Source organism: Adiantum capillus-veneris, chromosome 13 (genome assembly GCF_014529385.1).
Source record: "Adiantum capillus-veneris isolate H3 chromosome 13, ASM1452938v2, whole genome shotgun sequence".
NCBI lineage: Eukaryota > Viridiplantae > Streptophyta > Polypodiopsida > Polypodiales > Pteridaceae > Adiantum > Adiantum capillus-veneris.
The window spans coordinates 116,441,368-116,563,263 of record NC_140943.1 but is presented as its reverse complement, the minus strand read 5'-3'; the positions used below and the strand labels follow the sequence as shown (position 1 = coordinate 116,563,263).

The following is a 121,896-nucleotide window of genomic DNA, read 5'->3' as shown; positions in this document are numbered from 1 at the left end:
GTCATCCTTTTGTGCATTTTTTGGTCCACGCAAAGTTTTGGAAAAGTAGTATTTTCTAGCCTTTGTTTTGGAAAAGTAGTATTTTCTAGCCTTTATTTTCTAGCCTTTGTTGGTTGTGCTTTATAACAGAGGTTAGTGTTCTGTAGGTTTTTCTTCATGAAGGCAACTTTTGCATCAAGTGAAGCCATTGGCACGGTTGACAACAAAGATGTTTTTTCCATGTTATTTATGAGGACAAACTAGACAGGACAACTAGCTACTTTGGGCATACATTATGTAACATCTCCTTGTTGCAAAGGCCATTTGAAAGATTGATCATGCAAGGAATTCTTAATGCTTTACCAAATTCTTATTGAACCTTTAGGTTTGTGAAAGAGAATAAACTGGATGATGTGAAGTTTGATGGTCTTGTCTCAATATTGCTCCATAAAAAAAGCCTAGTCCACTAAAAAAGGGCTATGTAGCATCCTTTCAAACAAACATTTGTGGGTGCACAGCTAAAGAAACAATATCATAGTTACCAGCTAATGCTTCTACAAGTAGCAAGTCTCCCCCTACATCTACTGCTTCAAATAGCAATAGGTGAACTTTGGCGACAAACGCAAGAAAAAGATGAAATATGATCATCTTATCAAGCAAGGTCCTTAGCTTATGCCTAAAGAGGCTCATATAATAAAGAGGCAAATATAGCCATTGTTGATGGTTCTTCAAATGCGGATTTGGTGAATGTGGGGGATGCAGAATGGGCATTTAGTGCACAATATAGGTATGACCCATCTATGCAAGATGCATGTATTGCAGAATGTGGATCATGTCATATTTTGACAGTGATGCAACTAAGCACATTACGTCTAAACGTGATTTTATCACTTGTCTTGCAATTATTCTTAACAAGAACATTGTCACATGTGTCAACCATGCCTTCTATCCATCTACAAGAGTTGAAAAGGTTGCACTTGCTGCTTGCTGCAAGTGGCAACTCTTCAACACTTTCTGATGTTACTAGGATCAAGAAGAACCTTTCATCTATAAATATTCATCAAAAACGCATTGTCACTTTGCACTCCACTACAAAGTCCATCAAACATATCAAAAATGGGGGAAAAAAATTAGCATAGTTTTGCATGAAAACAAGTCTACTTTGAAAAACTAGATGAAATTCAAATTCCTTCAGCATATATATTACTCTGTTTGCAAAGAGGCAAAGGGGATTTTTTCATCCGCTTTCTATTAACCATGCAGCTATCTAAGACCACATACGAGAGAGAGAGAGAGAGAGAGAGAGAGAGAGAGAGAGAGAGAGAGAGGCTCTCTTAATATCGTTCACTTTAAAAGAAATATGGTTTAAATTGTAACGACCACAATTTAACTTTAGAGCACAATCTAAGGCACCTCTGTAGTAAGCAGCATCTTAAGTTATAATCTTACCAGAAAGACAAGAAAGCACAAGAACCGTTAATCCTTGACTTGGTGACAAAATGCAACTAACACATGACCAAGTCTGGACACCCTTTTCTGTAGTACCCAAGGTAAGCATGCTAGATCAACTCATACAAGTTTGATAGGCAAGAAAAAGCTTGAGAGTACTCTGTAAGTCACTAGGTGGTAAAGATTACTCCAAATCCTTCAAAAAGTACATTAAAATGACCATTTCTGGGTTTCCAAAACCTATCCCTTGGCCCTGCTCTCACAACCTTCTACCTCGACTTCAAAATTGATCCACAGACCTTCATTTTTGACACACACATAAACCAAATCACCACTTTGGCAGCTCATTTGGTGTACATATTAATCGAAACTCCATCGACCTTGATCACCAAAACCACAACACAAACAGAGCCAGAAAAAAAACATAGAATCCTTTTTCCTGGCTTTCTTCCCATACGCACGAAGTGACACAACATTTCGTACTTGTACATATGACCTAAGTGAATGTGATATTTCCTTAATTGAATTCTTTCAATATACCCAACAACTGCATAAACGCTTGAAAAGTAATGCATTTTCAGATCAGTCAATCTCCACAATAGTTCAAAGTCTTGTTCAACACTGCTTCCAATAAAAGCAAGGCAGGTCTTTCTACAAGAGAGCTCAAACTAATCATCTGACACCAACTGTCAGAGTCAGAACCTTGGTTGTACCTCCACTTATCTCTTTTTAATTTGTCTGCTTGCTTAAATTCTCATTGGTTCAACTTCTGTGTTCACATCGAGTAGGCTGTTCTGTGGAGGAATCTCCTCATACCAGCGCGGTAGTTTATCGCCAGCAAAAAAGTTTCTCTGCACACCTTCCTCATTTATCTGCACAAGTTTTTTTTTTTTTTTTAAATCAAAAGATCAACCTCAATCCACACCTTCCGTAGCTCAAGAAAAGGATATGCAGAAATCACATATGTAGTTGAAAACCCATACCACAACTGTCCTCACTACACCACCACTTCCGCTATCACGGGCCATGGCCAGCGATACTGCCTTTACAACAAGAGCCTGCACCAGGTCAAAACAAATATCTAAGCAAAATGAAAATCTACAACCCCTTTAGATGTCAAGAAGAGAGCCAAGCAGAGACTTACTGCACAATAAACAGCGTCTAGAAATATTGAATAGTCAATTGCAATGATCCAAGCATTTGCAAAAATAGTTAAAACCAAATGCGCATATGCACACACCGCGTTTGTGCAGCATCCTATTATCCCATCCTTATTACAATTCAAAATGAACTCAGAATTGTGACCACTTGCCTCCGCTTCATCCTTGGTCATGCCCTCTCTCCAAGCCTGATCTAAAAATCCATAAAGGTAGCTAGAACCAGAACCTTAAAAACAAGAACGAGCAAATGTTAATTAATTGTAAGTTGCAATTCTCCTGTAAGCCTCAAATCAAAGATAAAGACCTCCTGTAGCAAATGGAAGTTTCAAAAATGTGCCACCAAGTGGAATGGCATAGATGCTTCCACCGTCGTATTTATCCCACCCACCCACGATTAAACCTGCTTCAAGAAAAGACTGCCAGATACTTCCAATCAGTAAAGCAAAAACACAATGACATATTCACTCTTTTCATAGACATCCAAAGAATGTGGAGAGAGAGAGAGAGAGAGAGAGAGAGAGAGAGAGAGAGAGAGAGAGAGAGAGAGAGAGAGAGAGAGAGAAATGAAATGAAATGAAATGAAATGTTATATTAACGTCTTCAAAAGGCCAAAGTGACCTATGAGACCAGGAAGTTACAATGCGGTGTATCTGATATCAAGTCAGATTAACAAAATAAATTAAACTAGACTAGGGATAACAAGATATAAATACTGCGGAATCCTAAACTAAGCGGATAGGTGTGAAAGGCGAAAGCCGAAAGGCGTGAAACATGTGAACTGAGCTATACAATGTGTACACAATTTGGGAGGGAAGTAGAGATCTATCTGCATAGAGATCCATCTTCATCTGCACTTTGGACGACAAAAAATTATGGCTCGAATCCTTTGCTGTAGCCTCCTTCGGAACTGTGTAGCTCCTCTTCTCCATCGGGGTCGTCTAGATCTCCCTAGCTCCAATGCACGGTCTATGAGAATGCCAATAGTGCGGGTAGACCTCTCCACTGTTGGTTGCTCCTCTGTCTGTTCTTCTGGGTGTTCAATATCTAGTGTAAAGAAATCTGTGAGAGAGAGAGAGAGAAATGAAATGAAATGATATATTAACGTCTTCAAAAGGCCAAAAGGACCTATGAGACCAAGCCATTACAACATAGTGAATCTCATACCATGTCCGGCATCAAAAAGAACTGAAACAAAATACAATGTGTAGTACAATGAAAGAAGGGGGAAGATATGGTGAAGATCAGAGAGAGAGAGAGAGAGAGAGAGAGAGAGAGAGAGAGATATGAAATGTTATATTAACGTCTTCAAAAGGCCAAAATGACCCATGAGACCAATCTGTTACAAAATGGTGAATCTAATACCATGTCTGGGTGCAAAAGAACTAGAACAGGAAGAGAGAGAGAGAGAGAGAGAGAGAGAGATTTTATTAACCACTCATAGAGGCCGAAGAGAACTGGCCTGTGAGACAAAACGATGTACAGGATTTTAGTGTCATCCTGGCATCATTGTATACAATCAACGCAAAGAAAGAGTCTCTGCTATGATGTAGCAGTGTCAGAGACTGGATGGTATACAGAGCATGAAAGTGGCGTGGATGGGATGCATGAGGGCTATATATGGAGCTCTACTCCCTACGGGGCTCAATGCATATCAATATGTGTGACAGTAGATCATCATGAAAAATGCAAGCCTACTTAGCAGTGAGCAGGTTGTAGTATTGTGGACATGTGGGAGCCCGCTGTAAAGACTCGAATAATCTGGTACAGGTTCAGTACTTGTCTCTCCTTTCTGCCTCTGATACTCTGGACCACATAAGAGTTTCATCTTCTCTCTAGTGGTGGCTGCAGTATCTCTCAGGAGAGTAAGGGCTGTTTACCTCACCAAAATCTGGCTCTGTAGAAATTGCTCTCACATCGCATCAAAATCCTGATGGTGCACAAAGCAACAACCGATATCTGTGGTTTGTGAGACAATGCATCTGCCACCACATTCTGCTTTCCCTTCAGATATACAATCTGGAAATGAGACTGTGACAGTATGTTTGCTCATCTTATGTGCTTCTCTAAACGCCACTAAGTCAGCACGAATAACTGCTAAAAGATCCATTTTATAAATATGTGCAACCCTCTCTGGCTTTCACAGCATCCAACTCTCATAAGCTATGGCATGGCCGTCTTGCATTATGACTTCTCCCAAACTGCTTCCACAAGCATCACAGTACACCTCAAAAGATTTCTACGAGTCTATTAACTTCAACACTGGCCAGTAGTCAACTTCTGCTTGAGTCTCTCGGAAGCTGTAAGTCATGAAAGTCCCCATGTGAATGGTACCCCTTTCTGAGTCATGGAGTGCAACGGCGAAACAATCTCCAGAGACTATCAAATGAACCGCTTGTAGTAAGAGCATAGTCCAAGTAAGCTCCTTACATCATGTACATTCCTCCAAGGAAGCCAATCTCGAATAGCCACCACTCTAGCCAGATCCATGCTAACACCTTTGGGCGAAACAATATGTCCTAAAAAGTGCATCTTCCGTAAAAAGAACTTACTTTTCTTCCCGTTGATAACTAATCTGAATTATTTTAAGGCTTTGAATACTTGCAACAAATGCTCTTGGTGTTTTGTTCGGACTTGGAGAAAACAATGATGTCGTTGAAAAATGTGCCCACAAACTGTCTTATGCTCTCGAAAGAACTCATCTTGTTGAACATTTTAGTAGCAAGCCTTGTAGTCGATACACATCATCCAAGATTCGTGTTTCTATTGTACAAGCAGTACTAGAGGCCAAGATAAGGTAAACTACGCTAATCAAACCCTTCTCCAAAATTTCCTGTACTTGGCTCATAATTTCTTCTTATTGGGCTCTGCTCGCTCTGTACGGTGGCCGGATCTGAGGCATCTAATTAAGTGTTTGAACCAAACACCCCTCCATTAAAAAGAATCCCTCTTATCCAAAATATGAACGCTTCAATCCAGAGAGGGAAAAAACGTTTACACTTCTGAGCCTGGCTAGATGCACACATTTTTAGCCATTTTTTGGGCTTTTATGTTTTTTGCACCAAATACACATTTAGCCCTAGTGTTGCCAGGCTGTGTTGCAAGAAACGCTGCCCCAAGCAGCTGGAAACGCATTTCGGCGTTTCTGGCTGGGGGATGCGTCTCCAGCTGTTTGGAAACATGTCAAAACGGCACTTCCAAAAAGCCACACTAGCGTTTATTAATGAAGAAATGGCCACCTCAACCTAACATTCTATAAATAGAATGGTTAGGATTTTGTAGTCATTCATTGTGTATTGAGAGCATCAGTTGCAGAGCACTTGTGCTCTCTCTCTCTCTCTCTCTCTCTCTCTCTCTCTCTCTCCAGTGTTTCCGACGCGCGTGGCTCACACCCTCTCCACTACTCATTCTCATAGTGTGAACTAGACGAGAGTATGAATGGTGGAAGGCTGCCTAGGCTCGTGCAGTCTGAACCCACTCTAACTCGCCTTCGAGTTTCACATCAATAATTAGGGTTCCAACTCGACCCTTACTATTCTTCAACTCAATCTTCTTCGCCCGATAATCCACTACAACGTTGTTCTCATGGTACTAAGTGTCACCGGCTTGGGCACCCCAAGTCGAGAAATCAGGCACGACACACGAGAGAATCACTTAAAATACTTCACAAACTTACAATCACAGTTCAATTTGATCGACACAACCCGGAGTAGTTCCGTGCCAAGAGAGATTGGCCCCAAAGACTGGCAATACTTTCAGTATTTCTTTTATATTAATGCTTGAGCAAAGCACAACTCCCGAGGGGTCCACTGCTCTCGGACTCAATGTCCAAATGACTTGAAGAGTGAGGCCCTTTAAGTCATTTTATTCTTACAAGGGATGCCAAAAGCAAAGCCCCAAAAGCTTAAAAACTCAAAAGCAAACAGTCCTAAAAGCAACTGGTCAAAAAGCTGGTCCATAAACCAAGTAGCGTAAATTACAAAAATCTGTACTACTGCCACGTCATAATCTGTCCGTTTTTGCCACGTCATTGTTGTGTCCGGGCAATACCGCCACGTCATCAGTTTGTGACATATCCCCCTCTTGAAAGAATTGTAATCGCCCTCAATTACGCCTGCAATATCAGACATAAGCCATAAACCAGTTCAATAGACATTGACTCTAAGTACCGACGCACTAAACGACACAAATCCAATACTTGTGCAAAGACGACAGTCACATCACATCACATTCAGATCACAGGTAGATCACATCAAATCTCATTCAAATCACATCACATAGAATCTAGGACCATGATTCCTGGTGACGTATTTAGCAATCGCATCTAGATCCGCACCAGACCTCACTAATGTCGATTAACTAATCCCATATCACCATTACGTCCATGGATTCGGTTTTGATCTAAGACCATGATTCTTGGCAACGTATTTAGCAATCACATCTAGATCCATCCCAGATCTCACTGATGTCGAATTGACTAATCCCATATCGCAATCATGTCCATAGATTTCCGAGACCAAAATGTTGCAGTCAATTGGTCAATCATTCTATCTATACTCCAGCACTATGATGCGCGAGTAATCATTTCCAGGGATCTCAATCCATCGCTAAGTTCATACTGAACAGAGTGGTCCAATCATTCAAATCTACGTGTATGGCCATCTCATCCCTTAGAAACTCTTGATGTGCCCACGACAGTTCCATTGAAACAGTCGTGATTCAATATTCATGATTCGTTATCCGGTTTATTCGGGAGCTCTCATTGCTCCAAAATCATCATCCTCTCATTCTCAATCCTATTATTTGTTCACAAATAGCAGGTTCTTCCATTAGTTTCATTCAAAACTCATGATACTTATCGGTTTCATTGTGGAGCGGTCATTGCTCCCAATTCGTCATCCATTATCATCGATTTCACTTGTTATCTGCACACATCTAGCAAGTTCTTCCAGAGAAAATTAATCTCATACATAAATCAGAATCATCTTCGGAAATTCCTATTCCAAAGTTCTTCATTCACACACTTAGTTCATACTGAACACATTGTTTCAATCATCTAGTCATCTCATCCGTCCAGAAGTCTTGATGCACCTAGATCCCTATGTAGCCATCTCATCCCGCAAGAACTCTTAATGCGCTCACCACAGTATCCAGTCATCTCATTCATATGGGAATCTTGATGCACTAGAATCATTCAACATGCGTCATCATCCATTCATTCAAATTCATCATTCTTATCTTGAATCGACAAATCCATTCTTGAGCTTTCGTCGCTCCCAATCTCACCATCTCATCCTTGATTTCACCTGCAACACAGGCAACGAGATGGCTCACCTCGTTGCAAAAGTGTGGATGTCTAGCTCCATGCTTCCCAATCCATACAGATGCAAGTTCCTCGCTCCTATTTCCGGTTATCTGTCACAACAACCAGATTATCAGTACATCAGTATCCCTTTCAGTGTCCTTTCCAGTATCTAGTTCATCTTCTGGTCAGTAGTTATGTTCCAGCTCTTCGTGCAAGTAAAGCTTCCGCTTTTCTGCACTCGTCTCTCTTTTCATCTTTCCACCCCGTCTTGAGAAAAGACGCAATGGCCTCACGCCATCTCAAGTGAATCTCATCAATCGGGTAATTCTTGAGGTGTTTCGCAAATCTTGGGTTTCTGGAGTACTTGGTCAATCTTTTCACAAATGTGTCAACCTGTAGTTAACGCTTGTACTTCGCTCTGGCAAACTTCTCTATCGTAAAAAATTTGCCCAAATCTTCATTCTTTTCTTCAATTCCCGGGTCGCATTTCAACTCTTCTTTGCCTTCCCGCCGAGAGGTGTTATCTCTGTCAGATTCTCCACGAGAATCCATGTGCAATCCGAGATTCTTTATGGCTTATGCCCTAAAAGACAGAGCGATAAAGACAGAGCGCGCCGGATACGTGATGAAGTAAGGGTGGCAACAGCTAATATGTCCGAGGTCGGGACACGAAGATTCTTCAATAACATTTTCCAAAGTGCTTCCCAAAGTGCCCAAGTGCCATGTTTGCTCTTTGATAGAACCGGTATGCTTTGAGAAAAGCACACGCCTGATGCTCTGATACCACTGTCACCGGCTTGGGCACCCCAAGTCGAGAAATCAGGCACGACACAAGAGAGAATCACTTAAAATACTTCACAACTTTAAAATCACAATTCAATTTGGTCGACACAGCCCGGCGTAGTTCCGTGCCTAGAGAGATTGGTTCCAAAGACTGGCGCCTCTTTCGGTATTTCTTTTATATTAATGCTTGAGCAAAGTACAACTCCGAAGGGGTTCTCTGCTCTCAGACTCAACGTCCTGTCACAAACTGCTGACGTGTCAAAGCCCTGAAGAATGGAGCCAACCTACAGATGTCGGCAGAGGGGACTAAACCCTAAGAAGAACAAGTAACAGAAGAAGAAGTCCCACCAACCTATGGGGACCCCGTTCGATGGGGCCCCAAGTGACATAAAGGATTAAAATAAAGGAAGACCCACACACACACAAAGATAGACTTGCACCAATACTGATGACGTGGTAGCTGTACGGGCAATTTTCAAAAATTATGCTGACAGTACTGACATGGAAGACTATGCGAATGCTGACGTGGGAGTTGTACAAAATTCCGCGATTTACACTGGCAGCTTTTTGGCATTGCTTTTGGACCAGAAGCTTTTGAGTTTGAAGGCTTTCCATGTAAACTGCTTTTCATAGCCCAAGGGCCTTAAAAATATGTGCTAAGGGCTCATTCTCTGGCATGCTTTCTGGAGAAGGTGCAAAGTCTGGAGTACCGGCTTCTACTAAGTTCATGCAATATAAAGAGATACCGAAAGGGGCGCCAAGGTTTGGGGCCAATACTCTCTGGGGTAGAATACCGCCACTCCGTGTGCGTGTCGTCTCTCTCTCTCTCTCTCTCTCTCTCTCTCTCTCTCTCTCTCTCTCTCTCTCTCTCTCTCTCTCTCAATTCAGTTGTTATTGTAACAGACTTGGACACTCCAAGTAAAGAATCAATCGCGGCAGCACCAAATAACCACTTCAAAACAATTCACAGATCACAATAGATTTGCACAGGCCCGGTGGAGTTCCCGTGCCTAGAGATATTGGCCCCAAAGACTGGCGCCCCTTTCAATATTTCTTTTTGTATTAATCAATTCAAAGTACAAGAGAGTGGCTCGGATTTCACTCTCAAACTCTGCGTCCAGATGCTCTGAGAAATGAGGGCCCAAGCCACTTATTTAAAGGTTTACAAGGGATGCCAAAAGCAAAGCCCCAAAAGCTTGAAAGCAAAAGCCTGAAAGCAAAACCTCTTTTCCCTCTCTCACAAAGAGCTTCTGAAAGCAAAAGCAAATTCTCTCTCTCTCTCTCTCTCTCTCTCTCTCTCTCTCTCTCTCTCTCTCTCTCTCTCTCTCTCTCTCTCTCTCTCTCAATCAATGAGAGCAAAAGCTGAGATTTGCGTCGCTCTAAAATTTCCCCCAAAAAAAATACGCGATTTTCGAAAATTAGGGTTTCTATTGTCCGCCACGTCATCACTTTGTGACACACCCCCCTCTTGAAAGCATTGTAATCGACCGCGATTACGCCTGCAAAACCGACAAAAGCCATAAACCGTCCTAGCAGACACTGACTGTTAGTACCTACGTACTAGGGACACACATCTAGCACATGTACAAATCGACAATCACATCACACGACATCACAGGACATCACAGGACATTCAACATTCATTCAAATCTTAGACCATGATTTATCAGCAATGTAGCTAGCAGTCACATCTAGATCCAATCGGGACCTCGTCAATGTCCGATTGACTAACCCCTATTGCAACCATGTCTATTCGAGATCAATCAAACCAAAATGTTGCAGTCATTTCGTCTATCAGTTCTTGCACTCAAAAGAAGTCAAGAACAAATCAGTATCATAATCAAGAATTTCATTTCATAAAGTCATCCAGCAGAATACTGTCAGCTCTCAGTATCCATGAAGCTCAAAGAGACATCAGTGACTTTAGTATCAAAATCAAGGCATTTATTGACAAAGGAGCGGAGTAACTCCCCTCTTGTGCATCCCACTGCACCAGTTCTTCGGCCAAGCTCAATTTATGGGTTCCGTTTGGAGTAGACTATGCTAAACCAAAATATCGAGGTAAAGTTTCACAATCCGAGGAGTATCTACTAGGTCCTCCTCCTCCATCGACTTCGCATCAAATGCAGGAAAGTTCTTGAACTTACCAAGAACCGCCTTCGGACTTTACCTTTAGTCTTCGTATCCTTATGTGCCAAATCTGTTCAGGAACAAGGATCTCCTCGCTTTCTTCCACTTCGGGTTGCTCATCAAGCACATCACCCTTATCGGGTTTCAAGAGACTCACATGCAATGCATTGTGAATCCTCCAAGTATCTGGCAGTTTCAATCGGAAGGAGACATCATTTATCTTTTCAGTTATCTGGAAAGGTCTGTAGTATCGCATACTAAGCTTTGGAAAAAGCCTCTCCTTTCTCTTTTTCTTTCGTAAGCATGCCTTCTGAAAACATAAGAGTTCCCAATCATCCTCCTTCAGTTTCAAGTCGCGACGATGGTGATCCGTTGCCTTTTTCCGTCGTTCTTGAGACTTCTGCAAAGTCTTGCAAACCTTGGCAAAAGCCGTATCCAAATCTCGCGAATATTCATCCGCTTCAAATATCTAATCTTTCGTGCTCAGGAAGGATGGAACCTTCGCAGCACTTTCAACAATCTCAAATGGCGTCTTCCCCGTCGAAGAGTGTATCGTGTTATTGTAGGCAAATTTCACCAAAGGTAAGTTCTTTTCCCATTTAGTCTTTTGATCCGAGATACAAAACTTCAATAAATCTAAAACCACTGAATTAGCAATCTCAGATTGCCCGTCAGTCTGCAAGTGGAACGATGACGAGAACTGCAACCGCATGCCAATGTTCTCCCAAATTGCCTTCCAAAACAAACTCATAAATCTGGAGTCTCTGTCGAAGACAATCGTCTCAGACGTGCCATGTAATCGGAAAATCATCGTCATCATTCTGTGTTCTCGGGAGATCAAAAATGAAATCCATTTCAATACTATCCTAGGGGCGGGTGGGTATGGGTAAAGGCTGCAACAATCCCTGTGTCTTATGCCTGTCAAACTTGACCTATAAAAGGTGGGTAGTGCCATTCAGTCATAACCTTTGCCTTCAACGGTTGTGTAACGCACAACATAGTCTTTTTCATCAAGTAGCCTTCAGTTTCAAGTCACGACGATGGTGATCCGTTGCCTTTTTCTGTCATTCTTGAGACTTCTGCAAAGTCTCGCAAACCTTGGCAAAAGCCGTATCCAAATCTCGCGAATATTCATCCGCTTTAAATATCTAATCTTTCGTGCTCAGGAAGGATGGAACCTTCGCAGCACTTTCAACAATCTCAAATGGCGTCTTCCCCGTCGAAGAGTGTATCGTGTTATTGTAGGCAAATTCCACCAAAGGTAAGTTCTTTTCCCATTTAGTCTTCTGATCCGAGATACAAGACTTCAATAAATCTAAAACACTGAATTGGCAATCTCAGATTGTCTGTCAGTCTGCAAGTGGAACGATGACGAGAACTGCAACCGCGTGCCAATGTTCTCCCAAATTGCCTTCCAAAACAAACTCATAAAGTTGAAGTCTCTGTCGAAGACAATCGTCTCAGACCTGCCATGTAATCGAAAAATCATCGTGATCATTCTGTGTTCTTGGGAGATCAAAAATGAAATCCATTTTAATACTTTCCCAAGGGCGGGTGGGTATGGGTAAAGGCTGCAACAATCCCTGTGTCATATGCCTGTCAAACTTGACCTATAAGAGGTGGACAGTGACATTCAGTCATAACCTTTGCCTTCAACGGTTGTGCAACGCACAACATAGTCTTTTTCATCAAGTAGCCTTCAGTTTCAAGTCGCGACGATGGCGATCCGTTGCCTTTTTCTGTCGTTCTTGAGACTTCTACAAAGTTTCGCGAACCTTAGCAAAAGCCGTATCCAAATCTCGCGAATATTTCATCCGCTTCAAATATCTAATCTTTCGTGCTCAGGAAGGATGGAACCTTCGCAGCACTTTCAACAATCTCAAATGACGTCTTCCCCGTCGAAGAGTGTATCGTGTTCTTGTAGGCAAATGCCACCAAAGATAAGTTCTTTTCCCATTTAGTCTTCTGATCCGAGATACAAGACTTCAATAAATCTAAAACCACTGAATTGGCAATCTCAGATTGCCCGTCAGTCTGCAAGTGGAACGATGACGAGAACTACAACCGCGTGCCAATGTTCTCCAAAATTGCCTTCCAAAACAAACTCATAAATCTGGAGTCTCTGTGGAAGACAATCGTCTCAGACGTGCCATGTAATCGGAAAACCATCGTGATCATTCTGTGTTCTCGAGAGATCAAAAATGAAATCCATTTCAATACTTTCCCAGGGGCGGGTGGGTATGGGTAAAGGCTGCAACAATCCCTGTGTCTTATGCTTGTCAAACTTGACCTATAAAAGGTGGACAGTGGCATTCAGTCATAACCTTTTCCTTCAACGGTTGTGTAACGCACAACATAGTCTTTTTCATCAAGTAGCCTTCCCGAAGGGAGTATCCAGCTACTATCTCCCCATCCCGTATCCATGTGAAAAATATCTGCAAAATCTGTATCTGTGGCATACTGATCAACCATATCCTCGAAGCTCCTATGATGTATCGCGGAAATAGCCAGAACCAACGGCTTCCGAGACAAAGCATCTGCCACCACATTCTTATGTCCCTGCACGTGGACAATCTGGAAGTGAAACTGTGACAAGATGTTCGCCCACCGGGTCTGCTTTTCCAAAAGCTGACTCTGTGACAAGTAGTAGTGCAAACTCTAATGGTCTGTAAATACAGTAAAATCCGCTCCGAGTAGGTAATGCCGCCACTGAGTAACAGCATGGATAACCGCCAAAAACTCTTTCTCATAAATCTGTGTTGTCATCTTCGGCCTAGAGAACAATCGGCTCTCGTAAGCAATGACATGGCCTTCTTGCATCAAGACCGCACCCAGACTACGACCACAAGCATCACAATATACTTCAAATGACTTCTGCAAGTCTCGCAAAGTCAAAACAGGTCCTGTAGTCAATTTCTCTTTCAAGGTCCGAAAGGCAGTCACCTCTGTGGATCCCCACAAGAAAGGGACTCCTTTCTGTGTCAAGATATGCAAAGGGGAAGCAACCTCTGCAAACTTTCGAATGGACCGTCTGTAGTACTGACACAGTCCCAAGAAACTTTCAACTTCATGGACATTCTTCAAATCGGGCCAATCACGGATAGTGTCTATCTTGGCCGGATCCATTTGCACTCCTGTGCTGAGACCAAGTGTCCCAAAAAGAAAAATGTACCTCTGAAGCATATGATCTATGTGTTCTGCTTCATTCTTGGAGAAAACAGTAATATCATCAAAGAAAGTGCCAACAAATAGCCTATACTCTTGAAAAGTCTTGTCCATCATCCGATTAAATGTCGCAAGAGCATTGGTTAAGCCAAAAGGCATCACCAAAAACTCAAATAACCAAAAGTCATCCGAAAGGCTATCTTGTAGACGTCTCCCGACGCGATTCGGATCTGATGATATCCACTCTTCAAGTCAATCCTGCTAAAGCACAAGGATCCCTGTAACCTGTCGAGTATATCATCGATCCTAGGAATCGGAAATCTGTTCTTGATGGTGATTTTGTTGAGAGCACTATAATCGATGCACATTCTCCAAGATCCGTCTTTCTTCAAATCCAACAACAGTGGAGAGCAACACGGTGAAGTACTATGCTGGACAAGACCCTTTTCCAAGAGGTCTTTGGGTTCATGATCTTTTCATTCTGTACTCGGCTCACACGGTACGGTGGCCGGTTTGGTGGCGTGCTTCTAGGTATCAGGTCAATGGTCTGATCTTCAGGCCCTCTGAAAAACAATCGGCATGAGTGTGGAGAAAAATCTTGGCGTTCTTTTGAATCAGGTCAAAACATATTCAACCTTTATCCATCGTTCAGTTCTCTCCCAAAAGAATGAGTAAGAAACTGAAGTTCATCAAGTACAATCTCTAAGCCCTTCATTTATCAAAGTCGCTTTCTCGGCCCGGTAGTCAACCACGACGTAGTTCTTGTGGTACCAAGGGATCCTGAGTAGAACGTCACTCGCGTGCCCTGAACACCCCTGTCATTGCAAACGAAGTTTGCCAATGCTCGATGTAATGGCAACATCCCATCCGGATGCCAGTTGAACTACCTCCGCATGTGGCGTCAGTCTGTCGGGCGTAATTTCCAAATCGAGCCGCCAATTCCAAGTGAAAAGAAGTTGGCCTTGGCTCCTTCAAAAGAGCTTCCTGATCCTTCACTTTGCCCCAAAAGCGGCAAAGTTTGTACTTTCATTCATTTGATTCGGTGCAGATCCCACGCCATGTGGTACTAGTTCTGCTTTTCTATCTGCCTTTTCTGCCACGTTCCTCGACTGCTCTCGAACTCTCAGGCCTGTCGTCGTCTTTATCATTCAGTTCTTTCTGTGCCTTTTTAGGGCACTTCGCAGAGATATGTCCATATTCCCCGCATCCAAAGCACTTCCCCTCTCTGATGAAGCGAGCTCTCTCCTCAGAAGTAAGCTTGGGTCGTGCATCCTTTTTCTCTAGGTTGCTCTTTTTCTTTCTACTTTCATTCCCAGAAGTCTGTTCGGCTCGTTGTGTCATGGCCTCATCTGTGGGGTAGGTCAGACTGCCAGAGTGAATGGCAAAGCCCCGCTTCGCATGACTTATCAACTCCTGAATAGAAGTTGACTTCTGTTCCAAGCAGTGATCTCGGATCTCTGTAGGTAGACCCAAGGTGAACCGCTCAATCTGTTCTCTGAACGAGATCTTCTTGAATGAAGAGGCAGGAGAAAAGAGCTCCAGAATCTTTCACAATAAGCATTGATTGCATCTTTCTTGGTCATCCGAAGATGGTTCCAAGCAGCTCGTATAACTCGTTCATATTCTTGTGTCAACCAAGAAGAAATAAAAAGCTTTTTAAATTTCAGCCATTTAACTAGTGCAGTCTTGTTTAAAAGAAGCGTGGACCACCAAGTACGAGCATTCCCCTTAAGGTAAGAGGTAGCTCTCCGAATCTTGGAGTGCTCTGAATAGCGTCCTCCCGCAGAGCAATGTCAAACTGCTGTATAAAAGACAAAGCCTTCGAAGCATCTGAGTATCCTGAAAAAGTATCAAACTTGATCGAGTGGCCACCTTCCTTAAACTCTCGGACTTTCTTACTTTTTATCTTCGAAGTCATACTGGTTGACTTTGTAAAAATTCTTCTTGTTCGAATAAAAGTTTCCGTCATCGGAATCTGAGCTGTCTGTAGACGAGTCCTCAATAGAACTGTCAGTCTCTCGACGAGATTTAGCCTTCTTTGCCTTTTTCTTGCCCTTCCGAAGCTAAGTTTCTTGCTTCGCTTTTTACCTTTTCTGTCTTCTTCGCTCGAATTTGAAGAGCTAGAAGAACTATCGGAAGAAGAAGAAGAAGAAATGGGTACTCCTTCAAATCGAACACGCTTCTTCTGTTTCTTTGCCTTGTCGAATGTCGACTGACGACCCAAACATCCCGGGAAGTCAGTGCCTTTCTTCTGCTTTCCGCCGTGCATTTTGGCTTTCTTTTGCGCGTCAAAAAGTTGAGCAATCCGTGCATCAACCGCCTCTTGTAATTCCTTCTCTGAATACTGTTTGTGATCAGAAGGTTTCTTGAGAGCGGGTTTTAGGGGTGGTGTAGTGGTTTTCTGCCATTGTTCATGCACTTCCTGAAAAGAAGTCTCGCTCATATATTTTGCCAATTTCAGATCCTTCGCAAGACTGAGCATCATCTTTGCTGCATGGCCGATCAATTGACGACGCTTCATCTCTCTTTGCTCCGCCTGAGTAGGCTGAGGCGAGCCATACTCTCTGTCAGAATCTTTGTTGTGATCCTTGCCTGCATCTCCAGATGCAGAGGGAGTCGACTGATCCTTGCGTCAAGCCATAGGTGCCGGGGAAAAAAATTTGGGGATCGGATTTCCCGTAGAAGAGAAATCGGCCGTGCTCTGATACCACTGTAACAGACTTGGACACTCCAGGTAAAGAATCAATCGCGACAGCACCAAATAACCACTTCAAAACAATTCACGGATCACAATAGATTTGCACTGGCCCGGTGGAGTTCCGTGCCTAGAGATATTAGCCCCAAAGACTGGCGCCCCTTTCGGTATTTCTTTTTGTGTTAATCAATTCAAAGTACAAGAGAGTGGCTCGGGTTTCACTCTCAGACTCTGCGTGTAGATGCTCTGAGAAGTGAGGGCCCAAGCCACTTATTTAAAGGTTTACAAGGAATGCCAAAAGCAAAGCCCCAAAAGCTTCAAAGCAAAAGCTCTTTTCCCTCTCTCACAGAGAGCTTCTGAAAGCAAAAGCAAATTCTCTCTCTCTCTCAATGAGAGCAAAAGCTGAGATTTGCGTCGCTCAAAAATATCCAAAAATACAAAAAATCGCGATTTCCGGAAATTAGGGTTTTTGGCAGAAATTAGGGTTTCTGTTGTCTGCCACGTCATCACTTTGTGACAGTTATTGAAGTGCTTAAAGTCTGTTCAGACTGTTCTTTACTATTGGCACGTGGTGCCCGTCTTGTGACACGTCCAGATGACCTGAAGAGAGAGGCCCCTTGGGTCCTTTTATTCTTACAAGGGATGCCAAAAGCACAGCCCCAAAAGCTTAAAAACTCAAAAGCAAATAGTCTTAAAAGCAATTGCGCAAATTACAGAGATCTGTATTGTTGCCACATCATCATTTGTCTGCTTCAGCCACGTCAGTAGGCTGCCACGTCATCATCTGTTCGCTTCAGCCACGTCAGCAAGCTGCCACGTAATTGCTGTGTCCGGGCAGTACCGCCACATCATCAATTTGTGACACTAAGGCATTCACACCCTTCCTATGGCATGATGTTGACGTCCTCATGCCCTAGGTAACCCTAACAATGCAACCTAAGCTTGCCTATAACAATCATGTTAAAGTTTGCTTATATTGTTGGCAATGTCATATAGTGTGCCTCTTGGTGGCCCCAAGCTTACGGCAAGGCATTTTATCCCAGCCTTGTTCCACTTGTATGCACCTACGCACAATTTTTAGTAAATTTTCCAAGTTTTTTCCCCTATTTTTGGGTTTTTTTAAGCTTGCCTATAACAATCATGTTAAAGTTTGCTTATATTGTTGGCAATGTCATATAGTGTGCCTCTTGGTGGCCCAAGCTTACGGCAAGGCATTTTATCCCAGCCTTGTTCCACTTGTATGCACCTACGCACAATTTTTAGTAAATTTTCCAAGTTTTTTCCCCTATTTTTGGGTTTTTGGGTTTTTTTAAGGGAGGTAGGGCAATTTATCTTCCTCCCTATACAGGGAGGGAGGTGCCCATCCCTTGGTCATCAATTGTATCAATCATCATCAATATAGCTTGCTAATGTTTTGGCTCTCTCTCTCTCTCTCTCTCTCTCTCTCTCTCTCTCTCTCTCTTCTCTCTCTCTCTCTCTCTCCCCCCCCCCCCCCCCAATGTTTCTTTCTTCTCTGAATAGTTTCTCTCTCAAGCATTTTTTCTCTTTAGCGTTTTCCTCTCTCTAGCAATTTTGCCAAATTACTCTCCTGCCTTCGTGTTTTTGCAAGTCCTCTCTCCTATTGTGCCCTCTCCTGCCCTAGGCGACACTCCAATTGTGCATACCTTGCAAATCTAGGAGATAAACCAACGGGGTTGCTCTCGGAGGTGGTGGTTGTCTGACATTGAATATGAGAGATTGTGCACCTTTTGCCATGTTTTTGGCCATATCCATCCATCTTCCGCTTCCACTTCTATCGAGGCGTTACGCTCGACAGACATCTATGGGATTGTGAATTTCTTTTTATAAACGAGCTTCTTCACTTTCTTCTTTCCTTTCAAAGCGTCTTTCTCAGCCGTCTTAGACACTCGCTCTTACGTAGCATAAGTCAAAGATCCTAACAACATTGTGAAGCTGCCCAAAGCATGATCCATAAGTTACGGAATGCTAGAAGATTTTTGCTTCAAACAATATCATTGAATTTCCTCGGTAACCGCAACGATACCTTTCCATTTGTTCCTTTAAAGACACTTTCCGAAAGCATGATCCATAAGTTACTGAATGCTAGAAGATTTTTGCTTCAAACAATATCATTGAATTTCCTCGGTAGACCGCAACAATATCTTTCCATTTGTTCCTTTAAAGACACTTTCAGAAAAGACGCAACCGATAGGAAGTATCCAAAAATCTCTCATTATGGGTAGAAAGGGTATCTTCCTCTCTCATCCTGAGGTGGTTTTGTGCCGTCAAAACATTGGCTTCGAACTGGGGAGTCGACCAAATAGATGAGAACGACCACTTGACCCGGATTACTAGGCGTTACTCCATGCAATAAGGGAGTAGAACACCATGTATGAGACGTCCCTTTGAGGTGAGATGCCATATTGCGAACCTTGGAGGCTTTTGTAAAGTTGCCCCCTGAAACACCAACAGAACTCAAAAACTTTAACACTTCAACTTTGAAAGAAATTGTAGTCGCCACACGTAATGAAGGAGTTCCACTTCCAGATCCATTGGCCTTAAAGTCTAACACCCCTTTCTGTACTTCTTTTAGATTGATAAAGTCACAGAGCACACCTGTCGAGTAGCCACTCTGCAACCATGCATTGATCAGCCAAAAGTGATCCCCACAGCACTATTTGGGTTATCATTGTACGGTCGTATGACAAAGTATGATACGGTTTCCTACGGAAAAATATAGTGTATTCTAAATTATATCATACGGTTTGGATAAATACGATGTGTTTTCTAAAAAAACTCTTTAATACCATAAAAAACATCTATAAATTACCTAATGACTTAGGACCCTACATCTAAGGTTAAAGGGCCAACAAACTTATGAAAACTTACATAGGCACAAAGACCAGATACTCAAGGTACACGCTACAAACTTTTTAAAAAAAGGTTGAACCAGGTTTGTATAAGTACGATCGTACGAATGTATATTGTACGGTCGTACGATATATGCAATCATACGCCGTACAAAAACTTCCAAGACTATTTTATAGGCTCCAAGCCCAAAAGCAACTGATACAAAAAGCTAGGGCGCTTCCAAAAGCAACTATTAAGAAAAATTGTGGCCGAAAAGCAACGCAGGTCACCATAGTACGATACCAACACATTATCAACAGATTTCGTGTCGTGATTTACGGGATTTTCGTATGGCAGTCCACGTCATCACATATAGCAGTTTATCTTCTGTTCAGGTACAACCCAAACACTTTCATCACTTTGCAACAGCACCTTGATCCATTTGCCTCCAGAACTCCCATCATCCGTACATTGAACCTTCGTGCCCTCCTCTCCATAGTTGCATTCACTCGTATGGTTTCTTCCCTGTAATTCTCTTCCTTCGCTTCTTGCTTCACTTTCTTCCTGACAACATCCACCCTACCTTCTTTATTTGCCTCTATATTGACCTCACTGTTTTGATCAATTCCTTCATGATTTCTCTAATTGCTGCCTTGAGTGTGTCGAGCTTCTCTTTTATAGATGGGGCCATCCTCCTTGGTATCTTCGGGGGCATTAGAGTAGTTGTTTCTTCGTGCGATGGCTCAAGAGGTGGTGATGGTGCTGGTTTTTTTCTTTTTTGACTGTGTGTCTTGTGGGGGGGAAGGAAGGATCACATCTCGCAACATGGGCAACGTATGCAAGTGTATGTGTATGTAATGTTTGTGTATATGAATGTGGATGTGAGTGCATGTGCACATGTGGGAGTGCCTCCCTTGTATGCTAAGCAGGCCCTCTACTTGCCTACAAAAAATTTAATGTCAAGGGCATGGCTGCATTGGTGGTGCTCAAACCCAGGAGAGTGTGACATTAATGAAATAAGGCCATCAGCAAGCACCACGGTGGAGAGGAATGTGGGCTCCGTACATGGAACGTGAGCATGGGTGTGAAAGAAGGGGGAAGGGGCCCGGAGGGGGGGGGGGGGGGGGGGGGGGGGGTTGTCACACTAACTAGGCTGCAGGCATCTACATAAAGAGAGCTCCTCACTTGTCTCTCGGTAGCATAGTCGACAAGTTCACCCATTCTATTTCCCTCCCAATCTCAGCAACCTATTTAATGATGGCCCCTGAGCTTCCCTACCGTGTGAGTGTGTGTGAGTGTGTGTGTGTGTGTGAGAGAGAGAGAGAGAGAGAGAGGAGAGAGAGAGAGAGAGAGAGAGAGAGAGGTACAACCCTAGGAGAGGAGGCATTTAATACTATCAAAGACATTTTTAGTATCCAAATCCTATGAGTATCTATCAACATCATTTGATGTAGCCCTTCAGTTTCATCTTTGATTGATTTGAAAATACTTGCTGCCTAAATGACACCCACCCCACTGAAACTATAAGCGTAAATGAAAATGTTCTTTACTTAGTGGGGTGCCAAATTATCCAACTCTAAAATCAACAAAGATAGTAGCCCATCAATAAGAAAAAAACACACCTTATTTTGATATGACAATTCACGCACGAGAGTTGCTGCTGTTTTCACGGTGGCAGGTCTTCCTAATTGGATCCTGCAGATCATCAACCAATTACAGGATTGTCAAAAGTGTCATCACAACACTATTGTAAGAGCATGAAACACCTACGTATGCTGATTCAAGAAGTATCTAACATAGTCTGAGATGATCTGGGAGTCAGCTGCCTGTGAAACAGTAAAACGAATAAATCAGTAATACACACTAAAATTTCAACGATAAATGATCACATGTAATACTCACTCTCGCTCAGCGACTTCCTATAACCCGCTAAATCCACATTGACAATATTCATAAGCACACAGGTTCCCATATGGCGTGCAAAAACCCATAATGCATGCATTGTATACAACAGTGTGACCATTTCGCCACCCACATTTTACTAAAAAGGCTACATGAAAAACAAATGTCCGTAAAATAATAGCCAGATTCAACTGAATTTTACTGTGAGACACTTCAATGCTGCTCATCTACTCGATTCAAGAACCACCTCTTTAGCCATGATAAAAGCCTCTTGTTGGCAATATAATCGCATGAACCCCTACCTGTTGTCTTTGATTACCAAAGAAGGCACGTGCAACAGTTAAGACAATCCCCATTTAACCAAAAAAAAAAGGGGAAAAAAGATAATCGTGCTGATTTTTCAACCTGCTTTGAATGTGTATGTATCCAGAAAAAGCACAGACTCATCTAAAAAGTAAACGTATAATGTTTTTGTCAGCAATGTAATTACCAAAGAGGTCACTGCAACGGTTGAGACAATCCCCATTAACAAAAAAAAGGGGGGGAAGAAATGCTGATTTTTTAACTGACTTCCAGCATTGAATGTGTATGAACCCAAGAAAAGCAGACTCGTTTAAAAAGTATTCACCAAAATCTGTGATGTTTTTGCACACTACTCAATGCTACTATAGAATCTCTCCTCTTTCTAAAACTTTCTAGCACATAAGACTATTAACTCCAATTAAAAATTAAAAAGCATACATAAATTGATTAGACAAGCCTGCATTGCATAAAGCCTCTTTCACGCACATCGTTAGGGATACTTTTTTCCCCTGAATGATTGCAACATGTAAACACATAATCAAAATTGCAACCAACTTACCGATCCTGATCGGCAAAGATATACATTGTCTGTTAGACACGTGATCTTGTCTGATGCCCGATTCGCCACATATGCTCCTGCAATATGGAAAGCACTTAACTATTGAAGCTCTGCACATGAATAAGGATCTGACCATTCATACGGTATGCAAACATATGCACATGCACATCTTTTGCAGTTACAAACCACTTTTTTGTTTACAGTGCAAACATGTTCATTGGTTATGCAAAATATATATGTATATGTGTATTATTGTACAAGTAGGGTGAACATGTGATAGTTCAAGCATGCAAGAAGGTCAGCAAGGGTGCAAAAAGGACCCATATTTTTGTTTGGAGAGTGAGTTGTGGGTGGTCGCAATGAGTTGCATTTAAGAGGTTTTAAATAGTTCGATGGGCCATTTAAGGCACGGACCTTTACTGAAGCTATACTTAGTTGAAAGAAGAGAAAGATCCTTATTAAATTTCTGCATGTTTAAAGGTGATATGGAAGCTTTTGAAGCCATCAAGATGGAAAACACTACCGGAAAACCAAGGCTTAGAGCTGGACCAAAAAATGGGCTCCTGAGTTCAAAAATTAATGGTTCAAGGGTTTTGAGCTAAGAGAAAAGCGGGAGGCCTTGCACCGGTACCACATGGCAAGGTCAGATTTTGAATTGCGAGGGGATATAAAACACTAGAACAAAGTTCAAAACTTGACAATATGTGACCCAAAAACGAAGAATAAGTAAGATCAACACTTTTATCATGCATACCCTAGACAACAACTACGACATCCCTATTCACGTCATCAATGCCCAAGAGTAGGTGCAAGTTTGAAAAACGTTCATTCATGATTAGAGCGTACTCTATAGAGCAAACCACCTAAGTTTCTATCACACTTTGGAGTGATGGGCATACTCAACCGTGATAAAGACTAGCACTTGCCAAGTGAAGAGTAAAAATACTAAAAGTGCTAAAGATCTTACCAACAAATTAGTGTGTTCCTAAGCTAAACAAGTTATTGCTTGAAAGTGTTGAGGATTCAAAATGGCTTTTATCTTGTAAATACATGTCGTAGAACACACATGTACAATGTACTCTAGAAAGCACGTAATTGGTTTGGCCACAAGTGAGATTAAATTAGTGCTTATGTGAGCACAAAGACTTGTTGTTACAATTATCGCTCATAGACATTTGTTAACTATGTGAGCAAAAAAAATTGTTGTTATGAATCCGCTTACAGACATTTGTCGGCATGGATTGATTCCAAGCTTGTACTGAGTTGAAGCAATATAAAGAGATACCGAAAAGAGCGCGAGGGTTTGGGGCCAGTGCTCTCTCTAGGTGGAACTCCGACACTCCCTGTCTCGTGTGTCGTGCATCTCTTTCAGATCGGTGTTATTTGAAGTGCTAAAAGTTGTTCACTCTGTTCTTTTCCATTGGCACTTCGTGCCCTCCCATTATAGCGGTATCAGAGCTTCAAGAGCAAACAAAGCAAGACGACACTTCGTGTCTCTCCCCCGAACTTATTAGTCACTCCCATCCTTAGTGCATCGTGAATCGGGGCTGCTCTCGTCTTCATCTCTCTGTCTTAAGGGGCATAAGCCATAAAGAACCCAAGATCACATGGCGTTTACTAATTCAACAAAGCACCTGCGGTTTCTCCTCGACGACCTTCACGACATTCTTTCACGCCACCCACAAAGGATCTTCCGACGATGCAGGGTTTCCAACAGTTTCTCAATTACATGTTACCTTTTCTGACGGCTCAAGTGGTATCTCCTCCTTCTCCAACACCCAAAATCTAATGGCTCAAGTGGTATCTCCTCCTTCTCCGACACCCAAAAGTACAAGATCTTCAAGTAGGCAACCTTCCCAACCGTTTGTTCCAATCAAGGGAGCCTTCAAGAGTCATCTAACCCTAATCTAGTGAAACAGCCTTTGCCACCGGTGTTACCCACACCACCACCGCCACAAGGCTACAATGGTTGGAGCCCGTTACTATCCGTACACAAGGTATGCACCTCACCAACCAAAGGATTTCAAAGATTGTGGCACGACAGTCCAATTTTTCACGTTTTCCGGGGTGGAAGATCAGAAGAAAGCATTGCAGCTCCTACAACAATTCGCCAACATCTACGCTTTGGCGAACTATACAAAAGAATCCAAAATTTCTCGAGCAGCGGGATTTCTTAGAGATAATGCTATGCAATAGTGGAGTTCAATCGCGACACAACCGCATTGGCAAGCTTTCGAGACAATATTTGCACGCAGTTATATGACTTCTCTCTTTGAAGTCCAAATGTTGTTCGAATGGGGCAACTTGAAAATGCTTGCCACAGAGACCATAGACGACTATAACCAAAAGGCTTCTCGACGTCTACCTTCCAAAGTTCTCCTTTAAGTTTATTCCCTTGGAGACCAGTGCGAGCGAGACACCATTGGACTACCATCACCATTGCAAGAATATTGTCGGTATAAGCAAGTCTTTACCATGCAAGAGCTTATGGACCATGCCGCGGTCGGCTACAAATTTATGAGAGGAAAGCTAGAGTTTACTACACAAGCAACTCCGCCCCATAAACACAACTCCTGGCAACAATGAACAAATTCTCAAGATTGTCAGAAAGTCAACCGCAAAGGCCTCGTTTGACACCTCAACACCCAGACACCTTATTACAAGAAGGCCGATGCTTTGAATCCTTTCAAACAAAACATAACTATTTTGGTTGTCCCCTTCGCACTGACAGACCAACGGAGCCGACACCCGTGCCGACGGTAGATAGAAACCCAACACCATCTCTAGTCAAACGAGCTAAACAGGCCATTGGCCTTGTACCTGTCATCTATGGCATGAACCTTGAAACTACACATGAATTGTGCAGAGCTTATGGCAAAGTTAATGGCTTAAAAGCCCTGATCTTTAAGCCTGATCTTCTTCGATCTTGAAGCTACAGAGAACTTCATCCATCCAGACTTCCTGAAGTAGATGCACTTTGATTATGATGCACAAGGTGGAGAACGTGAAGCACAGCTAGCCACGGGGCAAACTCAGAAAGTGGTGCCGCTCATTGATGCTCTTCTAGTGACTATCTAAGGATATCAAGGAAAAGCCAATTTCCACATTATGAAGTTGGGCAACTGCGAGTTCTCTTGGGCATGCCTTGACATGACAAGAATGACACTACACTCCAAATCCGGAACCGTACAAGTACCGTGATGTAGAAGAACAAGCCAATCGTCCTCAAAGTTCAACTGTCGAACAAAAACCCGAATGATTTTTCTTTTGTATTTAGATACTTTGTTTGAGAAAACATTGTTTGAAATTTGTTTGAAATAGATGGAATCTATTTTAAACCGGTCTTGGTGCCGATTTGGATTGTTTGACTCTCATTTTCATACCGGTTTCAATGACGATTGATTTGGCTCCCGAGAGTACTTGAGAAAATTAATCGTTGAGAATGCTTGCACATACTCATGGCCCGAACCCTTGTGGTTATTTGCGGTGGGAGTATTTAATGTTCGAAAAGTGCTATTTTTACTCATGGCCCGGACCTGGATGGTTATTTTCGGGGACAGTATTAAGAAGTCTGAGCAGTGGTTACTCCCAGCACCTCCAAGCCACGCAATTTGCGACAGAGCAAGGGGGTCCTTGAGGATTGGGACCCGACATCCCGTGTCGTCTCTCTCTTCTCTCTCCATTGTCTCTCTCTTTCTTTCAGTTCAGTTCCGTCTTTCAAGTGAAGAAAAGTGTCCCTTGTGTTTGTGTGCGGAGTACTAGATCCGAGCTAAATCCATAAACCCTTCCGCTACACCTAACAATCACATGGCCTTCTTGCATTAAGACCGCTCCCACACTACGACCACAAGCATCACAATAAACTTCGAATGGCTTTTGCAAGTCTGGCAAAGCCAACACTGGTCCAGTAGTCAGTTTATCCTAGAGTGTCTGAAAGGCAGTCACCTCTGTCAGTCTCCACGAGAAAGGGACTCCTTTCTAAGTCAATTAGTGAACACAAGCCCAAAAAGCTTCTAACTTCGTGAACATTCTTCAAGTCTGGCCAATCGCGGATAGTCTCAATCTTGGCGGGTCCATCTGTACTCCTGCTGCTGTTGAGACGATGTGTCCCAAAAAGTGTATCTCCGACAAGAAAAACTCGCTCTTTTTGGCATTGATAACGAATATATGATCACGCAATGCTTGAAAGACCTGTAGCAGATGGTGTCGATGTTCTGCTTCATCCTTGGAGAAAACTATAATATCATCAAAGAAAGTGCCCACAAAAGATCGATGCTCTCGGAGAATCCTATCCATCATTCTGTTGAAAGTAATTGGAGCATTGGTAAGTCCAAAAGGCATCACGTATAAACCAAAGCTTGTCCGAAAGGCTTTCTTGTAGACATCTCCCGGAGCAATTCTAATCTAATGATATCCGCTTTTCAAATCAATCCTGCTGAAACAAGAGGATCCCTGAAGTCGGTCAAAAATATCATCAATCCTTGGAATCAGAAATCTGTTCTTGATAGTGATTTTATTGAGAGCTCTATAATCAATGCACATCCTCCAAGATCCGTCTTTCTTTAGTACCGGTAAAACTAGAGAGCAATAGGGTGCAGTACTCGGCTGAATGAGACTCTTTTCAAGAAGGTCTTTCACTTGGTTCATGATTTCTTCATTCTGGGCTCGATTAACACAATAAGGTGGCCGATTCGGTGGTGTGCTTCCAGAAATCAGATCAACAGTATCGTCCTCAAGACGAGATGGGGGTAACTTGCCTGGCATGCCTTCTGAGAAACAGTCAACATGTGTGTACAAAAAATCTTGTCGTTCTTTGTCTAGTTCAGACATGATCGTTCGATGTTCATCATTCAATTCTTTCAAATAGATCAAGTAAACAAAAAGACTAGATTCATTAATTTTGAAATGGCCGAAGCCCATACAATAGGGACGGACTCGCCCTTCAATTTTACATCTAGTACATTTTTTATGCCCTTCTCATTTGTCAAAGTCGCTTTCTGGGCCCGATAGTCAACCACGGCGTTGTTCAAGGGATTCCTAGGAGGACGTCACACCCTTTCAAAGGCATGATTAAAAGTCCTGGTGCCCTAAATACCCCTGACAATGCAAACGAAGTTTGCCAATGACAGGCGTAATGGCTACATCCCGTCCGAGCGCCACTAGAACTGCCTCTGCCGGTGGCCCCATCATGTCGGGCTTAATCTCAAGCCGTACTGCCAATTCAAGTGAAATGAAGTTGGCCTTGGCTCCTCCATCAAAATAGATAAGGGCTTCCTAATCTTTCACTTTGCCCCAAGCACGGCAAAGTACTTTCATCCATCTGGCTTGGGTCGGTTCCCATGCAATCCGATACCAGTCCTACTTTCATCTTGGCTTTTCTGCCACGTTTCTTCGTTGCTCTATATAGTGTTGTCCATGTCAACAGGGCTTGTCCGCAGGGTGCAAGGTGCTGCCACATCATCAATTTGTGACAGTTACGTCCCCAGACATCAGGATGGGCGCCTGGAGTTATGTCCGGCCAGTGTGAGTGTGAACATGGCCCGCTGGTTATGAAGTCCTGGTTGCAGGCTCCCAGGCTCGAGGGTGAGCCCGTATTGGCTCTATGACTGGGACGTGAGCCTAATGTCCGCTCACTACGTGTGCCTAGGTGTGAGTTTGGCTTGTGTCATGTCATGTGTGCAGGATGGATCAGGCGAGGGGCTAATATTGGTATCAAGGCCTCCTTCCTGCTCGTATGCACGACAAGGCGACGTGCACAAAACCACTAGCGCTCATGGGGCTGTGATAGCCCAGTCTGACAAGCTCTCCCACCTCTTGTATAGGGTGGCATGGGACGCTACTACGAGAGAGGAGAGTCGGGGGGACACATGCCAACCAGTGGTGAGAATTTTGCGAGTCCTCTTTTTGTTTCTCGTAGATTCCCGTGTGTAGAATGTTGGTTGTTGGAGGCAGTCACATGGATGCTTGGTAGGTCTTTGTTTAGCCGTTGTGTGCCTGAGGGTGTCCTCGGGAGCTGCCACTCCGAGGACATGGTAGCACCCTCCGTAGGTACATCACGGTGAGGGTGCTTTGTTCACTTTGTAGTATATTTCGTTTTATTTTTTTTCAATTAAAGAACAGTGGAGTAAACTATTTTGGCCATGTGCTTGGTTGCGATCTGTCCAAAATAGCGTCGGGGCAGCCAATGCACAAGGGGCAGCAATGTTTCACTCAAGTGATGCAAATAGGTAGGTGGTGCAGCCTGATTGGATTGTGCAGGGAAACACCACCGACGCAGAATAGGCGAAAATAGTGGCGTTGGCTCTGGCACATGCGCAGAGCAGATGGAGGTGGTGGCGTTGGCACAGAGCAGGCGAAAGTACTGGCGTTGCAGAGGACCAAGCCTCCTGGGCGCACAGGGCGGCAAGCAGAGCAGAGGGCGGTGGCATAAGGGTGGTGCCCCAGAGTCGGCACGCAAAGGCGGCTCTGTTAGTCCGCGAGCCCGCAAGCGGCATCATTTTCATTTTTCATTAGATATACTATTCGTACATACTGGCTCTAAAATAATAAAACCTATTAGCCACCAGATTCTCCCCGGCTCTCCCCCACCACGTGTCTGCGTGCCTTTCTCGTCATCCCTCGCCCTCCTCCTCAATCACTCTGCTTCTCCGACTTGCAGTGGCAGCCATGCTTGGCTGAGGCTCTGCATCAGCAGCATGAGAGGGAGAGATAAATAACGAAATGAGAGGGAGAGCTAAATAACGAAAAAAACCCATGTGCAGTGCTCTGCCCCACCATGTACCCTATTTCCTTCCATCCCGAAACACCTACCTTGCACCCCTCTCCACCTCCCTCGTTGTATTCCCCGTCACCCACCTCGTCCTCTCTGAGTTGCCCCTCCTGCAACCACTTCCCCTCTCCGTCTCCCCCCTCCACCTTCCTCGTCTCATCACTGCATGCCCCTATGTCCTCATACCTCTCAGAGCCCGTCTTGCTGCCGCCGTTTATCTCCGACAGTCGGAATGTTGTTTGCAGCATAGAGACAAAGAGAGAATGTGTAGGTGGGGGGGGGGGGGGGGGGGGAGAGAGAGGGAGAGAGGGAGAGAGAGAGAGAGAGAACTGCATGCAGGCCATGCACTGACAGCCCCACTCCCCCTCAAGGCAGGACTCTGAGTGAGGAGCAGCCCAAGGGCACATGACGGCTCCGGGGGGGGAGAGAGAGAGCCGTCGTAGGTCGATAAGGCGGGTACACGAGGGAGAGAGGGAGAGATCGACGGCATGCGAGGCACGCATACAAAATTGCGTGGCGAGGGGGTATTCCGAAAAAGAGAGAGAGAGAGAGAGAGCGCATCTTCAAGAAACACCATCTATATTGGGCTTTTTTTTAAATTGACTCGACATACTCATGCCATGCTAAGCGTTTGATTTTTTTAACCCTTTAAGTGGCCGTTAGACTCATTTTTTAAAAAAATCAAGTGTGAATAGGCCCTTTTTTTAAAAATTGGGTGGTGTGGACTTTTTTTCACTCAACGACCCGGCGTAAGTTGGAACCACCCCGTCAACCCCTAGGGCAATTAAGCCCCTCTCGTTTCCTTCTATATATTTTGCCGTTGAGCTTAAGTGTGGCATTTTGTGTCACCGCAAGCTTTCTCTCGCGTTGTATCTTTCTTCCTCTCGCCCTACCTCCTACGCTCTCTCTACTTCGCTTGCTTATTTTACAGCCTGCTTATTATACTAAGCGTCTTGGGCGTATCTCCTAAGCGAACTCCTATAACATAGTCCCGTAATTACTTGCACATCCAAGTGCCATGGCGTCACACGACGCTTCTCCGCACGAGAATGGCGTTGCTAGCACGCATCAACCCATGGAGGAGACGTCTCTTTCTCCTCTCGATTCCACACACACGCACAAGCTTCGTCCCGCGGATCTCTCTCTCCCGTCACTTACCTCTGACGCATCTCTCGTTGCTATATTGCAGTATCAACTAGCAGAGATGCAAAGGCAACTTGGGGAGTTACGTGCCACGCAGGTCCCATTTTCGCCCGCGGCCATGAGCACTTTGCCTCTTCACTTATATCCCGACCCCTTCAAAGGGGAAAACAAGGAATGTGAGGAGACCGCCATCGACTCATGGCTGGAGAAATGGACGGCCTACTTTGATTTGTATAATTTCACTGATGCCCAGCGCATTAGTCAAATACAAATCATGCTCCAGCGCAAGGCATATGCGTGGTGGGTTGGGTTACGACCTAAGCCAATGACTTGGGCAGACTTCCAAACGGTCTATCGCGCTCGCTTTGTGCAAGTCAATAAGATCGAGTGCTTCAAGAAGATGTTCATGTTGGAGATTGTCACAAAGTGATGACGTGGTTGCCCGATTATTAGGGTTTTTGATGACATGGCTGTACTGTTGAAACCCTAACCCTAATTGCCAAAAACCCTAATCTGCAAAAACCCTAAATGCTGCCAAAAACCCTAACCCTAATTTTAGGGGGCATGACACGTGGCAGCAGTACAAACGCCCGCAGATTGCGGCTGAATTTGCGGAGGTTGCTTTTTTGCGGCAGTTTTGCTTTTGACAAGTTTTTGGATCTTGCTTTTTATTCTACACGCAAAGGATGGGAAAGAGAGAGAACTCTTTTGCTTTTATTTTATGGCAAGAGAGAGAGAGAGAGAGAGCTTTTGATTATAAGCTTTTGGGGCTCTGCTTTTGGCATCCCTTGTAAACAAATAAATAAGTGGTTTGGGCTCCCACTCTGCAGAGCATCTAGATGCAGTCTGAGAGTGAGATCCAACCACTCTTGTACTTTGAACTCAGATTAATACAAAGAGAAATACCGAAAGGGGGGCCAGTCTTTGGGGCCAATATCTCTAGGCACGGAACTCCACCGGGCGAGTGTAAATCTCTTGTGAACTGTGAACTGTTTTGAAGTGGTTATTTGGTGTTGTTGTGGTCAATTCTTGACTTGGAGTGCCCAAGTCTGTTACACTGGTTTCAGAGCACGGCCGATTTCCGATCCCAATTTTTTTTTTTCCACCGCACCTATGGCTTCACGCAAGGAGATTCCGGCAGAGAGTATGGCCCACCTCGGCCTACTCAGGCAGAGCGACGAGAGATGGAGCGTCGTCAATTGATCGGCGATGCAAATTATATGAGCAAGACTTGTTTTCAGGAAGTGCACGAGCAGTGGCAAAAAACCACAACACCATCCCCGAAACCCGCTCTCAAGAAACCTTCTACTCACAAGAAATACTCAGAGAAGGAATTAGAAGAGGTGGTTGATGCACGGATTGCTCAGCTTTTTGACGTGCAAAACAAAGCTAAAAACCACGGCAAAAAGCAGAAAAGGCACTGACTTCCCGGGTTATTTGGGTCGTCAGTCGACATTTGATAAGGCAAAGAAACAGAAGAAGCGTGTTCGATTTGAAGAAGTTCTTCTTCTTCTTCTTCTTAATCTTCTTCTTCTGACAGTTCTTCTAGCTCTTCTGACTCGAGCGAAGAAGACAGAAAAGGCAAAAAGCGAAGCAAGAAACAATGCTTCGGAAAGGGCAAGAAAAAGGCAAAGAAGTCTAAATCTCGCCCAGTGAGTGACAGTTCTACAGAGGACTCATCTACAGACAGTTCAGACTCTGACGACAGCAACTTTTATGCAAACAAGAAGAATTTTTATAAAGCTAATCAGTATGACTTTCTGGAGCACAAAAGCAAGAAAGTCCGAGAGTTTAAGGAAGGTGGACAACCAATTAAATTTGACACATTTTCGAGATATAGAGATGCTTCGAAGGCTTTGTCTTTTATACAGCAGTTTGACATCGCTTTCACGGGAGGACGTTACTCAGAGCACTCTAAGATTCGAAGAGCTGTCTCTTACTCTAAGGGGAATGCTCGAACTTGGTGGTCCACGCTTCTTTTAAACAAGACTGCGCCAGGTAAATGGCTGAAATTTAAGAAGCTTTTTATTTCTTCTTGGCTGACTCAAGAGTATGAACGTGATATACGAGCTGCATGGAACCATCTTCGGATGACCAAGAAAGATACAGTGGACGCTTATTGTGAGAGATTCTGGAGCTCTTTTCTACCCGCCTCTTCATTCAAGACGATCTCGTTCAGAGAACAGATTGAGCGGTTTACCTTGGGATTACCTACAGAGATCCGAGATCACTGATTGGAACAAAAGTCAGCTTCTATTCAGGAGTTGATGAGTCATGCGAAACGGGGTTTTGCCATTCACTCTGGTAGTCTGACCTACCCCACCGATGAGGTCATGACACAACAAGCCGAACAGACTTCAATGAATGAAAGTAGAAAGACAAAGAGCAACCTAGAAAAGAAGGATGCACGACCCAAGCTTACTCCTCAGGAGAGAGCTCGCTTCATCTGGGAGGGAAAGTGCTTTGGATGCGGGGAACATGGACATATCTCCGTGAAGTGCCCTAAAAAGGCACAGAAAGAACAGAATGACAAGGACGACGAAAGGCCTAAGAGTTCGAGAGCAGCTGAGGAACGTGGAAGAAAAGGCAAGATGAAAACAGGACTGGTTCCAAATTGTGTGGGTATCGATCCCGACACCATGGAAGAGAGTACAGACTTTGCCGAGCTTGGGGCAAAGTGAAAGACCAAGAAGCCCTGATCTTCTTTGATGGAGGAGCCAAGGCCAACTTCATTTCACCGGAATTGATGGCACGGCTCGAGATCACTCGCGATCGGATTGGACCACTTGCGGAGGCTGTTCTAGCGGTACCCGACAGGGACGTAGCCATTACACCTGTCATTGGTAAACTTCGGTTACATTATCAAGGGTATTTGGGGCATGAGGACTTTTACATAATGCCTATGGAAGGTTGTGATGTTCTCTTGGGAATTCCCTGGTACCACAAGAACAACGTCGTGGTCGATTATTAGGCGAGGAAAGCGACATTGACTACAGAGAAGGGAAGAACCATTGTACTTGACATTAAACTAAAGGGCGAGTCTGTCCCTATTGTATCGGCTTCGGCCATTTCTAAATTAATGAAATCCAGTATGTTTGTTTACTCAATCTTTATGAAAGAGTTGAGTGATGAGGATAAGACAACGATATCTAAACTTGATAAAGAACGCCAAGATTTTCTCCACTCTCACACCGATTGTTCCTCACAGGGCCTACCAGGCGAGTTACCACCTGCTCGTCCTGAAGATCATCCCATTGATCTGATACCTGAAAGCACACCACCAAACCAGCCACCTTATCGTGTGAGCCGAGCACAGAATGAAGAGATTATGAACCAAGTGAAAGACCTCTTGGAAAAGGGTCTTGTCTAGCCTAGTACTTCACCGTATTGCTCTCCAGTGTTGTTGGTTTTGAAGAAAGACGGATCTTGGAGAATGTGCATCGATTATAGAGCTCTCAACAAAATCACCATCAAGAACAGATTTCCGATTCCTAGGATCGATGATATACTCAACAGATTACAGGGATCCTCATGCTTTAGCAAGATTGATTTGAAGAGTGGATATCATCATATCAGAATCGCACCGGGAGATGTCTACAAGACAGCTTTTCGGACGACTTTTGGGTTATTTGAGTTTTTGGTAATGCCTTTTGGCCTAACCAATGCTCCTGCGACATTTAACCGGATGATGGACGGGATTTTTCGAGAGTACAGGCTATTTGTTGGTACTATCTTTGACGATATTATTGTTTTCTCCATGAATGAGGCAGAACATAGAGATCATCTGCTTCAGGTTTTTCAAGCATTACGAGATCACAAGTTAGTGATAAATGCAAAGAAAAGTGAATTTTCCCTACCACAAATACACTTTTTGGGACACATTGTGTCAGCAGCAGGAGTGCAAATGGATCCGGCCAAGATAGAGACTATCCGTGATTGGCTCGATTTGAAGAATGTCCATGAAGTTAGAAGCTTCTTGGAACTGTGTTCATACTACGGGCGGTTCATTCGAAAGTTTGCAGAGGTTGCTTCCCCTTTGCATATCTGACACAGAAAGGAGTCTCTTTCTCGTGGGGACCCACAGAGGTGACTACCTTTCAGAGATTGAAAGAGAAATTGACTACGGGACCAGTTCTATTGTCACGTGACACATCCAACCCTATGTGTCCGTGGACAAGCTACAGCATGACCAGGGTTCAGCTCAGTCAAGTTAGTCTAGAATAGGAAGTGATCTGGCACTTTTGTGAGTTTGTTCGCAGACCTTGCATGTCCAGACACTTAGATTAGATGCATATCCTCTGGTTGCACACAGCATGACCATCAGATTCCAATCAGATCCCATCTGTAGCATTTTTACAGTGCAGAGGTCTATTTTCCCTATTTTTGACATTTTTCACTTATTATTTTTAAGTGACTTTTGTTGGAAAGTAGGTAGGGCAAATTTGCTAAGTTTGTATAAATAGAAACCTAGCGCTAGCACTTTCTGGCAAAAGAGGCAGCAACAGCACTCGCTCAACAAGCAACTTCTCAGCAGAACCCAAGAGGTCTAGCGTTTTCTCCATCAGCAGGACAACTCTAGCGTTTTTCATCTACAAGACCAGCCTTGGCGATTTGTGCACAGCAGATCAGCCTGGCGTCATCACGACACAGCAGATCAGCCTAGCGTTTTGCATTTGCAAAACATCCGACGACAATAGAAGACGATTTCGGCCCTAGCGTTTCTGGTTTGCATCACAACCTCAGCGTTTTTGCAGATCTTTGCGACAGATTCAGCCTTAGCACTAGCGTTTTCAGTTTCAGCAGTCAGACATCGCAAAAGAAGTCCCAAACCTCGCAGATCTCACCTTCCCATAGAAGATCCTCGTCGCATGGTCAGATTCCGCGAAGTTTGCAGTTTCAGCCCGGCAAACGCAGATTTCAGCATCTGCATTTTCAGCACGTCGTCGTTGCATCGTCGTCGTCATCGTCGTCATCGACATAGAGTCAAAATTCAGCAAATACAAGATTTGCAGATTTCAGCCCTTAGCATTGCGCTGCCAGTAAGAAGCACCAAGGCTGAAAGTGGTGAACACAAGGATGGAGAATTCAACCTCTTGGTTTTCAGATTTCAGCCCGTCTCGTCGTCGTCGTCGACATCGTCGGCAAGTCCAAGCATTGTAGAGATTTGTGCAATCAATAGTAGACCGCTCTCGCCATAGAGAGTGGGGCCTTCGGAGGAGGGTTTGACAACATCTCTGGTGTCGTATTCTCTTCTCTCTCTCTATCTCTCAGTCTCATGCACTTCCATTCACAGTGTCCATTCACTTTGTTTGTGTCTATTGCACTCTCTCACTAAAGGAACGAAAGGCTCTCCCTTCCATAAGTAAATGGAACCCTTGAGCACAGTTCGGAGCACTCATCTTGAGCAAAGATCAAACATTCATTCCGCTACACCTTACATTGGTATCGTATCACTCAAGGAAAGAACGAGGTCACACGAACCCAAGTTCACTTGGGCGTGTCGATTCCTAATCGTGTTTTTGAAGAGTGACAAGAATCCCGCGAAAGAAGGGCTTGTCCAGCCTCCCCTTGTGCCTCTTTTCACTCATTGAGAGCGGACCATGCACTTAGCGGCCAGCCAATCGACGTGAGGTGGGAAAAAGCAACCTTGGTGTGGCCGCCAAGGGGGAAAAGAGCAGAACTCGGGTGAAGAGAAGATCCTTCTCTAACACAGATTGCAAGCGAAAGAAGAACGGCAAGACCTCAAGACCCAAGACCCCCAAGAATCCAAGTTCCTCGTGAACTTAAGAACGCAACACCACAAGAACCCAAAACTGTGGATGGTCATCACTGCAAGCGGAACGGATACTTCGCTTGGAGGTGGTGAGCATGGGAGTGACGAAGAAGAGTTTTCCTCACCAAGAGGTTTTTCCGACCCTTCCCCATCTACGCGAAAGATTGCACCAGATCCTATGACAGCTTTCGACAAGATGATGATGGAAAGTAAGCTAGAAAGCAACGAAAAAATGGCAGCCATAGAACGGAAATACGAAGAACAAATGGCAACCATAGCACGTGAACGCGAAGAAAGATTGGCAGCCATCGAGCGTAAGTACGGGCAATCCCGCTTGGAAGACAAAGCAAGAAAAGAGAAGAGCGACCAACACATGGAAGAGTTCTTGCGACTCTTTTCTACTGTGCAGACGTAGTTTGAACAGAATCAGGAAAAGGACTCTTTCAGTCTCTTCTTCTCCAAACCATGACACCCAGGATTTGCATGATGATAAGCATGATGAATTGCATGATAATGATTAGCATGATGATTCGGATAAGCATGATGATTTGCATGATCAAGATGTGATTTCTCACAAGCATGTAATTTGCACGATAAAGAAGATGTGATTGTTCACAAGGATGATGGTTTAGTTGATGCTTTTTCTAGCGAAGCTGACCTCGTTGCAGATTCCATCGATCACGAAGAATCGATCTTGGCTTTCGAGTCGAGGTCCAAAGAACCCCCACAGGAAGGTTCGGTCGATCACGAAGAACCGATCTTGGCTCTCGAGCCTAGGTCCAAAGAACCCCCACAGGAAGTATTATGTGTTCGCATGATTAGTCAGCACGCATTGTTCGAGTGTTTCATTCATGATCGTTTCCTGTATTTTAGTCAACGTCTTTATGTGATCCCTTTCCAAAGGCATGCCATATTGTACGTTGAGCACGATTCACTCATGAATGAGCACGGATGTATGCGGATTACCCATGAAAAGATGAAAAGTATCCATTCAAGGAAGTCACATTCCATGTCTCTTCCTTGGCATGACACAGTTTCAGAAAGAGCACAAGAAAGATTGAGCATCAAGCATAGGCATTTCTATTGTGATTTGCCACAGTGTTGATTGATTTAGATCGGAAAGGATTCGATCTCATTGTTTGCGTGTGTATGGTGAACGGTTTGGCACTCCGTCTATTTGTTCATCTACATTGCATGCACAGTCTTTGAGGAAGACGAGATTTTTTCCAGTCACTTTACATGGAATGGATAGGTTCATGTTTTTGTGTTGGAAGTGGTTTAAGGAATTTTCAGCCTCGGTGTTTCTTGAAGAAGGTGGACCAACGTCCATAGAAGACGTGGAAGCATTGAAGGAGACTCAAAAGACTTTGTGTCACTTTCAACGCGGCCCAAAGAAGCAAGCGTTGCAGACCTTTATGAAGTTTAAGTACCGCACGACCCACACATTAGAGTGGGTCAGCGAAGAATCCCTTCCAGGATTCCGGATGCTATTGGCGATCTCCCTCGACGCCATACAGTTCGGTACCAGTACCCCACTTTGAAAAGGAGGGGATGTCACGTAACACATCCAACCCTATGTGTCCGTGGACAAGCTACAGCATGACGAGGGTTCAGTTCAGTCAAGTCAGTCTAGAATAGGAAGTGATCTGGCACTTTTGTGAGTCTGTTCGCAGACTGTGCATGTCCAGACACTTAGATTAGATGCATATCCTCTGGTTGCACACAACATGACCATCAGATTCCAATCAAATCCCATCAGTAGCATTTTTACAGTGCATAGGCCTATTTTCCCTATTTTTGACATTTTTCACTTATTATTTTTAAGTGGCTTTTGTTGGAAAGTAGGTAGGGCAAGTTTGCTAAGTTTGTATAAATAGAAACCTAGCACTAGCACTTTTTGGCAAAAGAGGCAGCAGGAGCACTCGCTCAACAGGCAACTTCTCAGCAGTACCCAAGAGCCCTAGCCTTTTCTGCATCAGCAGGACAACTCTAGCGTTTTTCATCTACAAGAACAGCCTTGGCGATTTGTGCACAGCAAATCAGCCCGGCGTCATCACGACACAGCAGATCAGCCTAGCGTTTTGCATTTGCAGAACATCCGGCGACAACAGAAGACAATTTCAGTCCTAGCGTTTTTGGTTTGCATGACAACCTCAACGTTTTTGCAGATCTTCGCGACAAATTCAACCCTAGCACCTACGTTTTGAGTTTTCAGCAGTCAGACATCGCAGAAGAAGTCCCGAACCTCGCAGATCTCACCTTCCCATAGAAGATCCTCGTCGCACGGTCAGATTCCACGAAGTTTGCAGTTTCAGCCCGGAAAATGCAGATTTCAGCATCTGCGTTTTCAGCACGTCGTCATTGCATCGAGTCGCCGTCGTCATCGACATAGAGTCCGAATTCTGCAGATACAAGATTTGCAGATTTCAGCCCTTAGCGTTTTCAGATTTCAGCCCGTCTCGTCGTCGTCGACATCGTCAGCAAGTCCAAGCATTGTAGAGATTTGTGCAATCAATAGTAGACCGCTCGCCATAGAAAGTGGGGCCTTCGGAGGAGGGTTTGACAACATCTCTGGTGTGGTATTCTCTTCTCTCTCTATCTCTCGGTCTCATGCACTTCCATTCACAGTGTCCATTCACTTTGTTTGTGTCTATTGCACTCTCTCACTAAAGGAACGGAAGGCTCTCCCTACCATAAGTAAAAGGAACCCTTGAGCACAGTTCGGAGCACTCATCTTTGAGCAAAGTTCAAACATTCATTCCACTGCACCTTACATTTGACTTTGCCGGACTTGCAGAAGTCATTTGAAGTAATTGTGATGCTTGTGGTCGTAGACTGGGTGCGGTCTTAATGCAAGAAGGCCATGTCATTGCTTATGAGAGCCGATTGTTCTCAAGGCCGGAAATGACAGCACAGATTTACAAGAAAGTGCTTTTGGCGGTTATCCATGCTCTTACTAAGTGGCAGCACTACCTACTCGGAGCTGATTTCACTGTCTTCACACACCATCAGAGTTTGCGCTACTTCTTGTCACAGAAGTAGCTATCGGAAAAGCAGATGCGGTAGGCAAACATCTTGTCACAGTTTCACTTCCACATTGTCCATTTGCAGGGACGGAAGCGTGTGGTGGCAGATGCTTTGTCTCCGAAGCCGTTGGTTTTAGCTATTTCCGCGATACACCATAGGAGCTTCGAGGATATGGTCGACCAGTATGCCACAGATACAGATTTTACAGACGTTTTCACATGGATACAGGATGGGGAGACAGTAGCGGTATATTCCATTCGGGATGGCTACTTGATGAGAAAAACCATGTTGTGCATTACACAGCCGTTGAGGGAAAAGGTTATGACCGAATTCCATTGTCCACCTTTTACGGGTTACCGCGGCATTGCTACCACCATGAAAAGGGTAGAGAGATACTTCTCTTGGCCGAGACTCAAGAAGGATGTGAAAGAGTTTGTGCGAAGTTGCTTGGTATGCAAGAAGGTCAAGTTTGACAGGCATAAAGCACAGGGATTGTTACAGCCTTTGCCCATACCCACCCGCCCCTGGGAAAGTATTGCAATGGATTTCATTTTGAACACGGAGTGGTCACGATGGTATCTCGACTGTTATTGACAGATTTAGCAAGCAGGCTCATTTCATTCCAGTGACGAAAACAAACAAGCCTGATCACTTAGCGAGACTGTTTGTGGCCCAGATCTTCAGATTACATCGCATGCCTGAGACAATTTTCTCCGACAAGGACCCCAGATTTACGAGTTTGTTTTGGAAGGCAATTTGGAAGAACATTGACACGCGGTTGCAGTTCTCCTCATCGTTCCACCCACAGACTGACAGGCAATCTGAGATTGCCAATTCAATGGTTTTAGATTTATTGAAGTCTTATATCTCGGATCAGAAGACTCAATGGGAAAAGTATCTACCTTTGGTGGAATTTGCCTACAATAACACGATACACTCTCCGACGGGGAAGGTGCCATTTGAGATTGTTGAAGGTGCTACGAAGGTTCCACCATTCCTAAGCACGAAAGATGAGATTTTTGAAGCTGATGAGTATACGCGCGACTTAGGCACGGCTTTTGCCAAGGTCCGCGAGGCTTTGCAGAAATCTCAAGAACGACAGAAGAAGGCAGCGGATCGCCATCGTCGCGATTTGAAATTGAAGGAGGATGATTGGGCGCTCTTACGTTTTGAAAAGGCACGCCTGAGAAAGAAGAAGGGAAAGGAGAGACTTTTTCCAAAGCTTAGTATGCGATACTACGGACCTTTCCAGATCTCAGAAAAGATAAATGATGTCTCCTTCCCACTGAAACTGCCTGACACTTGGAGGATTTACAATGCATTCCATGTGAGTCTCTTGAAACCTTTCAAAGGTGATGTGCTTGATGATGGGGAGCCTGATGAGCAACCCGAAGTGGAATAAAACGAGGAGATCCTTGTTCCTAAACAGATTTTGGCACATAAGGATACGAAGAATAAAGGTAAAGTCCAAAGGCGGTTCTTCGTTAAGTTCAAGAACTATCCTACATTGGATGCGAAGTGGATGGAGGAGGAGGACCTAGCAGATACTCCTCAGATTGTGAAACTTTACCTTGAAGCTTTTGGTTTAGCATAGTCTACTCCAATGGAGCCCAGAATTCAACTTGGCCGGAGATCTAGTGCAGTTGGATGAACAAGACGGGAGTTACCCCGCTCCTTTGTCAACAGATGCCTCGATTTTTGATACTAGAGTCATTGATGTCTCTTTGAGCTTCAGGGACACTAAGAGCTGACAGTATTCTGTTGTATGACTTTATGAAATGGAATTCCTGAATATGATACTGATTTGTTCTTGACTTGTTTTTAAGTGCAGGAACTGATAGACGAAATGATTGTAGCATTTTGGTCTACTTGATCTGGAATAGGCATGGTTGCAATAGAGGTTAGTCAATCGGACATCAATGAGGTCCCGATTGGATCTAGATGCGATTGCTAGCTACATTGCCGATAAATCATGGCCTACAATCCGAATGAATGTTGAACGTCATGTGATGTCTTGTGACGTCGTGTGATGTGACTGTCGATTAATACATGTGCTAGATGTGTGTTCCTAGTGCGTAGGTACTAATAGTCAATGTCTACTAGGACAGTTTATGACCTCTGTCTGTTTTGCAGGCGTAATCGAGGGCGATTACAATGCTTTCATGAGGGGGGTATGTCACAAAGTGATGACGTGGCTGCCTGATTATTAGGGTTTTTGATGCCATGGCTGTACTGCTGAAACCCTAACCCTAATTGCCAGAAACCCTAATCTGCAAAAACCCTAAATGCTGTCAAAAACCCTAACCCTAAATGCTGTCAGAAAACACTAACCCTAATTTTGGGGGCATGACACGTGGCAGCAGTACGGACGCCCGCAGATTGCGGTGCAATTTGCGGAGGTTTGGCGCCATTACCTCTTTGGTGCCCGCTTCGTGATATGGATGGACCACCATTCTTTGAAATATCTATGTGATCAGCCCGACCTTCCAATCGAAAGGCAAGGTGGGCCGAACTCATGCAAGAGTTCGACTTCAAGATTCGCTACCGTAAGGGTGCTACCAATATGGTAGCCGATGCATAGTTATATGGAACGGGAACGGGTGGCTCCGGGACGTTTCCAGAACGGGGGGCCCTCGGGATGGCGGAACGGGAACGGAGGCCGGAAAGGTAGCCTTGAGGGAAAGGGAGAGGGAGAGGGAGAGGCAGCCTTGAGGGAGAGGGTGAGGTAGAGAGCTTGAGAGAGAGAGGGTTTAAAGCCCTTCTTTATATAGGAGAGGATGGAAATAACACCCCCCAAGAGTTCGAAAAACCTGCCCCAAACTGTCATTTTTTTAAACTTTGGTGTTCTTGATTTGCCGTTCCATGTTCCGGATGCCGTTCCGAGCCCCAGCTTCCATTCAGGTTATGCCTGGGAAGGGAACGACGTTCCCGTCCCGTTCCCGTTTCGAGGAGGCGTCAGGCTTGGGAACGCGTTCCGAGAACGGGAGGGCCCCGTTCCGCCTGTTCCCTGATATTAGGAGCCGACGCCCTTAGTAGAATTTCGGAGGTCAATACTCTTTTCTTTTGCTGAAATTTCGATTGACTTCTATCTTTCTCTCAAAGGGCGTTGCCAAAACGATCGTCACTTTGGTGCAATCTGGCAATGGGTCCAAGAGGGAATGCATAGTCCGGAAAGCTATGGCGGTCCGGACGCCTTTGAGCTCGCAGCTTGGCCACGGAGAGAAAGGTAGCGGAGAAGTATTCCATTCGTAATGGAGTACTTTCCAAGCAAGGCAAAGTCATTGATGAGGATATCCACAAGCAAATTTTGTTTGTTTGAGTGTCACGATGCACCTAGTGCAGGACATCCTGGAATACACCGTACTTTGGCATTGGTTGGCAGGTATTTTTATTGGCCACACATGAAAGCGTTTTTTGAAAAGTATGTGCGAGAATGTGCGCAATGTCAGCTCAACAAAGCTGAACGTCAAAAACAAGCTGGGTTATTACATCCTTTGCAAATTCCCGATAGTAAATGGTCAAGCATTTCTATGGATTTTGTAGTTGGATTACCCCGAACTAACCATGGGCACGATGCCATTTGGATCATCGTCGTTCAACTCACGAAAATGGCGCGATTTATTCCACACATTCCACCGTAAAGAGCCACAAGTTAGCTTATCTTTTTGTGGAACACTTGTACAAACTATATGGTTTGCCCAATGAAATTGTCAATGTTCGTGATCCAAAATTCACAGGCAATTTTTGGCAAACGGTCTTCCAGAAATTGGAGACCCGTCTGTGCATGTCGTCCTCAGATCATCTTGAAACTCATGGAGAGACCAAACACACGAATCAAACCATAAAGGACATGCTCTAAACATACGTCTCCCGACGTCAATCTGATTGGGAACGCTATATCCCACAGATTGAGTTTGCTTATAAGAGTACAAAGCACTCGACTACTGGCTATAGCCCGTTTATGCTTATGTACGGGTATGAGCCGAAACCACCAATTGCCACCACACTCAAGGGGATCAACATGCGATTGGTAGTCGATTATTTACACGATATGCAAGATGCTTCAGATCGCAAAAGCGAGCATAAAGACGGCACAAGATCGTATCGCTTTTTATGCCAGTCAGCATCTGCAATCCCTCCACCTTCAAGAAGGCATGTGGATGTACCTTAGGGTACCGAAGGACTCCGAAACTCTGAACTGGCCAATGCTCAAAATTGTCTTCTCGTTATTGTGGTCCGTTTCAGATCACAAAAAAGATAAGTGGGGTTTCGTATAAGTTGGACTTGCCTCCAGGCATTGCTCTTCATCCCGTGTTCATGTGAGCCGTCTGAAAGAACGGCTGGGGCAGGATGACTTGGTAATTCCTCTTGAACAAGTCCCGAACTTAAGAGGACACCACTCGCTATATTCCACTCAAACCCGAATCGGTTCTTGATCAAAGGGTCTGCAAGTCTCGCCAAACTTCGTATCCTGAATATTTGATCAAGTGGAAGCATCGTCTCGAGTCCCAAGCCACTTGGGAGTCAGTTAGATCGATAAGGAAACATTTCCCCGTCTTTATAACCGAGGATTACAGCAATTAAAAATAAGGGGGGAAGTGTTACATCCCTAGACATCAGGATGGGCGCTTGCAGTTATGTCCGGCCAGTGTGAACATGGCCCTTTGGTTATGAAGTCTTATAAATAGGACTTAAGCCTCATTTCTGAGACATCTTCTGTGATCACCACACTTGGACTCTTGGCCCTTGGCAGCTCTACCCCGCACACCCGTATTGGTGTGGGCTCGGCTGTATGGGACACCAGCCCTTGTGGCAGAGGCTAGCCCGCTTAGCTACAGGCTCCCAGGCTTGGGGGTGAGCCCGTATTGGCTCTATAGCTGGGAGGTGAGCCTGATGTCCGCTCACTAAGTGTGCCTAGGTGTGAGTTTGACTTGTGTCATGTCATGTGTGCAGGATGGATCTAGCGAGAAACTAACACTCGGATTGTCCCTCGAAATGACGCTCAAAAATTTTTGAGCTAACTTGAGTTTGTTTCGCAGATATGCTGTAATCGCAGACAATTACTTTCTTTCAAGAAGGGGGGATGTCACAAACTGCTGATGTGTCAAGTCATTGAAGAACGGAGCCAACCTGCAAATCCCGGCCGAGGGGCCTAAACCCTAAGTGAAGAAGCAATAAAAGAAGTTTTTACCAACTTATAAAGTCTTGTCGAGTGGCATATTTTCAAAGAAGAGTTCCCACCAGCTTATGGGACACTGGCCGATGCGGCCCAAGTGACCTAAAGGGATTAAACTAAAATCGGGACCACACACACACACACACACACACACACACAAAGCGTCAGCTGTACGGACGCCCGCGATTTGCGATGGCAATGCCACATGGCATACAATACAGATTTCTACCTTTTACACTGATGATGTGGCAACTGTACAGACTTCTGTAAAAAAAGTTTGGTTGCTTTTGGGACCGTATGCTTTTGAGTTTGAAGCTTTTCATGTAACTGCTTTTCATGGCCAAGGGACTTTAATATGAGCCAGGGGCTCGTTCTCTAGCATGCTTCCTGGAGAAGGTGCAAAGTCTGGAGTACCGGTGTTGTACCGAGTTCAAGCAATATAAAGAAATACAGAAAGGGGCGCCAATGTTTGGGGCTAGTGCTCTCTTGGGGTGGAACTCCGCCACTCCCTGTCTCGTGTCTTCTCTCTCTTTCTGTCACAAACTGCTAACATGTCAAGCCACTGAAGAACAGAGCCAACCTACAGACCTCGGCCAGGGGGCCTAAACCCTAAGAGAAGCAGCAGAAGTAGCAGAAGAAGTTCCAACCAACTTAAGGTTCTCGTCCGATGGGGCCTAGAGTAAAGCAACCCACACACATACAAAAAAGCGTAGAAGCTGTTGACATGGCTTCCTGTACGGAATTCCATATTTTGCTTTGGCTTGCTGATGTTGTAGATTGTACGGGTTTCCACGTTTTACATTGGCTGCTGACGTGGCAGAGCTGTACAGATTCTTGCTTTTGCACTGGCAATTTTGAGCATTTGCTTTTGAGCCAGTTGCTTTTGCTTCAGGCAATACAATCTCTTTTGGAGCCCACGCTCTACATGCTCCTTAAAGGTGATCTTCCAAAAGGAGCTATTGATCCCAAAACCTCTGACAATAAGAAACCAAAGTGTCTTCCTTTGTCATCCTCACATGATACCAAGCCGTGATAATGTCCTCTGTAACAAACTGCTGACGTCTCAAAGCCTAAAGAATAGAGCCAACTTACAGATGCCGGCTGAGGGGCCTAAACCCTAAGAAGAACAAGTAACAGAAGAAGTGTCACAAAGTGATGACGTGGTTGCCCGAGAGCAGAAAACCCTAACCCTAATTTCTGCCAGAAACCCTAATTGCTGAAACCTTGATTCTGGAAACCCTAACCCTAAAACCTACAAACCCTAATTCTGAAAACCCTAACCCTAACCCTAAAAGTGCAGAAACCCTAACCCTAACCCTAAGGGTAGCGTGACAGATTTCCAAAAATTGCACTGGCATGATGACGTGGCAGGCTGTACAAATTTCCGTAAATTATGCTGGCAGCTTTTTGGTTTTGCTTTTGGAGCAGAAGCTTTTGAGTTTTAAAGGCTTTTTTACTGTAATTGCTTTTCAAGCAGAGGGCCTTTAAATATGAGGCTAGGGCTCATTCTCTAGCATGCTTCCTAGCGAAGGTGCAAAGTCTGGAGTACCGGCTTGTACTGTGTTGATGCAATATAAAGAAATACCGAAAGGGGCGCCAAGGTTTGGGGCCAATACTCTCTGGGGTGGAATTCCGCCACTCCGTGTCGCTTTGTCGTCTCTCTTTCAGTTCAGTTGTTATTGAAGTGCTAAAAGTCTGTTCAGTCTATTATTTTTTATTGGGACGTGGTGCCGATCTTGTGACAGTGGTATCAGAGCATCAGGCGTGTGCTTTTCTGAAAGCATACCGGTGCTACAAAAGAGCAGACAAAGCTTTTGGAATTTTATTTTAGCCACTCCCACCCTTACTTCATCGCGCATCCAGCACACTCCCGTCTTTACCAGGGCATAAGCCAATTAAGAACCCAATACTTGAAATTCATGGATTCAGATATTTGCAGTTTCTGCTCAACAAGCTTCACGACATTCTTTGCGGCATCCTCAGCAAAATCTTTCGATGCTGCAAAGTTTTCAACAATTTTTGAACTACATGTTACCCCCTCTGATGCCCCAGGTGGTACCTCCTCCTCCGGCACCAGAAAGTACGAGAGCTTCCAATCGGCAACCTTCTCAGCCGTCTGTTCCGATCGGAGGAGTCTTCAGGAATATGGTGCAGCCATCTGACCCTGATCTAGTGCAACTGCCTTTGCCACTGCCATTGCCCCCACCTCCACCGCCACCGCCACCAGGCGACAATATTTGGAGCCCATATGGATACCCTTATTGTCCATACCCGGGACATGCGCCTAACCAACCCAAAGATTTCAAAGATGCTGGCACGACAGTCAAATTTTTCACTTTTCCCGAGGTGAAAGATCGCAAGAAAGCATTGCAGTTCCTACAACAATTCGACAACATCTATGCTTTGGGGAACTATACTGAAGAATCCAAGATTTCTCGAGCAGCAGGACTTCTTAAAGATAATGCTATGCAATGGTGGAGTTCAATCACGACACAACCGCATGCTCCATGGACTTGGCAAGCTTTCAAGACAGTTTTTGCACGTAGTTACATGACTTCCATGTTTGAAGTCCGGATTTTGGCAGTGGGGCAGTTCATTCCCTTGGAGGACCAGTGCGAGCGCTACACCATTGGACTACCATCACCATTGCAGGAATATTGTCTCTCCAAGCAAGTCTCTACCATGCAAGAGCTTATGGACCATGCCGCGGCCGGCTACAAGCTCATGAAAGGAAAGTTGGAGTTTAACACAGAAGAACCTCCGGCAACTAACCAGAACTCCCGGCAACAACGAACAAATTCTCGAGAATCCCGTGAAAACCAACCTCAGCGGCCTTGTTTGACACAACGTCAACGAGACGCCTTGTTACAAGAAAGCCGATGCTTCGAATGTTTCCAAACAGGGCATACGTTCAATACATGTCCTGAGCAAGTCTCGACGTCCTCAGTGCAACCTTCTGCTCCCACGACAGACAGATCCCCACGGCCACCTTCGGCCAAGAAGGCTAGACCTGCTATTGGACTAGTACCCGATATTTATGGTATACACCTCGAGAGTTTTAATGAATTATGCAAAGCTTATGCAAAAGTCAACGGCTTGAAAGCCCTTATTTTCTTTGACCCCGGAGCTATGGAGAACTTCATCCATCCATAATTCTTGAATCAGATGCACTTTGATTATGATGCAGAGGGTGGAGAAATTGAAGCTGAGCTAGCCACGGGGCAAACTCAGAAAGTGGTACCGCTCATTGGTGCACTTCCAGTGACTATACAAGATTATCATGGAAAAGCCGATTTCCACATTATGAAGTTGGGCAATTGCGACGTTCTCTTGGGCATGCCCTGGCAAGACAAGAATGATGCAACTCTCCAGGTCCGAAACCGAACCATCACCGTGATGCAGAAGGGCAAGCCCGTTGTCCTCAAAGTTCAATTGTCCGAACAAAACCCTCAATGATCCCTCTAGTTGTTTTCTACTTAGATACTTTTGAACATTGTTTGAGAAAGTATTGTTTGAACTTCGTTTGAAATGGATGCTATCTGTTTTAAACCCGTCTTGGTGCCGATTTGAAATGTTTTACTCTGGTTTCAATACTGGTTTCATTGATTGGTGATTTTTACTCCCGGGTGGAGAAGTGAGAAATATTGTTTTGGTATTGTTTGAACCTCGGAACGACGCAAGCTGATGCCTGGGGAGCGTTTCGTTGTATGCTAGAAAACCTTTGAACGACGCAGGCCGATGCCTGAGGAGCGTTTGGTTGTATGCTTGAACCTCCGAGCGATGCAGACTGCGGTTTGGGGAGCGTTTGGTTATACAGTCCTCTGAGCTCATGGCTCGAACCTTTCTAGGTTATTTGCGAGGGGAGTGATGAGATAGTCGTTGAGTAGCTTCATACCGCAGACCGTTTGTCTCGGGGGAGTGCTCAGCGGCACTATTTGTTGTGTCTTGTAACATATATATGTGAGCATTTGTGTTGCATTGTGATGTGTCAATTACTGAATATTCCTAATTGGATGAGATTGCCTGGGTATGTAATTTTAGTGCATCAAGATACCCATGGAAGGTCAGTACGGTCTGCGTGTGATAGCTAATTTTACTACGCCGGAATATCAAGAGTTTCAAGATGGGGAGATGTAACAAACTGCTGACGTGTCAAAGCCTAAAGAATGGAGCCAACTTATAGATGCCGGACGAGGGGCCTAAACCCTAAGAAGAACGAGTAACAGAAGAAGTGTCACAAAGTGATGACGTGGTTGCCCGAGAGCACAAAACCCTAACCCTAATCTCTGCCAAAAACCCTAATTGTTGAAACCCTAATTTTGGAAACCCTAACCCTAACCCTAAGGGCAACGTGGCAGATTTTTAAAAATTGCGCTTGCATGATGATGTGGCAGGCTGTACGGATTTTCGTAAATTACGTTGGCAGCTTTTTGGCTTTGCTTTTGGACCAAAAGCTTTTGAGTTTTAAAGGCTTTTTATTGTAACTGCTTTTCAGGCCAAGGGCCTTTAAATATGAGGCTAGGGCTCATGCTCCGGCATGCTTCCTAGCGAAGGTGCAGAGTCTGGAGTACCGGCTTGTACTGTGTTGATACAATATAAAGAAATACCGAAAGGGGCGCCAAGGTTTGGGGCCAATACTCTCTTGGGTGGAATTCCGCCACTCCGTGTGGCTCTATCGTCTCTATTTCAGTTCAATTGTTATTGAAGTGCTAAAAGTTTGTCAGTCTGTTCTTTTCTATTGGGACGTGGTGCCAGTCTTGTGACAACCTCTTCATACTCTTCCGTTAACCATGCCGAAGTGAAATTCCTTTGAATTTGATCCTAGGTGCTTCTTTGTGCAACAAGAAGGTAGACCACCATGTTTGTTCGTTACCTTTCAAAAAAGACGCCGCCTTTCTACCTGGGAGGCTTTCGAGAAATGACCTCCCGAAAAAGCAATGTCAAACTATTGTATGAATGTAAGGTCTAAATGGATATCCTTGAAGCCTACAAACGTATCGAACTTAACTGCTTGACCTCCATCCTTGAACTCCTTGGCCTTCTTTTCTCGAGATAATCATATTGAGCTAGAAGCACAAAGGGTTTGCGTTTCTTTCCATAGATAGTCCCATAGGTGCCAGAATCAGTATCCTAACTATTTCCTCCTCGGAACTGCTAGATTGCTTGCAGTGCTTTCTAGACTTCTTGGGGGGATCTGCTTTTCTTGCTTTTTTGTCTTTCTCCACTTCTTTCCCTTCTTTTCCTCCTCGTTGGAGTCAGAGGAAGAAGAACTCCTTGAGTTGTCTGAAGACGAGGACAAAGATAGAGAATTGGGGTCATCCTCGAAGCGAACACACTTCTTGGATTTGCTGGCTTCCTCGAAAGTGGATTTCTAACATAGGTAGCCGGGATAATCCTCTGAATGGCTCTTCTTCCGAGAATGCTTTGTAGTCTTTGTCACAAACTGCTGACGTGTCAAGCCACTGAAGACCTAAGCCAACTTGCAGATCTTGGCCGAGGGGCCTAAACCCTAAGAAGAAACACCAACAAAAGTCTTACTGTAACTGGCCTGTTAACTTCAAAAAGGGCGGTAGACTTTACTTCAAACCTTGATTTAGCTTTCACCCATTATTAGTCGTCTATTCTACCTGTGCTATAATGACACAAGAGAGGGGAATGGGATACAAATGCTAGAATGCATCTGTATGCGAGTCAGACACAAGATTGGCCCCTAAATAGGCGCCCCTTTCGGTATTTCTTTATTCTTCAACAGAGGGAATAAAAGATGTGGTTCCCTACAAGCTGCCCCGTACAACCTTGGCTGAATTTCAACTGTTCTGGCCCGATTTCGGCAACATGACTATACTAGGACCCTTCACAGTCAGTATTCCCACGCATTAGATGACTTTCCCGACGCATACGGACACTTTGCAAAACCTGGCGAGAATCTGCAGCACACTGAATTCTCTGTTTTCTGCCCTGAAAATGCGCCAGATCACCTGTACAGCAGTCCCCTCGCGTCCCCGAACGTCTTGGGGGTATTAGGGTCCGTTTAGGGCCGAAACCCTAAACCTGCAAAAATACACAGCAGGCTGTAATTCACTGTTTCGGGCTCCGTTTCGCGTGCCGGTCGCATCCGTAGCAAGCCCTCGAGCTCCCGCACCTGTAGGGCTACTTGCCCTTTGAATCGGACGAGATTTCGCACGTGAAACCTCTCCAAATCACCTGTACCTGCGGGGGATTAGCCGCTAGCTAATCCAGTACCTGTGCAAGAGGCTCTTGCCTCGGCAATCGCGCATGAACCCACATAACTATACATTGGTCAAATGAAAAGCCCACTAGAGGGGCATAACATACTGCCATAGGGGTAAGAGAGCAGTGAGAGGTGTGTAGGTCATGACATCCTACACCTCACTGTACATCGAGGGTAAGCCAACACTCCATTGAAGCTCTCCCACCTGTGACAGCACTCAAAAACGAGCTCACAGCTGAAAATCACGTTTTTGCCTTCTCTTTAAGTAGTAAACTGGCCTCAGAGTGCCAAGTGTCACTCATTTGTGCATTTTCCCGCTTTAGACCCTCGAATCTAAAAATATCTCACCTGCAGCCTCTGTTGACTTGGCCACAGAGTAACAAAATGATCCCCATGTCAAAGTGCACGCAATGACGCGAAGACATTTTGCCGTCCAAAAATAGCACTCCCTAAAATTTAGGAGTTTCTGCCATTACATTCTTCTACGTCATCTGACCCTCTTTGTACACTGCAGCCACACCTAGAACTGAAATGTAGCCTATGTAGCAAAGGATTTCGCTTTGGCTGGCCAATGACCCCACTTTGGCTAACCATAGTCCTTGTCCAACCTTAGTGCTCTTTAGCCCTCAGGCCTGGACTCTCTCTGAACAGTTCCACACTGGCTATGCAATGCAGGGCAATTAGATTTCCAAAGGGGTGTTTCCAAAAGGTAAAACAAACGAAATTCCCCAAAGAAAGAGAAAATAAACAAAAATGGAATTGCCACGGGTTGGTGACACTTACCAACTTGTAGATCCTCGTCCAGTGGGAGCAACTTATTAAAGAGGTTTTACCAACTTATGGGATCTCGTTCGATGGGGGACAAAGTGACTAAAGGCAAAACAAGACCCCCACACACACACACAAATATTAATTTGCAAGCGGATGATGACGTGGCAAGACTGAACACACTCCATGATTTCCATTGACATGCTGACGTGGCAGTACGGATTTTCGTGAAGCACGCTGACAGCTTTTGGGTTCCACGCTTTGGCCCACATGCTTTTAGGCTTCATGCTTTTCATGTAAACTGCTTTTAGAGGCTAAGGGCATTTAAATTTAACCCATCGGCTCTTACTCTAGCAGTCTACCCGCGGGAGATGCAGAGCAGAGCCATTGGAGTTGTACCATGTTGAAGCGATATAAAGAAATATCAAAAGGGGCTCCAGGGTTTGGGGCCAATGCTCTCTTGGGGTGGAACTCCGCCACTCCATGTTCTCATGTGTCATGCATCTCTTTGAGTTCACCTGTTAATTGAAGTGCTTAAAGTTGTTCAGTTTGTTCTTTTCCATTGGCACGTGGTGTCCATTTCGTTACAGTCTTCATCAATTTGTTGACCTTCTACTCAAGAGCGTCGTCAAGCTCTTCTTGCAAGTACAATTTCTACTTTTCTACACTCGGCTTTGCTTTCTGCTTCATTGCCGAGTTGAGAGGTGAATGGACGGCATCTCGCCATCATGAATGAACCTCGTCAAGTGGGTGCTTCTTCAGATACTTTGCGTATTTTGGGTCCTTGGAGTACTTTATCATCATTTTGGCACAAGCATGTAGTTCTCGCCGATGTCGAGATCTCCCATCACAAACGAACCATGGTCTTCCCCCCATTCCTCAAAAGGAGCTCGGCTCCCATTAAAATCTCCGTTGCTTTATGTTGCTCCTCCACTAGGATCAATGCTTACTGAAGTCGGAGGGTCGGTGAAACACTTTCCTCTCTGTCGGATCGGATCCCCCGTAAAGGAAGAATCTTCTGAGCTCGGCTACCACGTCGGAGACTCAAAGCAAGAAATCTATAGCAACACTCGTGAGAAAACTGCAAACAAATGAACTCAACTTGGAGAGAGAGAGAGAGAGAGAGAGAGAAGATGAGTCGACACAAAGCTGCGGAGTTCTGCTTCGAGATGCATTGGCACCCCTTTCGTTTATTTCTTTCTTACTGATGCTTCACAACGTACAATGTCCGACGATCCTCTCTCTGTAGTGCTGTCAAGCTAATCTGCTTGAGCGAGGCCATGGCAATTAATTAGCCTAAAAATCATACAAGTGAAAGCTCTGCTCTAAAAGCTTCTAAGCCCAAAAGCTCGTAATCAAATGGCTGCGTGCGTTTTGCGAAAATCCATACATCTAGCCTCGTCTGTCACGTGCACATGGCTCTATGTGCCACGTGGACATACTTCAGCGACTACCAGGGCCATTTTCCACATATCCCTAGATACAAGTGTCTAGAATCCTAGGAGGATCAGTACCAATTTTGTGAGTCTGTTCGTAGGACCTGCATGTCCGAACAAGTCCATTAGATTAGGTTTTTCAGTTTTCGAATGTAAGGTGCAGCGGAATGAATGTTGAACTTTGCTCAAGACGAGTGCTCCGAACTGTGCTCAAGGTTCCTTTGTTCTTATGGAAGGGAGGGCCTTTCGTTCTTAACGAGAGAGTGCAATGGACACAACAAAGTGAATGGACACTGTGAATGGAAGTGCATGAGACTGAGAGATAGAGAGAGAAGAGAATACGACACCAGAGACGACGTAAAACCCTCCTCCAAGGGCCCCACTCTCGATGGCGAGAGTGGTCTACTATTGATTGCACAATCTGGTACAAGATGCTGATGCAAATCTAAATGGGGCTATGTCGATGTCGACGATGTGGACGACGAGGACGAGACTATGGCTGAAAACTGAATGCGTGGGACCCTTCTTGTCGCCGAATTTGTTGATGCAAAACGCTGATTTTTTGAGGCTGAAAACGTTGGGTTTCTGAGGCTGAAAACATTGGGTTTCTGAGGCTGAAAATGTTGGTTTTCTGACGAAGAGGCTGATGTTGAAAACACAATGGTGCTGGAGTCTTTGGCGATGATGCTATTGCTGAAAACACTAGGGTGCTAAGGGTCTTGCTTGGAGGAAAAACGCCACCAAGAGGGAAAGGGTCTTGCTTGAGAGAGAGAGGGGGAACCTGCTGCCTGTGGCCTGTGTTCTTCTTGCTCTTCTACCAAATACTGCTAGCCTAGGTTTGCTTATATATTATCTTACCCAATTTGCCCTACTCAGTTCCCAACAAAAGTCACTTAATAAATAAGTGAAAAATGTCAAAAATAGGGAAAATAGGTTAAAATGCACTGGAAAATTCCCCTGAAGGATTCTAATGGATTTTGACGGAAATGCTTATGATCATGCTGTGTGCAACCGGAGGATGTGCATCTACTCTAAGTGCCTGGGCATGCACGGTCTGTGAACAGACTCACAAAAGTGCCAGAACACTTCCTAAGCTAGACTGACTGAACCCTTGTCATGCTGTAGTTTGTCCACGGACACATAGGGTTGGATGTGGCACGTGACATCCCCTCCTTCTCAAAGTGAGGTACTGGTACCGAACTGTATGGCGTCGAGGGAGATCGCCAATAGCATTCGAAATCCTAGAAGGGACTCTTCGCTGGCCCACTCTGATGTGTGGGTCGTGCAGTACGTGAACTTCATAAAGGTCTGCAACGCTTGCTTCTTTGGGCCGCGCCGAAAGCGACAAAATCTTCTGAGTCTCCTTCCTTGCTTCAACTTCGTCTATGGACGTAGGTCCACCTTCTTCAAGAATCTCCAAGGCTGAAAATTCCTAAAACCACTTCCAACACAAAAACATGAACATACCTATTCCATGTAAGGTGATTAAAAAATCTCGTCTTCCTAAAAAACTGTGCATGCAATGTAGATGAACAAATCGTCGGAATGCCAAACCTTTCACGCAAACAATGAGATCGAATCTTTCTCTACTGATCTAAATCAATCGACTGTGGCAATTCACAACCAAAATGCCCATGCTTGGTGCTCATTCTTTCTTGTGCTCTTTCTACAAATGTGTCATGCCAAGGAAGAGACATGGAATGTGACTTCCTTGAATGCATACTTTTCAGCTTTTCATGAACAATCCACATACATCCGTGCTCATTCATGAGTGAATCGTGCTCAACGTACAATATGTCATGCTTAGGAAAAGGGATCACATAAGGACAGCGACGAAAATACAGGAAAGCATCACGAATGAAACACTCGTACAATGCGTGCTGACTAATCATATGAACACATAGTACTTCTTGTGGGGGTTCTTGAGACCTAGGCTCGAGCGCCAAGATCGCTTCTTCCTAAGAGGGTTCTTGGGACCTAAGCTCGAGAGCCAAGATCGGTTCTTCGTGATTGATCGAATCTACAATGGGGTTAGCTTCACTAGAAAAAGTATCAACTAACACATCATCCTTGTGAACAATCACAGCATCTTTATCTGGCAAATCATCATGCTTGTGAGAAATCACATCTTGATCATGCAAATCAGCATGCATGTGAGAAATCACATCTTGATCATCATGCAAATTATCACGCTTGTCATTCAAATCATCATGTAAATCTTGTGTATAACGCTTTGGAGAAGAAGAAACTAAGAGAGTCTCCTTTTCCCGAATCTCTTGCATTTCTGCCTGCACTTGAGAAAAGAGTCGCAACAGCTCTTGCATGTGTCGCGCTTCCTCATGCTCACGCTCTATGGCTGTCTTTCTTTTTGCTTCTCTTTCTGCTTTTCTTTCTGCGTGTCTGCGATCAAATTCTGCCATTCTTTCTACTCTTCTTGCTTCGCGTTCGAACTTCCTGTCCATAAACATCTGCTCCAACTCCTTTATAGGAGTTAGTGCAATCCTTGACGTAGATGGGGAAGGGGGAGGGTCGGAAAAACCTCCTGGTGGGGAAAATTCTTCTTCGCCTCTTTGCTCATCACTTCCAAGCGAAGTATCCATTCCGCTTCGAGTGATGACCATCCATTGAAGTCGTAGGTTCTTGTGGTCTTGGGTTCTTAAGTTCACGAGGAACTTGGGTTCTTGCGGGTCTTGGTTCTTGGGGTTCTTGAGTTCTTGAGGGTCTTGAGTTCTTGAGGGTCTTGAGGTTCTTCTTTTGCTTGCAATCTGTGTTAGAGAAGGATCTTCTCTTCACCCAAGTTCTGCTCTTTTCCACGGGCACACCCCTTGGCGGCCTCGCGCTCACACCAAGGTTGTTCTTTCCCACCTGATGTCGATTGGCCGGCCGCTAGTGCACGGTCCACTCTCAATGAGTGAAAAGAGGCACAAGGGGAGGCTGGACAAGCCCTTCTTTCTTGGGTTTCCTGTCACTCTTCAAAAACACGATTAGGAATCGACACTCCCAAGCGAACATGGGTACGTGCGACCTCAACATCAAAAAAGAATTATGTGGTTCTTGTGGTTCTTTCCTTGAGTGATACAAAACACTACCAAAGCTCTGATACCAATGTAAGGTGCAGCGGAATGAATGTTGAACTTTGCTCAAGATGAGTGCTCCGAACTGTGCTCAAGGTTCCTTTGTTCTTATGGAAGGGAGAGCCTTCCGTTCTTAACGAGAGAGTGCAATGGACACAAACAAAGTGAATGGACACTGTGAATGGAAGTGCATGAAACTGAGAGATAGAGAAAGAAGAGAATACGACACCAAAGACCATGTAAAACCCTCCTCCAAGGACCCAAACTCTCGATGGTGAGTGGTCTACTATTGATTGCACAATCTGGTACAAGATGCTGATGCAAATCTAAGTGGGGCTATGTCGATGTGGACGACGAGGACGAGACTATGGCTGAAAACTGAATGCTTGGGACGCTTCTTGTCGCCGAATTTGCGCTGATTTTCTGAGGCTGAAAACGCTGGTTTTCTAAAGCTGAAAACGTTGGGTTTCTGAAGCTGAAAACGCTGGGTTTTTGAGGCTGAAAACACTGGTTTTCTGACGAAGAGGCTGATGTTGAAAACGCTATGGTGTTGGAGTCTATGGCGATGATGCTATTGCTAAAAACGCTAGGGTACTGAGGGTCTTGCTTGGAGGAAAAACGTCACCAAGAGGGAAAGGGTCTTGCTTGAGAGAGAGTGGGAACCTGCTGCCTGTGGCCTATGTTCTCCTTGCTCTTCTGCCAAATAGTACTAGCCTAGGTTTGCTTATATATTATCTTACCCAATTTGCCCTACTCAGTTCCCAACAAAAGTCACTTAATAAATAAGTGAAAAATGTCAAAAATAGGGAAAATAGGTTAAAATGCACTGGAAAATTCCCCGGAAGGATTCTGATGGATTCTTATGGAAATGCTTATGATCATGTTGTGTGCAACCGGAGGATATGCATCTACTCTAAGTGCTTGGGCATGCACGGTCTGTGAACAGACTCACAAAAGTGCCAGAACACTTCCTAAGCTAGACTGACTGGACTGACTGAACCCTTGTCATGTTGTAGCTTGTCCACGGACACATAGGGTTGGATGTGTCACGTACATCGAACCCTCTGGCATAAATGGTTTGTACACGCGTTTTGACATATGTTATTACACCACGGTGGCCATCTGGCATGACATGCATATAGTTTTAGGTTAGAGGAATCCAATAAGCCATTCCCCGCGTAGATTGGATTCCCGGGTGGGCAGATGTGCGATAGTTTCACTTGAAACTTAGCTCTAGCAAAACTAATTAATAAATCATTTTTACGATTTATTTGTTGGGTCAGGTGGATAGCTTGCCCTATCTAGCCCTTAGCAGATTTATAACCCACAATTCAACCCTATAAAGGGAGCACTTAGCCTAGCGTTTTATCTCAGACTGGACTAGCGCTAGGAGGAGGAGCAGAGAACGTTGGCATTTTGCTCCACATCAGCCTGGCATTTTCAGCAGCACCTTTCAGCTTCAGCGTCTTTGAGTGCCATCACCAAATCAGCCCTAGTGCTGCCCTCCCCTTATAAGCCCTAGCATTTTCAGTTTCCAGCCATTCCGTCGTCGGAAGGGTGCGGGATCTGCCATTGCTAGCATCTTCGTTGCTATCCGGTACTTCGGTAACCCATAGAGCCTCCCCTCAACCATTTCCTTACCATCATCAAGTGCTCCATTGTTGTCCATCATCGAGCGCTCCATTATTGTCCATCATCGGCATCATCGAGATCTGCGTTTTCATCCCTACTTTACACGAGAGATCTGTTGCGTTTTACGCTTCAGATCTACATTTTTGCAGCCAGCTTTCAGCCCTTCATTCCTCTCACATCGGGAGCGCAAATTAGCCCTAGGTCTACCCCTTGGTGGCCATCAACAATCCCACATCGAGACGGATCCAAAGGTGCATCAAATCAGCCCCGGAGGTGCCTCGTCTTGAGGAGTTACCGTGGCGACATTCACCATTCAAGTCAATAGAGTCTCCATTTGAGGTATTGCATGTGTGTACATTCCATTTATGCAATCTAAAGCAAATACCACATCGGCAATGGTGTGGTGGACCCTTGAGAAGGTTGGTTGGGACCCCATCAGGACTCTCTCTCTCTCTCTCTCTCTCTCTCTCTCTCTCTCTCTCTCTCTCTCTCATTCCCTCTTTTCGAAGAAAGTAAAACGACCCATCATTAACCCAACAAAAGAAGTAAAGATTTGTGGAAGTGTAAAACCTAGATCTTCAATTCCATTGCACCTGACAGCTAAAAACAGAGAGCCTCAAAAGCTTTGCAAGCTAAAAGTAGGTGCCCAAAAAGTCCACAAGGTCGATTTCAAAGCCAAAAAGTGGCCATGTCAACAAGCCGTACGGCTTTCCGCAAAACACACTGCATTGCGCCAAAATCACACATCCCAAGGCTCCACTCTTGGTACTTTAATTCGGGCTTGTCCACACTAGAAACCACCTCTCCTCATCCGGGCCGATATGAAAATGCCATGTCATCACTTTGTGATAATGGTTGATCATCCACCAACCATTCCTCCACATTCTTCACATCCTTGTTGTTTTGGTGGTGGTTCTATTTTCCAAGCCATGGTTGGTATCCTCACAAGTTTTAAAGCTAGTTGGGGCAATTGAAACAGGCATGATCCTAATAGCTATGGCAATAGAGGCATGCAGCCAACGCCTTGTCACGTGACTTCCGGTTTCAACCAAAGAAGAAAAACTAACAAGGAAAGATCACCTGTGCCACGCACTTTGCGAAGAATTTGACTTCTCGCGACAGAACTTTAGCGAAACTTCAATCTCCCACTAGGGTGCCTAAAAAACTAAGAGGGAAGAGAGGGGAAAGGGCTGCTTTTACAGATGGGGGCAGCCTGCCTTGTGCTTTTTTTTGCAAAAATAGGGGACAACCAAGGGCGCCAAAAATTTTGGGGCGGGAGGGGGGGAGGGGGGGAGGGTCGATCTTTTTATGAGGACTTCCTTTAGAAAAGGGGACGCCCAATTTTTGCACTCCCCTCTTTCAAGCAAGGGCTGCCTACTACAAAGAGACTCTTTTAATACCTTGTAAAACTCTTTAAAAGATTTCTAAAATGTAATCTACCCAAGCATCCCCAGATGCTGTCACGTGCACATCTAACCCTATGTACATGTGGACAAGCTATCTCAGGTCTAGGGCTCAGGTTAGCCTAGGAAGTGTTCTGGCACCTTTGTGAGCATGTGCGCAGGCCGTGCATATTGCAGGCACTTAAGAGTAGATGCATATCCTCTGATTGCACAACCCCGTACCACCCAGCATATGCATTGGCCAAGCAGTACATCCAAATTCCACAACAGTTTGGCATTTTATTTATTTATTAAATTATTATGCCATTTTTCCAAGGTCGTGGGGCTGTTGGGGAGACTGCTCGACCCAGCCTTGTCCAGGTATATAAGCAAAGGAGGGGACGCTCACTACAAGCAGAAGAGGCAGAAGAAGAAGCTCAAGCAACTTGCAATGCACCTTCTCAGTAAGACCGGCAGAAAAGCGTTTTCAGCCATCCAGATCAAGCGTTTTGGAGTTCCAGATCAGCCAACGTTTTTGAGTTGCAGATTCCCCCTAGCGTTTTCAGTCATCGGCAGCCCGATCCAGCCACACAGCCCCACGTTTTCAAGTATTCAGCCCTTAGCCATTGCAGATCCAACCCTTAGCTTCGTAGATCTCGCCTACTGTTTCCCAGATTTCAACATTTCACCCCTAGCATTTTCAGTTTTCAGCCCGTCCTCGTCGTCGTCCGTCGGCAAGTCCATTGCATCTAGACCATTGTACCAAATTTGTGCAATCTACAGCATAGACCTCTCTTGCCATAGAGAGGAAGGCCTTGGAGGAGGGTTTGAGAACCATCTGGTGTCGTATTCTTCTCTCTCTCTCTCTCTCTCTCTCTCTCTCTCTCTCTCTCTCTCTCTCTCCACCTTCATTCACAGTAGCATCCACTTTGTTTGTGATCATTGCACTCTCTCTCTAAAAGGAAGGAAAGGCTCTCCCTCTCGTAAGTAAAAGGAACCCTTGAGCACAGTTCGGAGCACTCATCTTGAAAAAAAATCTACATTCACTTCCGCTGCACCTTACATTGGTCTCAGAGCTTTTTGGCAGTGTTTTGTATCACTCAAGGAAAGAACCACATAAATTTTTTTGCTTGTTGCGGTCGCACGTAACCCAAGTCCACTTGGGCGTGTCGATTCCTAATCGTGTTTTTGAAGAGTGACAGGTAACCCAAGAGAAAAGGGCTTGTCCAGCCTCTCCTTGTTCCTCTTTTCACTCATTGATAGCGGACCATGCACTTAGCGGCCGGCCAATCGACGTGAGGTGGGAAAAAGCAACTTTGGTGTGAGCGCAAGGCCACCAAGGGGTGCGCCCGAAAGAAAGAGTCAAGCTCGGGTAAGAGAAAAGCCTTCTCAAACACCGATTGCAAGCTAAGAACCCAAGAACCTCAAGAACTCAAGAACCTAAAGAACCCAAGAACCTCAAGAACCCAAGTACCCAAGATCACTGTATGGTCATCACCCAAAGCGGAATGGATACTTTGCGTGAAGGTGATGAGAGTGGAGTTGGAGAAAAAGAAGTTTCTACACTAGGAGGATTGTTCCCCGATCCTTCCCCCATCCCCATCTACGCCACGAATTGCACCAAATCCTATGGATGCTTTGGTCAAGTCAATGATGGACATGATGCTACAACAAGAGGTGCAACACACCACCATGGATCGCGACCGCGAAGAAAGAAAGGCAGTTATGGAGCTTCAAAGCGAGCAAGCGCGCGAAGCTCAATGCATAGCAGCCGAAGAAAGGCGAGCGGCTTTGGAATTACAGCGTCAAGAGCAAAGAGACCAACGCATGCAAGAGTTGGTCTTACAGGTACTCACCTCGAAATCTGAGCCAATCAAGGATGTGGACGGTTCATCAGGTAGCACAAGTAGAGATGCGACTCCAACAATCCAATCACTGAGAAGCTGACGTTCAGTAAGTATGACGGTAAGATGGATGCTAATGTTATTTATTCTTGGTTGCACCAATTTAATGCTTACTTTGCGACAACCAAGAAAACAGGGAATAGCAAAGTTTTGACGGCATCCATGTATCTTGCCGGTGATGCCATTAATTGGTATCACGCATGGCAAGAGGCACAGTTGGCCGCGCATCTAGAGGAAGCCGAGGAAGGCGTGGCCCTTTCTTTCAATTGGGCCGACTTCCAAGACAAGCTCAAGGCGCGGTTTATGCCACCTCAGTACTTGGCGTGGTTGAAAACAATCTCAAGCAAAATGGTACGTCAGTTATTTCTTTCTCTAACCATGTTTTGCAGCTCGGCACCCAATTTCGCAAATCGGATGATGAGCACAAAGAGGCAGTCCTTTTCGGGTTAGACGAGTATATCAAGTTCGATGTCGAAGTCCTCGACCCCATAGATCTCAACAAGGCGGTAGCGATTGCTCTCGCACAATAGATGAAGCATAACAAAGGAAAGCCTAAGGAGAACAAGTCTTCTCACACAGTACCTCTCAGACTCCTCAGAATCCACAGAACGATAAGAACGGTAAGAATGGTAACTCTCCTTCGGCAAAAAACTCTCAAAATGAATCTAAGGGTAAAGCTAAAACACCTGCTAAACCTAAGCTAACCCCATATGAAAAAGTTGCACAAGGAATTATAGGAGGATACATAACGCCAGAAGAACAAATCATTTATACAAAGGAAGGTGATGCAGAGGAAGTGAATGTTGATATTGCTCAAGATGAGTGCTCCGAACTGTGCTCAAGGATCATATAAAGAAGGCATGTCCTTAAACAGCACCACCTAAAGAACCCAAAGCACCAACAGCTACCACAAGCACTTTAGTGAACCGATCTGATTCTGCACATGTCTCTGACACACACATTGATGAGTCTCTCTTTAAATGTTGTCATATTGTTTGATCCAGGCAGTATGCATGATGTGATTGGTGACTCTCTTGTAGAGAGAGCCCGCCTGGAGATTAGGCAGACGACAACTCTCGAGGTTTCGGGCTTCGCTCCCTATATGGACTCTCATTACACGAGTGCCTTGATGTGTTATTCACTGTTAAGAAAGCTTCCTTCCATAGAAAGTTTGTTGTGTCTCCTCTCTCTGGATGTGATATGATTTTGGGCATTAGATGGTTTCGTGGCATAACCCTCTCATTGATTGGGCAAACAATACGCTCACTCTAAATGCCAAAAGTGACTCTCCCATGTTCATTCGTGGTGAGGAGGTCTGCATTCTTTACCTCTCATTTCTCATGTGCATGCGAAGCGTGAATTACGAAGAGGAGCACAAGCGACATTCATCTATGCCTCTCCCATTACTCGGAACCTCAAGGCTCTAGATAGGTATTCGGGGTTGTTTACCAAGTATGAGCACCTCTTTTTGCAAGATGATCTTCCACCCGGAGGACCATCGCATCGAGCTCACGGAGGGGGCACAGCCAATCAGTAAGGCTCCCTACCGTTTGAACAAGACCCAAGAAGAAGAATTAGAGCGACAACTCACGGAGTTGGTGGCCAGAGGATTCATACGCCCTAGTGTAAGTACAAGGTTGATCTCAAAAGTGGATACCATTAGGTTAAGGTATTCAAAACCAATATCTACAAGACTGCCTTTCGCACAGAGCGAGGGCAATGGAAGTATGTGGTTATGCCCTTTGGATTGATAGGTGCCGTGGGTACATTCAACCGTCTCATGGTAGGCCGTTTTCGCGATATGATCGGCATGTGTGTTTATCTTTCTTGATGATATTCCTATTTTCTCTGCAAAGTGGAAACAACATAAAAAGGATGTTGAAAGGGTTTTAGCCCGTTTGGGTGAGTGTCAGTTGTACATTGCAACTAAGAAATCTGAGTTTTTTCTCACTTAAGTTACTTATTTGGGTTATATCATTTCTGCAAAAGGTGTCAAGCTTGATCCCGCAAAGGTGGAACAGGTTCGTAATTGGGATTTGCCCAAAACTGCATATGATGTGCGCTCTTTTCTTGGTTTATGTCAAGCATATAGTTCGCACATAGCGAATTTTGTATGCATTGCCGCATCCATGACAGATGTTTTCTAAGGGGTGAAAACTCGTCGACAGCGCGTTGTTTTGCCCGAGGCAGCCATTGAGGCTTTTTCGGCTCTCAAGGTTGCGGTGACAAAAGCGTCGTGTCTCATTCTTGCCTCTTGGGACAACCCCTTTTGAGGTATGGCAGATACGAACAATGTCGCCATAAGAGTTGTGCTTCAGTAGCATGGTCGCCCCATTGCATTTCTCAGTCGAAAGTTAAATAGTGCTGAAAAGAATTATTATGTTTATGACAAAGAACTTCTGTCTGTTATTCACTCTCTCAAGCATTGGAAGCATTTTCTGTATGGTAAGAGTGTTCACAATTCGCACAGATCATCAAGCCCTCAAGTGGCTCCAGCCTAGGCCTAGTGCACATTGGAGTGATCACCAAGCACAGTGGCCACAATTTTTTGAGCAATTTGGTGGTTTGATTATGTGCCTCGTAAAGCTAACCCTGTTGCAGATGCATTAAGTCGCAAAGATCTTGGCTCTTGAGTCAAGATTCATAGTTTCTATTCAGGATGTCTCTATCAACAGCATAAAGAATCAGTACCCTTGGTAAGCAATGGTTGCAGGCTCTTGCTTTCCAAGGGCCCAACAACTATCTTATTCGTGAAGGTTTGTTATATTTACGTCACCATCTATGTGTGTTGCCCTCTCTCTGGACAGTCATATTGCACGATGCTCATGACTCTCTCACGGGAGGGCACAGGAGAATGAACACCACTTTGGAAAAAACAAAAAGATTCTTTTATTGGCCTAAACTGCGAAAAGATGTGTTTTGTTATGTCACACCCTTGGGGTAAGCAGCAAGGCCTCTTGCTATCGTTGCCTATTCCCGATGAGCCTTTTCACACATTTCTATAGATTTTGTGACTAACCTTCCACCTAGTTTGCATTCAAGGAACACTCAATGTTTGACAATTGTTGACCGTTTCAGAAATTTTGCATTTGATTCTTTCTAAGGCCACAGTCACTGCACAAGATGTAGCTCGGTTGTTCATTAAGCATTGGTACCCCCTCTGTGGTTTGCCAAAGTCAATCGTTTCAAATAGGGATGTTACGTTCAAATCAAATTTTTGGCGAGCTTTCTTTGAAAATTTTGGCACAAAGTTAAATTTTTCATCCGCTTTTCATCCACAGTCGGATGGTCAAACAAAAATTTACAATCAGTTGGCTTTTGATGTTTTGAAGTCATATGTGCATGATCAACAATCTCATCGAAAGCTCTATCTCCCATTGGTCCAAGCAATTTTGAATGACTCTTATTTCTCTACCATTGGTAGGACTCCTTATAAGATGCCAATGCTGAAAGTCAGTCATCAGATGAGATTTCTGAGCATGTAAAGCTTCGGCTAAGCAAGGCTCACAAGTCTCACTCACAACAGGCTAAGAAGCATCGTCAGGATGTTACTATCAAGGAAGGGGATTGGGTCTATTTAAGAATCATGAAGCAACGTCTTAAGCAAGTCGAAAAGAAGTGTCCTAAGTTGTCTTTCAAAACGTATGGTCCATTTCCTGTCATTAAAAAGATCAATGAGGTTTCTATGAAATTGCAATTGCCTAACTCATGGTCAATGCACTACGTTTTTCATGTTTCCTGGTTAAAAGTGTTTCAGGGTACACCTCCAAAGAACATTTCCGAAAAAGATGAACCAAAAATCATAGATGAAGCGGAAGTCATGGAACCGGAGTAAGTCTTGTTGCCTCGGTTTCGCCATGGTTCAAAGAAGCAAGTGCGACAGTACTTTTTAAAGTTCAGGGATCGAGAACCCACAAGGCACTGTGGATCGGTGAAGAATTTTTCAGAATTATCCAGAGTTGTTGGCAACCTACAAGGAAGCCATGCAGCTCCTCACTTTAAAAAGAAGGGGATGTCACGTGCACATCTAACTGGACAAGCTATCTCAAGTCTAGGATCCAGGTTAGCCTAGGAAGTGTTATGGCACCTTTGTGAGCATGTGCGCAGGCCATGCATGTCCAGGCACTTAGAGTAGTTGCATATCGACCCAGTACCACCCAGCATATGCATTGGCCAAGCAGTACACCCAAATTCCATAACAATTTGGGGGCAGTTAGTTCCAAGCATTTTATTTATTTATTAAATTATTATGACATTTTTCCAAGGTCGTGGGGCTATTGGGGAGACTGCTCGACCCAGCCCTATCCAAGTATACAAGCAAAGGGAGGGACGCTCACTACAGGCAGAAGAGGCAACAGAAGAAGCTCCGACAACTTGCAGTGCACCTTCTCAGCAAGACCGGCGAAAAGCCTTAGCGTTTTCAGCCATCTAGATCAACTAGCGTTTTGGAGTTCCAGATCTACCAGCTTTTTTGAGTTGCAGATTCCCCCTGGCATTTTCAGTCATGGGCACCCAGATCCAACCACATAGCCCAACGTTTTCAGTATTCAGCCCTTAGCCATTGCAGATCCAACCCTTAGCTTTGCAAATCTTGCCTACCCACAGCAGATCCTCACCGTACCGTCGGATCAATGAACGTTTTCAGTTTCAGCCCGCTGATTTCAGATTTCAGCATCTGCGTTTTCAACGCATCGTCATCGAGTCGTCGCCATCGACATCCTCGCCGACACAGTGTCAGTATCCAGTAGCAAATCAACGTTTTCAGTTTTCAACCCCTCCTCGTCGTCGTCATCATTGTCATTGACATTGTCGGCAAGTCAATTGCATCTAGACCATTGTACAAATTTGTGCGATCTATAGCATAGACCTCTCTCGCCATAGAGAGGGGGACCCTTGGAGGAGGGTTTGAGAACCGTCTAGTATCGTACTCTCTCTCTCTCTCTCTCTCTCTCTCTCTCTCTCACACACACCATCATTCACAATAGCATTCACTTTGTTTGTGATCACTGCACACTCTCTAAAAGGAACGGAAGGCTCTCCCTTTCATAAGTAAAAGGAACCCTTGAGCCCAGTTCGGAGCACCCATCTTGAGCAATATCAACATTCACTTCCGCTGCACCTTACAAATGCAATCTCATGCACACATCCAATGCTTGCCTAAACTTCTTCGTAGAAAAGCACCTGCTTTCCCAAAAAGCAACTTGCTTTCTTAGACACCAACTACAAGATTTTTGAGAATCCATCTTCATTCATGTGTCTAATCCTTAGCGTGCAATACTTAGCTAGACCAAAATCTATTTAGACCATGACACATTCCTGTCCATGTGTGTCACAAAATGGGTAATGGGAGCACCAAAAATGCTCCTAAGTTTGTCTGTTACTTACAGACTTACATTACAAATCCTTAGCGATGCTCATTCTCCCCCATTCTGTAACACATCAAGATTGCTAGTTCCAGATGGTCAAATACTCCCTCTAGATGCTCTTAGTCACCTATCCAATGTGATACATCAGAAGTTTCCATTCCAAAAGGTAAGGAGTAAATATTCTAGGATGGCTCAAGGAGTATTTTTGTTTACAATGCACAATGTCATTCCCCTAACACGCATCCAGAATATTCCCTTAACTAACAGCTCAAATGTGGGCGCATTTAACTACAAAATAGATTTATTCATTACCAGCTACCTTGAAGTAAGCCAAACTTGCTGCTAAGACAGTATTCGGCTCGCAAAAATGCATATGCATTTCTTATGGGCAGGTGATCCAAACATGTTGCTAATTTAAGCATAGACAGGCACTTCTTTAGCATGTTAACAAGGATGTGTATGCATTTCTGGTGAGCACTTAACTACAGTGAGTATAGACTTGTGAAGAATAAATGAGCCTTGATTTTTACCAGTGCTAGTGCGTGAATCTGCTCCCATAATGACCCCTTTGTCGTATTGGACGGCCATGATGGTGGTCTGCAAGGAATAAAAATCAAAAACAGATGGCGAGGGAGCCCAAAATCAGAAAGAAAAGGGGTGGCTTCTTACTCCCATAGAGTGGGCAGCTTGCGACCAGTCAGGTGTCCAAGGCTCCATAGCTGTCACGTAACGTGGAACTGAAGGTAAGGGCCGAGTCGCACGAGGAAAACGGGGCGCTGTAGCAGGGGTAAGAGGAAAACGGGCTCACCCTTGGTCGCACCTGCAGAGTCGCTCAGAGAAAGCTAGCTTGGGCGTTAAGATACTGCAAAAAACAAACTCGCTGATTAGAGAAGTGCGCTCGTGCATTCTTTTCCTGAACTATAGCTTGACCCAACCAAGAAGGGGTTATCGCAAGATCAGCAGGGCTTCTAGGGTAAAGGGGCCAATAAAAAACCGGGTCCCTGTTTTGGGACCCCTCGCCCCCTTTAAAAAGTTCATTTAGTTTCAGAAGAGGGACAAGTTCAGTTGGGTGTTGGAGTGGTTTATGTGAGACTTGGTGGAACATTCATCGTTCGATCGTGTGATCAAGTCTTGTTGGTTGAATGGTCCAAATTAGACCCCTCGTCATCTTAGGGTAAAGGGGCCAATAAAAAACCGGGTCCCTGTTATGGGACCCCTGGCCTCCTTTAAAAAGTTCATTTAGTTTCAGAAGAGGACACGTTCAGTTGGGTGCTGGAGTGGTTTATGTGAGACTTGGTGGAACATTCACCGTTCGATCGTGTGATCAAGTCTTGTTGGCTGAATGGTCCAAATTAGACCCCTCGTCGTCTTCCTACTCAGGGCCGTTTTTTTTACACTTGGAATTTTGTTTCGCCTCCTGTGTCTTGCCCGCTTCGTCGCTTGCAATGTTGCTTCTATGCCTAGGTTGCCTTGCATTCAGATGTTGAATGCACCCTCGCAAGCTAAAAACAGAGCAGTAGAGTGCTCGCAATTTGGTGCCTTCATTAGGTGGCCTTATATCAGCCCCTTTACCCTACAATCTGGCAAAGAAAATAGGCTTTGCTAAAATTGGTTCCATTCTTCCTCCACTCCCCCCACTGCCTCTGAGTGCGACTCGGCTCTAATAAGAAATTGAGCGTCGGACACTGCTCGGACTTCGTTGTTCTTTTTTCCCTACCTATGAAATAACAGGTATGAAATCAATACCTAGCGTGAATAAAGTGGATGGGTTGTGTCATACTATTACTGATATTAGTGATGGAGTGCTTGGGTCCGTTTTTATTGGGGTTGTAAGTCCTTAGGACTAAGTAACACAGGATAGTGAAGGAAGTGCGAGCGGTGGTATCGATGCGAGGGAAGTGAGACATGAAAATCAAAAACACGCTCAATCGTTAAATGTGTCTGTGTTTACTTTTTAGGTTCGAGTTTACTTTTCAGTATTTTTGTTTAGCTTATATGTTTTTGTTTTTCCCATTTGGACAACCAAATGCACATGTGTGTGTGGATAGGGCATGAGCCTCTCACAAGGATCGCTCGAGTTCCAATCGCATATCCATGCATTCAAGGTTAACTTTTTTATTGTCATTCGTCACCCTCGAGATTCCCCCCCTTCAACCCCCTCCATTGATCCCACCACCCAAGGTCACTTAAGACCCCATGCAACTTAGTCACGTGGGTTGTAAGTTTTTCTTCTAGCTTTCCTATGTCCATCTTCAGTTTGGATACAATCTCATATCCGATCCATTTTGGGATAGGTTTTACCGTGTGGCAGGGGGTTTGCCTTGTGTGACAACCAAGCAAGATTGTGTGGGTCTCTCTACTTAGTGCTTTTGTAATCTTAGATGTAGTGGGTATGAGTATGGAGCTTTTGTGATGAAGTTAATATCCATTAACTCTCTCTCTCTCTCTCTTGAAGAGAGTATTGCCCACACAAAAAAATGATATTAGTTGTTCCAAGCCATGTGCATGGCATTGTTGTTCCAAGCCATCTGCGTGTCGTTGGTTGTGCCTTTTCTTGCCCAAGGTGAATGAAACATGTGTGGAAAAGACACAAGACCTTCATTTATAGTATCTCCCAAAGGTTCAACCAACGATTTTACTGAGTAAAGTATCCCACGCGATCCGCATACACAATCGGTCCAAGGTTCGAGACAGTTAGTTACCCAACCTAGTAGCTAGGGGTAGATAGTAGAGGCATAGGTAGGAAAGGGAGAGATGGATAGGGAGAATCCCATATAGTGGCACATTAGAGCCATATGCATGACGTACAGGGGTACGAGGTAGAGAGAGAGAGAGAGAGAGAGAGAGAGAGAAACTTTTACTGACAGGCATAGTAAAATGATTTATTACCCAACCCGCTTAGGGGGATCACCATGATAAATGGGTGTACTCATCATGACATAGCCCATCATACCACAAGAGAACACTAGGGATTAAGTTCCCACAAAATGTTAAGAGAGGGGTTTTATTAACAACAAAGGCCAAGTTGTTCCCCAACTCGGTAAGAGAACAAGAGTAATTCAATACCTAATCCATAGGGGCTTGCTCCCACCCAATAATTGAGGTAAAAAAATTAGTTGAGCAGAGAGGTAGTTTCCACCACTAAAATAGCAGTAGCCCAAGAATAAAATAGGCTAAGGGTTCAAGGTTCCAAAAGGCTACCATGAGATAGTGCATTACGTGAGTGTATGTGTGTGTTAGTAAGGTCAAGTCTGAAAAAAGGAAAATCATAGCAGATAGTGATGCATGTATGTGTGTGTGTGTGTGAGTGAGTGAGTGAGTGAGTGAGAGAGAGAGAGAGAGAGAGAGAGAGAGAGAGAGAGAGACTAGGCTACATTATAATATAAAAAACTCGTCACTCTTTCCATTAGAAATAACCCGACCACAAAAAAGTTCTTGAGACCCAATACCAATCTTGAAGCATTTTATATCACAAAAGATACAAGCTTTTTTACAAAATATTGAGCCAAAGCACAGAGAGAGAGAGAGAGAGAGAGAGAGAGAGAGAGAGAGAGAGAGAGAGTGGTGGTCTTGAATATTGGTGAAAATGCATTAGAAAAAGGGCTCCTCAATTACTTGCCACCATCACCAAAAACACAACATGAAAATGTTAGTATTACCTGGTGGAAGACAGGTGTCTTGAAGAACCCTACTTCTTATCAATGTCCTTCTAATGACTAGACTGTAAGTTAACCATCACTTGTGTACAGGACTCCATTAGGAATTTGTAGGGGGTGGTGCTAGTAGTTGTGCTCCCTTGGCAGCTTTTTAGTGGCTTGATAAGTGCTACCTCTCAAGGAACCTCACCTTTTATACTATTCCCCTTTTCGTTTCAAAGACCATGTATGGACGGTTTGGTGAGAGAGGAGTGGGGTAGTGGTAAGGCTTCTTGCTATATCTTTTATAAAATGAAAAGGGGCAGTGCTCAAATTTAGCTTATGAACCCCTTCTCAGGAAGACCTTTCTAAAGAGGAGTGATCCCGCCTCCCTCATCTTTTTGAAATTTTGATGTGAGGGGAATCTTTTGGGTTGCTCTCAACTTTATTTGCTTGACAAAAGGTGGTTTTTTGAGAAAGAGAGGCTCTCCTCCAGTGACAAAGGGATATGTCCTCCTTTGGGGGCACTAGGCCCCCAAACAAGTCCTAGTGCCCTCCAATTTTTATGAGGTCCAAAATGTGAAGAGGGTGACATGAATAGTTAAAAGCTACACAAACCTATAGGAAACCTCTAACAAGTCTCCATAATTTGGCTCTTTCAAAACCGTTGGTGCAAAAAGCATTGACAAAGTGTTCTTATGTCTTTTGTAGCTTCAAGAAGATTGGTATCACAAAATAGAATGCGTTTTAGTTGGGGTATGATAACCTTGTGAGGCCATTCTGAGGGTATGTCACTAGATCTTTTGATGTATTGAATGGGAGTACGTGGAAGGTTTTTCTCCTTCTTGGCCAAGTGTTTGATGATATGACCATTGTGAACGGATAAGAGTAAATTAAGAAATTTGGTATGCGTACCTCTAACCGTGACTTTCACAAAGAGACAACTAGAGTTGATCAATAAAATGTCATCAAATTATATGCTCAAATTATATGCTCCAATATATTGATGCAACCTAAGATGGACATGTAGGTTCAACAACGATATTTGCAGCCACTGCTCTATAGCTTGATGCCGAAAGGTACTGAGGGTTAGCTGTGACAACTGTTGCCACCACCAAGGAGCAATTGCGTGAGCTTGATGCCATGAAAAATGTTTGGAAAGGCTGAGATAGGTAAAGTGGTAAGGGGTTGGATTACATTGACAGAGGTCCCAAGTTCAAAGGTTGCGCGTGGAGTTCGAATTGATTGTTTTCGTCAACCAATGGCTACCGATTGCATTTTACTGGCTACCGGCTAGGTTGCTTGGCCACGATGGCAAGCAAGTCGAGATTTATGTAAACTCTCCACATGTCGTATGCCATGGATCACCCCCTCCCTTGCAATAACTTACTTGCAAAGCTCCTCTAATCCCAAGGATGGATGGAGATTGGCTCTGCCTTCTAATCTATGAAACCCTCTTGTACTAACCAATGTATTGTCAGCCTCAAGCTATACCCAACCTCTACTCTAAATTGTCTCTAGGACAAAAACCTTTGTGAACGATGAAGGTCCAAGGAGGAAGATGAGAAAGCATCTATCACTTAATACCATTTCAATTTGCTTGACGAAGACCTCTGCAATAAAAATTAAAAGGCATTCCTAATGGCTTCAAAAAATTAAAAGGTATTCCTAATTCAAAGATTCTCTCAATAACAACAAAAACGATGCGCTAGTTCATAGCACGTAGCAACTGGCAACGATGAAGCACGTAGATTTGCAACAGTATTCGCTAGGAAGGACGAATACAATATTGAGAGAGAGAGAGAGAGAGAGGGGGGGGGGGGGGGGGGAGAGAGGACAATTTGAAGAGAAGAAAACATTAAAGGAAAAATAAATGAGAAGAAAACCTCTTTATATGAACATAAAAAGTCTTTTAACTTTCCACCTTCACATGTCGTTTGACTTTCCACCTTCATATGTCTTTTGACTTTCCACTTTCATCTTTCTTTTCATTTCCTAAAGCCCACTTATGCACTTAATATGTTTTCAATGATTTTTTATTTTTCTTAGATTGGGCAGACCTAATTAAGAAATAACCTCACGTTTGCTTATGAAAATTCAAGTCTAATGCCTTGCCTTCATTACATTTACAACGACACTCCTTAAGTTGGATGCCTTTGGAGTGAGATGATACGGGTAACTTGATACCCTTTAACAAAGATGATGCAAATGATGGCCCGATGGAGATTACACAGGCGATGCAAAGGTAATGCAATAGCTTGCTTCCCTTTGACGAAGCTGAGACTACAAGGTATCAGACATGACGCCTGTGAGCAAGGTGTTGGAGATGACGTAGGTAGTAGAGAGGACATAGTTGCATCCATGAGCTGGTGATTGCTCATGTAGAAGATGCTCCTGTGCTGAAGCTGAGCAAGGTGCGAGTGATTGCAGCCCTCTATTGGTGGATGTGTGTGTGTGTGACACAATTGCACCCATGAGCTGGTGATTGCTCATGTAGAAGATGCTTCTGTGCCAAAGCTGAGCAAGGTGCGAGTGATTGCAACCCTCTATTGGTGGATGTGTGTGCGCACGAGAGAGAGAGAGAGAGAGAGAGAGAGAGAGAGAGAGAGAGAGAGAGAGAGAGAGAGAGAGAGAAGAAGAAGAAGAAGACGAGAATTCCAATGTCGTGGGAAACTCTACCGAGAGACCTTAAAGATCTATCCGACGAGGAGAGTTGAACCCAAGACTTTTTATTCAAGAGGGAAGTGGCATAACCAATCTACCACACTTGGTGATAGATTGGGCAACACAAAGTAGGACGACATAAGAGAGAGCTCTGAGAGAGAGAGAGAGAGAGAGAGAGAGAGAGAGCAAGGTGATAGAAATGGCACAGACAAAAAAAACAATGTGTAATAAGGCTCTAGCAAGCAATTATAGCAAGTTGCATGGTAGGGCTCTTGTAGTGCTCCATCCTACCATTCAAGGCTCATGCACGATAGACAACTCTCCCACCGTCAACCCATGATTCAGGGTGCTCGCCAAGTGCAAGGAGTCTCCAAACAAGGAAGGTGGGAGGAGGCACCATGTGCCCTCCCAATCCTTGCCCCATTCCACAAATGCCATGAACTTGACACCATGTAGAATGTTGCCTTAATTATTTAAACAAATGCAGAATGAAGAGATACAGAGAGAGGAGGGGGGAGAGGCTACACACAGACACACCGAGAGATAGATAGAAAGAAAGAGAACAAATTGTCACAAAAGGTGAAGGGCAAGAACTATGTGTGTGTGTGTGCGTGCGTGCGTTGCCTCTTCATCTTCTCCTTTTTCTTCTACATGTTCCCTTTACAACACACTTTCATGTCATAGACCTACTATTCTAGGCTCGTTGTCCTATTTATAGCCACGTGGCAAGCCTGAATAAGGCTTGCCATAGTAAGAGTAAATAAATGTTTTGGCACATCTGAGTCAGTTTGACAACACCCAAAGTAGAACTTAGAACATTTGCATCATTTTCTCTCCCTCTTTCATTTCATAGGAACCTTGGAGGCAAGTTGAAGTCTTGTGTCTTTTCCACACCTTGGGCAAGAAAAGGCAAAAAAGGGAAAACCAACGACATGCACATGGCTTGGAACAACTAATATCATTTATTTATTTTGGGCAATACTCTCATAGAGAGAGAGAGAGAGAGAGAGAGAGAGAGAGAGAGATTTAATTGATATTAACTTCATCACAAAAGCTCCATGCTCATACCCACTACATCTAAGATTACAAAAGCACTAAGTAGAGAGACATAAAACCTATATCAAACTGGATCGGATATGAGATTGTACCCAAACTGAAGACGGACATAGGAAAGCTAGAAGAGAAAGTTATAACCCACGTGACTAAGTTGCATGGGGTCTTAAATGACCTTGGGTGGTGGGATCAATGGAGGGGGTTGAAGGGGGCGGGGGGGGGGGGGGGATCTCGACGGCAACAAACGACAATCAAAAAGTTAACCTTGAATGCATGGATATGCGATTGGAACTCGAGCGGCCCCTGTGAGAGGCTCATGCCCTTTCCACACACACGTGTGCATTTTGGTTGTCCAAATGGGAAAAACAAAAACATGTAAGCTAAACAAAAATATTGAAAAGTAAACTCGAACCTAAAAAGTAACCGCAGACACATCTAATGATTGAGCACGTTTTTTATTTTCATGTCTCACTTCCCTCGCATCGATACCACCGTTCACACTTCCTTCACTATCCCGTGTTACTTAGTCCTGAGGACTTACAACCCCAATAAAGGCGGAGCCAAGCACTCCATCACTAATATCAGTAATTGTATGACACAACCCATCCACTTTATTCACGCTGACTCTAAAGTTGGGATAGGATCCTTGACAGGTCTCTAGGCTTAATAAAACTAAAGTTTTTAAGTAAGAAAAATCCGAGGAATAGACCTATGGCTAGGGAGTATAGCCCTAGAAAAAGACCTAGTTTTGTCTCGCAAGCAGAAACGAGACAAAATCTAAAAGATCCAAAAACTTTTTTGGCCCTATAACCTCTGCAAATGGACTAAGGCATCCTTATCCAACACTTTTTTTCCCTCTACATGAGTGAGGGTACAGCCGTTGGTGGACTCCTCTTCCACTAAATAAGTCGTCTAAATATTAATGCATGGGGATGGATAGTTACCTGACTGATCAGGTCCACCCACCCATGAGAACCTTTTAGTCATCCTTATTCATCAAAATATACTAAGAAATCGGATGTGTCTTGAGACAAACTATCTTAAGGATGATCAATCAGATCTTTCATAGTTCAACCACACTAACCAAAACATTTCTTTCCTAGTTTAACAAACAAGTGCACGATGTTTCTCGGAAGGTACCCTTTCATTCTCAGCAAGTTTAGTAATTCCTACGCACCCTTACTCTCCTTAACAGATGCAATGTTATAACTAAAGGAAAACTTAAGCTAGTTATAAACTTAATTTATAATCAAGATCCACTTGTGACTGATCCGTGATCTGCTGAGGCTCGGGGACGCCAACACCTCGCGAACACTCTTGTCCGTCGGCCTGCTCCTCAGATTGGACCCATGGTCGTGAGTGGCTCTAGCCATCTTTGAATTGCTATCAACCTTTGGTTGTTGATTTGCACGAGTCCTTTTGGGGGCCATAGTCTTTATCCTTATAAAAGGATGCTTAACCATTAGGTAAAGAATCAAAATTCGAACTTACCATAGAATCTTCACGACATATTTCTATCAATTACCTTAATTCCACTTTTCTAAGAGTTTAAAGTTGTTTGTTGAATTAAAGTATTATAAATAGTTTCTTCTGGTGTGATATCATTATTGGGGGTTCTCAATACCTTAATTTAGCTATATGAATCCACACTTATTTTTAAAAAAATAGTTTACTAAGTTATTTCTTTAATTTGTAGTAAAAAATAATAACCTTTGACATAGTAATTTTCTAACTACATATATGAGGAATTTTGCTAATTATTATTGCTTAAATTCTTTGTTTCTAGCAGGAAATAAAGCAAATTACTAAATTATCTTAGAAATTAGTGAGATAAATTTTCAAAAAAATTATAGTGTTTGAAACTCATGATACCTATCTCATGATTAGTGGAATTAGTTTTGCTAATTACTATTGCTTAAATTCTCTATTTTCAGCTAAAAATTAAGAAAGATAATTAATAAATTAGCTCAAAAGTTGGTGAGATAACTTTTGGAGGAATAATGTAGTGTTAAAAAACCGTGATAATTATTTCATAATTAGTTGATTAGTTTGATAATTACTATTGTATTAATTTTCTAATTTTAACAAAAAATTAAGTAAGATAATTAGTAAATAAGCTTAAAATTTAATGAGATAATTTTTAGAGGTAGATTATAATGTTAGAATATTGTGATATTTAATGCATAGCTAGCTAATTAATTTATTAATTACTTTGTCAAAAATATTTTATTTTTAACAAAAAGTAGAGGAAATAATTAACAAATCCACTTAAAATTTTCTAAGATAATTTTGTGAGGTATAATACTTTGTTAGAGATTTGGGTAAATGGATCTTTATCAGATAAATACTTTTTTATTAAGTAAAAAATGAGCTTTTTTTACTATATTTAAAAGGAGAGAATTAGAAAGTTAACTCAAAAAATTATAAAATAATTACTAGAGCTTAAGGACACCACAATTATCATGGGTTCCTAACACTATAATATTTCTTTGAAAATTTTCTCATGTTTTATTAAGCTATATTATTAAATTTTTGGCAATTTTAAGCTAAAAATAGAGAGTTTTTGTTAAATAAATACCAAAATTAATTAGAAAATTTTGATATAATTTGCAAAGCTTTCTAACAATGTGTTAAAGCTCTAAAAAAGAATTTTATAATTATCTAGGCTTATTGGGTATACTTTATCTTAATTAAGACCAAAATTTGGCAATTTCAATCCTAATAGAGGTTAATAAATAATTAGATTATTAATCATAAATATATATTTATTATTAAGCAAATTAATAACATATAATAGTATAATTATTAGTAGAAAGAGGCTTAATCTTTCTTAAATAATAAGATAAATTAAAAATATAGACATAAATTCATATGCCTTTCACTAATCTAATGAAATTAGTGTTAATTACCTTGATTGATCAACTAGAGTTTTTACTCTCTAGTGTTTTTTGTGTAGAGTCTCTCTATGCTAGAGAGAATTTGCCAAGGTCTTCGATTCTATCTAAAAATGTGAAGTCTAAAGGCATATTTATGGGTTTTCTGGCAACCAGGGCCTGCATTTGGCAGTTTTCCACTCCCCAAGCAGCCCTTCAGCTACCTCTAGTGTCCCTTGTTGCTAGATCTATCCCTGGCAGGTTCATAATATCACCCTTAGTACCTGCCCAAATTAAATTTTCAAATCTGCTATTTTTAGATCATTTTTTTGCTTTTTGTATATATCTGGTAATCATTTGTTAGGCCATGTGGAATAATTATCTCATAATGTTTTCAAATTTTTATCAAATTAAATTGATTGTGAAACCTTTGGCGAGGATTCGTGGGTCGGTTTTAATCCGAATTGATTCAAAAAATTTATGGCTGAAGTAAAGTTGTGCTTGAGAATCTAAATATACCAATTTCGATTGTGTTTACGTTATTAGTTTACTCGTTTGTATGTCTAGTGCTCTCAATTAAAGATTAAGATCCACTTTTCTAATTTGTGAAAGGTGGAAACCTTACATTCACCCCAACTTAAAAATTTGAGATATCCTGTAATGGAAATGGCCTATGAACTTTGAGAATAACGGAATTAAGAGAATTAGAGTGAGCATTTTTGTGAGATTACTTTGAGAACATAGAGGGTGAACTTAATTGATGCTAGCAACATAAACATAGTACTTAATTAACTTGGCATGAACAATACTTTTGCAAGAGAGAGTGTATCAAAGAACATGACAATAGTTGAGAACCGGATTTACTTGTAGCCAGTCCCCCCTTCCAAAAGGCATTTGTATTATAGATTCCCATCAAGAGAGACTTGATACAATACAATCTTTGTGTTCCTTGAGACCTAAGGGATGCAATGAAGATGGAAAGCTTCATGCATCACAAGCATAACATAAACTTTGCAAAAAGCATTAACTACCCCAAGCCTCAGTCCCAAGGCCTCAAACACCTTCGAAGGTGGAGAGAGCTAGCGGGGAATGAGGGTAGGGAAGATGAAGAAGAATCATCCATAGTAGAAAGAAATAGTTCCTCACTTATCATCACTCTTCTTGCTTAGCATAGCATAATAGCATAGTAATGAAGATGAAGAAGATGTCAAGCTTAAGCATTGAAGCATGGCTCTTGGTTGGATTTGCATTCCATAGCCAAGAGTGTTGGTGTAGACTCGCCACTTCTCAACAAGCTTGGAGAAGGAGATGGAGCTCTTGCACTTTGCACTCCACACAATGAGAGAGAGTGTAAGTGTGTGTGTGTGGGAGAGCATGAGAAGCGCCTCAAGCTTGGGAAAGGTTCCCACAAACACTTTAAGCACTTTAGCTAGCAAGCACAACAAGCACCTCATGCTTGGGCCTTGTCACTTTGCTTCCTAAATGTGCATGTGGGTTTGAGGCCCTTGCCACTTGGCATCTCCACATTGAAGCTCCCCCCAAAAGCCTCCAAACCTCCTCAAAAAGACTTCAAAAAATTGACTTTTTCTTCCATGTTCCTAAACTTGCCAATTGGTGCACAAGGACCCAATGCTCAAGGTGTAGACTCCATTTGAAACACTCAATTCTTGGCTTCAATTTCTACAAACCCCGTAGCATGTCATATTTGATGAGCCCTCCAACCGAGCTGATCAAAATCACCAAAAATCAATCTAGTAACGCAACGTCGGCACGAATGTCCCTCCTGACAGGTTCGCGCTATAGCACCCTCTAGGTGCAATCTTACTCTCTCTCCTTGGCTCTCTCGCCCCCTCTCTCTTCCCCTGTCTCTGTACTAGGCAGCGCTGCTATATTTCGCGTACCTCTTGAAGAAGGGCCCGCCATACTGTGCTAGAGGAATGTGGCCACTTGCTCCAAACATTATAAAAGGTGAGCTCCCATGCTCACTTAGCATTGGTAATGTATGCTTCTGTGGGGTGTAGGTGTGTACTTAAGAGTTGTTATCTATACATTGGGACTGTGAGGGTGTTACCCGCAAGTGGTGTTGTGTTAAACATTGTTGGCCCTATGGCAAAATGCAAAGGATAAGCAGGCTATTTTGGAGCTGGCTGCTCCGGCTCAATCTCAGGTGAACTATGGCATTAATATGGACTACTGTCCGAAGGATTTGGTTGTGATATGATTCACTTGTTGGTATGGTTATATTCTTCATGCATATGCCAGATATACATGAATGGCAACTTCCACTGTATCATGTATGACACGGGTGTGTTTTCACCTTAAGGGTTTAGGAAAGGCTTTCATTCACGTATCGTTGGCATATATATGTGCATCCTTTTGTCTCGACTGAGAAATTATGTTTGAGGTTAGGGATAACTGGCAATACATATCTACGGACTTTTTCAAAGACATGTTTTTAGGATAACTTTAAATGTGGTATTCTCTTGCAAACACGAATAAATGTTGCCTTGAGTTGTTGTTTTTGCTAAAATATAATGACAAAAGCTCTTGGGAATGGCCCTATATGATATGGTTGATTGAAGGGTTAACATACAACCTGGTATATTCTGATATGGCTGATACTGATGTTGTGCCTCTAAGTTTGTTATCGAGCTTATCATTAACCCTTGGATGGTGGCCGAATATGGTTATGGTTATGATGGGTTGTGGAGTGGTGGTAAATTGGCTGCTCATAAGGTCATATGAGGTTGCTTATTACACTGATGTTATGGGCATTTGTGGCACACATCGCTGGTTTTTTGAAGAAATGAGGAAATATGGAACATCCCTTCTATATGGGGATAAACACTTATACGTATCACCTTACATATGGTCTTCGACTCCAACTAAATGGGTGTAGGGCTTATGTACTAATGTCTTTTTATGTTATAGGTGACTCCAAAGTATAGATTGATTGCATGTATGAGTACTATCACTGACTCAGAGAGAATAGCGGTAATTAATGCTAGACTCTATAAAGGCAAGAAACAGGAATATGTGGCCCACTTCGAGGCTAAATTGCCTCATAGAACTCGTCTTCGGCCTTTTCTCATGAGAGCTTGTAAAGGCACAAGGGGCTCCATATGGTTTCCACCTTGTAAATGAAACCATCTCTGATTAAATGATTAGCTTTACCTTTTTTATTATTTATCTTTGAAAGCAATTAAGTTGGGTGACATCTATAACATGTGGGATACCCATGCATCACCTGCATACAATGCCAATGCTAACTGAAAGTTGTGTGTTTCCATGGGTGCAGGTGAGGGTTACCTTCTCAACTATGGTTTTCAAAGTTCATTGGAGTGAAGATGGTGGATTATGTATCTTCAGGCTCTTAACTCTCTTATCCTTATGTATAAAGACCGTTCTGTACTATGAATGGGAATTATACCACCTTTCATTGACATAGTTTCTAGTGTCTTTAGTAATTTGAAAGAATTCTTTGGTGTTTATGTTATATTATTAATGGAACACACACACACACACCTAACACCAAGGGTAGTAGAATTACTATTCAAAGACCTAGTTACTATAATTTGTCCCTCAGTGTTAGTCCTAGATAGTTGTCCCTAGGACTAATACCTGTGAGATGGGGTTGTCTTCACACGGCCCTTATAGGTTCTCTTGGTCGGTTGAAGGATGAAGATGCTACCAGTTCTTACCATAAGTCATTTCTATCTATTATTAACACAATTTCTTTAGATCATGCAGAGCTTAGCACTATCTCAAGGGATAGAATCTCCTACTGAGCCTCTTTCTAAAGCCTCACTTCAAGTACTTAGATGCATTCATGACCCTTTGGCATCTAAACTTATAGCTGGAGCTTCTATGGATCTAGCCAACTCCTTGGTTCAAACCATGTCATTTGATAAGTGTGTCCATACCCTCGCCCAACTTGTCAATAACTCTAAGGAAGGGGTTGCAGATCTCTCCGAATTCATAGAGAACATTCCTTCTCTAACACTTGCTCATAAAGGAGAGTTAGCTAAATTTTTGTTTAAAGGTGTTGAATTGACCAATTACTTACGCAAAGTATGTGGTCTTACACCTGGGTTTGTTTCATCTCCATCCATTCAGCACGCGCACACACACACACACACACACACACACGTTGCTAGGGATAACGTGTTAACTTCACTATACTAATACTAGTGCTCCTTGTGTATTGGTACCAATGCTACAGGTACCAGTACCAGTACCAGTACTGGTACTGGTACTATATTATACTGAACGGATATTGGTGCTACATATGTACTATTATTGAAGCTACTTGTACTGTACATGTACTGGAATTTTATTGTATTGAGCTGGTACTGCTGCTACTTATGTGATATACTAGTACTAATACTGGCACCATTTATTTACAATATTATACTAGACTGGTACTGGGGCTACTTGTGTACTGGTACTGTACTGGTAGTGGTACTAGTACTGTTTGTGTACAATAATATATTGGATTGATGATACTTGTGTGATGGTACTGGTGTTACTTGTGTACTAGTACTAAATTGGTATTGGTACTAGTATTGTATTATACTAAACTGGTACTGATGCTACTTGTGTACTGGTGATACTGGAACTGATGTAAGAATGGGGGACCTTTTGATCGGCTAGAATAGTGTAAGGATAGTGTGTTAATATCCTTGGTCATTATTTACTCGGGCTAATTGATCTGGGGAGTCCTGGGTGAATTATAGTAGGTAATTCAGTAGTTGATATTTTGGAGATGCCTTAAAAGACACCTAATTCTTCATAAACAACTAAAATGGTATGGTGAAAGGCCGGTGGCTTGGCTTTTTTGCCCTCTTTTGCGTTACAGGTACTGGAATTGTATTGTATTGAATTAATACTAATGTTACTTGTGTAATATACTGGTACTACTGATACTGACATCGATCATGTACATTATTATACTGGACTGGTATTAGGGCTATTTATACTGGTACGTGTACTACTTGAGTACTGGTACTGGTACTAGTATCGTTTGTGTACTGTAATATACTGGACTGGTGATACTTGGGTGCTGGTACTAGTGCTACTTGTGGACTAGTACTGAACTAGTACTGGTACTGGTACTGTATTGTACTGAAGTGGTACTGGTGCTACTTTTGTACTGGTGATACTGGAACTGATGTAAAAAAGGGTGGACCTTTTGGCCCGGCTAGAATAGTGTAAGAATAGTGTGTTAATATCCTTAAGCATTGTTTACTGGGGCTAATTGACCTAGGGAGTCCTGGGTGAATTACAATTGCTAATTTAGTAGTTGATATTTTTGAGGTGCCATAATGACACCTAATTCTTCATAAATAGCTAAGTAATATGATGAAAGGATGGTAGCCTGGCTTTGGCCTTTTGTCCTCTTCTGCGTCAAACCATACAGGCCCTCCTGCAGAGTCTACGCTACTTAATTCTTAATTTGATAAGTGATGAACTCAAAAATTTATGTGCTATTAAAAGTTGTTAGGTGGTACCTTAAGGGTACCTAACCCTTAGTTATTAAAGGGGTTATGGGCAGGTTACCTGGCTCTGTAAATGATGTCTTCTTCTACTTAATAGCGAGGTGGATTCCTCCTAACGGGTCTGCAATACTGTGCCCTTTAGCGGCTCTCTCTCTCTCTCTCTCTCTCTCTCTCGCATTCTTTTACTCTCTCTCCTCCTCTCTCTTTGTACAAGGCAACGCTGCTGCATCATCCCCCTCTTGAAACCGGGCCCGCCATACGGCTGTGAAGGATGGTGGCTACTTGCTCCAAACCCTATAAAAAGGTGAGCTTACTTAGCATTGGAAGAGAGTGTGTGTGTGTGTGTGTGTGTGTACTTGGGAGTTGTTGTCTGTACATTAGGACTGTGAGGGCTTTACCTGCAAAGGGGTAGTGTTAACTGTTGGATCTATGGCAAAGGGCAAGGATAAGCGGGCTATTGTGGACCTGGCTGCTCCGACTCAATCTCAGGTGACTTTTGGCATTGGAATGGACTGCTATCCGAATTGTTTGATGGGTTGTGATTCACTTGTTGGTATGGTAATACTCTCATGCATATGCCAGTAGAGGTACTTTAATGGCAACTTCTTCTAAAACATTTTTGTATTTACAGGACTGGTTTTTTTCACCTTGTGAGTTAGGAAATTTTCCTATCATTGCATAAGTATGGGCACCCTTTTGGTGTCTATGGCTTTGGCTTATAATTACTTTCGAGTTTAAGCATATCTGTCAAGAAAACATTGAAAGGCTGTATCCTCTTTCAAATATTGGATAAATGTGACCTTGAGAGTCGGTTAAAAGAAGGGTTGTAATGATAGAGGGCTTGCTTAAATATCTAGTGTATGACCCTATATAGTGGGCATGACACACTTATGGCGTGTAAGACAATAGCCTGTATGTTCTAGTAAGGTTGCCATGGTGGTTATACAAAGGTTGATTTGACTCTGGTTGTTTATCAAGCTTACCACTCTTGTTCAGATACGGTCCATGCTGTTGTGTTGATGGATCTTGAGATAAATAGCTTAAATGAGCCGAATGAATGGTTGGTTATGATTGATGGTGGCCGAATATGGTTACGGTTATGATGGGTTGTGGATTATGGTAAATATGGTTGTAAATTGGCTGCTCATAAGGCCATACGATGTCGCTTATTACACTGATGTTATGGGCATTTGTGGCACATGTCACTGGTTTTTTGAAGATATAAGGAAATATGGAATATCCCTTCTATATGGGGATAAACACTTATACTTACTACCTTACATATGGCCTTCAACTCCAACTAAATGGGTGTAGGGCTTATGTACTAATGTCTTTTTATGTTACAGGTGACTCCAAAGTATAGACTGACTACACGTATGAGTACTGTCACTAACCCAGAGAAAATAGTGGCAATTAATGCCAAACTCTGTAAAGGCAAGAAATAGGAATAGGTGGCCCACTTTGAGGCTAAATTGCCTCATTAAACTCGTCTTTGGCCTTTTCTCATGAGAGCTTGTAAAGCACAAGGGGCTCCATATGGTTTTCCACCTTGTGAATGAAATCATCTCTGAATAAATGATTAGGTTTACCTTTCTTATTATTTATCTTTGAAAGCAATTAAGTTGAGTGACAACTATAACATGTGGGATACCCATGCATCACCTGCGTACGGTGCCAATGCTAACTGAAAGTTGTGTTGTTTCCATGGGTGCAGGTGAGGGTTACCTTCTCAACTATGGTTTTCAAAGTTCCTTGGAGTGAAGATGGTGGATTATATATCTTCAGGCTCTTAAATCTCTTATACTTATGTCTAAAGACCGTCCTGTACTATGAATGGGAATTATACCACCTTTTCACTGACATAGTTTCTAGTGTCTTTAGTAATTTGAAAGAATTATTTGGTGCTTATATTATATTATTACTGGAACACACACACACACACACACACACACTCTTCTCTCTCACTCTCATGTCTTCCCCAAGCTCTCCATGGCTAGAAATTCTCTCTCTTTCTCCCTCTCTAAAATCAATGGCTCTCTCTCTTCTTCCTCTCTCTCTCTCTCTCTCTCTCTCTCTCTCCCAATTTTTCCTCCGCCTCAGATCAGCCATAAGCTAAAAAAAAGCTGTTTTTCAGCCATACACACTTGCATACACATGCGCACACACTACCTACACATACACACACATTTTTCCTTGCATAATCACCTCCAAAAATCTCCCAAATTAGTCCATGAGTAAGAAAAATAGATTTTCAACCATCTCTCATCCGAATACTTGCACGTGCTCGCATGCATACACACTCCTCTACAATACAAGTTTTTTTTTTACCAACACGTTTTGTCAACTTTTGTCTATTGTCAAAACCATCATAAACTTTCAGTCAAAGTCTCCTTTTACATTATTTGTTGTCAGTCATTGTCATGTCCCTTTTGTATGGGTTATAGACAGTGCCACACAGATCAGTGGTAAGACCTCCCAATTTTTTGTCAGTTCTCAGCCTATTTTTTTTACCACTTCTCATGAGGTTACTGGGTACACCTTAAACCCAAGGTTTGGTAGTGAACCAAAAAAATCCATTTTTGGTAGCTAAATATTTGGCCTACACCCTATCTGTTCAAGGGGGGTTTATCATAGCGCCAGGTTATGGATACACCAGAAATCCTTGGTTGTGAGAAAACCTAAAACTCGAGGTATCATGAGAGTGGTCTGTCCAGTTCAAGCTTGAGGGGGGGATTGTTGGGTTCAAGCCCTTGTCGGTCAGCCCGTGGGAAAAGCCTCTTATAGGCATGCAATAGAGATTAAGTTACAAGTCCAGTTTGCATGGCCTTTAATGGTTTTAATACAATGTAAGGTTTTATAATTAAAAAATAGAGAATATAGCGTGTTCTTTTTACTCCTCTCTGTACCGATCTCTCTCTCTCTCTCTCTCTCTCTCTCTCTCTCTCTCTCTCTCTTTCTCATTCTTTGCTTTTCTGCTGCACCACACCATGGTAGTCCTTCGACTTCATCCTCCCTAGCCGGAGTCCTAACAATGCCCGATGGAACTATGGAGGGTAATATAAACCTAGGATGCACGTGGATGATAGCCACCAAATGCACTATTGATTGGGGGACTGGGGGTGTCACAACGCAGAAACCAACCCTTAGCCCTGCCACTCAATCCAGGGTCCTGAGATATTGCCTCTCATGGAAATAATACCCAAAACATTGCATGTCCAAGAGGTTGAACCATATGTCCCCATAGCCCAACTCTCTAGAGCTTCAAATTTTGTAGTTGAAATAAAGCTTGAGACACACAAGACCCATCCTAATTTAACAAATAAAACATACAAGTGGGTCCCTAAAGCTTCTTTAGCGACCATAGCTAGTGATAAAAGACGGGAGCCTGGTAAGAGACGTCCCACTCGCCCAAATAAATGTAAAGAAACGTTGTGTTGGATTCCTAAAAAACTATTGGAAGCCCAAGGCTACTATGAATGAAATGATCAAATTTGGGTATCAAAACGTAAATTGTGCTCTTACTTGTCACCTGGACCATGTGAGCCCAATCTTGTAGCTCCAAAACAAATTGAAGATCGTGGAAAGGAAAAAGTCATGGAATTCTACACATCCCCTCCAGAGCTAGTTTGGGTACCGAAGAAAGAACAATTTGTTCCACATAGCTTAGAAACAGGGAAGTCAAATGAAGCTTCTTGCTCTTCATGTAGTTCCTATACGGAAATAGAAGCTTCGACACAACCTCCACCTACCTTTGTACATATCCATACAAACGAGGAAGAATTTGCACCTCCCATTGTAGGTTCACCACCTACAACAACGTTGAAAATAAAATCATGGGAGATTACCTTACCACTCTTGCAACTAGATGAAATGCCTAGGGCAGACGAAAACTATTGGTCAAAGTCTTCACCCATAACAACTTGGAACAATTGGTTTCAAATGGTGACGACATCATTCCAAAAGGTATGATCTACCCAAGGAAGGGGGGAGTGTTTGCTGAAATCCATCATTCACTTTCTTCCCTCTCAACCTTCCTCCCTGACCTCTCAATCTCCCAATCTTAGGGAATGTATATATAAAGCCTTATACTCACAAAAATAAGATAAAAAAGTAAAAAATCAAGAGCCACCAAACAATAATTTGGAAACTTACAAGTTCTATACATAACACAAAATCATAAAAACACAATATGCACAAGGACACGACCTTTTGACACAACCTTTGTAATATTTGCACTCTAACCATCATCTATCTGTGTGTACAGATATGGCTAGTATGCTAGAGTCATCCAATCCTGCCTTGGGTGAGAGATACCCTCATTACTTTTGACAAGTATTTCACATGGTCTTTCTGGTGCTTGCATGTGAATGGGATTTGGTAGGTACGCTAACATGTGAGAGAAATCTCGATGAGTTAGAATGGTTGATACGTCTCTTGACCACCACAACTGATCTATACTTAGTAGAGAGCGTTTCTCTCTTTGCACAAGCCTACCCTTTTGACAAAGATGACTATAGACGTCTAGTTACCTTCCTACTAAACATTGGTGCCTCTAATGATGAAGACAATTTACATGATTACACTGGCTTTGTTTTTCTCGACGACAAGGATAGGGGTTTAGCCTTAGGGTTCTCCCCCAATCTCTACAATATCCTATTCCCTCGACTCTCTAGGGAGAATGCAAATTATTAGGTTAGGGTTCCTTATGTTGTTTAATTGTGTTCAATAAGGGTTGGTGCCTCTTCCCACTGATGTGCCTCCTAGAGGTATTCTTGTGTTTCATAGTGTGTACATGAACGTGATGCTGTTGTTAGGATTTGGACCTTCATGGAATCTTTCTCTCGTTCACTCTTCAAATCAAGCACGATCATCAACACAAATAGGTGTTTCTTATCCATTAACATTGCTCCTTATCTTTTTTGCATCCATGTTTGTCTGCTTTAATTGTGATTGGTATCATAATGTTCATGGCATTTGCTTAGTATCAAACATTAAATTCAATGTAATTTTTTGTCATAATCACTTGTTTAGGTTTAAAAATCAAGCAATCCAACTAAGCTAGTTTAACCAAGATAGGCGTTAGAGAGCTTCTCTTAATACCGTGGGAAATGCCTTCCTAATAATCAATGGTTACTTAAGGTTCTTAATCCGATTTAGGCAACATTGTGTGCAATGTACTAGGGCTTTTTAGTCCCTATTGACCTTTAGCTTAAGTATTGTAAAGGGAGTTTACTAGTGTGATGAGCCTGGGGAGGGTAACAATGTTATATGACCCCCCAAAGTTACAAAATTAAGATGCTAAAAAAGAAAAGAAAAAAAAAAAAACAAAGTGCCACAATGTAAAATCTTAAGCAATGATTTCATGAGCAATTCCTTTTATCGTAGCTTAACTACAAGGCCTTCTAGGTATAGCCTCTAGTCAACCCTCGGACATGAAATACTTGGCCTCTCACGATTAAACAACTTAATTGACCAAAGAAAATTGAGAAGCTTGCCCATGGTATTAATAGTTGATCTCTAGTGCCTTTCGATCGTTAAATTAGCAACCCTTGTTTAGTTTTTGACCTTTGCAACTGTTTATGTGTTTGATTATATTATAATTTAATGTTTATTGCTGACAAATTGTTTACTATTCTATTACCAATCAATTTGTCTTCCTACCACTACATATGCTTTTTAATTGTTTATAAGAATGCAGTTACTGTGCCAATTTTTTTTTATTTTGCAGTGACTGGAGAAGGATAAGGACATTCATCTCAAATGCTCTTCCACCTTGACGAACGAGCTTCAACACAATAGATCCCGAGGACAGAATCTACATCAAGAAGGGGGGCATGTTAATCGACAAGTCAAACAGTGGAGTCAGCAATGGGCAAATAGGAGGCTTGGGGACTGCCCAACGCTCCCTATCGCTTGGTGTTGACCTTGGTGTTAAAGTCATTACAAGAGGCAATTGAGTCAATACTAGGCGAATAGGAGGCTTGGGGACTGCCCAACGCTCCCTATCGCTTGGTACTGACCTTGGTGTCAAAGAAATTACATGCGATAGAGAAGTCAACACCGAGTGAATAGGAGGATTGGTAACTGCCCAACGCCCCTATCGCTTGGTGCTGACCTTGGCAAATAGGCGTCCGCCCAGTAAACATCCACGAACATTACATTGTTTTGAGTCAAGGGCGGTGAGTGACACGCTCTTGCTCTCTTGAGCTTGCTAGATTAGTCTGGTTGTGTGCTTGCATCCATTTGTGGCTCGAACATAGTGTACGGTAAGTCCCTTGCTTTGACATGTGCGACAGACGTGTACAGTGGTTGAAACTGATCACCAACCTCTTGTACCACTCATACACAAAAATCACACGCCCGGTAATCTTTTAAGGTGGATTTTGGATCTTCAGGATTATACTTTTCTATTGAAGTATCGCAAAGGATCTACTAACTATGTCGCAGATGGGTTATCTCGTGCCGAGCTACAAGCCACTCAGTTTTCACTGGACCCTATAGAGCTACAAGTCAGTGTACCTCAGATGGCAGCTCTTCAACAACAAGACCAAGATATCAATGAAATAACTCACTCTTTTCAGTCCAAGATTCTTGCACAATCTCACATACAATTTGGAATCATAGATCATGTCTTATACTATTCTTGCCCTAGGCAAGAGCCCCGTGTCTATGTACCTGCTGCTTTACGTCCTAAATACTTGGCCTATTATCACAATCATCCAATGTCGGGACATTTGGGGTTCCATAAGGTTCTAGTCAAGCTTAGGTAGCACTATTATTGGCCCAAAATGCGTCAGATCATCTCACGTTTCATACAGCACTGTCTCGTTTGTCAAGCCATCAAAGCACCTTCTGACAAACCAGGTCACTTATCCCCTATACTGGCACAGGAACCTTTCAATTAATCGGATGGGATTTCATGGGACCTTTCCCCAATTCTTCACAAGGTAATCGCTATATATTGGTGATCACTGAATACAGGACATGATGGTGTGAAGCTATAGCTCTTCCTACTCTCCTATACAAGCTCATTTTCAGCCATGGTTGTCCTCTCCAACTATTATTAGATTAGGGTCCACAATTTAAAGTCGAAGTCTTATAAGTCCTTACACAAGCACTGGCAATTTTACGTCACCTTATCATCCACAAACCAATGGACTCGCTAAGAGGATGAATCACACCCTTAAACAGATGATTGCAGCTTTTGTAAACCCTCTCAATCAAGATTGGGATCAGGTTCTTCCATATGCCATTCATGCGTACAACACATCCGTCCAATCCTTAACAAGAGTCAGCCCTTTCAAAGCATTGTATGGGCGCGATCCTCGCTTACCATCTGATCTGCAGTATATCAAAATCTAACCGGTGAAAGTTGGATGCCATAGAATGGTTACATCACCTACAAAGAGTGCAACCCTTACTTTGCAATGCATTGCTTCACAACCTTCAGCAAGCACAACAACAACAGAAAAAGACTTACGATAATGGCCTCATTGCAGTCACATAAAAAGAAGGAGATCATGTCCTTCTATACTACCCCCTACGTCACAAAGGTCTCAATGAATCCCTACTACATCGTTGGCTGGGACCCCATGTATTCCTCCAAAAGCTCCATTCCAACACTTATCGTATGCAACACCTCTCTAAAAAATCCATTACTATTGCCCACGTGATCTGCATGAAGCCTTTCCATTCAGAACAGATCCCTTTTAGACCATAGGGGGGAGGCGTAGTACTCCTACTAATGGGTCCTACTAAGTCTAACCCTGCTACCGTGTCCTACTAAGTCCAACAAGGCTGGCAGTTGTAACAAAACTAGTCTTGGAATGTTGTACGCATGGTCTTGGGATGTTGTATGCAGGTTATATAAGAGAAACAAAAGAGGATTTACTTGATATTGGTAGTTCTTGACATGTTGCTCAAATGTCACTCTCAAAAGAAAAGTATGAAATGGAGAATGCTTTTATGTTGGATTGCACTATCTACGGAGAAACAAAAGAGGATTTACTTGATATTGGTAGTTCTTGACATGTTGCTCAAATGTCACTCTCAAAAGAAAAGTATGAAATGGAGAATGCTTTTATGTTGGATCGCACTATCTACGGCTTTTTTATGATACCAAGGGAGGTTCAACTTCTATCATTTCAAAAATCCATTGAAGGTATCATGTGATATACCTTGTTTGTTTTTCTAATGCGTTGTAGTGTCTTTTTAACCACAACATTTTTTTGCAGGGTGGATCCTTAATGATGATTGGGCAACCATGTATGCGGAGGTTATAGCATTTCAGAAACAAGATAAGGTTGGACACTCTCTCTTGAAAGCATGTTGGTGCTAACAAGTTCTTTCTTGAAACTTTGGCAATTGTCATGTTTCTAAGTTGTATACTTTCAAGCATACAATCCAAACACAAAAGAGCCAAAGGATAAGCCATTTGTTGTAGTTAGATATGGATGCAAAAACAAGAAATAGGTTTGTGCTCAAGCACCTCACAATGAAGTGATACTTCACATCAATGTTCTTTGTCTCTTTAAAATAGTTGGATTATGTGCTCTTTGATAGCACTTTGACTAAGCAAAATTAAAACCTCTCTATTGATGTCCAAATCTCCCACTAGACAAGTAAGCCATACATCGTCTTTGCTGGCATGTGTTACGTTGCAACATATTTTGCTTCCATGATAGATCGATGCATAAAAACTTGCAAACAATATTTCCATATAATTGCACCATGAGTGAATGTAAAGAAATAATGTATTGTAGATCTTTTCTTGTCCACATTTCTTGCATAATCTCCATCCGTGTTGGCAACCACATATGCATATTTTCCTCCAAAAAAATGCACAACACTTTTGTACCTTTCAAGTATCTCATCACACCTTTCACTGTCTCCCAATACTTCTTGTTAAGATTTGCCGTAAATCTGCTCACAACTCCCATTGCACGTCATTTCTAAACAAGCCCCAATCATGGCATATATCAACAATCCAATTATAGATGAATAAGGAATCTTGTCCATGTTATTCTTTTCCTCATTAGATTTGGAATAATCCTCTTGCTTCAGTTTCACATATGGAAGCAATGGAGTAGGTAATGACTCCCATCCCCCCCCCCACCCCATCACTCTCCCATATTGAAACTCCTCAGTACACAAAAAATGTACTCTTATTGGAATAATCCTCTTGCTTCAGTTTCACATATGCAAGCAATGGAGTAAATATTGACTCCCCCCCCCTCCCTCTCCCATATTGAAATTCCTCAGTACACAGAAAATGTACTCCCATCCCCCCCCCCCCCCCCCCAATCACTCTCCCATATCAAAACTCCTCGGTACACAAGAAATGTACTCTTGTTGGGATAATCCTTTTGCTTCCGTTTCACATATGGAAGCAATGGAGTAAATACTGACTCCCCCCCCTCCCTCTCCCATATTGAAATTCCTCAGTACACAAAAAATGTACTCTTGTTATAACAAGTAAATAATCCTCTCTAATGTTTTTATTTAATGCATGTGCCAAGAATATTATTTGCTTCACCTAAATCTTTCATGTCAAAGTACTCATGTAACTTAAACTTCAATGCATCTATCTCAAGATTGTTCTTTCTAGTGATGAGCATATCATCCACATAAAGGGCTTTCTTTGTGTAGAGGTGATAATCAGTTTTTCTCCGCCCATATCCTTGATACTTCATGAAATCATAAAACTTATCATACCATTCACATGGTGCCTGCTTCAAGGCTTCTCTTAAGTTTACACACAAACTTCTCTTTGTCGTTCTCAACAAAACCCTGAGGTTGTTGCATGTAGATTTTTCCATGAAGATCGCCATGTAATAACGCTATCTTAACGTCCATTTGGACCTAATCCATGTCCCCTTTGGAAGCCAGAGTAATTATTGTCCACAAGGTAGTCATCTTGACAATTGAAGACAAAACCTCGTCAAAGTTTATGTCTTGCTTTTGTTTGAAATCTTTGGCTAGCTTTGTACTTCAGCTTCACATCATTTGGTGTGACTATTCAACTTATAGATCCATTTATACCCACACAAAAAAATCCTTTTTGGCAAATGTACTAAGTCTCAAGTCTGATTCTTCTTCAGAAAATCCATCTATGATTTTATAGCACTCTCCAACTTAAGCGTGTCATCCTGTAACATAGGCTCACTATAGCAAGAGGGCTCATTACGACCCGTCAACATAATGTAATCCAAGCGCACCAAAAACCTCTCAAAACCATCATTGGAATTGCCAATGAAGGAGACTATGTATGAGGAATAAGTTGTCCCACTAGCATTTCAATGTACAGCCACTACTCTCAACATGGTAGAGCTACTATGAGAATCACTATGCACGCTTTGCTCACCTTGTGGGCCCGTCGTAACACATAAGGCATCTCTACTACTTCTTTATGGAGCTTTGGAAAAATATGTGTCAGTCTAAGGGTGACTCCACTTTTTTCATTTTGAAGGTCATAACTTCCCTTTTCTTTCTAGATTTACACAAATTTTAACATAACTAGTTGTTGACCATTTCACATCTATGTAGATGTGTGTGCATTTGCGTGTGGAGGACTAGGGACGATGGAAAAGTGCATTTCCCATATCCATAATCCGTCATCAAAGGCAGTGGTGGGCCGATCGGTCTAGAACCGCTAGTTTGCAATTATGTGTGTATATGAAAAATACAATTTTATATTAAAACAATACAATTGCAACATTGATTAAGACCTACTTTTGATAAATCTTCCCTCCCCCTTACCTTTTGTAACTCATTGTGACTCCTCACCTTGTTAACCTTTCCTTTAGGGTTTTTTTCTCTTTAGAGTAGTATTTGGGAAAGTTCTTTTGCCTAGGCGGCCATGTTTCCTCTTGATGATAGCAACTAAAAGTACTAGTAGAAAATCAACAAGGTTTTTGAGCTATTTATTTGTATTTTTTGCCGAGGTTTTTCTCTTTTCCTTGGTTTCAAGCCGGCTAATCTAGATTTTGAACAGGCTCTAGGCTAAGATGAGGCAAATTGGGGCCAAACCTTTCCTGCACATTGCTTTGGATTTTCCTTGCAATGTGCAAATATTGATTTTAATTCCTTAGAAAACCACCAATAGATATAGAATTATTTTACTTGACAACTATGAAGACAAAACAAAAATTTGTGAAAGATTTTCAAAGTTGTCATGCATGTGAAAATTTTGTAGCATGTTTCTTGGTAGTATCTTCTAGAGGCAACTTGACTTTTCCAAGTAAAAATCATTAGTAAGTAGCATCCTATGAAGCCATTCCTTTTGGACATGTTCGAGGAACTCACTATCAAGGTCATGCGTAGTGCAAATGGAACGTGTTTTGTTGTTATGTCCATATCTGCTACAATCCATAAACATGTATAATAAAAATAGAATCATTGAACTCTTGATTGTCACATTGTTTGGAAACTCATAGGGTGCAAGGATCAAGCATCATGTGGTTGATCACGTCGATGTGTTTGAATAGCATTTCTGCAACTCCATGCTAATTTCCTAAAAAAATTATGCATAAAGTATTTTCCATGGTAATAACCACTCTTGTCTTTTGAATTCATTAGGAAATAATTTACTTATACATGAATTTTTAGAAAGTCAGTGGAAAACAAACAAAGATGCATCTGGTAGAGACAATTCACTTTGATCCAATAGATTTTGCTCCCCCAATAGTTTGATGATAAACCCTTGTGGTATTGGGAAGTATGCAAGCTCTTTGCTCAATACTTTCTTGATCGTGGTTGTAGGGTCTATAAACTCTTTATGTTGATTTTTTTCTCTTTCTAGAGGAGATGAAGGTCTCTTGAAGCCACACTATGGTCACTCTTCTATCCCTGAAGGTTTATATAATAGGAAATGCCTGCTTCAAGGAGGGTTGTGTTGCCTCGTTCCCAAATGACATCGTAGCCCCAAGGGATTCATTGCTGAAAAGAAAATGTATGTGCAAGACATTCTGCTTAAGTACGTGCGGATTGTATAGACATGTAAGAATTTGAGCATTGCGTAGAATGTTGGGAAGGTTTTAGTTGTGATGTGAGATTGCTGCTTGATTACCATCTACATACAAAACACTTCTCATTTGAGAGGGTGAAAGGTTTCATATTTATGGTAAGTGAAACCCTTGGTTGCTTTTGGAGGGGGGGATAAATCATTGGGTGTCCATATTCTTGGGTGACGGGTGTTGAGTTGAGCCATCCCACATCGCAAGCGGGAACCTAAAAATTAACACAATGGGATAGACCATTGGGTATCCATATTCTTGGGTGTCGGGTGTTGAGTTGAGCCATCCCACATCGCGAGCGCGAACCTAAAAATTAACACAATGGGATAAAAACCACATACATTCTAGCAAGAGATGAGGGACAATCATGAGTTGAGCCATCCCACTTCTCGAGCAAGAACCTAAAAATTAACACAATGAGATAAAAACCACATACATTCTAGCAAGAGATGAGGGACAATCATGAGTTTGTACGCACACTTGTTGTAATGTCATGGGATATTCTTCTCATGGAAAGTAAAGTAGTAACAAAACATACTAGAGAGTACAAAAGGATTCAAGTCAATTTACCTAAATTCTTATATCCATACAAGCAAGAGAAATGACCTTGTAGCTATAACCATAGGCAAAAGTTGCTAGTTATAGGCTCTATATCCTCCATAATTTTGAACTTGAAGAGTAATACAAGACTATATGTGACCTCAAAGTTGCTTCAAATTCCATTTTGAGTGTCCTCCATGTTGACAACCCTTTTTATGTTTTTACTTTAGGTTATAAGAAATAGCTACTGTCAATTTATCGTTTGGTGACCCAAGCTAGCTATGGCAAGTCCCATTCCCTACATGGAAGAATAGAGTGAGAAATTGTTCTCTCTCCCAATGTCCTCAACATGTGTTATTGCCCCCTTCATGGACCTCCTTCAATCTCTTCAATTCCCAATAGATTTTTTGTACATTCGATGAAATCCCCAACCCTTTTTTGAGAGAGGTGATGTAGCACCTTCTCAAGCTCAAGGAAGCTTCTCCCAAATCCCATTATTCAAACCCCCGGGCCCCTTGCATCCTCAAATCCACACAAATTCATATACAACACATTAGCCATAAACAAAGAATCGATCAAGAACAAACAAAGAGATTACCCGTTAAGTCCACACACACACACACACACACACACACTCATTTTTGAAGCCTTCAATCACCATTCTTGCATGCATTGAAAAAATAAGAGAATTAGAGAGAATGGAGAAGAATATCTTTGCATTACCATCTTCATCATGCATGGAAAGTTCGAGAAGCAGAGTACTACGAAGCTCTTGGGAGTGGAGAAGAGGAATACAAGCTCCACCTTTGTGCTCACCACTTGTCTCAAAGGTAGTACAATGATATTTGGAGCTTTTGTGCTCAACACTTGCCTCAAATGTAGTGCAATAATATGATAAAAAGAACCCTAACTCCTATGTAGAAATCACCTTTATATTTGCATAGATTTTTCATCTAGAGTTCATGCTAGGGTGGACACTTCATAAAATTGGGCGTTTTTACAAGGAATTTGTATAGCTATCTAGGGCTTGATAAGAGGATAAAATAAGCTTTCGATACAAGATATAACAAAATGGGAGGTAAAATAATATCTAATGATGGAGATAAATGTTAGTGCTCAATCAACCTCGTGAAAAAAATCGACAAAAAATCCAATTTTTGTGTGATCCTCCTAGCACTCAAGGTCTCTTCAGCACTTTAGTTACATGTGTGTCTCGTGACCATACATGCATTGTTTACTTATTTACAGGCTTGTAATTAGATTTAACCAACAAGCAGGGATATTCTAATTATTTTGGTGGTCGAGGCTTGTCCCCAGACATACCTTCTTTTGCAAGCTAATTTTGCAAGGAATCTCATCATCTCTACAATGCATGAAATTGTAGAAATGATAAAATTTCTAATATAAGGTATTCCTAATGGCTTCAAAAGACAAAATATTCACTACCGACATGGTGCAAAGACACTTTAAACTTTAAAGAGAAGAAAACGTTGAAGAGAAAATAAAAGAGGAGACAAACACAAATAAACACAAATGCACCAATGTGTACTTGACCACCTCTTTACATGGACTCAAAAAGTCTTTTGACTTTCCACTTTTATTTGTCTCTTTATTTGCCAAACTCACCCTTCGCTTATGTATTCAAGATGTTTTGAGAGAATTGTTATTTTTTTCGAGATTGGGGGGCTCTAATGCATGAAATTATATTGTATCGATGAAACTAAGATACTAGTGGTGCTCTAATCATCAACCATAGAGTCTACATGGCACTACCTTTGTTACATTATATTTGGCAAGGTAAGAGTAATGTTGTATCCATACCAAGTCTATGTAGTTTCTCGAAGTAACAGAAGTATAGGAAAGGCTACTTTTTCCAAATACCCATAGCATCCAATATCAACTTAAAATTGAGGGATAGTGTTGGCACCCCCCCTCAATCTATTTGCTTCCACAAAGATGGATTTTTCAAGGTGCCAAATAAAAGTAGTCATCCCTATATAGTAGAGATGCATTGGGAATTTGGATTGGGGATTTGTGCCTTGGATCATAAGAAAGGGAATACATTGTGCTCCAAAGTGGAGTATGCCACAAAGAAAATCAGTTGAGCTTAAATTACACAGGGTGAATCTCCCGAAATCACCAATTTAGTAGTCGTTGCAGGTAGTTTTTGCACTCTAGGTGAGGACCAACTTCACTGTTTGTTTCATTGACATTTTAGTTGTATAGTAGTGAGCACTATACTATAGTGGCCACACAAAAGGCCTTAAAGACCTCCAGTACTAAGTAACACCTATATTTAGGGGGGGGGGGGGGGGGGGGGATAAACGGGATCAAGGGTGGGGAAGTCCATGCACGAATGCCGAGAAGATCGCAACCGTAGGTGTCAAATTAAAAACTAAACCTAGATATGCCCTAAACCTGAACAACCTAGACAATGCATGTCAACTTACAATATAATGTCTTCAAAGCAATTGTGGATACACGATGTGCGTGCAGGTGAGATGGTTAGCTTATGTGACCCTAAACCTAAACTGCGAGGTCATGGGTTCAAATCTGGATGGCGCGCCTCGTTTTTCTCGTTGACCAAGTTTAGTGCACTTCGTTTTTTGTGTGACCGTGTTTCGTGCGCCTTGAGATTTCGCCCCCAATCCCGATCGTCGATCCCATTACTCCCCTCCCCCCCCCCCCCCCCCCAAATAAAATAAAATATGGGTGTTACTTAGTGCCAAAAGTTAACGACCTATGAGACCAACAAATTACGGCATCCTCATATAGTCATGGTTTGGACATAGACACCACTTACAAGGACTATACAATCAATTCTTAGGACATAAGGTGTGACTCTTAGATTGATGATGAGAATCTTAGGTGGAATTAAAGCCCATTTGATGCACAGACACGCTTACAAGAAAGAGAGTTGAGATGTATGAATAGAAAAAAAGGTGAATTGTGAGTGAATTATATTGATCATCCCAAAAACTTACAAGATCTTGCTATGCTTTTATCGAGCTATGACATCATCAAGAGACCATAATTAAATCGGCTATCTGGGGAGCCACTCTTAACGACCTACCCCCTTGTCTTTGATACAAAAGGTTAATTATCATTGTTGGGTTAAAGGCCCGTGTGCCCGGCTGCCCGTTGTTCAGCCGCCCATGTACAGCCATTCATTTACTCATTCATAATAACTATACTCATAACTACACATTGTAGTGTGAGTACCGCCCCGCCACACACTGTGTCTATCTCCTTCTTCGTGCTGGCTCTCTGTGTGTGTGCTATCCGATCCCAACAAGTGGTATCAGAGCTTGGTAGTGAGAGCATTGAGAGCTTCATCATCATTGTTGAGTGTGTTGAAACTTGCTGCTGTTTCATTGCCGTTTTTCGGTTTTGCGCACGCGCGCATTTCTAAAGAGCAGAAGGTTTTTCTGAGCTTGGCATTGGAAGGTTCAGCACTCCGCGAGTATTTTCACCAGGCGTTCAGGCGTCCTGGGGTTTAACCCCCCTTTCGGAGCCATTCGTGCCATTAGAAATCCCATCCGAGCCACAAACTAGGAGCTGCGTTTTTCAGCTCTCTTTGGTAGTTTTCTGCTGCCAGAGCTTCCATAGCCATTACAGGTGCCATTGTTGTAGTGTCTTCCACTTACGTGAGCCCACAACTCATTTGAGAGTGTGTAGCCTCTTCTTGGAGTGGCCTCATACACACATATAGAGTGGGAGTTTGGCGACATTGTCTTCTTCGACTACAGGTACAGGTTACAGGGAGCTTTGGATACAGGTTTCTTCTGTGGTTACAAAACATGTATTTTGACTGTGGGACAGCCATGTATATGGTTGCGGTTTGAGTGGGAGCTTCTACTCTTCTGGGCAGTCTGTTTATGCGTGTTCTTGAGCTACAGGTTTACATCATCTATGTATGTTGATGGATGTGGATATGGCAGTTTGACAGACACTCTTTATGCATGATATTGTGGAGATTTGGTTCACTTATACATAGAGCGGGTTTGCTCTTGCTTGCAGTGTTGCGGTTTGAGTACGGACAGGTACTTGGTTGACAGTAGAGATTGGACTTCGTTGAGCTTGTGCATTGGTTATATGCTCACTTGGATCCATTTATGCTCACGGATTTGTGTAAGCTTGGTCAGCTTATGTCTCTATTGTGGTTATTCAGACATGGAGTATGTTTATGCCTCTATGACAGCTCATTGTTGATGCATTTTGTGGCATGGTTTGCCTAGGCCGGTTGAGTTACAGGTGTCACAGGTTTATGCATTTGTTTGTGGATTTCTACGTACGTTTTTTGACCATATTATGGGCTGATTTATACTCTATGCGTTTGCTCTTTGATTGAGCAGCAGGTGTTGTCAGATTTGCAACACTACTTTGTTGTGGCAGTTTGTTGGTTGGTTACAGGTTTCTCATTGTTGCATTCTTATTGTAATGGGCACTAAAGAGGACACAATTTTCAATATTGAGAAGTTGGATGGTGCTAACTTCTCATATTGGAAAGATCATATTTGGGATGTCTTGGTGCCGAAGAAACAGATTCGACCTCTAAAGTTGCAGGGAGTTAAGCCAGAGAACATGGAGAGGGATGATTGGGAGGAGTTGGATGAGATGTGCAGGTCTACCATTAGGCTTTCCCTTTCAAAGTCTGTCTATTACAATGTGAAAGATGCACAGGGTGGAGCTTATGAGCTATGGCAGCGGATTTGCGATATGTATGATAAGCATTCGGTTGCTTCTATGGTGTATTGGATTAAAAAGCTTATTGATTTGCGAATGGAGGAAGGTGCTTCCATGAATGCGCATTTGAATGAGTTCAATACAATTTTCAGCCAACTTGCTACGCAGGAAATTACGTTTGAGGAAAATGTAAAAGCTATGTTTTTACTTGTCACGTTGCCTGAGTCATGGGACACATTTAGGACAGCCATAAGTAACTCGGTTCCTGCGAATGAGTTGACAAGTACTAATGTGGAGTCTAGTCTTCTCACGGAAGAGATTAATCGAAAGAATAATGCAGGTAGTAAGTCTTCTAGTGCAATGGTTGTCAGAGGCAGGACTATGGACAAGTATAAGTCCAACAGGGGTAAATCTAGAAGCAAGTCCCGTGCAGGCACAAGTAAAAAGGATGTGGAATGTTTTCATTGTGGTAGAAAAGGCCATTTCAAAAAGGATTGTTACAAGTGGAAAAGGGAGAATGGAGATGGTAAGAAGAAAGACCATGATGCTAAGGACAAGCCTAAATCCAATGTCAAGATTGAGGAGTTAAATGCAACACAGGGAGAGTGTAGCTCTCAAGATGACCATGTATGTGCTCCGACTAGTGCTACTAGTGAAGAGCTTGGTGATGTGTTGCTTGCATCCTATTTTGATGACACTTTTCTTCTCACTCATGAGCGTAGTATGCCTATGGATTGGGTCATTGACAGTGGTGCTTCTTTTCACGTTACGCCTCATAGGTCGTGGTTTCATGACTATGATGCTTCGAGCACAGGTACTGTCAGGATTACCGATGGGCGTTCTATGCAGATTCATGGCATTGGGGATATTCATTTGGCTATGCCAAACTCTACTACGTTTGTCTTGCAGTGTGTGCGTCATGTGCCGGCTCTTGCAAAAAGCTTGATTAGTGTGGGTCAGTTGGATTCACTTGGTTTCAATGTATCTTTTGGTGATGGAGGTTGGAAGATCACTAAGGGCAGCCTTGTTTTGGTTAAAGGTGCTAAGAGGAATACGTTGTATTCCCTTTGTGTAGCTAGTGTGGCTGATCACATTGTGGGGATCACTGAGCAACCTCCTGCTTCTTTATGGCATCAGCGTTTGGGGCATATGTCACTAAAAGGTTTGAAGTTGTTGGCACGTGCGGATTACATTCTCGTTTCAGATTTTGGTGGTTTTGAGTTTTGTGAGCATTGCCTTTATGGTCGACATGCTCGGTCTTCTCATAAGAAAAGTGTTCCACACAGATCTTTGGAAAAGCTAGCTTTGGTGCATAGTGATGTATGTGGGCCGATGCCCAATGCTTCTCTTGGAGGTGCTATGTACTTTGTTACGTTCATTGATGATGCTAGCAGGAAGGTATGGGAATACCCCATTCGTAAGAAGGATATGGTGTTTGATATATTTAAGCAATGGTTGGCTCTTGTTGAGAACCAATCAGGTTGTAAGTTGAAGTGCTTACGTACGGACAATGGGGGTGAATTTATGTCTCATGCTTTCACAACATTATGTGTTGAGAAGGGTATACGGCGCGAGCTTAGTGCTCCCTATACACCTCCTCAAAATGGTGTGGCAGAGCGCATGAACAGGACTATACAGGAAAAAGTCCGTAGTATGCTTTCTATGGCTGGTTTGTCAAATGGATTTTGGGCTGAAGCTGTTGCCACTTCTGTGCATTTGATAAATCGTTCACCTAGTGTTCCTTTGGGCTTCAAAGTGCCTGAAGAGGTATGGACAGGTTTGCCACCTTCGTATGGTCACCTTCGTGTTTTTGGCTGTGAAGCTTATGTACATGTACCTAAGGCAAAACGCAGCAAATTGGATCCAAAGAGCAAGAGATGTATCTTCTTGGGTTATGGTAGCTCTGGTGAGATGGGTTATCAATTGTGGGATCCTATTGACAGGAAGATTGTGCACAGCCATGATGTTGTTTTTCATGAGGACTCTATGTATAGAGCATCACCGCGAACGGTTGAGGTTCGGCGTGTGATATTTGAGGAGGATGGACATCGGTATGATGGTCCCATGGCTGCTCGTGGGCAGCCCATTGACCCTCAAGTGGCAGATCAGCCCTTGTTGGGAGATCATGTAGATGTGGGACAGCCAGATCAGCCCTTGTTGGGAGATCATGTAGATGTGGGACAGCCAGATGCACCTCCTGCACAGTCTTTGAGGCGTTCAGAGCGGCGTGCAAGACAGCCTCAGCGTTTTGTGCCTTCTATGGATTATGTATTGTTGACTGATTGTGGGGAGCCATCATGTTATGATGAGGCCATGTCTAGTGTTGACAAGCTCAAGTGGGAGCAGGCTATGCAGTCAGAGATGGATTCGTTGATCCAAAATGAAACGTGGGAGCTTACTCTTTTGCCAAAGGGTAAGAAGGCACTACCATGCAAGTGGGTTTACAAGATAAAACTGTGTTCAATGGATGCAAAGCCTAGGTACAAAGCAAGGCTTGTGGCTAAAGGATTCAAGCAACAGAAGGGCATTGATTTTGACGAGATCTTCTCCCCAGTGGTGAAGATGTCTACTTTGCGTATGTTGTTTGCTTTGGTAGCTACAGAAGACATGGAATTGAAGCAAATGGATGTAAAGACAGCTTTCTTACATCCGGACTTGCACGAGGATTTGTACATGGAGCAACCAAGTGGGTTTGTTATTCATGGTTCAAAGAAGATGGTATGCCGGCTTCTTAAGACCTTGTATGGGCTGAAGCAATCATCTCATGAATGGTATCGTAAGTTTGATGCATTCATGAGTTCATTGGGCTATGTACACAGTTATGAGGACCCATGCCTCTATACTCGCAAGGCTGCAGATGGTAGTCTTATTGTTTTGGTTTTGTATGTGGATGACATGCTGATCGCAGGAAAGTGTATTTCTGATGTGGATGCCTTGAAACATAGGCTACATGAGACCTTTTCCATGAAGGATCTTGGGGATGCCAGTCATATTTTGGGTATGCGGATCACTCGTGATCGTTCTCGCAAGATGCTCTTTCTTAGTCAGAAAGAGTACATTGACAGGGTGCTTGAGCGTTTTCATATGGAAGGGGGGAAGGCCATTAGTACCCCGTTGCCTCCATATGTAAAACTCAGCCATGATGACTGCCCTCAGACAGATTTGGAGACTACAGAGATGTCTCAGATTCCCTATGCGTCAGCTGTTGGTTCCTTGATGTATGCCATGGTGGCTACGCGGCCAGATCTTGCTCATGCAGTTGGTGTGGTTAGCAGGTACATGTCTAACCCGGGCAAGCGTCATTGGGATGCAGTGAGAGGTATTCTCAGATACTTGAGAGGGACTTCAGAGTTGTCCCTATGTTATGGTGAGAAGGATATGTCTGTTTGCGGATATACAGATTCAGATTATGCAGGGTCAGTGGACTCGAGGAAGTCTACTAGCGGCTATGTGTTCACAATTGCAGGTGGACCGGTTTCGTGGGCATCACGTTTACAGCCATGCGTTGCTTTGAGCACTACAGAGGCTGAATATATGGCTGCCACTGAGGCTGCCAAGCAGGCCGTATGGCTCTCACGACTAGTGGGAGATCTTCGTATGGCTTGTGATGCTCCGATTCTACATTGTGATAGCCAAAGTGCCATAGCATTGGCACGGAATCCTGTCTTCCATGCGAAGACAAAGCACATTGAGGTGAGGTATCACTTCATACGAGAGGTGCTAGAGGACAAGCGCATAGAGCTTGTCAAGGTACACACTGACGATAACCCTGCTGATCTACTCACGAAGTCGTTAGCCTCACAGCGGTTTGCACACTACAAATCACTGATGGGTATGGCTTGACTTCTTTTGCTGTACTTTGGCCACTTTAAAGGCACACTGCCTTTAAGTGGGAGATTGTTGGGTTAAAGGCCCGTGTGCCCGGCTGCCCGTTGTTCAGCCGCCCATGTATAGCCATTCATTTACTCATTCATAATAACTATGCTCATAACTACACATTGTAGTGTGAGTACCACCCCGCCACACACTGTGTCTATCTCCTTCTTCGTGCTGGCTCTCTGTGTGTGTGCTCTCCGATCCCAACAATCATGTTCTTCATAGATCTTCTGTTTTCCAATGGCCAATATTTTCCCCCTTCCTAAGCATTCCATCTGCTTACAACAAGGCACAGGTAATCCTAGACCAATCATCCGATTTTTGCTTGCGTCGGAGCATCCATATTAGCACTCTGCTTTCTTGTATAATTTATGTGAAGCTTGCCACCTCAGGAACTCCTTCAAAGACACAACGGTTCCTTGTTTGCCATACATTATGTAAGAAGAAGTACCTGCCATACATTATGTAAGAAGAAGTACCTGACAATTTGAGTGTTGATGAGGAGAAGGAGTTTTTTAAACCCAAAGCAAAAGAATATTATTGACAATGCAATGCTTCGCTAAGGAAAGCATGGGAAGACTCACAAGTTTGAGTAAAAACAAGGGTCCTATGAATGAGTTACAAGAGCATTACAAATGTTGTATGATTTAGGACATAGGAATTCTGCTTGTACAACTGAAGTCGATGATTCCCTATACGCAAAGGTAGCCCTATGAGGGTCCTAAGATGCTAAGCAAGTGAATTTAGGAAACAATGAGAAGGATCCCCTTTTTTTCTTTTGGGTCAGAACTCACAATCGTGAGTGGATTATATTAGCAACCCAAAAGAATTACAATTACTAATCATGTTCGTGTCGAGCCATGACCTCTTCAAGCAACCCTCAGTACATCGACTTATAGGGGGGCCACCCCACGGCAAAAGTATAACATCAGGATGGTATTGAGAAGGATCCTAACGAAGTTTGCATTGTAGATGACTTGACAAGAGAGGAAGAGTTATTACTCTTCAAGACCTTAAAGGGTTACTAGGACATATTTGCTTTGTCCTACAAGTACTTGAAGGGTGTAAACCCTAAAATATCTTAGCATACGACACAGCTAGAAAGTCGAGCATTCGAAGCGGATCTCATTTGTGGTCTTGAGTAGAGTAGGAAAAACATTTCTAGCACTCGAAGAAAGTGATTTTACTATCCAAGGTGACCTACATTAATTTACCTTGAAGATTCCCTCTCAATAGCTCCAAAAAGCATAGCCTATCCTTTGTCCTTTGTTCTCGTGCACCATTAGCTAGACAAAGCCCTAGTTTCTATGCATACACATATCCCCCTCGGATGCACACGCCCCTCCTAACCAAGGGGCGCGACAATCTCTCTCTCTCTATCCCCATCTCCCAATAATTGTCTCTTGCGCATGACTGTTGGACCACTTTTCCCATGCCCGTCCAACTGACCTTTTCACTTTAGTTCTTCAGAAGGCATCTTTGTAGATACCCTCCAATTAAGCACCTTATGAGAAATTTGGCATACACATCTACGAGAAAGCAATGTGGATTTTTCAATTGCTTATGTGAGTCACCAAAATAAATTCGGAAAGAAAATTGCATAGCAATAGAAAGTGAGGGTCTAAAAATGCTGTTTGTGGTGAAAATTTTCCATCACTACTTTCTCCCAAATAAGATTTTTTATATCATCAAGCTCTTCTATTATCTAGTCAAACAAGCGAAATGCCACTGGTAGGATTATGCACTGGTTTTTTTATTATCATTTCTTGAGTTTTGATTTTGAGGTAGTAGTGCAAAGATTGGCTCAATTGTCAATAATTACTAGTGGGGAAGAACCCATTGGAGATGAAGATAATTGGCTGATGCAACCTTCTTTGCTATAGAATGAGTGAAATGGTAATAAATTTCTTGTCGACTATTATAATAATTGACCCTACAATGGATATAGTGGATTTTTTATGCCAAAGTAGTAAGCTTTCCTTGATTGTAGGACATCTTCACTCCAAGGATGCAGATTTGGTGCTCAAACCAGTGATAGGTCCAAAGTGCTACAAGTAAGTCCTAAGAGATTCACACGTGCTCCATTGGGTGTAACACATCACTCATGAAAGCATGGTTCGATTACTCAAGTGGCAACGGTATTAGTGTCCTACAATGAGTGATGATGTAATTGTACAAGGAGTTTACTACATGTAACTAAATACAATGTGCATTCAAGTGGCAATTAAAATTCCACTCATATGTGATTTTTCATAAGGATAAAACTGCCTAGTACATTATTTCTTCAGAAACTTACATATTTTTTAGAAAGTGAATTTAAGTACCGCTCATGCGAATGATTTTTGTAAATTACTTTTAATAAAACCTCATGATGAACACACACAGTATGCTCACATTTGAGGGAGTGGACTCCCACAAATTCTATAAATTATTTTTAATAAAACCTCCTAATGAACAAACATATTATGCTCACATTTGAGGGAGTGGGCTCCCTGGGACATATTGTATATGCAAAGAAATGTCTAGAGTATAAGGTTCATAGCCCCAAGATCTGTGCAAATTTAAAACACACTATGGAAATACTCTATACAAGGAATACATGTACGATTACTTGACCACTAGAAGGGTGAATGTAAGGCACACAGTAGCCAAGAAATAGAAAGTAACAATCAAATCCTAGCAATAGAAAGTCACAGTGAAGAATGATATTGAGTAGATATGTCTCATATAGTGATATCAAGAATTATAACATCCATCAAGTACGAGATGTACTTTCATGTGGAGCTGACTGGAAACACCCAATGACATGACTGAGAGGGACCTTCATAAACCTTGCTCCACACTGGCTAAATTGAACTCCATGAGTTCCTAAACAATGTTGCATACCTTGTGACTAAAAAAATATGCCAAACAACACCCTACCATGTAGGCCTACAATTGTTTTCAATAGAAAGTGAACCCTTGATTATATTAGAATGAACAATTATGAGAGAAAGTAAGAGGTTGCAGAAATGGTACCTGGTATACTACTTTCCCAAAATCCTCTGCTCATACATGACCTTGTCATGTGTTTATAGAGTTAAGTGGATGAAAGCTTTCCAACATATGCACCCCACTTGTAAAGCAATCAAAGCATATTTAGAAAGGAAACAAAACTTAATCATATGCTTACTATTAGGTGGAAAATATTGTATACTTACTCGGAAGTTAAGGGGAATTTTTTAACCTCAAAGGTACATTACCAAAATTCTAGCCTCAATAGGCCAAATATTCATTCGACCTTCTAAACACTAAAAGTAGAGATTAGTGAAGATAAATAAATATTTAACTGATAACCTTGGGTGTTGCCTTGCAAAGCCAAACCCCTTGGTTAGATTCGGCAAATCCGAACCTACCAAGAAACTTGTTAGACTATCAATTAACTGAGACCAGCATAGGCTATCAATGCTACCAATAGTGATTGTAAGCAACTTGGTAAAGTGAACTTAGCTATTACCCCTTGGTAGCAGCTGAGAACTTCTTTCCATGAAAGTATAAGTGTGAAGAGGCCAATTAATTACCATCAACACTTATGGAGTGATTTATTATCAGTTGGGTCATACCCCTAAAAATATCACTCGTATGGACACAATTAGTGTTGTGGACTAAGCAAAAGATCCTCTCAAGTTGGACTCTTATTCACAACTGAATCTTTGAAACCATTTTATTTTCCCATTGAAAGAAGAGAAAAATGCCCCAACCCAAAAAGAAGGTAGTCATACAAAATAGTCTTTGGTTTTTAGAATAAGAGATTGTATGCCTTAAGGCTCTCTTAGCAGATTTATGATATTCCATGAATTAATTGCTTGATATGAGGCCATGCATGCTTGCTATAGACGAAAATCATCGTATGTAGTGCAGGCACCTTGTGCATATAACCAATGACATAGAGTGCCCGTCGCTGCAGTCATATGCAACAAACACAAGCAAATATACTAGCCTCAATTGTTATTGAGTAGAAGATTCTAACTATGGGTAACCCCTGCAACGACATCAACAAGAGAATCATGAATAAAAATCATTGGAAACAAGCAAGATCTTACCTTGTTTTAAAAAATTGTGCAACTCCAGTGCATGTAAAGACCACATCGAGTTGAATCCACCATGATAAGTAGGCGAATAATGATGTCCTTAACAAAGTAGTTGTGTTATAGCAAAAGCGTAAATAATAATTGAGTGAAATTAATTCCACCTTATTTTGACATACCATGCATGCAAGTGCGAGAAATAGATTGATAAGCCCTTGGCTACCATGATGGCCTCAATAGATTGAGCCAGTACCATCTCAATGCCTTGCACAATTTATACCAGCATGGATACACCACAATTCAGTGTTGCCATACATAAGATGTGAGCTTATATCCTCATACTGCCAATGCCCCAAACCTATCTACCATTGCCCTTGATCTTAAGTCAATGAGCAGTACCTTGGCATGGATAGAATCCTTCCTTCTTGTTATGGTCTTCAAAGCACTTGTCACCCAACTATGGCTAGTTGTCTCGAAATCCGAAAGCACATGCTCCGTTGAGAATGAATTTTGGTCTTATTTTGCTATCCTTGCTTGAATCTAGATCATAGCCATGGATAGATCATAGCCATGGATTCTGATAGATGGAGAGTTGTCGTATGTACCATGTAAGCCCCATGGCTTGGTTCATACCGTGGCAAAGCCCTCCCAAGTTTGTATGCTAATAGCATATCTTAAACATTGGGGAAGCTACTATGCAAGAGTCCAAAAATAGGAAGCTTTTCTATCGATGGTGACAACTCAACTAAAATAATCTAGGATTGGTAAAAACCAAAAATTGCATGAAAATGAAGAAATTATGCGTACCTATTGTGTGACATCCTATGTATACCGTCTCGTAGACTTAGTTGTGATGGAAATCCCCTTGCTCCAAAAGAGCTCTTGTGAATCTGCTTGCCAAGACGGTAACAAGTACCAAGATGTACCTCCTCAAAGGTGATAAGCCTAGGTTTGACTTTGAATCCGTCTCATAGCCATGGATTGTGATATACATGGAGCTTGTCCTATGTACCTTGTAAGCCCCCTGGCTTGGCCATAGGGTAACCGTTCAGATACACTTGCAAAGCCCCCCAAGTCGATATGTTGATAGCATATCTCAAACTTTGGAACCACCAACATAGAGTCATAAAAACAAGAAGCCTTGCTTTAGACAATTCCATGTATGATAGAAAATCACAAGATTTAAGCCCTGATAGCCAAAGTGGCAGAGTCAAACAAAAGTCAACCTTGTCGATCATCAACAAATAATTGACCTTGTCGAGTTGTACGCCATGACGGAAGCATAAAAAATACCTACAATGAATGGTTGTCATAATTGCACTATTGCACTTGAAAAATCATATCTTAGATTGCCAATGCTAAGAGCAATTATCTAAGGAAACTTTTGCTATCTGATTTCAAATCCTTGCTTAGCAACAAAAAGAAGCTTTTGCTTGTCAAGCATGCATTGTGGAGAATTTTGCAATATGCAATACGTTTAAAATTTAAAACCTTAATTGTAACTTACTTATCAACTCCAGAAAACCCTCTTTTGAGTATTTTGGATGCTTGTATTACTCCAGCAACGTCTTTGCCTTGTTTCCTTGAGTACCATGGTTGTGTCATTGAAAGCCATGGCTGTGGAATCCTTTTTGTGGCTTGCCTTCCTACTGCAAGCTTTTACAATTGCAAATAATGGAAGCCATCCAATCCTTGAAACCTAGCAACTTTGCAAATTCATAGCTCTAATGAAAACAAGTGTCACCCAACTATGGCCAGCTGTCTCGAAATCCGAAAGCACATGCTCGGTTGAGAATGAATTTTGGTCTTATTTTTCTATCCTTGCTTGAATCTAGATCATAGCCATGGATTCTGATAGATGGAGAGTTGTCGCATGTACCATGTAAGCCCCATGGCTTGGTCCATACCCTGGCAAAGCCCTCCCAAGTTTGTATGCTAATAGCATATCTCAAACATTGGGGAAGCTACTATGCAAGAGTCCTAAAATAGGAAGCTTTTCTTTCAATAGTGACAACTCAACTAGAATAATCTAGGATTCTTATTGAGGGCCTTGCCCCATGGTAAGAACCAAAAATTGCATAAAAATGAAGAAATTATGTGTACCTATTGTGTGAAGTCCTATGTATACCATCTTGTAGACTTAGTTGTGATGGAAATCCCCTTGCTCCAAAAGTGCTCTTGTGAATCTGCTTGCCAAGATGGTAACAAGTACCAAGTGATGTACATCCTCGAAGGTGATAAGCCTAGGTTTGACTTTGAATCCGTCTCATAGCCATGGATTGTGATATACATGGAGCTTGTCCTATGTACCTTGTAAGCCCCCCAAGTCGATCTCAAACTTTGGAACCACCAACATAGATTCATAAAAACAAGAAGCCTTGCTTTAGAGAATTCCATGTATGATAGAGAATCACAAGAATCAATCCCTGATAGCCAAAGTGGCAGAGTCAAACAAAACTCAACCTTGTCGATCATCAACAAATAATCGACCTTGTCGAGTTGTACGCCACGATGGAAGCATAAAAAATACCTACAATGAATGTTTTTCATAATTGCACTATTGCACTTGAAAAATCATACCTTAGATTGCCAATGCTAAGAGCAGATATCTAAGGAAACTTTGGCTATCTGACTTCAAATCCTTGCTTAACAACAAAAAGAAGCTTTTGCTTGCCGAGCATGCATTGTGGAGAATTTTGCAATATGCAATACGTTTGAAATTTAAAACCTTAATTGTAACTTACTTATCAACTCCAAAAAACCCTCTTTTGAGTATTATGGATGCTTGTACTACTCCAGCAACATCTTTGCCTCGTATCCCTGAGTACCATGGTTGTGTCATTGAAAGCCATGGTTGTGGAATCCTTTTTGTGGCTTGCCTTCCTACTGCAAGCTTTTACAATTGTGAATAATGGAAGCCATCCAATCCTTGAAACCTAGCAACTTTGCAAATTCATAGCTCTAATGAAAAATTTATGTGGTAGCTTTGCATAGAAGCCTATTTATGCAGACACCATGCCTTTAAGCCCTAAAAATTTATGTGGAAGCTTTGGTAGAAGGGTGTCTATGTTGTCCCTAAAAATTCATGTGGAAACTTTGCATAGAAGGCTGTCTATGCATGTTTGCCATATCTGCATGCTGCGCTATAAGACATGGCTCTCAAATTTTGGGGGGGGGGGGGGGGGGGGGGGGGGTCAACAAAGGACGCCCTAAGTATGGAATGCTTCAAAAATAGAAGCCATGGTGAGCACTCAGGAGCTTGTAGCAAGCAACAAGGCACAATCGCTCACAGAGAGCTATGTAATGCTCCATCACTCATGCTTAAGAAACCTCTTTTCATCGTGCGACAAGGTGCTCCCATGCAAACTTAGTTCCACCCCCAATGGCCCAAGTCAAAAACAGTCTGCCTGCATGCAAGAGCTCTGTTCCCATGCAATGGTCGGGACTTCCATTGAAGTTTTGGGTGTAGAAGGGGCCTTGCCCATGCTGCACGTTCCACATTTAAGAAGAGAGCACAGACATGGGTGAGAACTCGAGGACGACCAAATGCTCATCACCACCCAACCATACTATATATAAGCCTCTAGCCCTCGCTTGTAGCTATATATAGACCCCCATACTACATGTGTGTTCTGGCCCCACCCTTACCTTGACATTAAATGTGGACTATTCATAACATAAATACTATATTTGAACTTCTTTGTATATAAGAAGCAGTATCACCATGTTCATACTTATCCCATATCTGTGAAAGAGCATGTCTCTTTTCGTGATTCTTGAAGTCCTTAGATACTCCACACTACATTCAAAGCATGGAATATTTATATTTTGATATACACTCATATGTTTAAAATTATAAAGTCTGTCTGTGTAACTAGTCACCTAAAACCAATCACAAATTACTATGGCCAAAAAATCAATTTTTGCCAAGGAAAAAAATTTCAACAAAAAATAAAGGATCATAGCTATATAGTCTTTGACCTCTTAGAAGGAGAAAAAGTGGTACAATCTTGAAATTCAACTTAAAGAAAGACTTTGATGACATCATCATCGGCCTTTTGTAGCAAATTGCACATATCTCGTGCGAGGCGATACAAGGTCTTAATACCTCTCTCTATCCAACAAATTTGTGACGTAGCAATATTAAACACTAGAACAAAATTTTCAAAGCTGCGTGCACTAAAACTTTTTTAATTTGCACAAAATTTAAATTCCATAAAGGGCTGGATTGTTCAAACACTATACGTTAATATAACAAAAGCTCTTAACAGAATAAAGCACAGACATTGATATTTGGCACTTGAGTTTAGTCAAAAGAAAAATCCACAGCCGATTTATGTAAAATTACGATTTCTTGCCTTTGTAAACCATTTTATACATCCTTGCTCACTTCATTAAACAATGACCATTCAAGTCATTAAAGAATACATCATCACAAACCCATCACATAAATGCACACAACAACAAATATCCACAACACATGCAAACACCAAAACAAAGTCGGCCCACAAAAAGATTAGAATGGCAAGGAAAGAGTCCCTCAACTTCAAGTCTTTTCTAGTCTGATGATGAATGGCGAGGAAAGAGTCCCTCAACTTCAAAGCCATCATCATCAGACTAGAAAAGACTTGAAGCCCTCTTGGAAGGGGGGAACAAGAGAAGTAGAACCTCTTATTGCTTCACCAAAGCACCAAAAATCCGAGAGAGAGAGAGAGAGAGAGAGAGAGAGAGAGAGGAGTAAAAGACGGCAACTTCATGTCATGCAGAGTGTGGAATGAGAGCCATTGCCCATCCCCATTGTGTGGCTAGACTCATCCTCAAGTCATCTAGATATTTATATTACTACCTAAGTCAAGGTTATATGATGCATCGAAATTTTAAAATTTAGCCATAGCTTTTTAAACGAGTTAATATTTATTATCAGTATGGTACTTTTTCCCTAATCTTATGCCCTTTTTGTTACCATGTATGCAAGACTTGCTCTTTTTTGTCACAACGTTTCTATATCTTATTATTAGAACGTTTTAGACTGTGTTCTGTCCTATTTATTAAAAAAAAAACAAAATGAAGCACCTCAAAAGTACGAATCGACAACACAAAAAAACGTTTTCTGTGACTAAGGGTTATAATTTATTTATTTTTCTTTTGGCCATACTCACAATTGTGAATTGAGAGAATTTATATTAACCCGAAATTAGTACAAATTCCCTCAAACACTACATGTGCCTTGAGGGGGATAGGGTTCCATCAGAGTCTTGTACACTCAAGAGGGCAGGGATGGGGCTTTAAATCGTCATATGACAAAGAGGAATCTATACTATATATGAAGCAGCGTAAATTTTTTAAGGAAGGAGAGACCTTCCATGTGTCACTCAGGGCTTCATTCAAATCTTTTTTACAAAACAAAAAATTTGGAATGACCTTTTGAGAATCTTTTTCACATTGAAAAGTCAAAAGACTTACTTTCTTTCTTTTGCCAATACTTTTCCCTCTACATAGGGTAAATGTATCGTGTTAAATATGCCTCATAAAAAACCAAGTAAATTGGAGGGAAATTTTACCCCTCAATATAAATTTGACTTTTGAATTTGAAGATATATTAGGATTATTTTTGAAAGGGGATTTTTTTAAGATTAATATTGATATTATTTTAATAAATTAGTAATTTAATATTTTAAAATTTTACAAAAATTACTCTAAAGAGGCACTCCTTTACTCTATCTTAAGTTCTTATAAAAATCGACACTTCCATATGTTGCGAGCAAATGTGGTACCCCGTCCCCTCACCCACTGAGTTGTTGATTCTTACGATGAGTGTGTATGCACGCATGAGAGAGAGAGAGAGAGAGAGAGAGAGAGAGAGAGAGAGTGGGAAAAACTCACTGCAAATTTTGCTTTGAAGATATATTTGGAAAAAAAAACTCAAGGGAATTTTTTCAAGACCAATATTGATATTATTTTATAATTTTATATTTTAAAATTTTAAAATTTTTATCTATAGAATCACTCCTATACTCTTTCTTAAAGTTCTTGAAAAATCGATAGCTCCATATGTCACGAGCAACAGTGTCCCTCCCCTCCCCTCTCCCACCAAGTTATTGATTGTCGCAATGAGTGTGTGTATGCACGCGTACACGAGAGAGAGACTAAGAAAAACTCAAAGGTTGAGTATGTTTCTACAATTAAAGGGGGGCTCGCTTGCTTATCGCAAAGTTAATCTATCCACATGCAAACTCCAAATGTAGTTTAAGTTTGTCGCGAAGGTCGGGGGGGGGGGGGGGGGGGGGGGGGGGGGGGGAGAGAGAGAGAGAGAGAGTAAAGAGAGGAGGTTTGTGAAAAGCCCATTATTAGATTTGACAAGAGTGCACCTGATTGTGTGAATCATCTTCTAAGATCGTGGTTAGGCCATTGTCAATGCATGGACATGCGTGTGTGTGTGCGTGTGTGCGTATTTACACACACACACACACACACACACACACACACACACACATACATATGTTGCCACGTTCAAAGAAGGCAAGGGAGGAGAGTGCCACAATTGCCTTCTCACCCACAACAATGCACGGGTCACATACTACTGTATATATGTACATGTTGCCACCTTTGGGTGAAGGTGAGGGAGGACAGTGCCACGATTGTTTTTTCTTAGCCAACACAACGTGTGGGTCACATACTAGTAACAATGATATCATTCCTTTGGACGTAACAAAGAATGGGGCTTTAAATCATCATGATCAAACACCACCTCAATGCTAAGGCATTGCTATGTATATCATCTGTTCACGTTGACCAACCTCTCATGTTATCTAATCTAATGTTAGTTGCATGAATGTCTAATCTAAGTGGACTAGCCGATTTGCTGCAAACTCTCTTCTACTTGCCCTCACCCTCCACAGTCCCGCTATCCTAGGCACCCTCTCAAGGCATGATAAAGGTGTGCCCTTTCAACTAATTTCTATAGAATGTATATAGGCAACTCACCCAAACAATTACCACACTAGTATAATAAACAAAACTTCTGTCAATGCTGAAACATAAAACTTCATAGTATTAAGGATACAACCAAACTCTTGCACAGCTTAGCAAAGGCTCTAGTAGGTTTGCCAAAGTGTCTCGCTAAGGGGAATCAACAAAGATCCCTTGGCTTGGAGGAAAAGGTAATATGTGATAAATTACATGCTAATCTGTATGAATGCCAGATGGCGGGTGAGGACAGGACAACAACAGGCTCGTTAAGGGACCTAATGTAGCATGTGGCAATTGCACTCGTGTCAGGCCATGTGTCGACGCCCGATGGAAGGCCCAAAGGAGCTTGACGCAGATCTTTAAAAAAATTAAAAATTAAGAGGCACGAAGGCCATTTGCCTTCGTGGATTTGGGTAGTGATTGCAGCTCGTCCATCGTGCATCCCCATTCACTCGCAACAAGGTCAACATTTTGCAGCTATGGCAACAAACGAAGATGAACGCCAGTGAACCTCTTCACAAAAGCTTTGAGAGAGAGAGCATATGAGCGTGCGCAAAGCACTTACTACTGGGCCTGCGTAGGTTGAGAGAGATAAGACTGTGTAGAAGTAGAAAGAGAGAGAAAGACGCCATGCAAGAATGCTAGACGAAAGGATCAATAAGAGAGGGCGGCAGGACAACAAGTTTATAATTTTTGTATTTCTGTGATTGCAGAAAAGTGATGGCTATGCCGGATCTCTCTATCTGGTGCCCGTCTATACAGGGGAGGGCTCGAGTAGAGACGCAAACACTCTCTCTCTCTCTCTCTCTCTCTCTCTCTCTCTCTCACACACACACACACACACACACACACACACACAAGCTTGTGTGCAACACTAGATGCACCCGTGCTGGAGATGATGGTGCTAAGGTGATGACGTGTGTAGCAAGGCAGGGTACGCAGAGCGTGATTGCGCTAAGCGGTGTGGAGTTGGGAGAGGATAAAAGCATGGAGGACTGCAATAGCTACAGGGTAGTCAACAGCAGCACGGCAGGCACAACTAGAGACATTAACCTTGTATGCATAGAGAATATGTCTCTGGTGATGAGGTTGTCAAGCCCGACCCAGCTGGAGGTCGGTGTCTCTGGTAGTTATCTCGTCAAGCGTAGGGGAGGGCATGAGGTTACTCGCAAAGGTGCAGAGGGAGGCTCGGCATGATGAGAACGGGCACAAGAATGTGCTTGAGAGAGAGGGAGAGAGAAAGAAAGGACAGAGCGCATGGCTTTGCAGCAACCCAAGCAGGGCAGTGTTCGTCGTCAAGGCAAGGAAGAGCTGGAACAAGGATCAAAGACATGTGTGCGTGCGTGGGAACATGCACGAGTGGAGAGCTTATGGCTTTTGTGTACCCTTTGAAATTTGAAATGGAGAGTGGGTGGAGTATCTTGTGGAGATTTCATGTGAAGAGTTTAAACTTGACCCATTTAGGTGGTTGTGAGAGGGAAAGAAAGGAAAACGGAAGCGAAAGAAGGGAAAAAAGGGGGGGGGGGGGGGGGGGGGGGGGGGGGGGCTAGGCGTAGGATAGGGGGAGAGTATTCTTTTTTTTTAATGATTAAGGGCACTGTAGGCATGTAGCCTAGTGGTTAAGCTTCAACCTAATTCTCTCTACGTGATGAGGTCATATCCTACAAAATTAGAGTTGAAATTAGAAATGGTTTTGAATAATGAGTGAACTGGAGATCTTGAAGCATCTTGGAAAGATTCTGTGTAATGAAAAGTGAAAGTAGAGCCAATAGGTCCCCAAAACGTTCTTTTTAAGGGAAATCTTGATACAACGAGCTTTGGAGTGAGATTTTTCCCAAATTGCTCAACTGACCATATCAAAAAAAAAAAAGCTCGTTCCAAAGAAAGTTTTCGGAATGAGATTTTTTCTTCTCTCTCTCTCTCTCTCTCTCTATCTATCTATCTCCTCTCTCACTCCCCTTCTATCTCCCGCTGCCTCTCCTTATCTCTATATTTTTCTATTTCCCACTCTCTATGTTAAAAATTATCTTCTTCTTCTTCTCTCTCTCTCTCTCTCTCTCTCCAATCTCTCTTTCTCTCTCCCCCCCCTTCTCTCTCAATCTCTATTTTTCTCTCGCTTCCCTGTCTGCCCCCCCCCCCCCTCTCTCTCTCTCTCTCTCTCTAGTTTAGACCTAGTAGATAGCAGTTCACTCTTTTGAACATTGATGTGGAAAAAGAAAATTTCACAATTATGCAAGGATTTTTTCCATTAGACTTTTTGAGTGAACAGGTTTGGGAATGACTCTCATCTCTTATTTCGCATACAATGTTTTCCAACACTCGCAAGGTTCTTCTTCTTCAACAGGGTCCAAAATCTCTTGTGGAGATAGCAACACAACCACCCAACCAACGACATTGAAAACCATGATTATGTCATACTTCGTATTATTGCAAGAGACCATAAACAAGCAAGGTGAAGACTTACGAATAGCACTTGCAATAGAGAATGGTATGCTAAGGGTTCTTGTTGTTAAGAATGAGAATCTCAAGAGAATACTTGATAGTAAAACAACACATTTTATGAAACTTGAAGAGAAAGTCAAGGACTCTAAGGCTCTCTTGTGCACTTGAATGCTTTGAAGGAGCACAAGAGAAAAGTGGAGTATGACCATGCATTGAAAGAGAGAAAATTGGACACCATGAGCCGGGATGTAAGCCTTGAGCTAATGTGGCTCGTAACTCCTCTCTCATGCAAGCTATGGCCCAAACAAAGAATGTTGAGAGTATGGATGTAGAGGAGTTGAAGGAACGGGAGCTAGGGAGGGTCACTACACAAAAAAAGTGCCTATCACGTGGGTTCAATAGTAGAAATTATTTTATTCTATACTTTTCACATATTTACATACAAAAGGATGTTTAAAAAGTGATATCAATTTTTTTTTACGGATTGAATAGGAAAAGGGTTTTCTTTTAATGGTGGAAAATTTATATGTAAGGGGTTTTGAATGCACACGATATATAGCTTTTACATGTAGTGAACCCCCCCCCCCCCCCCCCCCCACCCACCCCACCCCCTCAATAAAAAACGACATTCCAAGAACATTGTTATTCATGGAATTTTAGAAGAGAAATTAGAGACACCTTCTTCTCTTGCCATTGTTATTGAAGATTTATTCAAAACCCACTTTGACATGTTAGAAGTTATGGTTTACGAAACACATAGAGTGGGTAAGCAAGCTTGCTCAGAAGAACGGTTAATTATATGCACCATGCCAGACCAGACCAAACAAAAGATGTCTTTGATAATAGTTGGATATACTTGAGGGATACAAAATGTTTTGTATGTGAAGATAGCACTATTAAGCAACAAAATATTTGTCGCAAGGCATATGAGGAGAGGAATAAGAAAAACAAGGAGATCTCTCAAGAAGAAAATGTTCACAAGGAGGTGGTAACTCCCTCTAGCAAATAGGAATGTGTAACCTATGAGTATAACTTACAGTTGAAGAGAAAGTATGCTTTTGGAATTGCAATGGATACCCATGGATTGCGGAGTTGGAATGGATAAACTAACAAGAAAAGCCGATGTTGTACTTCTTGTTGAGACTTGGAGCATGATACAAAAAGGATTAATGGGTTGAAGGATTACAATGTACATTCATTGATGTGGTCAAGAATCTCAAGCAACGAAGAGGGCAAGGAGGGCTAGCATGTATGATTGAGAAAGGATTGAAAGATTTTGTATCAATTGTGAAAGATGGCAATCACAAACGTTATGTATGGCTGAAAATTATGACACCACAAAGAGCACCTAATTTTGTAGTCGGTTGCTACATTCCTCATCACGATTCCCCATTTTATGCTTGCATAGATAGAGATCATCCTTTTTTTTATTTAGAGGAGGACATTGCTTATTTTAAAGGCAAAGGTGATGTAATTGTCTTTGGGGATATGAATACTTGCACAAAAACATTGCAACATGATACTCAACAATTTGATATGCCATACATTTCAATGGATTTTGAGGGAGTTTACTTGTATGATCATACTTCAATGGATGAGAAAGAGCTGGATCACTATGGAAAGTTACTTCTACACATGTGCAATAGCACAAGTATGCTCATTGCCAATGGTGTATCTTTGTGGAGTGAAACAGATGGATTTACATGTAGAAAATACAATGGGGATAGTGTGATTGACTATATGCTACTCTCCAAAGCCATCATGTATCGCATAAAGATTTTTACGCTTGTCCAATGGCCCTAGAATCAAACCATTGGACCTTATGTATTGACCTTACATATGGAGAAACAACTAAGCATGATATTTCAGCCAAAGGGAAGAGAAGTTATCTCTTTATATGGATATTAAACGGGCACCAATGTATATTGGTTGAGTAATAGTTATGGATGACTAAGTTTCAATATGATGCACCATTGGAAACTAAATGGGAAGCTTTCAAGAAAGTTATTTGTTATTGTGTCCAAGAATTCTTTACCATAAAGCATGTCCATGGTATCAACAAAGATAGATCGCACAAAAGGTGGTTTGATAAATAATGTCAAGATGCTTGAAAGTCCTTGTGATAAAACTAGGAGACAATTATCAAAGTCATTTATATGCATACAAGTATTGATTCTAAGAGAAGAACATGGGAAGTTAAGCATCAATTTCTTCAAGTCCAAGAAAAGGCATGCGCATGTGGAAGGTTTCGAGAAACTTGAGGGGCAAGCAGGTTGAGCGTTTTGGTAGCTTGAATCTTATGGATATGTACACACATTGTAGGAAACTATATGAGCAACCAATGCTAGAAAGATGCCATTTTATGGTTAAATACCATGTATGCCCTCTTTCTTATCTATCTCTCTCTCCTTCTTCTCTCTCTCTCTCTCTCTCTCTCTCAAGCGCACCCACCTCTACATGTGTGTGTGAGAGTGAGAGAGTAAGAGAGAGAGAGAGAGAGAGAGAGAGAGAGAGAGAAAGAGATAGAGAGAGGAGAGACAATGACGAGTAGCAACAAGAAGAAGAAGGAGTGAGAGCCTCCTATGGTGGTGCCATTTTCTCTCCTCGACCTCCATCTATGATGCACTTCATATCTTCATCATCCACACTTTTCCCTCCAATTGCATCATCAACCTGGTCAATGGCCATGATTGGCACACAATAGCCGTCTTCTACCTCAGAAGCTCCCCCAACAACGATAGTGTTTGTTTGCACTTGAGCTTCTACTACACACCACCACAACCATCTCACCTACATGCGCCACCTCCGCACTGGCTCTAATCTTCAGGTGCACTCTTCTGACAGAGTGAATTCTAATGCATGTCCCTCTACCTCGAACTGGTTCATGTATTTTCCAAGGCCAAAAACAAGGGCTTGAAAAGTTACAAGATGCATTATAAGGTGGATAATCGCAATAAAAAGGAATTTTATAACGCGGACGTTGATAATGAGAATGATGATGTTGATATTGAAACACGAAGAAACTCGATGACACACATGAGTGGAGAAGAATCTTGCTTGCAATTTCTAGAAGGATTGGAGATGTTCGAATCCACCTTGGAACAAGGTTACAAGCGAAGTTCTATTGTGAGCAGGTGCATTTCGATACATTAACGAGGTTTTAAATATTGGAATTAGGTTAGCAAGCAAACACACACGGCTTGGAGAAGATGAAGGAAGCTCAAGGCACACAACAGAGAGTATACTATTTAGTGTGCAATGGGAAGATAACATAGCCCTAGAGTGATGGGCATATATACAATCCACTGGGGAAAAAACCTCCTAGTGAGGGAAAAAAATGCCCCGATGGTCCTCAGTGTGTTCATACACATCACTACCACATGCATATGGTAACAAATCCCCCCTGTGATTGATGAGGTGAATGAGAGCCGGCACCTAGAGTTAGGGAAGTGCCATGCTCTAAGGACATGATCAGTCCACAAACGGAAGTAAGTCCAAAGCTTTGTGACAAGCTTCAAACTTCTCACGAGACAATGCCTTTGTGAATAGATTTGCAAGGTTGTCCTGTGTTGGCACATAAGCCAAGCTGATCTCTCTTGCTAAGAGCCTCTCGCTAACATAGTGGTAATGCACCGCGATGTGCTTTGTGTGAGCATGAAAAATTGGGTTCCTTGCAATTGCCAATGCGCTCTGATTGTCAGTGTAGATAGTGTTGGTAGTGTCCTGTCCAACACCCAAATCATCCATAAGGTGTCTGAGCCATACACTCAATCATAGCTGTGAAGAGTGCCATGTACTCAGCCTGACAACTCAAAGTGGCCATAGTAGGTTGCTTCTTGCTCAACCATGATATGCATAAAATGCCAAGCATGAAACAAAAACCACTTGTGGACACTCGCATGTCAATACAACTAGCCCAATCTGAGTCTGAAATAGCAGGTAAATTTGGCGGCAATGATTCCCCCTTGGGATAAAACAAGCCAAGATGTAAAGTGCCACTCAAGTAGCGAAAAATCCTCTTGACAGCCCGTCAATGCTTAGACCCTGTGCTATGCATGAATTTGCTAACCTATGAGACTGCAAACTAAATATCTGGCCTTGTGTTGTATACATAAATAAGGCAGCCAACAACAATTTGGTAAAGAGTGACATCGACAAGATCACCAACATCATGAAGACTCAATTTCAAACTTGTTTCCATGGGAGTGGCAATAGGTTTGTAATCCTCAAGTCCAAAATTACATAACAATGTCTCTATGTAACTTGTCTAACACAAGGCAATACCACCATCACATTGCTTAAATTGTACACCCAAGTAATGATGCAATAGACTCAAATCTTTCATCTTGAAAGTAGCATTTAAAGCAGCCTTAAATTCAATAATATGTCTCTCATTTGGTCCAGTGATCAGCAAATCATCCACATAGAGAACGACAATGAGAAGCACATCACCCACACGCTTTACATACAGTGTGCTTTCTGTTGGAATGTTATGAAAGCCTCGTTTGACCAAATGAGTATCAGCTTTCTCATACCAAGCATGAGGAGATTGCTTCAACCCATACAAAGCTTTCTTAGATCAGCACACTTTATTCTTTTGTCCTTTCTTGACAAAATCACGAGGCTGCGTTACATAAACTTCCTCAAATATGTCATCATTCGAGAAATCAGTAACAATGTCCGATTGACAACCAAAATGAGCTGCCAATGCACATAGAAAATGTGTAGTAGTCATACGACATGTGGAAGCAAAAGTCTCTTCATAATCTATGCCTTTTTTACGTGCATAGCCCTTTGCTACAAGTCAAGCCTTATAGCGATCAATCTCACCATCCAGCTTGCATTTCAACTTGTAAACCCACTTTGTACCAATGGCCTTTTTGCCCGGAGGCAAATCACATATTCAATGTGTAATTTTCTATAAGTGCATCATATTCTAATTGCATGGCAACCATCCAATTTTTTGAATTTTGTGCTTCATCAAAAGACAGAGGTTCCTCAACATCACATAAGCTAGACACAGCCAAAGCATAACAATTAGTTGCATTAGATGCATGGTGAGAACCTGAACAAGTACAACTAGAAAAAGCAGCATCCAATTTACTATCATGCAAAGTATGCACCAGCCATTTTGGCATACCTCTAGCTTGCTCATTCTTAGCCCTTTCCTCATCTAGTACATCATGTACATCTGCATCAGTACTAGGCTAATTTGTAACATTTTCAGAAAACCCCATAGGCTATGCATTTCCCTCGTTGGAATTTACATTCAAACTTCCACCACTAGAATGAGGCAACAAAGTGTCATAAATGTCATGTGAGCTTACATTACTATCTCTAGTACATGATAGCAAGGGTTGAACAGAATCTTCCACAAACACATCCTCCCCTGAAACCATACGCTTTGTTTGTGGATGATACAACCTGTAACCTTTGCTTTCAGCACTATAACCAACAAAAATGCATTTGACAGCCTTATTATCCAATTTTTTGCATTGCGTTTGTGGCACCAAAGCATAAGCCAAACAACCAAAAACACACATGTGCTGAATAGAAGGCTTTCTATCATGCCATGATTCATTTGGAGTCATAGATTGTAAAGCTTTTGTAGGACACCTGT

At 42.6% G+C, this 121,896-nt stretch overlaps 1 protein-coding gene across 2 annotated transcripts; it reads right to left on the bottom strand.

Annotated features, from left to right (window-relative positions):
* Positions 1–1,925: 1,925 nt before the first annotated feature.
* PBA1 (N-terminal nucleophile aminohydrolases (Ntn hydrolases) superfamily protein) lies at positions 1,926–66,920 on the bottom strand. 2 transcript variants are annotated; one of them, XM_086527258.1, is made up of 10 exons: positions 66,768–66,920; positions 66,629–66,678; positions 66,490–66,556; positions 22,278–22,354; positions 21,284–21,339; positions 21,136–21,208; positions 2,893–3,004; positions 2,741–2,814; positions 2,412–2,486; positions 1,926–2,300 (listed from the first exon to the last, which is right to left on the bottom strand). In XM_086527258.1, the coding sequence occupies exons 2-10, from the start codon at positions 66,674–66,676 to the stop codon at positions 2,175–2,177; spliced, it is 708 nt and encodes a 235-aa protein (XP_086383384.1). In that variant the 5' UTR covers positions 66,677–66,678; positions 66,768–66,920; the 3' UTR covers positions 1,926–2,174. The 2 variants fall into 2 exon arrangements, with proteins under 2 accessions (XP_086383384.1, XP_086383383.1); XM_086527257.1 differs by having other exon boundaries at positions 66,629–66,915.
* Between the last annotated feature and the right edge of the window lie 54,976 nt (positions 66,921–121,896).

Excerpts from the sequence above, each read along its gene's own strand:
- PBA1 (XM_086527258.1), bottom strand. The coding sequence starts at position 66,676 with ATGGAGCCTTGGACACCTGACTGGTCGCAAGCTGCCCACTCTATGGGA. Across the intron at positions 66,557-66,628 it reads AAGCTGCCCACTCTATGGGA|ACCACCATCATGGCCGTCCA; the intron begins GTAAGAAGCCAC and ends TATTCCTTGCAG. Across the intron at positions 21,340-22,277 it reads ATCTTTGCCGATCAGGATCG|GCAGCTGACTCCCAGATCAT; the intron begins GTAAGTTGGTTG and ends ACTGTTTCACAG.